The 144,179-nt window shown below is 36.4% G+C and overlaps 3 protein-coding genes, 1 long non-coding RNA gene and 1 pseudogene across 5 annotated transcripts; 3 read left to right on the plus strand and 2 right to left on the minus strand.

Moving 5' to 3' along the window:
- Positions 1-23,603: 23,603 nt before the first annotated feature.
- LOC126713760 (proteinaceous RNase P 1, chloroplastic/mitochondrial-like) lies at positions 23,604-29,738 on the minus strand. Of its 2 annotated transcripts, none has more exons than XM_050413620.1 (8): positions 29,636-29,738; positions 27,894-29,524; positions 27,722-27,811; positions 27,422-27,573; positions 27,149-27,269; positions 26,839-26,907; positions 26,545-26,674; positions 23,604-24,212 (listed from the first exon to the last, which is right to left on the minus strand). In XM_050413620.1, exons 1-8 carry the CDS (start codon positions 29,691-29,693, stop codon positions 23,980-23,982), a joined length of 2,484 nt encoding a protein of 827 aa, XP_050269577.1. In that variant the 5' UTR covers positions 29,694-29,738; the 3' UTR covers positions 23,604-23,979. The 2 variants fall into 2 exon arrangements, with proteins under 2 accessions (XP_050269577.1, XP_050269575.1); XM_050413618.1 differs by having other exon boundaries at positions 27,422-27,603.
- A 9,342-nt stretch (positions 29,739-39,080) lies between these two features.
- LOC126706516 (uncharacterized) lies at positions 39,081-41,309 on the plus strand. Its single transcript, XR_007648632.1, has 3 exons — positions 39,081-39,283; positions 40,154-40,216; positions 41,152-41,309. It is a non-coding gene; the product is annotated as an uncharacterized LOC126706516 (long non-coding RNA).
- A 5,382-nt stretch (positions 41,310-46,691) lies between these two features.
- On the plus strand, positions 46,692-57,505 carry LOC126713761 (peroxisomal fatty acid beta-oxidation multifunctional protein AIM1). Its single transcript, XM_050413621.1, has 18 exons — positions 46,692-47,054; positions 47,133-47,204; positions 47,359-47,421; positions 47,560-47,616; positions 47,744-47,811; positions 47,919-48,000; positions 48,113-48,168; positions 48,838-49,140; positions 49,423-49,509; positions 50,696-50,870; positions 51,517-51,638; positions 51,882-52,045; positions 54,823-55,077; positions 55,401-55,522; positions 55,616-55,737; positions 55,933-56,081; positions 56,762-56,900; positions 57,257-57,505. Exons 1-18 carry the CDS (start codon positions 46,961-46,963, stop codon positions 57,299-57,301), a joined length of 2,175 nt encoding a protein of 724 aa, XP_050269578.1. The 5' UTR covers positions 46,692-46,960; the 3' UTR covers positions 57,302-57,505.
- Positions 57,506-76,596: 19,091 nt separating this feature from the next.
- Positions 76,597-78,189, plus strand: LOC126706522 (putative pentatricopeptide repeat-containing protein At1g02420; annotated as a pseudogene).
- A 2,916-nt stretch (positions 78,190-81,105) lies between these two features.
- Positions 81,106-87,730, minus strand: LOC126713762 (protein tesmin/TSO1-like CXC 5). Its single transcript, XM_050413622.1, has 8 exons — positions 87,034-87,730; positions 86,026-86,133; positions 84,554-84,731; positions 83,640-83,999; positions 83,174-83,274; positions 83,004-83,098; positions 82,396-82,812; positions 81,106-81,766 (listed from the first exon to the last, which is right to left on the minus strand). Exons 1-8 carry the CDS (start codon positions 87,351-87,353, stop codon positions 81,492-81,494), a joined length of 1,854 nt encoding a protein of 617 aa, XP_050269579.1. The 5' UTR covers positions 87,354-87,730; the 3' UTR covers positions 81,106-81,491.
- Between the last annotated feature and the right edge of the window lie 56,449 nt (positions 87,731-144,179).

Here is a 144,179-nt window from a genome sequence, read left to right on the forward strand (position 1 = left end):
TTTGGATCAAAAGTTTCATCTCTAAGTACTTTTAGGACCAAGTCCCCTTTAAGGTTTCTAGGTTTCATTTTTTTGTTAAATGCTTTAGCAATCCTCTTCTGGTACCCTTGTGCATGGTATTGCACTCTAGCTCTTTACTCATCTATCAAAGCTAATCATACATATCTTTCTTTCATCCAATCTTCCCCTAGGACCTTGGTTTCCACTAGCACTCTCAAAGATTGTATCTCTACCTCAATGGGAAGGATTGCCTTGCATCCAAAGACCAAAGTGCAAGGGGTTACCCAAGTTGATGCATGGATAGAAGTTTTGTAACCCCATAAAGCAAATGGATGTTTTTTTGGCCCAATCCTTGTGTGTCACCACCATCTTGGCTAGGATGTTCTTGATGTTTTTATTGGCTGCTTCTACGGTCCAATTAGTATGTGGTCGGTATGGTGAAGACTTGTGATGCTCAATGTTGTACAACTCTATGATCCTTCGAACCTTACCTTCAAAGTGGGAGCCATTATCTGAGATGATCTACTATGGTACCTCGTATTGGTAAATGATGTTATTCTCTATGAACCAAGCCACATGCTTAGCTTTTAATACGGAGTAGGAGGCCGCTTCCACCCACTTGGTGAAGTAGTCAATTGCCACTAGGATGTACTCGTGCCCATTTGAAGCTTTAGGGGCTATCCTTCCAACCACATCTATGCCCCAAATTGAGAAAGGATAAGGAGAGTTCATGTTGTATAGCTCGCTAGGTGGCACATGATTCAAGTTTGCATGTGTTTGGTTGTCATGGTAACTCTTCACAAAGTCTACATAATTAGTTTCATTGTATTCCAGTAGTATCACATCCTTAGGATCTTTTTGGCAAATGTTCTTCCATTCATGTAAGAACCATAAATCCCTTAATGAACTTCATCCATAACCCTTTCAGCTTCCTCTTTCTTCAAACAATGGAGATGTATGCCATCATAAGACCTCCTATAGAGCTGTCCTCCATATAGGATGTATTGCACAGCCATCATCCTTATCGAACGTCGTTCTCTATAATCGGTGTCATCAGGATACACTCCCATTTCCAAGAATTTCATGATGTCATAATACCAAGGAACCCCTTCTTCTTTTATAGCCAAGACTGAAGACTCAGTTTTCCCCTTATGTACTAGTTCATAACTCTACCCAATCTCTAGGGGCCGTGTCCACATTCCTTCGGGTATTTCCACCATAGAGGCTAAAGTAGTCAAGGCATTTGCAAACTGATTTTGAGCCCTAGGAGTAATAGTGTACTCAATCCTATAAAAGGTTTTGGTCAAATCCTCTAAGCATTATTGATAAGGCTTCAAATGTTCTTCCTTTACCTTCCATAATTTTTGTGCTTGAGCTACCAAGGTTAAATCTCCAAATACCTCTGCCTCTTTTACTACCAATTCTTGAAGAGCTTCCATTTTGGCGATACAAGCTTCATGTTTTGCCATGTTATTAGTCACCTCAAAGTTCAATTTGATAGCCAAAGGCACATGGGATCCATCGGGGTGATCAAAAGTACTTTTATCCCATTCCCATATTGGTTCACGGCTCCATTAAAGTACATCTTTCATGCCCCTAGTTCAATATTCAAAATGTCCTCATCTAGGAAATCTTTTTTTCCATCATCTCCTTCTATAGGGTTCTCGGCACAGAAATCTAATACAGCGCCCCCTTTGATTGTTTTTCTTGCCATATACTTCAAATCGAATTCTGCTAATAGGATCAACCATCTTGACAATCTCCTACTCAAAGTGGGTTTCTCAAATAAGTACTTCAATGGGTCTATTCTGGCTGCCATCCATACCTAAAATGGTAGGATGATGTGTCTCAGCTTCTGTGCGGCCCACACGAGTGCAAAGCATAAATTCTCTATAGGGTTGTATCTAGTCTCATAATCATGGAATCTTTTGCTCAAATAGTACACTATCCTCTTATTCTTATCATTGTCTTCTTGTGCAAGCATGCTTCCAACCGTATCTCCTATGATATAGTGGTATAGTAATAATGGCTTCCCATTCTGTGGAGGCCCTAGGATAGGTGGATGAAGGAGGTATTCTTTGATAAGTTCAAAGGCTTTCTAACATTCATCATTCCATACATGGGGTTCATTCTTCCTTAGGAGCTTGAAGATGGGCTCACAAGCGAAGGTGAGTTTGGTAATGAATCGGCTAATGTATTGTAGTCGACCTATGAACTCCCTTATTTCTTTCTCACTCTTGGGTGAAGGCATCTCCAATATGGCTTTGATCTTGGATGGGTCAACTTCTATCCCTCTATCACTTACTAAAAAGCCTAGCAATTTCCCAACTTTTACTCTAAAGGTACACTTTTGGGGATTCAACCTCATTCTATACTCCTTAATTCTCTAGAAATATTTTCTCGAGTTAATGATGTGACTTCCCTTATCCTTGGATTTCACGACCATGTCATCAACATACACCTCAACCTCGTTGTGCATCATGTCATGTGACAAAGTTGTGGCCATCCTTTAGTAAGCTACCCCTGCATTCTTAAGCCCAAATGGCATTATCATGTAGTAGTAGATTCCTCATTCTATGTTGAAGGTGGTCTTAGTCATATCCTTAGGAGCCATCTTGATTTGGTTATATCTTGGGAAACCATCCATGAAAGACATCAAGGCACTACCGATCGTGTTATCCACTAGGACATCTATGTGGGGGAAAGGGAAATCATCCTTAGGGAAAGCTTTGTTTAGATCCCTGAAATCCACACATATCCTTACTTTTCCATCCTTCTTTGGTATGGCACAACATTGGCTATCCATTCAGCTTGGTGCACAGGTTTGATGAACCCTACTTTCAACTACTTAGTGACCTCTTCTTTAATCTTTAGAAGCCATTCAGTTCTCATATGCCTCAACTTTTGCTTAACAGGTACCATGTGAGCATGAGTATCAATGTGGTGTTGATTTATCTCAAAATTGATGTTGGGCATATATTCTTAGGACCATGCAAACACTTCTTGAAATTCTATGAGCTCTTTAGGGTTGGGCCAATTTTAATTAATCATGGATTCTCATCATTGCCCAAGTTAATATTTTCAAAAGTCGGATCCATAGGTTCAATTTTCTTTTCCAATTGGTTATTAACTTCATTTTCAAATTCATTAGAATCATTTAAGTGCAAAATTTCAATATTATAGGACACATCAAAATAAGCCAAATTAGAATTCATCAAATTGAAAATGTTGAAAAGTACATTAGAATTTGCATTACAAAATTTATTTCCCTCATTCTTAGAAAACCCAACCCAAGTCCAATTATTGAGGTACCCCACGATGAATTTTGTCCTTCTTCTTCTTTAGAGCGCATCACTTTCCTTCTCGTCCTCCTCTTCTAACAAGGTCTTCAACTCAACGAACCAGTCTTTATCTTTTATAGGCCCCACATACATATAGCTTCAGTTATGTCATATAGAAGTTCACCTTCGTTGGAAAATCTCTTCCTGCCTCATCGAGAAACCAGTCGCCATCGTATTCACTCCAACAGCTAATCTCTTCCTGCCTCCCCCCTTACACTATAGGGTTTTGTAACCAAGGAGTTTTGTGATCTTCATTGTATGATGAACTAAAGAACTTTACAGCCAACATCTTTCTCAAGTTGGTGAGTAAGTCGCATATTGGGATCTACGCTTAGAATTGGTTAGTCACTATAGAACAAGTCCAATTAGGTATTGGGGTAAGGATTCAACTATAGGTTGGTATAAGGTACTGGGATTCCATTACTTGTAACCACTTGTTTTGATAATAGTGAATTCTCGGGAGTGGTGACCTTAAAATCACCCGGTGGGGTTTTTGCCGTGTAGGTTTTTCCCATTCGTAAACAAATCACCGTGTCAATTTAATTTCCGCTGCATTTAGTTAATTGGTGATTTGTTTGTGCTACCACACGCATTGCATGCTAATTGAATTAATTAATTAACTTGGCTAACTAATTTGTTAATTCATCACAAGGGGTCAATACATTCTTGGCCTGCCAAGTGGTATCAGAGTAGGCACACTCTGATTAGGGTTAATCTTTGTTGTGTGATCCATTGACCCTTGTTTGTCATGTATAAAGGACAGTCTCTTATTATACCTACTTTATTTAATGGCATTAACTATGCTTACTGGAAAGTACGCATGAGAGCTTTCTTACAGTCTTTAGATAAGAAAGAGTGGCAAGCTGTGGAGATAGGCTAGACCAAGCCTAAGGAAGCGTCAGCTGATTGGGATGATGCTAAGATCAAGGCGGCTAACTTCAACAACAGGGCATTAATGCTTTACTTAGTGCAGTCACGAATGAGGAGTTCAAGAAGATATCATCTACTGAAACTGCAAAGGAAGCTTGGACTATCCTCCAAACAACCTATGAAGGAACCAAGGCTGTCAAGGATTCAAATCTTCAGAGGCTTACCATGAGCTTTGAAGAGATTAAGATGGAGGAGGATAATTCATTTAATGAGTTCTATGCCAAGCTCAAGGACATAGTGAACTCAGCCTTCAATCTTGGGGAAACCATTCATGAACGCAAGATTGTTAGAAATGTGCTTAGATCTCTACCTGAGAGATTTCATGCCAAGATCACCACAATTGAGGAATCAAAGGATATTGACAAAATTCCTTTGACAGAGTTGGTTCGCAATCTACAGACCTATGAGTTGGGTTTGTCTAGGATCGGGAAATCGAGCAAGAGTGAGAGCATGGCATTGAAGGCTAAGAACAGTGACACAGATGAATCTTCAGACGATGAAGATTCTAAGATAAAATCCTATATCACTCAAAAATTCAAAAAGTTCATGAAGAATGCCAATGCTAAAGGATTTGAAAAAGACCGCATGCAGTTTAGCTCGTCTCAGTTCAAGAACCATGACAAAGGAAAAAATGATGCTAGAGATGGCGGTCAGTACACTGTTCCATCAGGACCAAAATTCTTTGGATGTCAAGGCTTCAGACACATGAAACAAAAGTGCCTTACATATCTCAAGACCATCAGGAAAAGCAAGGCACTTGCTGCTACCTTGAGTGACACTGAGCCTAAAAATGATTCCGACAATGAGGATGATGGAATCCTAAATGCCTTCATTACCACTATAAATCCTACTGAAGGGATTGTTGAAGATGTGGATGAAGAAGAGGAATTAGTGGAGTCTAAGTTTGAAAAGATGGATGAGCAAGATGACATCCACACAACCTATGCAAAGTTATACAAGGTCTCGAAAAAGCATGAGAAATTGTATAGGTTGGCCACCAAGAAGCTCAGTGATATGGAGCTTGAATGGGAAGAAATCTCCACGAAGTTTGATGAAGCCAATCAGACTATTGGAGCACTGAGATTTGAGAATAATTTCTTGGCTAAGAAGACCAAGAAGCTTAAGGCAGAACTATTCCAAGTCAGAGCCCAACTGGAAAGGACTTCAAGTGCAAAGCTTGATGAGATGCTCAGTCTTTCAGAAATCTGCTTTCGATCGAACCGGTTTAGGGTATGATTTCTCTTCTCCTAGTATTGCTTCTACTAGTACTACTATTTTCGTTCCTCCTAGTAATAATGCTGAGTCTAAAAATAATGATGTGCAAAATGTGTTAGCTAGTGAGAACATAGACAAGGGTAAATATATCTTAGGAGCACCCCCTAAGTAGGATAAGAAAGAGATCAAAAACCCTAGGGCTAATAAGGGAAACGCTTAAAAGCCTAAACGGAAGAAGTAGCATCTTTGTTGTAAAGTTTTAATTTACAACTATGTGTTTTGTTGGCTTTTATTCCGTGCCAAATTTGATTGTAATTTTATTCAATCTTGTGTACCCTGTATTTATTGTGGGATTTAATTGTAAGGGTTGTGTAATATAGAGAGAGAGTGTGAAGACTTAAGCAATTGAAGATAAAAGAGTTTTCGTGGGTATCTCGCGACTAAGCATCCCGCGAAATGATGCATGTGCCCTGCACATGACTGGAATGCAAAGAGTCAGGATAGATGGAGACAGTTGTGTTTCGCGAGTAGCTCGTGGGTAAGGCCTTCCCGCAAGACACTCATGAAACATTCTGTTTTGCCAAACTATGCTATCTGATACACACTTTCTATACCCACACTAGAAGTCTTAACTTCCATGATCAAGACAAACCATCTTAGTTGATGTGTTATAGTGTTCGCGGATGAAGCGCCCAATTTCATCACCGACTACAAACTACATTTTGAGTTTACAAGGAACTTATGATTTATATCTTCTGTGACTAAATCACATAAATCACATACAATGCATCTCAAGGACAATGATAATGTCTCATTAGTTCATTTACAAATAGTCTCATATAATTAAACAATTTAATTATTTATGACATGCCAATAAATTGGATTTTAGGGCATAAACCCCAACAATATCTTGATCAAGGGGAGGATGGTAAGGCTCACTATCATTTTCTTGATGACATTTCTTAGCATGACGACATAAATTACTTGTCCCATTCTCCTTATCTGCCATTAAAATATTAGTACATATTCTGCACTTGACTTTTCAATGGCCATCTTCATATAAAGGTAATATTTCAAAATCATTCCACACTTCAGAAGTCCTACCCCTACTTCTTTTGCTACCACTTGAAACTATTTGTTCAAATTCATCCATTCCCTTGGTTACAAACATGGTTCACCTTAAAAGATAAGACAATCAAAATGACAATTTCTACAAATATATATTTCAAATCAACCAAAATCACTAAAGGCAGAAACATAGGTGACAATTTGAAAAGAACCCAAAAGGTAAAAGTGGATAGATGCAAATCATCAAACACCCAGAAAAGAAAAAGACATTAACTTAGAACTCAAAACCAAATTGAGAGAGGGATCTTAATCTTACCTTGAAAATGGGTCCAAAGCCACCTTCACCGAGCTTGTGAGCTATGTGAAAATCTTTAGCAACAATTAAGGTCTCAAAGGGAAATAGCTTCTATTCATGTGGAGCTATCTTCTCCAAGTCTTTTTCATTGCTTCCCTCTAATCAAACCCAAATAAATAAATAAAAATAATCATGGTTAGCAACAATCACAAAACAATAAACAAAAAATACGAAAACCCCAAACCCAAAATTTTTTTGTCTCCGAAAATCCCAAACCTAAAATTCTTGAAAACTTTAACTTAGAAATCAACCCAAAGAATTAAGTGACTTACCTAAGAAATACGATGCCTTCAACAACCTTCAATGATGCCTTCAATGACCTTCTATGCCATTGTTGAAGCCCGACCTTAAATTTGCTATTCAGGTACCTTCCATCTCTTTCTAGAATTTCCTTACTTTTGTTTGGTTACTAAGAAAATCTGAGGGAAAGTGTTTAAGGAGAGTGAGACTGAGGGCCGAATTTTTTGGCTTAGAAAATCTAGAGGTTATATTGTTTATTTAAATTTTAGATTTTAGATGGGTTTAGTAGGTATTTGTGGGTTTATATAAATTTAAATTTTAGATGGATTTAGTAGGTATTAGTGGATTTATCCATTTAGACCCATCTATTTAAATAACCAAATGGATCTTTACCCATTTAACCCAAATATTCAAATAGGTTGGGTTAAGACTTATTCAAATAGGGTCAGTAATGGGTGGGTTCATGGATATGGATAAAAATTGCCACCTCTACTTGGAGCCCATGCCAGTGGACCCCTATTGGTCTAAAAAATTATAAGAGTTGGCTATTATTGGCTCACCATGGAAAGCGACTGCATTAAACATATGAGGATGTGCCACTGTTGTGAAGTCTACCAGAATAGAAAGAATGTTCCTCCCCAACCCCTACACTCTTTAGCAGCCATGGCCTTTTTTAGCCTTGGGAATGGATGTCGTCGGACCCATGATTCTAAAAGCCTCAAATGGGCATGAGTATATCTTGATGGCCATCGATTTCTTCACCAAGTGGGTGGAAGCCACTTCCAACAAAAGCGTCACCCAAGCTGTAGTGGCCCGATTCTTGAAACAAAACATCATTTGCTGCTGTGGCATACCAGGAGAGCTTATTACAGATAACGAAAAGAATCTGAATGGGAAAATGATCGAGCAACTTTGCCAACAGTTCAAGATCGAACATCAAAATTTGGTTCCTTACCGCCCTCAGATGAATGGTATGGTGGAAATAGCTAAAAAAAACTTAAAGAAGATCTTGGTGAAGATGATAGACACCTATAAGGATTGGCACGAGTTCTTGCCATTTGCCTTATGCACCTATCGCACTTCTATTTGTACTTCCACGGGTGCAACCCTGTACAGATGGGGTAATCAATAGTCAACCTGTGCTCCTTCTAGAAATCAAAAGCGTGATCTATGATGACTAAGTCAATATCCTGGAGTCCATACTTGCAAGTGATGACAGAAAGATCGCTAAGTCGAGGAACATATCCGGATAGTATCCTGTACAACCCTAGACGCCCACCAAAGGGATGCCAAGTAAACCAACACAATGAGTCCATCCCTGCCACCTAGTGACTCCCCACTTGACTCTCCATATCTAGCCAGTGGGACCTAAGCCAAACAAATACCTTAACCAAGCAATGGTATCCCTAGTAAAAGGAAGATCAAGGGTTACAATAATCTTAACTCTATTCTTCCTCAAGAACCCCATGGGTTGTGCCCTAGATATCATACTCAAATGACTATAGAACCAAAGCTGCAAAATATGCACACAATAACCAAGCTTACCACTACCCATCTCATGGCATAGAGAAAAAGATCAAATAGTCTCAAAGAGGAGAGAAGTAATAAAGGAAGTGCTATAAGACAGAGTACTCACCAGTGGTAGAATTGCAAAGCTAATAGAACATGACTGAGAAAGGAACAGCATTGAGCTAAAGAAGGTCACCATGAAGGCCTAGCGCCTGTAGAAGGTCCAATGCTCCTCCAAATCCACAAAATCCTCTCAATAAGCAGCAGGGCACTTAGCTTCGCCAAACCAACAAATTAGAAAATCTTAGGGGATGCCACCTCCCAAACCGCTCTCATATCGGGTCAAAACAACCACTACAAGCATCTACAGGCCTAATAGCTCTGCCAATCGCTTGCAAAAATGAGGTCGAGTCTGTGGTCGATAAACCTGACTCACAAGGGTAGGAAGAGAAAGAAAGCAATCATACTCCTCCAAAGTAGGGACCAAGTCCACATCCGCGATGGTGATGCACCTTAAAGTGGGATCCTTGCAAGTAACTATGGCCTACAATAGGTGCCAATCTAAAGGAGTGCGAAAGAGTGAAATGGCATCTTTGAGGAACTGCTTGATGTAAGCCTAATTCTTGGAAGAGAATGAAGTCTACCATCTCTTGAGCCCCCTTCCAAGAAAAGTTTGCCTCTCAAGCTCCACAATTGTGTCATAAGACTTGAACCCAAGAGCATTCATGCTCATATATGAAAGAATGCAGTGTTTTGATGCCGATTTATGCAATAAAGTGCAAGAAAATGGTGTTTCTAGGTGTTTTTAGTGAAGAAAATGGGTAGGAAAAGACCTAGAAAATTGTAAACCAGAATATGGGAGGCTTGGGAGCAACCCAAACCTTTATGCATACTTTTTAAGGCTAGTGCACCTTTAGTGGCTGCTAGCCCCAAGTGGCATACACTAAGTGGCCGTCAAGTCACGGGACACATGCTAGGGCTTTTTAAGCCCCTCGGCTCAACCGCACAAGTTTCTGACCATTGGATTTGAGATTTGAGAATTTTTGACCAACATCAAAGCAAAGATTACCTCTTTTTTGTACTAATAGTGGTACGTAGGCAGTTCAATAGCAATCCGATCCATTCAAGAATTTTTTGCACAAACAGAGACCGTACAAAACCTACACTGGGGCAATTTATTTTTGTGTGTCTTGTTCGTCATTTTAGAATATCTTGAAGCTCATTATCAGAGACCGGTTCACCCAGTTCAAGGGTTGATTCAGCCTTCGTCGTCAAGATATGTAATGGGACAGTGCCAAGGCCATTCCCAATCACTAATAACAATCCATCTAGCATGGTTTGAAGATCGAAATGATCAATTCTTGTACGGAACATTTTTTAGAGCACCGATCGGTTTAATTGATAGCTAGGTTAGTCAGTGCATTCCACCACATGGCAAGTCCAAGAAAACCTTGCTTGGGGAAGTCCATGTTCATAATCAGGGTTGACAAGATACCCATATCGTCTAGTGAGATTTTAATCCCACTTCAAGTCGGTTGCTCAGTTTAGAACCACGCAAAATCCATACTGGGGCAGTTTATTTTGCACGGTTTAGTCCATTTCTATGAATCAACATGCTCAAATTCAAAACTTTGAGTACAATAATGGGTCCATCTTGCCAGGAACCTTTCTTCTCATGTTAAGAATCGCATAAAGCCTACAGGAGGTAGTTTTATTTTATACGGTCTCTCCCTTTCCATATCCCTCAACGGATCAATCAATATCAAATTTTATCGGTAAACTCATGAAAATACAGTGCAATGTGAATGAAACAATGCATGTGTAACAACAATGGTGCAACTGGCTTATAAATGCTATAATGCTACTAGAAAACATACATAAGGCCTACCAAGAGGCAATAATATCAAGATCATACATTTGTGCCTACCAAGAGAAGATATCAAGGAACATACATCAAAGCCTACCAAGAGGCAATATCCATACATATATCTGTGCCAAACAAGAGGTGATATTAAGAAACATACATCAGAGACTATCAAGAGGCAATATCAAAATACAATCCAGGCCTACAATGGGGTAATAATACATACATGTCCAAAGCCTACCAAGAGGCGACATCAAAATATAGTCTAGGCCCACTATAGGGCAATATAATACATACATATTTGGCTCACTATGGGGTAATGTCTGAAATAGTACAAAGAAATATACATACCCACGCAAGGGGCTACATTATCATAAATATACAACAACAGTGGCTAATCTAAGGGGAATCATCATCTTTAACAAAGTCATCAGCAAAGCGTCCAACGTTGCCATCATCGGCACCATCACCAGCAAAAGGACCGGCTCGCCCAGCCGAGGAACTTGGGACCCATCCTAGAATCTAAAATGAAGCCTGCCCTTGTGCAGGGCCCCTTGCCCAGTCTGACACGGAAGCAAATCCCCACCAACCGGTAGGACCTAGAGGAACTAGCATGTAATCGATCTCATGTCTCCTAATGGGAGGATCCTTGAAAGGTGCTGAAGGCACAAAAATCTCCTGTCCCCTCATCTCGTCGATCAAGACACCAATATACCGATAGTGCAAGCCTACCTCATCAATATGCTAGCTCCTCTCTCTCTCCAAGGCAACGACCTGACTTTCTTGCTCTCTCTCTCTCGAGCCAATGCTCTAGCAATCTCCTCTTGCATGAACCCTTCCCTAGCGATAGCAGCACTCTTAAGATCTTGCACCCAAGCCTACAGGGCCTCTACGTGCAATCATAAACAGGCATCCCAAGCCCTCTAGGCACGTGCAATGCCCCTGAGTACTCTACTCCCGTTTACAGGGCATTCATCAATGATAGGTCCAGCTGATGATGCCAAAAACCAAGTAGCATAATCAGTATCCTCTATCACAAATCCCTCAAAGGAACATGTTGCATAGGTAGGGTCATCCACAATCACCTTGAGATAAGATATCTCAAGAGGTGGATCTCTGGGCACTCTAAAGGTTAGCATGACCTGGTGGAAAGTCCGCTCAGCAAAAAAGAACTCCTAGCTCGTCAAAGCCCAAAACCAACGCCTAGCATGCAACTGTCCCATAGCAAGAGTGACATCAAGCCTAGCCAACAACCATCCATCATATGGAGTGTTGCGTATCTCACCTCAGGTGACTTAATTGATCACAATGCTGATAGTAGTCTACTGTGTTAGAATGACTCTAGAAATATCGCAAAGGGACAAATCATATGCCTTGGGATATATTGTCATGGAAAGGTCATACACCCACCATGTCAAAATCTACCAACAACCCTCAAGGCTCCTAAAGCCTTGGTGCGCTACCTTCCTCAAATAGGCAATAAAAAATCCATAAGAAAGGGACCCCTAATCATAAGCCCCTATGACAGACACCACTCTCATGGCTCCCAGTAGCCTACAAGTCAACACTAACTAGTTGTTGCCCAGCAGGTAACTATTGATGAAGTAGAAAAAGAACTGCCTGAGGTCGATGTCATACGGCTCCATCCTTCAAGGTATGTTCATCTGCAGCCACTGCATACAAATCTAGGGCTCATCAATAGGCCCGAAGTACCCTCTAGTCATCCTAGTACAGAATGCCTAGAAGCTCACTTACCGCTGTAAAGCTCACAAACTCGATTGGGACTAGCTCCCCTCCAAATCTAAGGCCTAAGATGGACGTCCAGTCAAGGGGAAGGACTGCATACTCTCCACAGCTCAAGTGAAAAGTGCCCATTTCAGCATGAAACTACTGCGCCAAAGCCTTAACCAATCCATGCCTCAAGGAACAAGGCGGAATGTGAAGAAAAGCCTCGAATCCCTGCTCAATCAGCAAGGTGCAATAGTGCGCATGAGTAGATGAGTGAAACAAGTGAAGGGAAAATGAAGACCAAGCCCCTCGGGCGTGAACCCTGTTAGCACCCTATGCACAAAGTCAATGAAGAGTTGTCCATCAGTACACATGATATACATATATCAAACCGACAAACGGAACAGAAAAGAATAGCATACCTGACCCTTCCATGCCTAAGCAGAAGGATGCCTCTTCAAATTATGCTGCAGATGTGTGTCCTTGATGTTGTCATCAATCTCTCCAGTATAGGCCTTAGATTTGGCCTAGCAAGGTGGAAGCATCAGTCTACAGCTCTTGCACGTAGGAGCATTAGGGCTCTGCCCAGCTGTATCATTAGCTGCCAAGTCAGCATCTACATCAAATATGAGCTTGTCACCCCCTAGGCCTCCTCCTTTCTCAGTCTAAAGGAACTGTGAAGAACTGCCTCCTAATCCAGTGCGGGACTAAGATGAGGCACTGATTGTCTCCACTTAACATCGACTTCCAGTGTGATGTGCTATATGTATACCCCCAAGGGGCGCAATATTATCAACTCCTTGATCAAAGCGCCTCTGAAGGGTTCACTTAACCTGCTTGCATTGAAAGAGTTTCATCATCACTACTAGACGAGTCTACTCAGGATGGAATAATGGCGAGAGCCTCCACGCAATCTTTGCTAGATCTCACCCGTCGAGACATAACCTGTAAAACCAAATCCAAATTGATTAGTAAGCCTAAAACATATGGCAATGCAACTAAAGAGGTAAGTACGTCTGTCATAGACGAAAAAAAAAATTAAGTAAATCTTTTGTGGGGTCAATTTTATAATTTATAATTATAAGGGAGTTCTTAGAAAATAAGGTTGCAACCCTAGCTATATATAAGCTTATTAAAAGTCAAAGTATATGGAGAGATATTTTGAGAGAGGAGACCACCCAAAGGACTTAAGTAAAGAAGGATTGACTACATCCTTGAGGTAAGAGCTTAAGAAATCTTGTTCTTTTGTCAAATTTAGATTTTATGTGGTATTAGAATATTTTCTTATGTGGGCATTGTGGCCAGTAGTGAAACTATTTAATTACTTGAGAGTTTTAATGATGCAAACAAAGAAAAGTTTGGATTTATTTTTCAATAAACTAAACGCTGTTACTATAGAATTTTCTATGTTTAGTAACTTAATCTTTTCCTATACCTTCGTGTGTTAAGCATAGAGAGAAGCCACATATTTTTCTTAAAGGGTTAGGTGTTTTGAATAGACTTTCTTTCAGTAACAGTGCTGAAGTAGGGGATTTGATGAAAAAAAAAATCTTTTGTGCGTAGGCTTTGAGTTCTTACATGCCATCATGAAAAAAAATAAAAAATAATGGTTGTTTTTCCCATAAGGCCATGTGCCAAACTTTACTTGGAGTTATCATCTCAAAAGATGATAATGGTGGCAAGTGGTAGGAAAAAAAAAGAAAAAAAAATTATCCGTAAAGCCCAGGTGATTTGATTTAGATGATATTGTCATGTATCTAGTCTTGTTCTTATCTCAAAGTGAACTAAGGGTGGCAGAAAGTAAAGAATATATATATATATATATATATATATATATTGAATATGTGGATTTTTGTGTGAGTTAATAATGAAGAAATTATTAGTTTTTTTTTTTTGTTGAAGTCTTGCTTTTGGCCGGCTACGATTATAAGTTTTACTTCAATTATTTTGATTATTGAGTATAGTGCTTGAAAATTGTTTAGGTGATATCTAAGGATCTTAGAGAAAGTGTTAGGAAAAAGTTCTTTATGGTGAGTTAGCTGAGGTAAGTAACCTTATTCTAATTGGGTTTTATTTTGCTTATATTAATGTATAACTACAGAATTGTTCATAATTGTTAGAATTTTTATTTTTTAGTACTACTGATTTCAAGTGAAGGATTATTACAAATATATTTTAATATTGAGTATATGATTTTTATATACATGCTTGAATAAGATATATTTTGTTAGAAACTATGATTTCATATATGATTATGGACAATCTGACTATGAATTGATTCTGATACCCAGCCAATGAGGTTTATTCATTGGTACTCTAATACCCAGCGAATGGGTTATTCATTGGTATTCTGATACCAACACCAATGGGGGTTATTCATTAGTACTCTAATGCCTAGTCACAGGGATATAGCATGACCATAGTCATAAGATTGTTAAGAATATGAATTATGTTTGAATATTTAAACTATTTTGAGTCCTTAAAATTACATATGTGATTTTGGCAACCTTCTTGGGGATTTTAAGGATTACTTAACTGAAAATGGGATTATATCCCAGTTGACTACACCTAAAACACCACAACAAAATGGTGTAGCAGAAAGAAGGAATAGATTCTTTTAGATACGGTTAGATCCATGTTGAGTTATTCGACTTTACCAATTTCTTTTTGGGGATATGCCTTAGTGCCTTTGAAGTCTGTTCCTGAAACACCTGTAGAGTTGTGGATTGGGCGTAAGCCTAGTATGAGACATCTCCATATTTGGGATTGTCCAGCACATGTGTTGAAAGGAAAGTATGACAAGTTACAATCTAAAACAAAAGTGGTTTTCTTTGTAGGGTATCCAAAAGGAACTGTTAGAGGTTTATTCTATAGTTATAAAGATAATAAAGTGTTTGTTAGTACAAATGCCAAATTTTTGGAAAATGACTATATGAATGATTATACTCCTAAAAGTAGAGTTGTTTTAGCTTAAATGAATGAACCTGTAATTGAACAATCAATGGATGAAACTAGGAATGATGTGGTTGTATCAGATACACCACAAGATATTTTACTCATGAGATGACTAGTACATAAGAGCCTCGTCATAGTAAGAGGATTATTAGGCCACTTGGAAGATTTATAGGTCTGGGAGAAACTTATGAAGCTATCTCAGAAGAGGCTGAATCTAATCCTTACAGTTAAGAAGAGGCAATGAAAGATATAGATGCACATCATTGGGCCAAAGCTATGAAATTTAAATTGGATTCTATGTATTCCAATCAAGTTTGGGCTCTTGTAAAGGTTCCTAATGGCATTAAACCTATTGGTTGCAAATGGATTTACAAGAGGAAGAGAGAGATAGATGGAAAGGTTGAAACTTTTAAGGCAAGACTGGTGGTGAAAGGGTATATACAAAAACAAGGTATTGATTATGAAGAAACTTTTTCGCTAGTAGCCATGCTTAAATCTAACAGAATTCTCTTATCCATTGCTACTCATTATGATTATGAGATTTGGAAAATGGATGCCAAGACTGCTTTTCTAAATGGTAATCTTGATGAGGAAATTTATTTGATGCAACCAGAAGGTTTCATAGCAAAGAACCAAGAGCATATGGTATGCAAGTTGAAAACATCCATTTATGGACTTAAGCAAGCATCTAGATCATGGAACATCAGATTTGATCAAGCAATCAAGTCATTTGGTTTTGAACAAAATCTTGATGAACCTTGTATGTACAAGAGACATCAAGATAAAGTAGTAATGTTCCTAGTGCTTTATGTTGATGATATTCTACTCATTGGAAACAATGTAGGGTAATGTCATCAGTAAAGATTTGGTTGTCAAGCCAATTTGATATGAAGGACTTAGGCGAAGCTAACTATATTCTAAGGATCAAGCTTTGACGAGATTGAAAGAATAGAATGTTAGGCTTGTCACAAGCTAGATATATAGATAAGTTTCTAGCAAGGTTTAGCATGCAAAACTCCAAGAAAGGATTGCTTCCCTTCAGACATGGAGTTCCTCTGTCTGATGACCAAAGGCCTAAGACTTTTGAAGAGGAAAAGACAATGAGACAAGTTCCATATGCTTTAGCAGTGAGAAGTCTCATGTATGCCATGCTACTTACTAGGCTAGATATCTGCTATTCAATTGGCATAGTCAGTTGATATCAATCAAATCTAGGACCAAAACATTGGGAGGCTATAAAGCATATTCTCAAGTATCTAAGGAGAACAAGAGACTATGTGCTTGTTTATCGATGTGAGGATTTGATGCCTATTAGTTATGTAGATTCTGATTTTTAGTTAGATCTTGATTTCAAAAAGTCCACTTTGGGTTGTGTGTTCACCTTGGGAAGTGGAGCCATAAGTTGGAGGAGTGTTAAGCAATCTTGTATTACCGACTCCACCATGGAAGCTGAATATGTTGCTACTTGTGAAGCAACAAAAGAAGTTGTTTGGCTCAAGAAATTCCTTTATGATCTTGGTGTCATGAGAATGGAGCAAGTTCCAATCACTTTGTTCTGTGACAATAGTAGAGCAGTTGCACAATCCAAAGATCCAAGGAATCATAAGAAAGGAAAGCACATAGAAAAAAAGTATCATATTATTTGAGACATTGTGGCTCAGGGAGATGTGGTAGTAGCAAACATTGATAGTACAAATAATCTAGCAGATCCCTTTACCAAAGCTTTGCCCTAGAAGACTTTTGAGTCACACCTGGAAGGAATGGGAGTTACATTAATGTGCAATAGTCTTTAAGGGCAAGTGGGAGATTGTTAAAATTAGTGCCCTAAAATCCTATTGTATGCCATGTATGACATTATGTTCTATGTAATAAACTTGTTTTATTATTATCTAAGATAATGGTAGCATGAATGTTTGGACATTACCATATAGTTCTTGAAATGCATAGTATGTGATTTATGTGATTTAGTCACAGAAGATATAAATCACAAGTTCTTTATAAACTCAAAATCTGAGTTCGTAATCAGTGATGAAATTGGGCATTTTATTTGCAAAGACTATAACATGTCAATTAAGATGATTTGTCTTGATCATGGAAATGGAGACTTCTAGTTAATATATTAATATGTTTTAAGTGTATAAAACATATTGAATTGGACCGCTATGAGATTTATTATTCTATTAACAACTGTTAGACGAGTAATATATCTCACGACTTCTCATTTACATATACTCTCAATCTTGAGAGATTAGTGAACCCAATCATGAAATGTAGGTTGCTTTAATATATCAGGGGTGAGATCTAGGCAAACGGTCAAAACCTCAGTATGTTAGGCAACCACACGTAATGTTGAAGGAACACATATTCTTAAGATGGAATTCATAGTCTCTTTATAGAGATATAAAATATTCCCTTGAGATAAGTTTAATGGGTTTGGTTATTCAGAGTGTTAGGCCTAACCACTTTAGTAAAGAGTCACTAAAGTTTATATTTTATGAAATTAGATTTCATAAAATATATATGAATAACTTAAAGAATTAAACTGGGTACTCAAGGATCAAGATGTAGTAATCTTAAAAGTGACAGTTACACATTATGACTTTGTATTACTACGAATATTTTCATGAAGGGGTTAAATGTTTAATAAAGTCTTGAGATATAATTTATTAATAAGGCATAGAGTGCAAATTATATTTATATAGTAGTATTAAATATAATTAATGGTAACTTTGGGCTTGTCAAGAGTTGACAAATAAGTCCAAAGCCCGTTGGAGCTAGAGTTTTATTTGTCCCTTTTGGTCCTAGTCCAAGCCACACACTAAAGCCCAATTGGGCTAGCCCAATAAGCTAACCCAATTACATAATCAATTATTTATTTAATAAGAGTTATTAAATAAAGTAACTGCTAAGTGTAGAAATATATGTATGATTAAAAAGGAAAAAGATTCAGAGTTTTTCTCAAGTGAGACACTTGGTTATTCTCTTGAACAATTACATATAGAACTAATTGAGAGACCACACATCTTGGACACATTGTGGAATTGGAGTGAAGATTGAAAGTCTTCTCAAGTTCGATCTTCATTTGTTTTGAATTTCACTGAATCAAGGTACACGTTTTGTTCTTTGTTTCGAAAACTTGGACATTGCATGCTATCTCACATGAATGAAGTAGATCCATTTGTATTCCACTGCATGTTTTTGTATGAGATACAAAACTGTATTTTCCATATGTTTTTCCAACATTAATGTGATGATAACATGGTATGATGATGTCATGAGTTCTCTTTTGGCTTAGGATAGTAGCCATTCTTTTTGTGTGTCTTTGATTCTTACTTCAAGATAGCCACCCGGAGAAGTTTGAGGCAAGATCCCCATAAGGACACCATAGATATGTATCCTTTTAAGCTCGTAAGAGCACCTTGTTTGTCTAGTTGATGGCTGCGGCCATTGGCCATGTTTGTTTATCTTTTTTAGTGACTCTAAGATAATGAGTCACTCGCCTTTTGCTTGCAATTGGCAAAGCAAGTTCTAGGATAGTGAACATGTCGTTGCTCGTTTCCCGTTCAATAGAGGTGGGAATTCGGACATTTGAATCCCACAAAACTCTACAAAGTTGCACCCTGCCCCATGTATGTATGTTGTGTGTTGTGTGCGTGGGTTAGGCCTGATCCATATGTCAAAACAAAATGTTTTGTCTCTTATTATTTTGATTCTATTGGTAGAGCTCACAATCCAAAAGAGGGGCATCTATAGACATCACATTTTACACCCCTTACGACTTGGGCCCTCGTTCCCCAATGATGGTAAAATTCTAAGGCCCAAGGTTGGTTTAGGGCCCAATCAAATTCTAAATTGACTTCAAAAATGTTAAAATGGAAAAAATAACTTTTTATGAGCAAATATATCTATTTTGGAAAATAAAGGCCAAGGGAACACTCGGCCTGTAATGAATCCCACATCGTTTGGAAGCCATTTCAAACTCCTATTTTTCAACTATATAAAGCCTTACATGGTATATCTCGAGGACAGAGAAAATCCTAAGGGAAAACATAAGATTCACCAGAAATAGTGAATCAAATGGGGAGTTAGTCACATAAAACATCCTCAAGTCAATATTTTTTTTTATTGGAGCCTTTTATGGCATTGATCTTTGAGTTTTAAGATTACTAGTCACTTCCTTGTTTGATTGTGAATAAATTTGACTGAGCGGAACAGTCAAAATCAAGCCTAGGAGCTTTTGTTTCGAGGTATTGAGTTCTAAGCTTCTTTTTTTTTTTTTCTCTCTTCATTTTAATTATGTTTTAATATGTTTTCTTGCTTTGTTTATATCTTAATATGTTTGTTTAGCCTAGGATTTAGTAGCTTCTATGTTTTAAAGCATGTTAGGTTGTTAGTTTCTTTAGTTTTTGCTTCTACTCTGTTTTCTGTCTTAAATTTCTAGGTTAGGGTTCTTAGGGCATGTTTGCACACACATAATTCCGTATGCGCATGCAGGCTCAAAGTATGTGTATACAACTAGCTCGCGTATGCAGGCTTATGTATGCACATGTATACTTCAGCCCAGAACCCTAATTCGAGTTTTTCTGCTTCTGTTTCTTTGTTTCTTTTACATCATATGCCTTCGTTTTGTCTTGTTTTTATGTTCTTAAGTTGTTGTTTCTATTTTTCTTTTCTTTTTTTTCTTTTTTTTTTTTTTTTTTTTTTGTCCTTAACATGATTAGATTAGGGTTTTCTCTTGTGTTTGTTTTATTTTTATTTTTTATTTTACCATGAACATACATATGATATGTCCATTCATTGATGTATAGGTGCTATGATGCAGTAAGGTAAGTGAGGTAAGTCATGCATTCACATGAACATGCATTTGTTTGTTATAGGAGCTCTATATTCTTTTGATGGATATGTATATGCAAGGTTACATGCCATAGTAATATGTTTGGTTGCTGCCATGTTCGGTTTTCACCATGATTTGTTTGCTACCTTGGATGTAATGAGATAGGAACATGCTAGGGTTTATGATGATATGATGCCATGATAGATGCATGTTAGGGTTTTAGGATGATTGGTCTCATGTTGTATGCTTAGATGTAGGCTAGTGTGTGTGAGAGTTAGAATGACAATGTGGAATATGTCTTTAATAGGATTAAGGCGTAAGACACAATGACTGGAAGCCGACCCACGGGTTAGGAAATTTTGGGTGCCTAACACCTTCCCAAAACCATACCTAAACTCCGAACCCATACTCTGGTAGTAAGACTTATTCCTTCCACGCAAAGGCACTATTAAATGGTTCCTAGACCTAATCTATGTGGCAACTCCAATCTTTTTTCTATCCCAATCCACTCGGCTGAGGCATACTCCCCCTTTCCTAAGAAGGAAGCCGCTACGCTCACAGTGAGTTCCTCGTTCTTTTTCTTCTTATTCAATGTTAAGCAGCCAGGATGGCTACCATGATGCCGAGGTTTTTCGGCGTAAATGGAGGAAGAGAGTTGCTGTGAACTCTACCCTCAATCCTCCGTGCAATCTCTGTAGGGGATAGCACAAATCCTTTAACCTGGACGTCAATGTAGGGGAGCTGAGGATCTTTGGCCTTAATTACTTTACCAGCATTCTAAAAACTCCAATATACGAGGGTGTAATCGAGAAAAAAATGGGCTGCCTGTAATTGATCGTCTGAGTAGGCGTAGATTGGGGATCTCAGGAACCTGTTCAAATCGGTGGAATTGATTAGCTGCCTCCTCTTTTGGAAAGAGTAATCCTCTAAAAGCAACAAATAGGAAAAAACGAGTTTGGGGAAGAAAGGAATCAAAGACAATAGAAAAACTTATTGAAGGAGACTAGTGCTTCTACCCACCTGCTTTACTCGCAGAAATTAGGCACAGGAGTCTGTTGGGATACCAGTTCCTCGTGATCAAAAGATACTCCCTCCATTTCTTTATCTGAGTCTGGGAGACAAAAAATGAGTCTGACTTTCTCAAGGTTTTACTATCTTGAAAACCATACACATAGTTGATGTCATGCTCAGTAAGACTAAGACCGAGCCTCCTATGGAGCTCAGCTATGCTACTAACTACTCTAAATGTTTTAGGGGTGCATTGATCTGGGTAGACTTTAAAGTGTCTCAAAAAAATTGTTAAAAGGTTGCTCATGGGAATTCTAACTCCCCCATCTACAAACGAACCAAAGGGATAACCACCCTCCCTTCCCCTTTTACAAAGTCTACCTTCGACTCAGGGCAATAACTGACCCCAATGTCATCGGGAATCCCATAAGCCCTCTTAAACTCTACTAATCTCTCGGGCAAATCTACCATGGGCTTAAATTTACCCATATCCCTAGCCAAATAGACTGGAAGGTCAAGAAAATGAAGTGGAAACCAAAAATGCAGAACAGGTAGAGGACTTAATAATTGGAAAAACTAGAACGAGGCACCACGAGAAGTTCAAAATGACCAGAAGTGCCCTCTCTTTCTCACTCTTTCTCAAGGATGTAACAAAGTAGAATGAGAGAAATGGGAACCTAGAAACTGGTTTGGGTTCCCCCTTTATATAGGGGAAAAAGGAGCAAGAAATAATGAAAGTGGCTCTTGGTTTCCCGCGCCTCCTTAATTCTTTAAATCCTAATCGCACCATTCAGAAACACACGTGTCACACATAGAAGAACGAAGAAACTAGTCACATCTGGAGTATTTTTAGCCAAACTACGCCACCTCCATCAATAACAGTCAATGGTTACCCCCTTATCTTGAGCCAAATCTCCACTTCATCATTAATGAAGAAGAGATTGTGGAGGGCTATTATAGAGGGGTGAACTTAGGTCGATCTGTAGACCAAAGCCCAAGAGTTAACCAAAGGAATGGGCCCAACCCAAGGTATGGTTATAGATAAAACAACCCAAGTGGAAGGAAACCATCCAAACCTGCAACCATGGAGCTCCAAGTAGGCTACCTCTCCTAGGACTCATAATCGAGGTGACAGCTAAAGCCTTCTCCCTAAGTTCTCCCTAAGGTAGCCAGGGAATCTCAAGTAGTGCTTCTCTCAGTCAGCCAGGATCTCCAACTTTCCAAATATACCCTGAGGAACAAAATAGAGAAAATGCAAAGCCCAGTGAAACAGTTACCTCCGCATTAATGAAACTCCTCACCTAATGTCAGCCACATTCAATGTTGAATGACTAGCCTAAATAGTGGAAGCACCCCCAAAAGTCCTACATGATCACTAAGTGGCAGTGCAAGAGGATGATGGGACAAGTATCCCCCAAATCCAACTAGGAACTGGACAGCTGGAGGATAAGGAGAAGAGGAGAAGTGGTTATAAAAAGAGAAGGGAGGCAACAGAGGAAGGGGTTCAGAAAATTAGAGAGAGAAAGTATGTGCAAGAACAAGAGAGATTGTTTTCCTGAGTTTTTATCCTTTGAATCCTTCTCATGTACCTCGGGAACATTGTTCCTTCATATATGAAAGCTTGATTTAGTTCATATTTGCTTTAACTTACTGCTTAACCCTCCTATTGTGGATTTTTTTCCTATCTTTTAGAAATTAGTTACGTAAATCAATTACTTTCATCACTATTCACTTGTTGGCTATTTTTGACTCCCACAATACTCATTGGCATATCAATTTTTAAGCTTTTTTTTTTTTTTTTGTTGTGGGGGGGGGGGGGGGGGGTAATTAGTATAACTTATAGTGGCTTTATCATTATTTATCATATTTGATGTCATAAATCACGTTGATTGCAATGTCAATGTGTAAACTTTTTTATAGTGAAATTAGTAATAGATTTTGCATTTTCTTTATTGAAAAGTCTTGGTAGCTACTACTTACCTATCTCTTTGTTTTTTTTTTTTTTTTCTATCCTTCTCCCTTTCCTTTTTCTTCTTCTGCTCTTTTACCAGCACCAAAATATTAAGAATTGAGATCATTTGCAGCGAAGTAATGAACAAAGCAAAAAGGAACAATTTACTGGCTTAAGAGACATGCATCATGATTTCTGAATCAAAGCACATGGCTGCTGTTGCCACGGGAATCCACCTGATTGGTTATGATTGATAGTTTAGTACTAAAATGCAATATCAGGTGAAAAAATATTTAGAACCTTAGAGCAAGCAATCCTAGTACCTAAACATCTTGGTCATGTGGCTCAGAAAAATGACTGCTTACTGGCAAAGCATTTTAACATAAATGGTTGATAGAATTATAGATAAGTGTTTAAATTTATCATTTCCTAATAGTTTAAGTTTTTGAGACAATCGATAATTTATTATGATATTAGAGCATGAGATCTACCTCCCATTTAAAATATTAAAATTCTCATATGTTCTCACGTGAGGAGGAGTGTTAGAATTATGATTACGGGATTAAATTTATCATTTCCTAACTGTTTAAACTTTTGGGATAATCTTTAATTTATTAATGCTTAGCAAAATCTATTTTATATGAGCAAATGTATCAAATGAATATACAGAAAGAAGGTACAAGATTACATCCTGCACGAATTGCCACCTCCCCAAGTCCCCAACCAACCTGAAAGAAGCCCGAGAAAGAGGAAATGACAACTCAAAAAAGTATTACTCCAAAACTTTTGATGGCCAAAAAAACATGATGAAGCACATTTAACATCAGCTGCAGCCAAAAAAAAAAATCTGTACTGCAGACCTTTATGTGCTTTAAACAATACAGCCAGCTGCATGAGCCACATAACAGTTCAAGGAAATCTCCGTTTGGGGTTTGTTTCTCCACAGCATCATTTCAGGTCCCCAACAAGACAGCCATATGTTTATATTTGAAAATCAATTATACAGTTACCAAACATCTCTGCAGCCTCAAGCTGTGGTAGTATTGTTTGACGATTTGAGCACAAAGAAACTGACAGAATATCTCTGAGATTTTTGTAGATTTCCTGAGATTGACTTTTAGCATTTTCATGGTTTGCATGATTCGGTTGTGACTTTACTTCGGTTTCAGCAGATGACCTTGAGTGCCCCTTCTTACACTGAAGAGATTGTGATTCTATATAGTACAGGTGAACACAGTCCGTCAGTGTTGAAGTTGATTTGGCCTCATAAAACAGAAATTGGCCTCATAAAACAGAAAAGGCAATCAACTGATAGGCAATCAACTGATAGATAACAATGAACATGTCCGAATATGTGCATGAACAGTAAAACGATGATTGTAAGTAAAAATTCAAAGCATACCCATATTTGGCCAAAAAAGAATTAAACAAAAGGATAGTATATAAAAGGAAGTTGTGTGTTATAATTAACCTAATAAGAGCATTCGCACCAAGAGTTTTAAAAATTTTAGCATTTAGCATCTAAAAATCTAACTTTATAGCATTTAACACATCACTTTACAATATCCCTAACATCAAAACTTCTATTTTTTTACCATTTCATTTAAATATTCTTTCTTTATTATTTTTTATTCTTCCTCTCTCTCACTCACTCCCTCTCTCTCTCTCTCCCACCAAAAAAAAAAAAAAAAAACCTCCATCCACATCTCCCACCACCACCATCCACATCCACAGCCAGATCCATCACCCACATGACCCACAACCCCATCAAACCCATGACCCCATCGAAACCACAACCCCATCAAACCCACAACCCCATTGGACCCACGACCCCATCAAACCCATGATGCACAACCCCATCATCAACTTGTGACCCCATCAAACCCATGATGCACAACCCCATCATCAACTATCAAACCCATGATGCACAACCCCATCATCAACTTGTGACCCCATCGGACCCACGACCCACTACCCAACCACCGGACCCACGACCCCATCAAACCCATGATGCACAACCCCATCATCGACTTGTGACCCCATCGGACCCACGACCCACTACCCAACCACCGGACCCACGACCCCATCAAACCCATGATGCACAACCCCATCATCGACTTGTGACCCCATTGGACCCACGACCCACTACCCAACCACCCAAATCGGACCAACAAACCACCGCACTGTGACCCAAGAACCAATCAATCCACAAGAGAGAGGGAGTGAGAAAGAGGATAGAGAACGAGAGGGAGAGTCTGAGAAAGTGAACAAGAGAATGAGAGTGAGTTTGAGTTTGAGGAGAAAGAGAATAAAAAACATTAAAAAATTATAACATCTTACTACAATGCACTCTCAAAAATGAGAGCTCACTGTAGCAAGATGTCAAATTTTTTAGTATATGGCATCTTTGATGGAGTAGGTTTTTATGGTTATAAATGCTAAAAATAGCATTTTAGCATTTATAACACTCTTGATGAGAATGCTCTAAATAGGCATGCAACCTTTTGTATGTTTTAGTTTCCAACAATGGAACTAGCAAAACACCAAAAAAAGAAATGCAGAAAACCCCTGAATTAAAAAGGAATTAATCGTTCTCAACTTCATTCATAATGAGGATGTGATACAGCACGAATTCTCAATGGCGATTGAGAATCAACAAGAATACAAAAATAAAAATAAAACTACAAGTCAATACCTGGCTAGGCTTGCTTGGAATTAGCACCAAACAAGAAAGAGAAAACAAATCCTAGGAATAATCTCTGAGCCATTGGAAAATTTCCAATAGGAAATTTTATTACTCAAGCAAATTGTCTCCACTGAAGTTTAGTGTATCTATTTTCTATAAGTAGAGTTTAGTGTACATATATAAACTACTAGGACTAAACCCCTATCCTAATTAACTTAAGTCAAAATCCAATTATTAAATAGTAAAAATAACCTTGACTCTAGAAATTAAATAAAATACTAATTAGAAAAAGGTTGTACCCATTGCACAAAATAAAATAAAATCCAACAAAGCAAAGTAAAAGCACAATTTCTTCTAAAACTAAAATAAAATAAAGTTGTATTCACGCTCCATATATCAGGGAACACTATCTTTTGGCCCTTAAAAAAGGCCAACAAACATTGAATTATATTTTCCATTAAAGAAAAATGAATCACATCTTGTAACGCATATTAACATCCTGCAGTTCACTGGTGTTTAGGTCTAAGTATTATACATAGTGCTCAATTACTTGCACATATTACTAAACAGAGAAGTATGCTATAATATAACTTTGTGAATTATCTATTGATATATACTTAAAAAGTAATTTACTAACAGAAATATACTTGAAATCCTATTGGGTAAAAGTGATTCCTCAAAGTAAATTACACTCATTCCAGATCTTGTGGATGTCCCACATGAACTCGTTTCAAATGGCAACATAAAGTACACTTAAGAATGCCTTTATTTTAATTGTAAGGAAACATGCACTTTAGATGGTTATTAATAGGCTGAAAGGCATGGTGATTTCGTGTTACCAACCAAGAAGGTTAAAATACCTTCAGGACTTTTGACGGAATCTTTCCTTGCTGCACTTAATTTAGCACGTGTAATACATAGCCATGTTCTCTCGACTTCATAATCACATTCTGATACAACTGGAACATGCCAGCATCCTTGATCAGATTCCTGTTAACATGTTGAACCAAGAATGTTTTATCTAGCTGATTTATCAGCTTTCAGTACTTTATTACTCACATCAACTCAAATATGCACATCATACTAAAATTCATCCATTTTTTAGTTTATTTTTAAATTAAAATAAAGGAAATTGGGAATCCATTGGTTCTGACCTGAATTAAAACAGAGCAAGAAGGAGGCATGTGAAAGACTGGACCAGAATCAGAAAAACTGAAATGCACCTTATATTAAGAAAAAAAAAATTGTTAGAACAAATGCATTAAAAAATCATTCAAGAAGTTCAAGCATTATCAGTTGCACAACTAGTTATCTAGAAAAGGAAAAAAAATTGAAATTAGTATTATTTATCTGCAACCTATATACAGCTAAAAAAAAGGATTCTTTAAAGCATTAAGTCCTCAAGAGCTTCTCCTCAAAAAAAAAAAAAAAAAAAAAAAAAAGGTCCTCAAGAGCTTCACTCACTTGGTGCCTCTCCTTCCATTTTGGGAAGAAATCATTTCCTAGAAGTTGAAATGTATGGTCTCTCATCTCGTCATTGGTCACAATTAAGCACTTAAACTTTATAGCTGCATACAACCAGTACCTGAAACACAGGTTATTAACCATAATGCTTTAAATGCATAGCATCATAAAAATATTTTGACATTATAATAAGTAAAAAATTTCAAGTTTAACATATATGTATAAATATGAATGTGCAAAGGAAAATGAATTACAACAGTATATATTTTGTACCAATCATCATTTGAACCAGTGGGCGTCGCATAGAGTGCATCAGCATTTTTCCACTTCTCGATCAAGGCCTTATTTACTGGTGCATCCATCTTACATCCGGTTATACGCTTGTTATGCAAAACTATGAGAGGCCATTTCTTTGAAGGAAATTTCTGACGTATTCCATTAACAACAGCACTGACCTTAAGAATTCCGAACCCCAACCCCAACCCACCCCACCCCCAAACAAAAAAACACTAATAGTAAAAAAATGTGAATCTTTGAAAGTGTCACATTCACTTAAGCTATCAAATAACATACCTTGGATGGTACAAATCTCTTCTGGTTATAAATACCTACATTAGCTGCATCTACCACTGCTTCAAAAGGTCCATAATAGTCAAGCCATTTCTGCCAATAACAAATTTATTCATTTTCCATATTAAAGCCACATATAAGAATAGAAATAAGAATTACCAAAGGATTTTCATACTTGAAATTTCTGAAAGCTTGAATTTTTCTCTTTTTTTATAGCTATAGATGCAACTGACTCAGCAAAATTCTCTGTTTCTTTAGGATCGAGGTCAATCAGCGCCAATCTCTCCCCACAGCAATTACACAAACCATCAGTTCCAACAGTAGTATATGAAACATTCCATCTTCCTTTCCCCAACCAACCCTGTCCATGCCAGCCTCCACCTCCATTTTCAATTGCTTCCTTTATCAAACTTGTATCCCATTTTGTTTTCCCCACTCTTGAAGCTGCCTTGCTATTAAACCATTTAACAATCAAATCTGCAGTAGTGGATGAGACCTTCTGTAAGCTTGTTCTTAGTTTATGCAACAAATAGTACACCTTGTCACCTTTACCAGCTCCTACACTTACTCTTAGGAGTGCCAACAATTCAGGCTCTTCTGGATGGACACCATGCTCCAACATGTGTTTCTCAACAGCAAATGCTTTTTCAATATCACCAATATCGCAAAAATAAGATAGAGCAGGACCATAAGAACGCAATCTTGGATTTATCCCCAACGGCTTCATTTGCTTTACCATATCAAATGCCAGGTCACCATTACCCATTGACACTGCCATTCTAGCTACAGATGTCAATGCTGCTTCATTCATTGGGACATTATCAGAACACATCTTCTCATATACCTCAAATCCCCTTTGAAGTGCATACTTCTTGAAATCTTCACCTACCTGAATTTTATGTTCTTCTTGGTCATCTTTTGTGTTTGAAAAGTCATCCACATCCTTTATTGGAGAATTTGGTTTATCCAAAAGCTGAGAAGTTGACTTTTTAAAGCCATTAGAAAAGCTGCTTAAGTTCTTTTCATTCGAAGTACTACTAAAATCTTGAAAGTTACTACTAGAATTCAACTCCAATTTACCTGGAGTTCCGTCAATTCTACCAAAATCAACTAGCTGCTCGTTTGAAACCAGAATATTATTCAAATTAGAAACTCCATTAGACGAGTCCAATGGATTTGAAATCCTACTACCACTCCCACTTTTAGCAGGATGAATAACACCCCTAGCCGCAGAAGAACAAAGATACAATAGGACAGTATAATGGTACTGTCTTAGCCTAATTCCTTCTTTAAGTGCCTTATCATACAATTGAATTGCACCCAAGACATCCCCTCTTTTCGAACACATATCCAATGCAGGCCTCAACGGAACTTCAGAAGATTCATCCTTATTTTTTTTAGAGCCCTTCGCCTTATCTTCCTTCCCTACCTGATTACCATCAACTTTTCTGGGTTTCTTCTCCATCTTTTCATTAAACACTGAACTACACACACTCTCCAAAGAATATACCATCATATTCTCATCTCTAGTCCTTAGAGAAAACTTCCCAGAACCCATTTCCTTGCTTCTTCTAAAACCCAAGTTTTTCCTTCTGTTTTTATCTTTCGTTAATTTCCTTTCTGTCTTTTCCACCACTGAACCACCACCAAGATTTTTCAAAGATTTTCTTTGTGTTCTTTCATCCATATCCCTCATAGAAGAAAACCCAGCAACATTTTCTTTAGTAGTTCTTAAATTCATGGTTTTTGTTGAAGTGTGGTCCGTGATAGACACCTTTGTTTCAGTGTGACTAACATGTGCTCTAACTACAAGAAAGGGAAAAAAACTTGGTTTAAGTGTGTGTTTTTGAGGTGAGAAAGTGGCACATGAAGAAAAAGAAGAGAATTTGAAAGGCGTGAGTGTCAGAGGGGACTTACAGAGAGTGACCGAGAAGAAGTGCTTTTGCTGTAGTGTGTTGAAGGTAAAGGAGACCATTTGTGGCCGTTGGAGGAGCTCGCTGACATGTTGATATATATGAGCTTTAATATATGGTATTTAAACTGGTTGTGGGGTGGGGGGGCTTGGGATTGTATTGACAAATCAATCATTTGTTTTTACTAATTTAATAAATTGTTATTCTCAAAAAAAATTAATAATACATTCAATGAGAGTAGCAGATAATCCTAACGGTTTGAATTGACAAATTTAAAAAAAAAAAATGTAAAAATTGGTTATAAACTTAATACATCAATTGTATGGTTATATTTGTTATATAACTCACCTATATAACCTTTTAAAAAACAATAATTAAATTTTGGTAATAAAGTGAAACAAAAATGGCTCACTAGATCTCTCTCTCTCCCTCGGATGGTTTTCTTTTTTAGCTGGTTTTTTTTTTTTTTTTTTTAATCCAAGCTAGGTATTTTATTTATGTGGAAAAGAGATTATTTTCATTTTGGTATTGAGTTTTTCTTGTCAAAGATTTGTATTTTTATCTTGCTATTGCCTGTTTGTGATTTGGCTTCAAATTAATACTTTTGTTGTTCTTTCAAATTGGGTGACTGAGATCTTTTGACTTGATTGATTTGTTGGAGTCTTACTTATCAAAAGAAAGGAAAAAACAATGTTGGAGCCAAAATTGTTAAATATCCCTTTTGTGATTTATGTTCTGTTTGGCTTATGGGAGAGTGAAATAGAATTATCACTTTGGCTCGTATTAGGTAGGGCTCTCCCATTGAAAGAATTTCTCTAATTTTTGTCAAACCTAATGAAAAAAAAAATGGCAAAAATGTCTTTTTGATTCCTACATTTTGGGCTATTTTTTCCATTTTGCTCTCTACTTTTTTGGAATCTTATGTTGGTCCCTAAAAATTAAAAATTGCTATCATTTTAGTCCTTACTGTCATCTTAATAATGGAAAAATCCTATGTGACAAATAAAATGTTCAACTGGCACATTAGATGCTAATGTGACCAATAAAGTAATAATAAAAAATTTATTTTTCATTAAAAAAAAAAAGCTACGTTAGCATTTAAACTAAATACAAAGCTATGTCAGAAAATTTAGACAAAAAATAAAATAAATATTAGAAAAAAAATATATAACCTATTTAAATTAACTTCTCTTTTTTTAATCTCTTGCTAGTTAAGCCAATTAATGGAAGGCGAATATATAGCACTACCCATGCCCAGACAAAGAAAAGGCACTCTTCCATACTAAGCACCTTTCGAGGGGGTTGCCCCTTTGGTGTTGAGTTGCTGGGACGAACCGATTGGTTCAATTCAAGGGTTGGTTGCCAGGAGACTATAACTTATGGCCTGTTTGGAAGTTTAGAGAGGGAGGAGAGTAGAGGGGATTAGAGAGGAGAAGAGTAGTGGGGAGGAGAGCAGAGGGGAATGGTTATCATCTACCTTGTTTGGATGTTTTTAAAATTAGTAAGGGGGAAGGGAGTAATTAGCCCTTCCTCTTGTTTGAAATTAAGAATTAAGAATTATTATTAATTTAAAAGGAGGCAACGCCATGAATGATGTACTAAAGGGCAAGCTCAAAGTCAAGAAGTTAGAGAAGGAGAAAATGTTGAGCATGAGAACCAGTCAATGGGGTACCACTTCACATAGGGTGCTACATTTGGAGAGGGAAATGGATCAAATGAAGAGAGCCATGGAAGAGATGAGGGAAAATATGAGAAGGACGAATCATGTAGATAATTTAATTCATCAAACTGATTCTCCTTTCGTAGCTTCCATCAATAGTTATTCTCTGCCTTCCAAGTTCAAGATGCCTTCCTTGGATTCGTATGATCGAACGCACAACCCGTGTGGCCACATTGCAACCTTCATAACCATAATGCACCTTTAAGGAGTACCATATGAGATAATGTGTAGAGCCTTCCCCACTATCCTTAAGGGGCCAGCATGAGTGTGGTATAGCAAAATACCTCCGAACACCGTTGGTTCTTTTGAAGAGTTAAGTAAGTTATTCGTCAACAACTTTATTGAAGGACAAAGGCACAAATGCTCCTCGTTCAGTTTGTTGACTATAGAACAAGGAGAAAATGAGAGCTTGCATTCTATAATCACTCGCTTCAACAAGGAAGCCCTGACAGTAGACAAGATGGATGACAAGTTATTATTGGCAGCCTTCCATAATAGAGTCAGTTCGGATTTATTTATTCATAAGCTTTATAATCAAGAGCCGCAAACCATGGTTGAACTCGTCCATTCAACCCAAAGTTTCATGAATACAGAGGATGCAATCATTGCCAAGAAGAGGAAGAGAGCAATGCAAATGGAAGCAGACCTCGCACGCCATCCTGAACAAAGCCCTCGTCCAAAGAAAGCTCGGACGGGAAAGAAGAAGGACAAAGATAACAGGAAGGCAAATTCATCTTCAAGGAGGAATCAACACTATATGCCCTAGAACGCACCACTTAATCAGGTGTTTATGCAAATCAAGGATGACCCATCCTTGAAATGACCAGAAAAGATGAACGGAGATCCCAGTAAACTCAATAAGAACAAGTATTACTGCTTCCATAAAGATCATGGGCATGACAAGAACGAGTGCTATGACTTAAAGTAGTAAGTAGAGAATCTTATCATACAGGGAAAGTTGAGACATTTTGTTGAACGAGATCACAAAGACGAGAAGTTGAAAGGAAGGATAGAAGAGCCATTAAGACCCCCACTTGGAGAAATAAGAGTTATTATAGGAGGAACCTCGACAGGGCAGTCTTCCAAGTCAAGGAAAACATACCTGAAAGTGGTGCAGAATGTCCAACTCTCTAGACAACCACCAAGGATAAGGGGGGTAAACGAGCAAGCCATTACATTCACAGACGAGGACGCTGGAAGGGTCCATCACCAACATGACGATGCGATCATCATCACTTTGCTCATTGCAGACTATATGACTAGAAGGGTGTTAGTGGATAATGAAAGTGCAACCTGTAGGCACTATTACATTAACTGTAGTGGTGGGAGCATATCCACAACAAATAACCAAGGAAGTGAATTTCCTCGTGGTGGACTGTTCGTCTTCCTATAATGCCATCATTGGAAGACCAACTTAAACAGTTGGAATGCAATAACATCTACCCACCACCTATCAATCAAATTCCCAACAGAGTATGGGATAAGGCAAGTGCAAGGAGATCAGTTAGCCGCTAGAGAGTATTACCTAGCCATGTTGGCTATGGACAAGCACATGTAGACAATGAGCATAGAGGAGAGAAGGGTTGTTGCAGAACCCATCGAAGTACTGGAAGACATCCCTCTAGAAAAGGGTAATCCTAAGAAGTTTACTAGAATTGGAACAAGTATGGAGATGGAGACGAAGCAAGACCTCATCCAGTTCTTAAGGAAGAGTATTGACATTTTTGCATAGAGTCATGAAGATATGCTAGGAATTTATCAAAGTGTTATTACTCATCGATTGAATGTGTATCCAACTTCCAAGCCTGTTCATCAGAAGAAGAGGGAATTTGCTCCTAAGCGAGATAATGCTATCAAGGAAGAGATCCAGAAGTTAACCATAGCAGAATTCATTCGAGAAGTTTATTACCCGGATTGGTTGGCTAATGTAGTGATGGTCAAGATGGCTAATGGCAAATGGAGGATGTTCGTAGATTTCACTAATTTGAACAAGGCTTGCCCTAAGGATAGTTATCCGTTGTCACACATTGACCAATTGGTGGACTCAACAGCAGATCATCAATTGCTAAGCTTCATAGACGTCTTCTCAGGTTATAACCAGATAAAGATGAACAAGGCAGATCAAGAGAAGACATCCTTCATTACCAATCAAGGTTTATTTTGTTACAAGATGCCCTTTGGTTTGAAGAATGTAAGGAAACTTATCAGTGGTTAGTCAATCATATGTTCCATCCACCAATAGGACAGAATGTAGAAGTTTATGTAGACAATATGCTAGTGAAGAGCTTAGACAAGAAGAAACATCTGGACGACTTGCAGGAGACCTTTGACACATTTAGACAATACAATATGAAGCTGAATCCAAGTAAGTGTGCCTCGGGGTTTCGTCAGGGAAATTTCTAGGGATTAATGGTTTCACAGAGAGGAATTAAAGCGAACCCTGACAAGATCCAAGCCATTCTAAAAATGGAACCACCAAAGAATGTCAAGGAAGTCCAGTCCCTCACTGGACGAGTTGCAGCTCTAAACAGGTTTGTTTCAAAAGCTATAGATAGATGTTTGCCTTTTTTCAAAGTTCTCAGGAAGGCATTCGAATGAACGGACGAGTACCAAAAGGCCTTCTAGGATCTCAAAGTCTATCTTACCATGGCTCCCCCTGCTAAGTCCATCCATACATGGTGAAGAGTTATATTTATACTTAGTAGTGTCCCCACATGCTGTAAGTTCAGCATTGATCAAGGACGAAGGGAAGGTGCAGAAGCCGATGTATTATACAAGTCGAGCACTAAAGGGAGCAGAAGGAAGATATCTGATGATAGAAAAGTTGGCTTTTGCATTAATAACAGCTTCTAGGAAGGTGAGGCATTACTTCTAGGAAGCTAAGGCATTACTTCTAGGCTCACATCATCAATTTCATGACAGATCATCCACTCAAGAAGGTGATGAACAAGCTGGAAGCCATAGGACAACTGATCCAATGGGCCATTGAGCTTAGTGAGTTTGACTTCAGGTACCAACCAAGAAATACAATAGAAGCTCAAGCTCTAGCAGATTTCATTGCAGAATTCACTCCAAGTCAGGGTAGTTTAGACGGGGTGGAAGATATTAAAACATGGATTGTCCATGTGGACGGTCGTCTACAGTATATGCAGGAGGAATAGGAGTTGTGTTGCAGTCTCTAGAAGGGGATAAGTTGAAGTATAAGGTTCATCTACAATATTAAAAAACCAACAATGAAGTTGAGTATGAAACCCTTCTTAAAGGGCTAGAATTGGCTAAGTCTTTAGAGGCTGAATCAATAGTAGTCCAGGGAGACTCTCAGTTGGTTATAGGTCAAGTGAATGGAACGTGTGAAGCTAAAGAAGAACGGATGAAGAAATATCTTAATAGGGTGAGACACCTTGTTAAGAAATTTAAAGAAGCTAATTTCATTCAAGTCCCAAGGGAAGGAAACATGGCAGCAGACACCTTAGCGAAGGAAGCACCAGCAGATGGATCAGTGGACGAGTTTGATGAAGTCCAATACATGCCTAGTATATATCTTCCAGAGGTACAACAAATAGAAGGTGAAGAAAGTTGGATGACCCCAATAGTCACCTACCTGAAAGATGGAAGGCTTCTAGAAGAAAGGGACGAGGCCAGGACGCTAAGGATCAAATCAGCTAAATACATCCTTATAGACGAGGTGCTATACAAAAGCAGCTTCTCTCAGCTTTACCTAAGGTGTTTAGCTCCAAACGAAGCAAACTATGTATGGAGAGAAGTTTATGAGGGAGCATGTGGCAACTATTCGTCCACAAGGTCATCCGTGCAAGTTACTACTGGCCAACCATTCAAGCAGATGCTAAGGCTTATGTCAAGGTGTGTGACCAATGTCAGCGATTTAGTAATGTCCCTAAACAACCCTTGGAGTACCTTACCTTAATGATAGCCCTATGGCCCTTTGCATAATGGGGATTAGATATTTGAGCCCTTTTCCAATTGGAACCAGACAGATGAAGTTTTTGGTGGTAGGTATTGATTGTTTTACGAAATGGGTGGAAGCTAAACCTTTAGCAAAGATTACACAACAGAATGTCAAAAAATTCATCTGGAAGAGCATTGTATGCAGGTTTGGGGTACCTAAGGTACTAGTGTCTGACAATGAATGACAATTTGATAACACACCTTTCAGAGATTTTTGCAAGTAACTTGGAATCAAGAATCATTATTCCTCACCCTCCCACTCACAAGCAAATGGACAAGCAGAGGTTACAAACCAATCATTGCTGAAAATCATCAAGACTCGGCTTGAGGGGGCAAAGGGAGTATGGCCAAACAAGCTACCAGGTGTTCTATAGGCTTACAGGACAATTGTGAGGACCTCCATAGGGGAAACTCCATTCAAACTAGCCTATGGAAGTGAAGCAATCATATCTGCAGAAGTGCACATGGCTAACCACAGGGTGATGAAGTATCAAGACGAGGAGAATGAAGAACAACTTCATCTTAACCTCGATCTTATTGACGAGGTAAGGATGGATGCAAAGCAGAGGACAGCAAGATACAAAAGTCTTATGGCTAGGCAGTATGATGCAATGGTGAAACCTAAGCACTTCAACATTGGAGTATAGCAAAGGGAGTATGGCCAAACAAGCTACCAGGTGTTCTATAGGCTTACAGGACAATTGTGAGGACCTCCATAGGGGAAACTCCATTCAAACTAGCCTATGGAAGTGAAGCAATCATATCTGCAGAAGTGCACATGGCTAACCACAGGGTGATGAAGTATCAAGACGAGAAGAATGAAGAACAACTTCATCTTAACCTCAATCTTATTGACGAGGTAAGGATGGATGCAAAGCAGAGGACAACAAGATACAAAAGTCTTATGGCTAGACAGTATGATGCAATGGTGAAACCTAAGCACTTCAACATTGGAGACCTCATCCTTAAAAGGGTACCCTTGGCAATTAGAAACCCAGCTTATGGAAAGCTAGGGTCTAATTGGGAAGGACCTTATAAGGTTATCAACTGCAAAAGGCAGGAATCATACTACTTGGAAGCCCTAGAAGGACAAAAGCTAGAGCACCCTTGGAACGTTGAGCATCTAAGAAGATATTATCAATGAAGGGCTAGCCTGGACAAGCATCACCATGGACGGGCATCATGGACGAAGTTGAAGTCATGTGTTGTTTTCCTCATATTTGCTTATGTTTATTACTACTACTGCATGTTTTTAAATATTTTAATTCCCTAAAAGTGCATTAGTTTTTAACTTCTACGCTATCTATGGACGAATTTGTGATGGAAAAAGTCATGAACTTAGTCTATCTGTTTGTACATAAGTATTTATAATTCCTTAAGGCATTAGCTTCTAAGCATGTGTCATGCTTATGAACGATGTTTATGTTATGTGCATACAGTTTGGATTTCCAATGTATATAATGTTGTATGAATTTCCAATTTTTGTGATTTCATTCAAACTAATCCATAAGAAGGCTAAAGGCCCTAGACAAGTAAAATCTCTGGACGCAGGGATGTAATGTCTATAAGCTTTCCTTAAAATAAGGATAAAGTAATGAAAAATAAACCAAGGTAGATTCATCTAAGCATTGGACGAAGTAAAACCTGAGGTATATTCATCTAATTAATGGACGAGAAAAAACGTGCACGTAAAAATATTTCAAAGTCCATGGATGAATTTAACTAGCCAAACAATCCAATCTTTGGACGAGTAAATGCTGGAAACATCTTGATATAAGCTACAAGTCAAAATTTATGGACGAATAAAGCTAGCAAAAGAAATACTACTCATAGACAAGTTATACTTGTGAAATGGTAAAAGTGTTGAGCATGAAAAATTTATTTTAACAAGGACGATGTAGATAAAAATTCATTCAATTAGGACGAGATAAAATGTCCTCATAAGTGGACAGACCACACAAAACCATAGAAATAATATGGACGATGTGAACAAAATTCATTAAAGCATATAACATATTCAACACCAAGTAAGAAATGAAAATAAAAGTAGACATTCATTCATAAAAGCTAAATAAGGGTAGACAACCACCGTCCAAAATCCCTTGAGTTATTCAAAGCCAATAAAGGCGATTGTATATGTTGTTCGTCCATACACTTGGACGAAGGAATTGTACTTGAATGATTTTTTTTTTTTTTTTTAAGTGAAGCCCAAAACAATGGGCATCTCCAATAAACTAAAATAATTAATTTTTCTAAAGGAAAATAAAATTATTGGGATAAACCACTAGGGGCATCACCCCCAGACTTTGAATCGTCCTTGCCGGCAGCAGTAACGCCCTGGGCTATTTCAGTTGTAGCATCGTCCACCATGTTGACGTCCTTGGAACTCGTTGGAAGCAGGGAACTCTCTGTGGCAAGAGGAATTTTGAAGGAGTCAAAGTCCATGTCAAGGTAAGTCTCCTTGGCATCAACATAGAAGTCCTCATAGCTAGCAGTATAATGACTGTTTAGACGGTTCTTGAACTCATCTGACCTCTTGAAGGCTGCAATGGCTTCTTCCCAAGCCTTCTCCAAGGATGAGGTGAGCTTTAGAACTTTCCCTTCTAGGTGAGTGATAAAGGTCTCCTTTTCAATGGAATCCGCCTTGAGCTCCTTTACATCATCTTTCAGCCTCATCTCAATTCCCTGTAGATGATTGAGATCCTTAGTCAATCTGATCACCTCCCCCTTCTTTAGAAGAACCTCATTGCTCAACTCCTTGTTCTTTTCCTTGGCATCCTTAGCCTCAATGCAAAGCTTCTTAGATTGGGTGGACAGTGTAAAACTTGGACATGGCCTGCGAATGGACGAAGGAGAGTTAGAAATTTTTCTTGGATCTTTTAGAAAATAAAAGGAAAATAATGAAAACCACATACCTTAAAGAGGCCATGGATGGAAAAACGTTCAAAGTCCTTCACTGACTTGTTATAATAGGAGTTTACTTCATTGTCAATGATTATTTCTTTGAACATCCTCCAAGCATAACTCTCATCCAATACCAAGTTGGGAGGACGCTTGGTTTTCTTTGAAGGGTGGGCCTTGTGAGGAGCTTTAGCTGCAAAAGGTAGGTCCTTAGTCTGGATGGATGGAGTAGTCTGGACAGATGGAGTGGTCTAAGGTACCAAGTTCATTGCCGAGGCATCCAGGTGTACCACCGCAGAAGGGAACTTTGGAACCTTGGGAGTAGGAAGGTCACCAAGGTCCACAGAGCTAGATATACCCTTCTTCTTTCCAGCCTGGATGCCAAGCTTTTGGACGACTAGGGGAGTGACATCGTCCAAGACCTATATGTCCTCTTCTCCCTCAATTCCACTTGCAATGAGTAGTCTCCTCGTTGTGCAAGGTTCTTCGTAGTAGGCTAAGGACCAAGCCCCCAAGCAACCATACGATTGAAAGTCATTAAGTTGTGGAAGGACCTCTTAAGGAAGTCACGTGCTTAGTTAATACAATCCAAATAAAATTTGTCCAAGTGTGGATGAGTAACAGCTGCACCAATATAAAAGAAGGTTAGACGTGTAAAAAAGTTAGATAAAATAAATAAAAGAAAGGAAGAAAGACATGCCTTTAGGACAAAGATGACCTAGGGGGCTAGTAAAAGAAGGGCAGGGGGCACTATCTACATCAATTGGGTCCCCAGCTCAATTTCCAGAAATAAAAAAAAGAATTCTTTCTTCCAAAACTTGTCAAAAGAACTACGACTGTAATACCCGAAAAAAATAAAATAAAATAAAATAAAAGGAGGGGTATTTAAGTAAATTTGTTATGGGGTCAACTTTTATAATTAATATTACTAAGGGGTTTTTAGAAAATAAGGTTGAAACCCTAGTTTATATAGTCTAATTTTAAGTCAGCGTATACTGACAGATGTTTTGAGAGAGGAGACTACCCAAAATACTGAAGTAGAGAAGATTTGACTGCACAATAGAGGTAAGAGCTTAAGAATTTCTTTCTTGTCAAATCTAAGTTTTATTTAGAATTAGAGTATTTTTTTTATGTGGGTATTTTGGCTAATAGTGAGACTATATAAAAAAAAAATCCAATGAAATATGATGATGTAGACGAAGAAGGAATTAGATCTATTTTTCCCTCCCGGTGTTGCGGTAACTGTAAGTGTTGCACAGGTTTACCGAATTGAATTTTGGTGAATAGCAAAAAGTTTTTGTGTTGGTCGGTAGTGTGATAAATTATGGAGGTAAAATATGTGTCTAATAGTATTTTTTTTTTCTGTAAAAGCGTGTCAGGAGCTTGACTGGTTTGATATAGTACTTTTCTTAGTTTTGTCCTCATGCCAAAAGAGAACTGTGGTCGGCGGCACTAGCAGGAAAGAAAAAAAAAATATATATATATATATATATATATACATTTATATATGCATATATGGTAAATGGAATTACCATCTTGAGAAAGCAGAGCCAGCTCCTTTTCTTTATTGTTATTATTATTATTATTATTATATTGTTTATTTGGTTGGTTGAGGCGTAAAGGGGAAGCAGCATGTTTGACTAAGTGATTACATATATATATATATATATATATATATATCAACTCATGAATATAATAATGGGTGATCTACTTTTAGGCCTATAGGTATGGTGTAACTATAGACTTGATTCCTAGGAACTATTAGTGGCAGAAAATAGAGAGAGCAAAAATATTGTAAAGTTACGTGGGATATTGGTGTGAGTGGATAGTGGGAAATTATTGGTTATTTTGAATAGTCTTTAATCTGACTGGATACCGTTATAAGTTTTCTTGAATTATTTGATTATTGAGTATAGTGTTTGAAAATTATTCTAGGTGATATCTAAAGATTTTAGGGGAATTGTTAAGGAAAAGTTTCTTTTGGAATAGCATTTGGAGGTAAGTAACCTTATCCTAATGGGTTTTATTTTGCGTATTTTAACTACTGAAAATTGTTTACAGTTGTTACTATTTATTTCTATTGTATTATTGATTTCAAGTAAAGAATAGAGAAATTTCACAAATAAATATGAGCATTGAATATATGATTTATTTATTTAATTGTTCCTTTAACTATATTGATTTAAAGTACAAAATATGGAAATATCACAAATATATTTGAATACTGAAAATATGATTATATATGATTATGGACAAATTGACTATGAATTGATTTTGATACCCAAACCAATGGGGGTTGTTCATTGGTATTCTGATACCCAACCAATGGAGGTCATTCATTAGTATTCTGATACCCAAACCAGTGGGGTTATTCATTGGTACTCTGATACCCAGCCAATGAGGGTTATTCATTGGTATTCTGATACCCAAACCAATGGGGGTTATTCATTGGTACTCTGATACCCAGTCAATAGGGGTTATTCATTGGTATTTTGATACCCAAACCAATGGGGGTTATTCATTGGTACTCTGATGCCCAGTCACGGGGATATAGCATGACCATAGTCATAAGATTGTTAAGAATATGAATTACGTTTGAGTATTTGAACTAATTTGAGTCTTTAAAACTGCTTATGTATTTTTAGAACCTATTGTGAGTTATAGCTTTTGATATATGAAAAAACTGACTACTTCCTAAACCATCTATGATATATTTGTAAGATTAAAGTATGTGATCTATTTGCAACTCATTATTTTAAGACTATGAAATTTCTTTAGTTATTTTTGAAAACCCATGGCATAGTATAATTTTTGAAGATTCATATTACATCTTATTACTTCACAGATCTATTGTTGGATAGAACTTAATTGGATTTTTGGTTACTTATTGAGTTGTCAACTCACCCCCCCCCCCCCCTCTTTTCTCCTTTCAGATTTTGATCAGGAAGAGTAGCATATGTTTGGGCTTCCGCTGGGATGTGCGCATGAGTGAAGTTTAGGAAATTAATGGAATAAGTTTTGAACTTTTATGTTTTAAGATTACCATTTGTGTAATCCTTCAGACTTAAAGGATTTAGTTTATTTTTATTTGATGTCAAAAGATTATTATTTTGGAGATCTTTTGAGAATTTCTTTATTGAGGATATTTTAAAAATTTATTGATGAAATTTTCCTTAAGGATAATAATTTAATTGTTTAAGAGGGCCTTACACACTTGTAGAGTGTAAACTTTATAAGTGTATGGCTGTTGTCACGTGCCTAGCTCTTTTTGGGTTCGGGGTGTGACAATGACCCTTTATCAAACTAAACTAAGGGCCTTTAGACGAGAACTGGTTAAAAATTAGTAGAGTGCTTTATCTTTGAGGGCTTATAGCAGTAAAGGAATTCATCCACTGTGATTGGACGGTTCCCTTCCAATGCCTCACACCATAACCCTTGCATAGCAACTATCATCCTCCATCCATTAGGGTTGAACTAGTTTGGTCCAATACCCAACTTATGGAAGAGGTCTCTATAAAAGGAGTTTAAGGGAAACCTAAGACCTGCTAGAAGGTAAGAAATATATACACCAAAACTAGAAGAAGGAGAACAACACCATTCTCCTTCTTCAAGTAGACAAGGCCTAAACTCACTAGGAATTTGAAATCTACCTAAAAGGGTTTTTAACTTAGGTGCGTCCAGAGTAAATGCTACCTTAGGAGCATAACTATAAACTATATTTTCTTCTTCCTCCTCCTCTTCGTCCCGAGGAGGACTAGGTGATCTTCTGGATGAGCTAGCCTCTGCCTTAGAAGCCATCCTACATTGCATTTCCTGGAATTCCTTTAAAGGAAAACTAGGGACCCTACACGAATAATGCTCGTCTAAGGAACTACTAACACTACTATAACTTGTACTATCCTCACTGCTCTCATAACTACCACCACCACTCCCAGAGGACACATCTTGATGCTCAGCTATCTCTCTCTCTAGGCTACTACTAGATGTAGACATAGTTAGAAAAATGAACAAAGAAGAAACTTAAGGATGAAGGAAAGGAAGTACCAGACGAGACTAGAAGACAAGGACTAGATGAGGCTCTTAGATGAAATGGCAAAAAGAAAATTATCAAAACAGTAAAAGGACAAGAGAGAGAATGTACATATTTATAGGGCCCAGAGGTGGGTCAGCGAAGTGACACAGACCAACTAGAAGTTGACACATGGCATTCTCCTTGAAAAATAAATCAACTCAATCAGCCAACCAATAAGGTTATAACACGTGGCACAATCTAGAACCAAAAAAAAAAATCAACTAAAGTAAGGATGACATATGGTACAACAATTGACCATAAAAATGTTGACACGTGTCAAAAACCAATAGCTATATTACAGTGTTTTAGACAACCCTTGGACAAGGGGGCAATTGATGGTGAACCAAAAATTGGACCATCTACAATTTGTCCATAGAATCGTCCAGGACCAAGAAGGTTAACTCAACATAGAAAGGCCAATCCACCTTAGGGAGGTTGTCCATGGGTATGAAGGTCGTCCATCAGGGAAGCAACTGGATGACCTCGCAACACTTAGAGCATTTTCAAAAAAGATTTACACACAAAAGTTTACAATTAGGACCACATTCTGTCATTTAGAAGTATGGGCAAAATCCTTGTTCAATGCTATAACTTCCCACTAAGTACTTAACTTCCAATGGCAGTTGTAGAAGATAAGATTAAATATTCTGACTTCTATAGTAGTTGTGGAAGTTAAGTTTGAACCTTTTAACTTCCACACATGTTGAGGAAGTTACTAAACAAGTAACCACTCCAAAGCTTACTATATAAAGGACTCATCCACATAAAATGAAGGTAAGTTTCCACTACCCCTAAAGTTGGAATTCTTGAGTTCTAGAGAGAAAAACTAACTTAAGCATCGGAGGGTTCTTGGTCGGTTCACCCCGGTCACCTTTGATATTGTGTTTCTTTCTTTTCAGACCTTCTAAGCAACCACTAGCCCATTGAAGCCCGGAGCATTCAGCCTACTGATTTTCTTTGCATCATCAATTAGCTTTTCAAGTTGTTGTAATATTTCTTTCTAATCTAAGCTACTTGAGTGATATACATGTGATTAAGTATATGGGTTTTTGATTTGGTGGACTTATTTGTTAAGTGGTTAAGGGTTTTCATAGATGGTGATCTTTTGGGGCCTTTCCATGGTTATAAATTTGGGTAATTTGGATTCCTTGAGCAATCTTACGGGTGGACTTTTGTGGAAGTTTGGGTTGATTTTTGGAAGTGTGCTTCCTTGTATTTTGTGGCTTTGGCATGTGTGGATGTGAGTGTAGTGTTAACAATGAACTTTGTTTAAGGGATGTAAACATGTGGTTATTGTATGCCAAATGTTTGATAATTTGTTTCTATGAGTTATGAGTTTTGGTTTCTTGATTTTTAGTTGCGATGATTGTTTATATGAGATTAAAGGTTTCATTCCTTGTTTTTAATATGCTTTAAGATGCGTGGTTTTAATGTGAATAAAGTCTCAAAGCATTTGGGCTAGTATTAAAACTATAGCAATTTTCTTTTAGGAACCTAAATCTATCATGGACAGATTTGAGTCAGCTACAATACATGATTTTTAATAAATTATAGAAAAATTATTTTAAACTGAATTTTTTATGATACATACTAAACATATAAGAGCTTATCCCTATTTAATTTCAAGCTGATCAGATAACTTTTCATGGACCAAGCGACTTTTACAAAGGGCTAACCTGCTCTGTAGTGAATCTGAGAGTATGACGAGTATGTTGGGATTTTGTGGAATTTACTTGAAACCTTCATTGAGTGGGTTGGCTTGTAAATTCCTGTGTTTTCTTCAACATGTGTTCTACTTAGTTAATTTTAATAATGGTTTGGTTTGAATTAGTTGTATGCTTGTTTGATACCCCTTGGGAATAGGTGCCTTGGGATAGTCAAGTTAGGTTTTCTCAACATGTGTTCTACTTAGATAATTTTAATAATGGTTTGGTTTAATCACTTGCAGTAGTGTATTAAAATACATTGGTTGTGTTATGGCCCTTTGGATTACTTGTATGCTTGTTTGATGTCCCTTGGGATAGTCAAGTTAGGTTTTCTTCAACATGTGTTCTACTTAGATAGTTTTAATAATGGTTTAGTTTAATCACTTGCAATAGTGTATTAAAATGCTTTGGTTGTGTTATGGTACTTTGGATTACTTGTATGCTTGTTTGATTTCCCTTGAGAATAGGTGCCTTGGGATAGTCAAGTTAGGCTTTAGGCCCTCTATTTGATTTTAGGGTAGCATTTTTTATTTATGGAGACAAGTTTGAAGGTACTTTGTGATAAGCCTTGTTATTGATAGGCTTGATCATTGTGCTTCTAGGTTTCGAGATTCTTGGTGATGGACTTAGTAATTGGATTGCTTGCTTAGGTGGTGTTGTCCGGTTGAGGTAAAGTTGGTTAGCCTTTCGAGGTAAGTAGCATTTTAATGGGAATTTTTGGAAAATAACCATGTTGCATAAACATTGTTTTGGGGTGAACACATTTTGGAAAGTTATATGTGGAACTATATCTTTCTAAAAATTGTTGTGTTGTAACCTTAATGTATATGACTATGTATGAAAAGTGCATCATGTTTAATATTGCATATGGGGAAATGCGTGAATATTTGGCATGGGAAAGAAAAGCATCTTTGATTAAATTCTTGAGAATGGATTTTATGAATCTATTGCATTATTTGCTAAATTTAAAGGTGCTTTGATAATTGGGAGAGTTGCTTCAAAATCTTCTTGATAAGAAATGAGTTTGAAGGCTTTGAGAAGCTTGTGAATATCTTTGGATATTAAAAGGTTTTGTGAAACTACTTGGAAATGAACTGTTTTTTGAATTTATGTAATTTGTGAGCTTTATGAATTACTCGTGTCATAACGTGTGATTACCTAGCTAGATACTATAGTCTATGTGACATTGGTATCTTAGCACCCGTTATTGTGACGGTATATGAGTTTCGTCTTTGTGACGGCGATGAGTTCCGTCTTTGTGACGACAAATTAGTTTCGGCTGTGTATTAGGGATGAGTTCCATCTTTGTGACGGCAGATGAGTTCCATCTTTGCGACGGCGTTGCCACGTGGCCTTGGGTTGGATTTTCAGGTTTTGTAATGGTGTTTTGATAGCTCACAGTATATAGTATGTAGTTTCATGTTGAGATATTTTGAGAAAGCTTTGTGTTACATGGTTTTAATCATTCTTGTCATTTTACCAATGAAAATGAATTTGCTGGATTTTCATTGAAATTCCCAAAGTATAACATGTTTAGTAAAATGCCCATTATCTTGAGACTTACATTTCCCCCACTCCCATTAATTATGCTACTTATTGGGTTTTATCTCATTCCAATCTCCAACAGTTTTACAGATAAATTAGCTACATGTCAAGCATAGAGCTTAATTTGTTGGGAAAATTATTAGGTACTCCCGAAGTACCATAAATACATACTCCCCCCCTCTCACATGAATAATGGGTCTCACCATAAATTTAATTAATGGAACCTACTATACATGTGAGAGGAAGGAGTATGCATTTATGGTACTTCAGGAGTACACAATAATTTCCCAATTTATTGATGGTGATTGGAGTGCTATATTAAATTGGGAGACTTGGGCCATAAATGGTTGGTGACTCAATCTTGCAAAGTTTAACGAGGTCATAATTAATTCTATTGGAGGTTGGGTACTTGAGGTTTGTTAGCCTTAGGCGTAGTAGGCCTAGCATCAATGTTGAAGTGGTGTATTCTAGATGGGATTGTGGTTTTGTGTTATCCATTTGGAGCTTTGAAATATATTCATGTATCATTTGGAGGCACATGATTTGAGTTATTATTTATAAATGTGATATAGAGTTCTGACTAGTAATATGAAGATTTTAGTATGGTTATTTATTCTTATCATATGTCATGGAGAAGAAAAAAAAAACTCCTATGTTCTCGCCTTTAATGGTTCTTCTTTCACGTTTTGGACCCTTCTGGGTTTAGGGCATGACTGTGCATCGCACGACATAATAATAATAGTATATATATATATATATATAATTGTTAGATAAGAATTTTTTTACAAGAAATGATATGAATACTTTAATCCTGTATTGAGCAAATCCTTTCTTTTTTTGAAATTTTAAAACGTTTGGTGAAGATGAATAGCGCTAGATGAGAAACGTGGACCAACCACAGCGGTTATTATTTGGTAAGAAATCCAATCCAATGTTCACATTATATTCTTTTTTTGATAACAATGTATGTTCACATTATATTAATCGACATCGACGCCGTTTCCTCGTAATTTTATCTTTATTTGTATAACTTTATTTTATAAAGAGTCAAAAAGAGGTCATCGATAATTCAGTGAGTGCTATGCTAAATTGATAACAGCAACATGTGGAAGGAAATCTGATTGGCTAACTAAGACATGATGATAATAAAAATCCAATCCCATCGGTACAAACACAACAACACCGTGGAAAACGCCACCCAATGCCAATAATAGCGCGCCACTGAGTCAAAGTCAATTATTCAAAAACATTTCATTTCATATAACACACTCTGTCAGCACTAATAAAAGCTGTTCCAATCCATACATAAACAACAACAACGATCATCTTCCTAACAAACTCACAATCAATCAATCTGAGCTTCTTCTTTTTCTTCAACAAAAAAGCAAAACCCTAGGTCTCTGTCTTTCTTTCGGAGCTATGATGGAAAGAGGGGTCACCTTGGAGGTCGGAAACGATGGCGTTGCGATCATTACCTTTTATAATCCACCAGTGAACGCCTTAGCCATTCCAAGTTAGCTCCACCCCGTGTTTCTTTTCTTTTTTCCCTTCAAAATGTGAAATAGTTTTGAGATTGTGTTGGTTTGTGCAGTTCTTGACGGTTTGCAGGAGATATTCGCCGAGGCCGTGAGGAGAGATGATGTGAAAGCTATCGTTTTGACTGGTAATGCTTTTTTTTTTTTTAATTATAATGGAAATCAATTCGGTTTTTATTGATTGTTTTGACTTTAATACGTTTTATTATATTGAGACTCGAAGAAGTTGAGAGTGATAGATAAGATAGGTGTGAAATTCTGATTTTTGTTTGGTCATTGAAGGCAAAGGAGGGAGGTTTTCTGCTGGGTTTGACATTAATGTTTTCGAGAAGGTTCACCAGACTGGTACGCTTTTTATTTTTTGACATACCCTGTTGTACAGTTGTTGAGTTATATAGAAAATGTGGATTTTTTTTTTTTTTATCTTTTTTTACATTTTTGGGTTTTGTACTTGAGAATTCATTGCTGTATTTATTTGTGCAGGCGATGCTTCAGTTATGCCTGATGTATCGATTTCTCTTGTGGTCAACACAATCGAAGGTATTATTTTCTCAACTTTAACCAGTAGGGTCTCTCATGAGCTTATTATTAAGATTCCTCCAAAGCCTATTATTTGAGTTTCTTTCTCAAATAATTTTTCATTAATCTTGTTTCTTCATAACCCCAGATTGCAAAAAGCCTATAGTTGCTGCTGTAGAAGGACTTGCTCTTGGAGGTGGCTTAGAAGTGGCAATGGTTTGTGTTTTGTTGTTAGGCAAAAAAAAAAACAAAAGCAGTTTCCTTTATAAACTTGATTGTCAGAATCTTTGCACAATCGCCTCATTTTAGATGGCCCCTTTCAGGGATGCCATGCACGAATTGCAGCACCAGGAGCTCAACTTGGCTTGCCTGAGCTGACTCTTGGAGTAATTCCAGGGCTTGGAGGTACACCTGCATTTGTACATGCACACACACAGACACCCTGTATTATAATTGTTGAATTTTTCACTTATCATAACTACTGACTCATTTATTAAAACGTTGGTTATTTTATAAGGCACACAACGTCTTCCAAGGCTTGTAGGACTGCCAAAGGCTATTGAGATAATGCTGGTAACTGGCTTACTACACTTTGCGATTTACCAACTTACTAATAAAGATGCTAGGTTGCAAGGCACACAACATACATATGGCCAGACCCCAATTTTGGCTGTTAAGGATACATAGCCAACCCCAAAATTTTGGGACTATAAGGCTTTGTTGTTGTTGTTTATGTAAAGGAGATAGAGAGAGAGAGAGAGAGAGAGAGGCACTTACTTTTTAGGAATGGAGGAAGAAGATGTATTGATCGAATCACTTTAGTTAGTAAGAGAGGGCAGAAAACTGAGGAATTTGCTTCATAACAGTATGGTTTCATAAGAAAAAGTTACCTTTAAATGTAAAATCATAGCCTTATTACATTATTGTATTAGATTTAAGGAGAGGTGAGCTGAGAGAATTAACGCTTTTTCTTATTCAACATTTGTTTTATCTTGCTTTGGTTAGATGGTAGTGTGTTGGTGGATTTAACAACAACAAAATGAATGTTCAAATAGAAAAATAAGTGCATAGCAACCTATTGCTCACAGCAAATGTGCTGTGGGAAGAGTGAAACTGCAACACATGCTCTCTATCCAAATAATTTTGATTGGGGTCATAGTGCCATACTCTACACCTGAACTTGTCTCTCTTTTGTGAGTGGTTGAATTCCTTTATCATAAATCCAATTGAATATAAGTGCAGTTATCCAAACCAATCATGTCAGAAGAAGGGAAGAAGCTAGGCCTTATTGATGCTCTTGTGGCCTCTGAAGAGTTGCTAAAAGTATCTCGGCAATGGGCTTTAGACATAGCAAATATGCGCAAACCATGGGTCCGTTCCCTTCACAGGACAGACAAGATTGGTTCCCTTTCTGAAGCACGCAATCTAATAAATATTGCAAGGCAGCAAGCCAGAAAAACTGCCCCAAATATGCCTCAGCATCAGGTCTGCCTTGATACGATCGAGGTGGGCATTGTTCAAGGAGGATATAGTGGAGTTCTACAGGTATTTTTGGTTTTGGGAGATATTGTTATACGTGTGTAAATTAAATCTTCCTTCAAAGTAAAAAGTGTCCTTTTTTTTAATACTAAAAATTTATGGTCGGCTCTTGTTATATATATATATATATATATATATATATAGTTGGTTCTCTCTTTTGGAATCAGATGGTTATTATTGTTTGCTTGAGTAGGCATGCTTGATCACCCAGGCTTCATATGTTAATTTTTATGAAACAGCTGGCTTGTTTCCTTTTTTATGTACTAACAGACAAAAATCTCATCACAGGAGAAAAAAGTTTTTAACGATGTAGTCTCATCAGATACTTCAAAAGGACTTGTTCATGCCTTTTTTTCCCAACGTGCAACATCCAAGGTACTAGAAGTGATACCCCCTCCCAGCTCTTTTCTTGTTTCTTCAATATAAGAGTGAATTATATATGCATGATCCTTGCTTGAATGGTGATGGTTTTCTATTCTCTTATATTGTAAATGCTGTACTTTCATTCTATCACATTTTTTTATTAGTACATCATTATATCACATTGAAAATTGACTTTATGCAATTTAATTAAAATTTGACTGAAAATGAGAGTTTCCCGAGCTTTTGGCTCTTGAATTTGCGAAAAGCTAGGGGCTGTAGTATCTGGTGGTTTGTGGTTTTGTCTTAGAGTGGCGATTCTTTTACTTGACCAACTTTGTCAAACTTAATTTTACCTGGGTTTGCTAACAAATTCTTATTTAAAAATCAGTTTTCATGATTCTTGTAAAGGATATTGTTCTAAAACCATATAACTTAACATGAGATGCGACTTTATGTAGTTCTTATGAATGTATAAAACTTATAATTGTATATAATGTGTGTCTGTGATATATACTGACATCAATCATAGTTTGTCTGTATCTGTCTATTTCAAGCCTCATTCTGTCCTAGTAATGTGTTGTAATACTTGCTCATTACAAAATTGTACCCATACTCTGCAAAGCACCTGTGTTCCATTCTAGTGTTAATTCAAAAGAAAATATTAGAAGGCTACTTAAGGTGTATAAAGTTCCTTTAGATGTGGTGAATTGTTATTTTGCTTATGTGATTCCAATTAATGCTCTTTTGTTGAAAAGGAAAAAGAACTCAAAATCTACTTCTCCCCCCCCCCCCCCCCCCCCCCCTCCCCCACACCTTCACCTGGTTTAACATGTACGTTTGTTGTCTTTGCAACCTTCTATTATATATACAATTTCCTTTTAAATTAATAATAATTCTTAATTCCTTATGTTGGACTTGTTAATAATCAGCAATATGAAGCCCTTCCCAATTTCAGGGAGGATTTTTTATTTAGAAATTTTAGTGATGTAAGGTCCTCATAGATATCTTGGTCATTGGGGTCATTGAGGACCTTGTAAATTTATTTGGCTTCTGGAGGTATACAATTAGTTTAAGCTTGATGTACTAAAGTCTAAGTGTCTTTTGAATGAGTTTTAGTAAGTTGTCTTGATTTGTATGAATAGATTGAATTCATTTGATTCATTTTTCTCCTTTTAAACATATCTTTTAACTATTACAGGTGCCTAATGTCACTGATGTCGGGCTTAAACCAGGGCATGTAAAGAAAGTTGCTGTTATTGGGGGAGGTCTAATGGGTTCTGGCATAGCTACAGCTCTTACTTTGAGCAATATTTTTGTAGTTCTCAAGGAAGTCAACTCCGAATATCTTCTGAAGGGATTAAAATCAGTAGAAGGTTTTTTTTTTCTCTCCCACAGAAGTTGAGATTCACAATGTTATATTCTTGTATAGTATGCTTTTAAATAGGAAGGACATAGTTCAGACAATCTTAATTAAATTGTTACTGTTTCTCAAAAAAAAAAAATTAAATTGTTACCTGGTATGATTGATGAGAAGTAATTAGGTGTTGTCTAAACATTGTGACGCTAAAAATTATTACTGCCTATAGTTTGGAATTTTATTATCCAGAGACTAGTACATGATTATTTTCATTTTGTGCAACTTAAACATTACAGGGAATTTTACTCTTAGATAAATGAAGTAATATTGTAACATTGGCCATTCATAGATGATTGTGGAGTTAATTGCAATATTTCTAACTTAATATACTGAGATATTTAGATTATAGGGGCAATACATGCAATCTATATGCCAACATTGTTTATAGCAGTTAATTTTTTGAATGATCTAACAAGGAAAAGAAATGACCCCCACTAAGATTTATGGTGTCTCTTAGAATTAAGGGTGAAGTATCCATTAACAAGGTAGATAGGATGAGTCTTTCAAATTCTTTATTTTCCGGGATTTTTTTGCAGTCTTTTCATGAATAATACCATTGAAATGTTTTATGTGATAGAAACTTTGTGAATTTTCTGTTACAGCAAATGTTCGAGGGTTAGTAACAAAAGGAAAGTTGACACAAGATAAAGTGCAAAAAACCTTATCAATGCTTAAAGGTGTATTGGACTACTCAGAATTTAAAGATGTGGATATGGTCATAGAGGTGGGTTGTCTCATATCTCTTATGATGGTCAAATATGGAACTTTACATCTACAAACTGCTGGCATCAGTAGAATGCGTGTTATTCTGATAATTTTTACTCAATTTTTTTATATTTTAAATTAGTGATGTTTACTCGATGCTTTCTATTTATCCACTCTCTATCCTGTGTTTTTATGATGGTGAAATATCTTATGAATAGATGATCTAGATAATATGTATTGCTCACTTTTTCCTCTTTTGCAGGCTGTCATTGAGAGTGTTCCTTTAAAACAAAAAATATTTAGTGAGATTGAGAAAGCTTGCCCTGCCCATTGCATTTTAGCAACAAACACATCTACTATTGACCTCAACATAGTTGGGGAAAAGACAAGCTCTCAAGATCGCATTGTGGGGGCACATTTTTTCAGGTTACCTATTCTTTTCTCCTTGCTAGTAAATGCTTTCTATCATATGTTCTATAAATGTAAAAAATTGATAATATGCTTCTTTTTTTTTCTTTTTTTCTTTTTTTTTTTTTTTGGTTGCAAGTTAAAGGTTGACACATATGCTTTTTTTTTTGGTAAGTAAAAGGTTGATACATATGCTTCATAATGGTATTGAATAAGACCTGTGAGTACTACACTGGACCAGGCAGATCCTCATTGAGTTTTTTGACGGAAGATATCAATATGTGGCCTTCATCACAGATCTTGCATTTAGCATTGAAAAATAATGGTCCCCTTCAAAAAGAAAAAAGGCTTCATAGTCTTTTTCGTTACATATCATTAAAAAAAAAAGGCTTATTAGTTGCACTCAGCCAAGGAAGGGAACTATCAAAGTATTGAACTCTGAGAGTCTTGTATCACATAGATATAATCTGAAGTATAAACTCACTTCTCTGCTTGACAGAAATGTCCTCCTCATGAAGAGATACTTTAGTATTAAAACCACTAGCCAATATCCACTGCAATGCCCAGTGCATTTTGAAATATTTTGTAAGAAATTATCTTATGTTACATGTATGTTTAGGAAATCAACTTCAATTATATTACATTACATATCATATCATTAGAAAGAGGAAACACAAATTATTAACTCTGAAATAATTAAAATTTTGAACCTGTTGCTTGAGCGATTAGACCAATAATTAATTATTCTCCTCTAATTTAAGCATAGAGTTATTTTCATTTTTTATATGCTTGATTTCATGTTATTAAATTTTCTTTCTTTTTTTATTTTCATAAAAAAATTGCTTTTATCTTTTTTTGGAATTTCTTTCAATTATTTCCAATGCAACTAAATTTGAGTAAGAATATCATATTCCAAATAAGTTGTTTCTTATATAAATCTTAGGAAAATAAAAAGTAGAAATTCATTTTATGTAAGTAATTAGTGCACTATGTATAAATAAGTAATATATGAAAATAAACGTATTTACCCTATTAATAATCTTTGTAATTATATAGCATATATTGAGGCTGCTACAGTGTTTGTTTTATATATGCATATAACAATTTTTAAAATCAATGCAATCGAAAATGTGAACATATGACTATTAAGAATTCATAAATATTTAATTATTTATTCAGTAAAAAGATATTTAATTATTCAAGTGAACAATTATTTTTTATATTATTGTTTGCATGTTATTAAATTTGCTTCTGTCTCATGATGGGTTTTGATTCAATTGTTGGCAAAGCCTATATATGAGAAAGAATGTCATATCCCAAATCAATTAAATTTTTTATTATAAATATTCCAAATTAATTATTTTTATATAAATTTTTAACAAAAATAACCATATAAATTCCTTATATATAAATCATGTGCACTATGTGTGTGTTAAGAGACTTTTTTTATTTTAATTAAAATATAATATTTTTAAGTCATGAATGTAAGTATTAATTTAAGTATAAAATGTGTCCAAAATTTTATGAAACTTGAATCTTAAATTTATAAATTAAACTTTATATACTTAACTTGCCCTATTTCCTAATTTTATGTAATTGAATTTTAATTTTTAATTTTTTTTATTTACCTTTTACATCCTTAATTTGTCTTATTATTAAATTTTTAGTTATCTAAATATCTAATAGAGTTAATTTTAGAAGTATGGAAAAGTGGACAAGGAAAATTACTTCAATTATATATATATATATATATATATAAAGGTTGGGTTCAAGTTACACTGGGTGTAACTCTAAGCAATGTTCATGTTCCATGTTCTATATGTTCTCAATATGCATGTCAATTTTCATGTCAATTGGATGTTATTTACCATTCGATCTATAAACTTATTTTTATGCATTATTTTAAATTACAAAAACTTGAGTTTAAACAATTGATAGATGACATAACTATTGATTTTTTATCATCTTGAAAATTTGCAATCATGGAGAATATATGAAAAAATTGTAATCCAACGGTGGATTTGTCAAAATTTGTATCAAATTAAAAAATATTAAGTGGTGGAACATTGCTTAAAGTTATATAGTGTAAATGCAAAATCTGATATAAATGCAAAATTTGGTGAGGTAAATGCAAAGTTTGGTGGGGTACATATATATATATATATATATATATATATATATATATTTCCCTCAAGTTTTGTTTGGTTGCCAATAATACATTGGGCGACAAGAATTTCCAACCCCTCGTAGGAGGGGAAATATTTATTTCCATTTAGAAAGCTCTGATTTTTTTTGTCGTACTATTAGTTGCTTAACTGTAGGATGCCAACCTACCATTACCAGAGGTTCTGTGATTTTTTTCAATCAGGAAATGTTGGAAAATTTTAAAGAAAACTAAAATATCATTGTGCTAAGAGCCTAAGATATTAAGCCGGGGTATAATATGCATATCAATTGACAGAACTTAACTTGAGTCTTAGCTCAATATTTTTTTCATGAAATTAATGGTCATTCTCTTCTAGTATGACAAATTAAACTAATGCTGGGGTGACAGAGGCATGCCTTTATTTATGGACTGATCATGCTATTTTATCTAAATGTTATATCTTTTGGATGATTTAAAATGTTCTCTTTCATGCTGTTAAGTTTATTAACAGCATGCTGTTGGTGGCAATGCATCAAGGCATCCAAATGATATTACTGTGTTAATTTACTCCAGTAGCAGTCTTCTTTGAGTCAAAACAGTTTGTGATGCCTTTTGTATACACTCTGTAACATGGCTTTTTTGTGAACAGTCCTGCTCATGTGATGCCTCTTCTGGAGATTGTAAGGACAGAGAAGACATCTGCTCAAGTAATCCTTGATCTCATGACAGTTGGGAAAATCATTAAGAAAGTTCCTGTTGTAGTGGGTAACTGCGCTGGCTTTGCAGTCAATCGGACATTTTTCCCATATTCGCAAGGTGCACATCTTCTGGTAAACTTAGGTGTGGACGTGTTCAGAATTGACAGGGCAATCAGCAGTTTTGGCCTCCCCATGGGTCCTTTCCAGTATTCTTCTTTCCTTAACATTGTACTTTGTGTTATATTGTTTCACATATATAATGTGCATGTGGTGATCATGTTGGCAGTGCTGTATTCTTCTTTTTCTTTAGGGCTGGGGCTGGGGTGGGGGTGGGGTGGTTTAGTGGGGGAAATACCTTGAGCAAATGTTCAACTTTTAATTTGGTTTTGGGAGCTCTTATAGAGGCTGAAGCTTCAAGTGACTGCTTCCTGGTTGGGCCTTAAAGCTCTTCCTCCTCACTACATGGAAAGTCTAAAAAAATAATCATTTTGAAATATGATGTTAATGTCCTTGTGTCATTGATTTGCAGGCTTCAAGACGTAGCTGGATATGGAGTAGCCATGGCAGCTGGGAAAGTACTTGCTGATGCATTCTCTGATCACTCATTTACGTCACCATTGGTTGAACTTTTGCTGAAAAATGGAAGAAATGGTAAGGACTTCTGTAACCACACACATAAATCTTACTTATTGTTTCAAAGGTCCTAATGCTTTTCATGTTTTTTTATTTTATTTTTATTTGAAGGTAAAAACAATGGGAAAGGATACTACATTTTTGAAAGGGGGAGCAAGCCGAAACCTGACCCATCCGTGCTACCAATTATTGAGGAGTCTAGACGGCTAACCAATATTATGCCCGGTGGAAAGGTACTATTAGTATACATCAGTATACAAACATTCCATTTGCATGAAATAGCATCATACTGCCTCAAGTTGTCATTGGCCCACTTGTGCTACTGTTAATCTTTGCATTCCTTGTAAGACATAATTACGATAATCTCTTCCTGAGGTCTGGTTGGAACTGCAACTAATGTGTTTGTGGGATTATTTTAATGCTGGCAGCCTATATCTGTTACTGACCAAGAAATAGTGGAGATGATACTCTTTCCAGTGGTTAATGAGGCATGTCGTGTTTTAGATGAAGGGGTAGTTGTTCGAGCATCAGACCTTGACACTGCATCTGTTCTTGGAATGAGTTTTCCATCTTTCCGGTGAGTGACTTTATGGCCATTACCTTCTTCTTTCTAGTTGGACTTTTGAATAATTTCTCTTCCTATTGCAAATTTTTCTAGATGCTCATTCCTAAAATATTTTCATTATATATACATCTTAGTCAGTTGATGTTTACATATTTTGCAATACAATTTATCTCTGTATGCTCTGCCAAAGATGTATGTGTCACCAGTCTGCTCATTTTGAGTTCATCCATAGAATATCATAGTTATGTCCACTTAATATATATTTCCTGGAGGCATCCCTGAATCATAATTGATACTCTTTTTTTTTGTGATTAATTACAAATTGCTGATTTGTCCTGTGGCAATAACTTGTATATATCTTGTGTGTGTGATAAATTTATTGGTAAACCCAGCCATCTACTAAATCTGCAGACTTAAAAAAATATGTTTACTACATAAAGAGGGGCCATGATATATATATTCTATGGATGGTTATTCTGGAAAAATGAGAATTGCATTGTCAGGAATAAGGATTTACAGATTACTACAAAATTCTTATCTAAAAAATGGGATATTGAGATATTATTGGTTGCATATAGTATTGTTAGATGTATTATATTGAATCATAAATATGGCATCTTACAACTCTTACATTGCCATCGCTTAAAAATTAATTATCTAATAATCTTATGGCAATCATCTCTTTGTTCCAGTGGTGGTATTGTTTTTTGGGCAGATACAGTTGGGCCTAACCAAATTTATGCAAGTCTGAAGAAATGGTCAAAACTGTATGGAAATTTTTTTGAACCATCAAGGTTTTTGGAAGAGAGAGCAACAAGAGGCATCCCATTGGTAAGAACCCTATTATCCTTTTCTTTTAACGTTTGCTTCTTCACATCGACCAATTCAACTTTAAGAAACAGACTATTCTCTGCCTGATGAGAAGAGTTTAATTCACCCTGGCATTAATTTTGATGCCTCATGGGTCAGGTTGTTTGTTTCATTGTGATTTAAGGTTACCTAGAATGGTTAATTGTCGTTGAACAGGGGAAAAAATTTGTATGCTAATGATATTATCTTCCTGCAATGACAATACGTCGTTCTTAAAGAGAATACAGACTTACAGAGCTTCTGGTTATAGTGGAAGAAAACTGATAAATTATTCCTCTCTCTCTCTCTCTCAATGACATTGTTGCCTTTTCTTGCAGAGTGCGCCTTCTTCACCATCTCCAACATCAAAGTCACGCTTGTGAGCTGTGGTTTTACATCCACTCTGACCTGAAGCAAGCACAGAGTATGAAGAAGAGAAATAAAGGTGTCTTTTATTTTTCGGGCTTGTAATTTTTTTACAGAAGTTCAGAAGTAATAAGACGTTGGTTTCCCAATGTGTTTTTTGTTTTCCACAACAGCAAACACATTGTCTTTCTTTAATAAAATTATTATTATTGTTCCTGGAATCAGGGTGAGATTTTCCTCATCTTTATCGTCATTCTCAACTGAACCATAACAAATCTCTTCCGTCCAATTAATCCTATTAGTTTAAAGAGAAACATTAGGTGAGGAGGAAAGCTCTGGTATTGTTTATCATTAGTTTCAAGTGAAATGCAAAGATACAGGTGAAAGGAGGTTTCTCGTTAGCTTGAAGTGGAATGTAGAGATACAGGTGAAGAGGATGACGCATGATTGTGATGGAATTGTAATACTATTTGTAGCCATAATATGCTCAAAGTTTCTTTATCAAGAGCACTTGGTTAAAATGTTGAACAATCCTTTTTGTTTGGTTGTTGGGAATTCAGGTGGTCTAAAACAAAGCCACCTCGAAATGTAATTTACTTCAATTTTACCCACAACTTCAGCAACCTACCTTGCAAACCCACAGCCCGTACACCACAGTCCTTGGCAGCGGAGCCATCTGAAATTCTACTTAGAAACATGACAGTTGTATCCTTCATAGATAGTCCAGATGGATTAATCTATAGATTCTATACTGCATGATTATAGGCAGATTCTTCGACACCAACTAATTAACGTTCCAGTGAGTAATGAAACGAGGCCAAGTTAAAACTTCTATGAGATAAGGCTTTGAATTAACACAGTCAAAGGGGCAATATGTTTTATTAACCCACAAAAGTTATGTCTAAATCTGAGAGACCCAAAATCTAGGAAGTGAATTTTGGTGAAATTCATTAGGAAGAGGAATGGAGCAAAACCCAGATGGTGAAAGTGGGTTTTCAAGTATTGAATGAGAAATTGGCTAGACCCATGTATAGAGGTTCTGTGGATTTGTGCAAAAAAATAGAGATGACCCAGAAGAGAATTGGGAGTTTCCACATGATATTTTGAGATTTTTTTTTTCCTTCTTACAGAAGAGCTGTGACACCAAGAGCTTTTCGGAATGACACCGTAACTCCAATAACTTCTAGGTTTCCGGCACTATTTCCGATGGCTACTTGCCATCTGCTACCAAAGGCAGTGACAGTGGCAGTGGTGTATGGGCTGAGGGTTTGCAAGGGAGGTTGTTGTAATGTGCATGAACAAAGCAATAATAACTATTCGAGGTTGCTTTGTCTTTCACCGTTAGATTTTTCATTTGCAACATGTCTTCTATCCGGATTGAAATGGGAGGGAATAAGAGAATTTTTAACTTGAGGGGAGTCGGATCCTTACCTTCTTTATGAGTTGGGTTAATCCAATATGACCATTTTTTCTCTGTACCCAAAAGAAAAAAACTAAAATATACTTTTTTTTTAACACTTGTTAAGTTATTGTATTTCTTTCTATACAAATAAATGAACAAAGAAAACACTTAAAAATATAAGTTGAATAATATATAAATCTTTACGTTCACAGTTCAGTAATCAATTCTAAAAATCTTCTAGTTATACATGAAACATAAAATAATGTTAAATCACTTATAAAAAAATAAAAAAGAATAAATATAAAATGCTAGCTAAAAAAAAAAGTAAGTAATTATAAGGAAAAAAAAATTTATAATGAATTTTTTTTTTTTTTGAGAGAGTTTTAACCTATGGCGTCCGCTTCCGATGATAACTCTTTATCATCAGACTAAGACACCAATCAGTTTTTGGTGTAGGTGAAGATTGAACCCCAGATCTATTATATAATCATCAAAAACTTTACTAGTAGAGCTAACTGGAACTCACAATTCTATAATGAACTTAAGAAGTAAATCTGATACTAAAAACATTTATATTTGAGATTAATGTTTGGTCTCAAGCTATTAACTTCCTATTAACAAATCTCACTCTAGAGAAGCTTTCTTGCTTGGGAGTAGTAATGCATGCAAGTAAGGTTTTTAAACCTTTCTCTTTAATGATGCCCTAGTTCTTTTTAATTAAACATGCTTTTATTTTCTAGTTCTTCACAAGTTCTTGAATGTTAGCATGCTAAATCTAGGTTGTCCTTAGTTTTCCATCTTAAACATGTTTCAAGTGTTTTTCAATTCAAATACCATGCTCACATGCTCTTAGAAATGAATGTGTAAGGTGATTCCACACCAGGCTCAATAAATAATTGAATGTAGAAAGGGGATCCTAAACTAAAAAGGAGTCCATGACCCCTTTTTAGAGCGTATAAGGAGAGGTCGAATTCCAAACTTTTCTCTTGAGTATACCCATTACCAAAAAAGGGATGTCACTTTGGGACACATGCAGATAGCCAGCCACCACGCGTGGCTAAAAGTAAGCCAAAAGAGCTTAAACTCTTTCTTTTTAGTTCCATTGAGAAACTCGAGTCTTATATAAGACGCCACTCTACAAGGGAAGTCCTCGTAGAGTGGCATCTTTGCGAGTTCATCCCAAACAAAGCGAACCCCTTCCGGGTCTTGGTTGGGTTTATCAAGTGGCACACACATATTCACCTTGCTTTGTTTTGCATGCCTAGAATAGGGTTTTCACCATGTCTATGAATGTTTGTTTCAATGTCTTTAATCACATGTTCTTGGATGCCATAAATGTTGTTGAATGATGTGATATGCAATTGGCCATAAAAGTCTAGAAGACTGGTTTCACCAAGTTAGATGGATGCCTAACACCTTCTCATCTTGTAACTTAGCCTCCAAACTTAGATCAAGGGTTGGTAGATTATGTTTTTCCTTGTAATTTTCAATTTTTAGAATGTAACTAGGAAACAAAGTGATGTACTTTTTCTTAGATTGTATCTAGGACTAAAGTCATGTAATTTTTTTATTTATTTTCAAGAGATGTATATTCAATGTCACTCATCAATAAAAATGTACTTTTCAATTTTAGTTTCTTATTTTTTATTTCTATTAAAATAAGTGGCAACTCCATTGTAAAAACCATTGACTTAGGAGGAATGATAACATTAGTAAAAACTCCATTGCACTCACGAGAGACACCAACACGACTCTACCCATTCTCATGGGTTTGGCCCAACACAACTAAGAGAACAAGATTGGGGGTTGAGGGCATAGTCTCTAGTTCATAATCACATGTGATTTGAACTCAATTCATGGTAGTTCACATTAACTAGGGGAAATTACACTTTACCATCCTAAACTATGCGCTAAATTATACTTTGCACCCTAAACTATCTAACTACACACTTTGCACCCTAAACTATCACACTTATCACACTTTACACCCCGATGTTATTTTTGATATTATATTTAACAAAAGCTTGTTACATGTGACAAACACATGCTTTATTACTTAGGTGGAACAAAGTTAAAAGACTTAAAACACCCTTCTTTAAAATCAATTAAAACAAAACTCATCCTCTTCCCCAGATTCAGTTTCAAAATATTTAAATTTACCTCTTTGATTCCATGGCAGAAATTATTCACAGTACCCCCATCCACCTTCCCCGAATCATTGTTTGTTTTGTTTTCATCATTAGAACCTTTGCCTCTCTCTCACACACCCACCATCTAAAAAAAGATTTCCCTCTAATATGTTGCTTGCGTTTGAAAAGGACCTTGACGCAAAGGAATCCTTAACGTTGGAATCTTTGAATGATAGTCCAGGCCATATCAGTGGAAAAGCTCTTTTCTTATTTTTGAAGCCACACAAACCATAATATTTCTCTTTCTTTTTATATTAATATAGCTCATTCTTCCATTTGAGGTGGGCTAAGGTCAATCTTTGAAGATTTTTTCCGTATAGTTTTTCAATATATCAATAATACATTATGTGGCTTAGTTTTCCAATTTGGGCTTAGTTTTGAGGGTCAAAAGGAAGCATTTGGAACCGTCTGTCAAATGATGAAAACAAAACAAACAATGATTAGGGGAAGGTGATGGGGTACGGTGGAAATCTGCTATGGAATCAGAGAGGTAAATTTAAATATTTTAAAACTGAATCTGGGGAAGAGAATGGGTTTTGTTTTAATTGATTTTGAAGAAGGGTGTTTTAGTCTTTTAACTTTGTTCCACCTAAGTAAAAAACATGTGCTTGTCACATGCAGCAAGATTCTGTTAAATATAACAATAAAAATAACACCGGGGTGCAAAGTGTGATAGTTTAGGGTGCAAAGTGTGCAGTTAGATAATTTAGGATGCAAAATGTAATCTAGTGCATAGTTTAGGGTGGTAAAGTGTAATTTCCCCCATTAACTATATATTAACTATAGATATATATTAACTATATATATATATATATATATTAACTATATATATATTACCTATATATATTAACTATATATATATCTATGTATTAACTATATATATATTAACTTGTTTATTAACTATATATATATATATATATATATATATATATATATATTTCAATCTAATTGTTTGATTAAGACTCATGAATTGTCGTCTTGATCGTTGTGGTGGGCATTTTTTGGTTAAATCGAGTTGAGCTGCCTCCTGCGGTACTGGGCCCCAATATTCTAAGTAAGGGAGTTGAGACCAGTTCAACTGCAACTCAATTTGGTCCGGCTTATGCGCAAACTATGCCTCGTCTGCTAGGGGCACGCTTATGGCGGGCAGAACTGTTTCAGATAAGTTGTGGCAGGCAAATATGATAATAATAAGATAAAAGAAAGTACTTTGACTTCTTTATTAAAGTAAATAGATAATCCCTACTTAAGAAAAGATAATCACAGTTTAACAACAATTATTTTATAAGAAAAGTAAAGGAAACAAGTGGGTAGTATATGGGTTGATTGAAAGAGGAAAGAAATCAGATTAAATTTGATCCGCAGGACCAAAACCAAAGAGGGAAGAACACCTTTTCTCAAAGTGAATAATCTCCTAGGGAGATCCTGCCATGGAAATTAATCACTTTGAGGGAAGTAGACCTGAATAGTTGGTGCATAAGAGAACCCTTTGTTTCCAGCAAAGAGTAGGACTTTGAGAGGGAGAGAGGGAATCAACCTATTGGTGCATGCCTGCTGCTCTAACTCTCTATCTTTTTCTTTCCTTCTCTTCCAATGTTCCCCTTTCTTATCTTTTTTCTTTCTACTTCTTTTTCTTAATACTTGTTTTCTATTTCCTGGTTTTCAAATTTCTAATACTGTGGTGCTTGTTGTTGTCTCCCTTCCTATATACGGCAAGGGCCTCTTTATAGTGCCTGCCATGACCGGATTTTACTATTTTAGCCCTTAACCACTTTTGTTTGGTCTGGGTGTTTCTGCCGACCACCACTAGTCCATCTGTGTGCCACTCCCCATCGCTAGACAAAATAAAACTATTTTGTTTGTTTGTCTGCCGTGGAACCCTTTCCTGCTATGGTGTGGGTGCCTTCTCTCTCCCTATTCCTCATGGCATGCACCTAATGGTTCCAACTCAGCTTTGCTCCTTTGGGTGGTATGTCATCCCAGTAGGACACTTCCCCCAAAAAAGCCCTAGTAGGAACCTCAAAATAGATTTTTCCCCTTTCCCCACTGCCAAACCATGCCCTCTTACCTCTGACCCATGACTTCACCGTGTCCTATATTGGCTGGGTATAGGCTGGTGAGGTCTGGGCCTTGCGCATGCTTCTCTTCCATGTATGTCCAAAATCTGCTTGTTGCTTATGCGTTTGTCGTGGTTGACCTGCACAGTCTGCCGTCTGTTTTTGACTATTTTCTGGTTCCCCTTTCCTTTATGGCTTGCCCTACTTAAGGGCTGGGCCTTGCTTGACGGTGGGCTTTGCTTTTCTTCAGCCCATCCCTTTTCCTGCTACCATCTCCTGCCATACCACTCTATCATTCCTGCTGCGAAGTTGCTTGCTTCAATCCTGCTGGGCCTCTTTAGGCCTGTCGTTTATTCTTCTCCCGATGGCCCAGTACGGCCATTAGTTCTTTTATTACAACACTGGCAAGCTCCTATGTCCCATTTGTTTTACCTTAGGAGTTCCGGGCTCGTTTGCTTTCCTTGGGCTTCCTCGGCCCTTTTCTTAACTTTGCATTCCCATGGACTTTTATTGAATTCTTTGGGCTTCCCTAACCCAATTAAATTATCCCTCATCCTTGGGGTTCATGGGTTTGCCATCAACCCCTTACTTTCTTTACTTTCATTACTTTGGGCTTGCCGTGGCCCATTCTCACTTTTCCACATCATATACTGTCCATGGTTTGCTTTTTCTCTCTTTCCGGGCTCCTTTAAGCCCATTTACCTCTTCAAGGCCCATTTGTTTATCTCATGGGCCTGTGATCCATTATTCCTGCTGCTTGGGTTTAATAGGCTTTCTATCCATTTGCCAACTCTTTTCTGTCCGTGTTGCTAGGCCTCTCCCTTCCACCCGAGCTTCCAAAATGGCCATCAACAATTGTTATGACTTCAAGATTTATTTCATGCAACACAGTTGAAATCAAACAGACAAAATTGTAGTTTTACCCCTATGATGTGATATGGTGATGGTATGCAATGGGATGCAATTGAGATGCATGCGAAGTGCAATGAGATGTGAGGTTAAATGAGAGTTGCAAAATGAGGCATTTACACCCACTAACTATTTACAATGCACTGCATGGATTATCTTTAGCATCCTCTATCATTTACAGTATCATCAAATAGTATTTCATCTCAGCTGCAAAATTTTCATAGGGTTGAGATTTTTCATATTAGGAAAGAATGCAACAAACCAGCTCATAAGCCCTAGGTTGCCAAAACTATTTAGGATTCAATAATTTGGATAGAAAAATCTCCTCCTTTTATTTGTTATGAATTATCTTTTGATATTGTCTTTAATTAAATATTCAGTTCCTATTAAAAAAAAAATTCAATTTACATCTATTTCTTTAAAATTAACAAAAGATGGTCATACATGATTGTCAATTTATATGGTCATTCTCCTCCCCTCTCCTCACACTACTTAATTTCTTAAAACACACAAATGAAGGGAATGAATTTCTATTCTCTTTCCCTCTACTTAGTTTCTGAAGCATCCAAATAAGGGAATGAGTAATCATTCCCCTCCACCCTCTGCCCTCCTATCCTTTGTCCCCTACCCTTTTGTCTTTCCAAACTTCTAAGCACTTTTTTTTTGGGTAATGATACTCTCCTACCTTGAAGTTTGAAGGAATGATACTCCACCTCAAATGTAAAGGGAAAAAACATTTCCTGTCCTTAAAGTTTGAAGAAAATAATACCCCCCATCCTGTTAATATTAGTAACTAAATATTCCAAATTTTTAAAAGATTGTCTTTACCAAAATTCAACTATGGTTGGTAAAAAGAGCATATAATAAACTCAATTCTATGTGGTGTGTAAACAAGTTGACTTATATATATATATATATATATATATATATAGATTATGTTCAAGTTACACTTACTGTAACTTTAAACAATGTTATACCACTCAAAACATATATCTTAACAACTATTTCTCCCTCAAAACACACTCAAATTACAATTAAAAAAAAGGAAAAAAAAGAAGAATAATAAAAAAGAAGGTGATAAGTCTTGATTTTTTAGTCACACCTTACCAAAGGGTATATTAGTTTAGAAATTTTAACTCTGAAAGGGAGAGTAATTTTGAAAATCTACCCTTAATCAAATGGCAAGTTAATACAAAACAATATTAACATAAATTCAACAGAGTTTAGGGATGTTGAGAGTTGAAAGTATTTTTTTTTTCTTTACATTTGGGATGCAGTGTCGTTCTCTCCAATCTCAAGGTATGACTCATATGAGATTTAATTACCCCCCTTTTTTCTTTTTTCTTTTTCGTAAACTCCATCTAAATACATTTTATTTTATATTTTTATTGTTTACCATTTTATGTACACTTTTATTTCTTTCGGCTTTTCACCAAAAAAAAAAAAAAAAATTCTTTAGGCTTTGACTCGGGTTAGGGTTTTGTTTTGTTTTCTCTCTCTCTCACTCACTCACTCAAACAAACTCACACACACACCCTTCCTCGTTTTGAGTCCAAAATTCATTTCCCTCATTTAGGGGTAGGGGTGTGCAGAAAACCCACCGACCCACCAAACCCAACCCAACCCAACCTGATCCGCCGGGTTGGGTCGGTTTTTAAGGTTTGGTGGGTTGGGTTGGGTTGGGTTACAAAAATTTTTTTTATGGCAGGTCGGGTTGGGTTTGGGTTATAAAATTACAAAACCGCAAAACCCAACCCGACCCACCCATATTTAATATATATTTAAAATATATTTTATATTTAATAAATTTTTTAAATCAATTGTAGGGCATATATATATATATGTATGTATATTATATATTTAATAATTAAAAAAAAAAAAAGCTATAGAGCAGCATTTTCTCAATTCCTCCTACTAATACTAATTTAATATATATATATATATATATATATAATATTATATAATTAATAAAATTTTTGAAATAGCCTGTTCTTCCTATCCTATATAAAAGCCAATTACTTCACACAAATCCTACTAAATTACTATTGTTTTTTTAATATATTAATATATATATATATATATATATATATATTTTTTTTTTCTACTCAATTTAATAATAATAATAATAATAATTTGTCAAACCCATGGATTCAACCCGACCCAACCCGACCCATGCACATCCCTATTTAGGGGTGTAAAAAAAAACCAGTAAACCAAAAAAAAAGGGCCAAAACTGCCCGAACCAAGTCCAATTTTCAGTTCGGTTTTGATTTGAAACCGAAATATTTTGGTTTTGGTGTCCTACACAAAAACACCAACCCGACCAAAAGAACCAAAATATATTAAATATTAATATATACAAGTCTCCTACGTTTTATCTCTTGTCTCCCTCTTTCTTCCATATGGCCACAACTTTCTTCTTCTCTCTCTGAGTCTCAGAAACACACAAGCGTTACCACAACCTTCTTCTCCATTTCTTTTAGTCTCTCAGAAACAAAGTTCTCAGTCCAACCCAAAAACGTCGAATGCAATCCCTTCCGATCTGAACTGATTACATTACTTATTCAGTAAACATTCTGTCACTCACGCTGTGTCTCATATCTGTGCCACGCGCCTCTTTTCTTCTTCTTCTTCTTCAGATCCAATCCTATTATTGTCTACTAGTTCGCTGATTCCTCTTCCTTTCTTCAAATTTCACTGTTTTTGTTTTGGTTTATATGGGTTTGTTAACCATATCAAAGCTTTTATCTATCTTAATTTCAAATAGTATTCAACATGATGGCTCCTTGGAAATCAGTAGGTTGAAAGTCTCAGGCGCTGATGATCTTAGGGCTTGATCCTGAAAACAAATACTAAGTCAGAGGGGACTGGCCAAAAGTCCTCCGATGACAAAATCAGTGGATTTGTGATTCCAAGTAAAAAGGAAATAATTTCTCAGAAGAATATGTTTGAATGTCACCTTTTTGTGGATAAATACTTATATAGTGCACATGGAGTAGTTATTTTAGTAACTTCTCCTATTGTTGAGGAGTCCGGAAAGCTTTGAAAATAACTAACATAACTGCCATGGTTGTTTGATCCTATTTTCCTTAACCGTCGTTTGGCAACGGTTCGTAGTAATGAACTTCGATCTTCCGTTTACAGTTTTGGAATTGACAGCATTGGGTGTACATATTGCTCGTCCTATGTATTGAAGGACGGGCGAGCTTGACTAGGACGAGCTTCTCATGTCGCTTGTTAATCTCAATCAGGACGACCCTTATGGACGAGTCTGGAGTACGTTTTCTGGTACCATCAGTTGCCCCCTTGTCCATGGGTCGTCCAGGGAAATGTATAGCTTGACCTTTCTCTGGACATGTATATTGTTACTGAATTGGTGTGACACGTTATGATCTCATTGGTGGAAAATTATGTCGATTTAGTTGACTGAGGAGCGTGCCACGCGTCTTCCGTTGATTTGTTGTGTCATTTCAGGTGTCAGGGGTCACTGTCTATAAATAGTTGAATTCCCCCGTTACCCTTTTCATTTCTAAAATTTCCTTCCTCGTCCTAGATCTTCGTCTAGAAGTTTTTCGCGTCTATAGCCTTCCCTCGTTCTAGATCCATGTATTTTCTTTATCCTCATCTTTAGTTTTTAAGTTTTCTTAAAAATGTCTGAGATTGTGTTGTCCTCGTCTAGTAATAGTATGGATAGGGCTATAGATGAGTACAATGATCCTAGCAGTTTTAGTGGTTCTAGTGATAGTGATAATGATAGCAGTAGCGAAGGGAACACTACGGACGAGTATGAGTCAGATGTCCCTAGGCTCCCTTTGGAAGTCATTTAAGAGGGGCTCAAGACAAGATCTGAGTCTAGCTCTAAGGCTGGTACAAGTGCTCCCTCGTCCACTGGCCAAGACGAGGTTGAGGTGGTTTATAGCTGTGCCATAGGAGTAGCCTCAAAGACGGACGATAGGAGGTTAGGCTTACTCAGGAAATGGTATCAAATCCCTGATGAGCTTAACCCTAGGTTAGCCGTCCATGGAGAATGGTGTTGCCAGTCTCGTTTTGGGATAGGTATTTATGAGGCCTATCTTCTAGGAGGGCTTAGGTTGCCTTTAAACTCTTTTGCTAGAGAATTACTGACTAGGCTAGGTTTAGGAATTTGTCAGTTTAATCCCAACGCATGGAGATTAGTTGTCTCCATGCAAGTTTTTTGAAGGGAGGTATTCGAGGGGGACTGTCCTCTTACCATGGACGAGTTCCTTTATTGTTATAAGCCTTTCGAAATTAACCAATCCCTTGGCTTTTATCAGTTCACAGCCAGAGGGAGAGATTATAGATTAATCAAGTCCTTAGTCACCTCAGATAGGAACTGGAAGATAGAGTTCTTCTTCGTCTCAGGTTTTTGGGTTGGACGCCCTATTGAGGTTGATAGGGACCTATTTCCTCCTTACACAGGGGAGTTAGGGAACATTCGTCCTGAAAGTATGCTTGTCTTGACTTTGCCATTTATTGTATTTATTCTCATTTGTAGTTGTTTAAAAATTCTAACTCTTTCTCCTTCGTTTTTTATTTTTTATTTTTTATAGGTGCTAGATGACCTCATTTGAGTAGATTTCATATTGAACGCGTTCAAAAAGCTCGTCTATACATCGACAGGACGTTTCATTCTTTAGTAAATCTTCGTCGTCTTGCCACTTGGGGTTTAGGCCCTGAGCCTTCTGTTGAAGCTCTTGCGCACGAGATCACCGTCCGTAGACGTAAGTTTTCTCTTTCCTTCCTTTTATCTATTTATTTATTATTACAACTGACGTCTTTCCTTTTAGGAGTGGCGACGATGAAGGAAAACAAGGACAAAGAGGTGATGGACGAGGTAGTTAAGCAGGGGGTGCAATCCCAGCCTCGTCCACCAGTAGGCGAAAAACGAAAGAATATATCATCAAGGGTTGACTTGGGTGATCTCTCAAGTAGGTGTGGTAGGGAGAAAAACATAGGTCGTCCAAGCCTCAAGACGTCTAATCCATTCCTCTCGTCCTTGATCAAGAGCCCCCAATGCAGATATTTGATTCAGAGCCCAAGGACCCTTCGTCTAAGAAAATCCCATCCACAGTCCATGCACCCACCTTGTCTCAACCTTCTATGGAAGTTCCTCAACACCTTCTTGGGAATGAGGACCTGGCTTGGGAAAGGTTCACAATGGCGGTGACAGATGCGGATGTGACGGCTTGCTACAACATGTCCTTGAAGGATTTTGAGCACTCTGGTATCCATGATCTCTTCAAGGTAAATTTTTTATTTTATTTTATTTTTTTTATACATGTCTCATCTTTGTCAACGATGTAGAAATATGTGTTTGTTTGGTTTTAACCAAATCTTGATCCTTGTAGGCAATGTCCAATTTCATTGCTGCGTCTAGGCAGGCAACTGATTTAGACAAGACGAGGCTCCTGCTGGAGAAGAGGATCAAGGAGGTGAAGGACAAGAGCAAGAAGTGGGCTGAAGTGGCTGCTAAGGCTAAGGACGAGGTGAAGGAGCTACAGAACCTTAATGAAGAGCTAAGGACCGACGCCCTCGAGAAGGACACTTGTCTTGACCATCTCCAGAAGAGGAACAACGAGATGAGCGTCCTTCTTGAAAAGGCCAAGGGAGACGCAGTAGCAGAGTTTCAAGCATCCAAACAATTCACTGATCTACTGGACAAGAACTATGCAGCTGGGTTTGAGGACTTCAAACTAGATGCTATTGAGAACTTCCCTAACCTTGACTTCAGCTCTATAAAGCTCAACCTTGGTGCTGCTACAAGTTCCCTCATCTAGACGAGCTTAGAGGACGTTAATATTGACGACGATGCTAGCACCCTTCCTCCTCAGGACGAACCTATGGATAATGCTCCTCCTGCCTAGAGACGAAATTTAAGCGTTGAAGTTTCTTGTACTTTACAACTTTCCTTTTCTCTTTTTTTTTTTTTTTTTTTTTATAAATGTAATTCAAGTACATTAAGCTCGTCCATGGTTTTAGGACGAGCTACTGAACAATTATTTTTGTCAGGGTGTTTGGAAGTTGGTTGTCCTTCCTTAAACAATTGCTTTTATTTTCTTTTTTACTATTGCATGGACGAGAGCCCTTTTTGATTTTAGCTTCAAATTTTTACTCATCCATAGAAGTAATTCCTTCTTGTTGTACATACATTTTCTTGTCATACTTTGAATTTCACAAGTATAACTCGTCTTTGTGAAATGGTGATTATCAACATTACTCGTCCTTAAACTTAGCTGATTTTCATCTTTAATGAAGATAACAGGCAACTTCTTACTCGTCCATAGATTGGATTGTTCTAGTAGGCGTCTTAATCACACCTGCTTATGCATTTCCTCATCCATGGGTTGGACATGCGTTATGCTTTACCTCGTCTGTTATACAGACGAAAATCCTGAGCTTGCTATTTTGCTCAGGGAAGCTAAGGCTTTACCTCGTCCTTTACTTGGACGAAATTGCTTTTGCTTTACCCTTAGGAAAGCTTATTGAGATTACATCTCCGCGTCCAGAGAATTTTCTCGTCTTGGGCTTTTTAGCCTTCTTATGGATTAAATCAAACAAAAGTAGTATGGACATTAGGAATTCACACAACACTATGTACATAGAATAAATATTGTTCATAGACGAGGCATGCGCTACATAAGCTAATGCCTTTTAGGGAAATAAATACAAGCAAAACCATAACTTCGTCCATAAGTTCAACATAATAATAACAAAGCAATACTAAATATGTATATAAACAAGCTCCTTATGTAGATAGACAAGTAGATAAATGGTCTCCAAGCTTTTTCAGAATTATGTTCGTCCAGGCTGGTATTTTACTGGTAGTACCTCCTCAGGTGCTCAACATTCCAAGGATGCTCCAATTTCCTCCCGTCTAGGGCCTCCAAGTAGTAGGATTCTTGTCTTTTACAGTTGATAACTCTATAGGGGCCTTCCCTATTTGGTCCTAGTTTCCCATGAGCTGGGTTCTTGGTTGCTAAGGAAACCCTCTTTAAGACAAGATCTCCTATGTTGAACCGCCTTGCTTTTACCATTGCATTATATTGCCTAGCCATGAGATTTTTGTACTTTGCTGTCCTGTGCTCTGCATTTATCCTTACCTTGTCTATTAGATCAAGGTTCAAATGAAGTTGCTCCTCATTATCCTTATCTTGATACATCATCACCCTGTGATTGCCTATATGCACTTCTGCAAGTATGACTGCTTCGCTTCCATAGGTTAGCTTGAAAGGAATTTCTCTCGTAAGGGTTTTCACTGTCGTCCTATACGCCTATAAAACACTTGGTAACTCATCTGGCCATACTCCCTTTGCCCCCTCAAGCCGAGTCTTGATGATTTTCAACAAGGATCGGTTTATAACTTCAGTCTAACCGTTGGCTTGGGGATGGGCGGGTGAGGAATAATGATTTTGAATTCCGAAGTGTGCATAAAAGTCCCTAAAAAGTGCATTGTCAAATTGTCGTCCGTTGTCAGACATCAATACTCTTGGCACTCCAAACCTGCACACAATATTCTTCCACACAAAATTTTTAACATTCTATTGTGTGATATTTGCTAACGGTTCGGATTCCACCCACTTTGTGAAATAATCAATACCCACCACTAGAAACTTCATCCGCCTGGTGCCCAATGGGAAGGGACCCAAAATGTCTAGTCCCCATTATGCAAAGGGCTATGGTGCCATCATCGGGGTGAGGTACTCTGATGGTTACCTGGGGACGTTGCTAAGCCGTTGGCATTGGTCACAGACCTTGACATATGCTTTAGCATCAGCTTGCATATTTGGCCAATAATATCCCGCACGGATGACCTTGTGGACGAGTGACCTGGCTCCTGAGTGATTACCACACGCTTCTAAAACTTCTCTCAACACGTAGTTCGCCTCGTCCGGAGCCAAGCATCTAAGATAAGGCTGAGAAAAACCTCTTCTATATAAAACTTCGTCCATAAGAAAGTACCTGGCTGATCTTACTTTCAGCTTTCTGACCTCGTCTTTCTCTTCTGGAAGTCGTCCGTCTTTCAGGTATTATACAATCGGGGTCATCCAATTTCCACTGCTCTCTACCTGTTGTACTTCTGGGATATCTATACTTGGCATGTACTGAACCTCATCAACTTCGTCCATGGACTCATTCGCTGAGGATTTTTTCGCTATGATATTAGGTTCCACGTTCTCCTCCCTTGGGATTTGAACGAAGTTAGCTTCCTCAAACCTTTTCATAAGGCGCATCACCCTATTAAGGTACTTCCTCATGCGTTCCTCCTTAGCCTCATATATCCTATTCACTTGGCCTATAATTAACTGAGAATCCCCCAAGACGAGTATGGACTTGGCTTCCATAGACTTAGCCAATTCTAGCCCCTTGAGGAGGGCTTCATACTCCACTTCATTATTAGTTGCTTGATACTGCAAACGAATTTTGTGTTTCAATTTATCTCCTTCTAGGGATTGTAAAACCACACCAATTCCTCCTGTGTGCCGTGTAGATGAACCATCCACATGGACGACCCATCTCTTACTGCTTTTCGTCTAATCTAAATCATCATAATTTGGGGTAAACTCCGCAATGAAATCTGCTAGGGCTTGAGCTTTTATGGCATGCCTTGGTTAATATCTAATGTCAAACTCACTGAGCTCGACAGCCCATTGGATCAATCGTCTTGCAACTTCCAGTCTGTTCATTGCCTTCTTGAGCGGATGATCTGTCATAACATTAATGACATGTGCTTGGAAATAATGCCTTAGCTTCCTGGAAGCTGTTATCAATGCGAAGGCTAACTTTTCCATTTGTGGATATTGTCCTTCCGCTCCCCTCAATGCCTTACTTGTATAATACACGAGCCTTTGCACTTTGTCTTCTTCTCTTATCAGTGCTGAACTTACGGCATGTGGGGTGACTGCCAAGTATAAATACAACTCTTCCCCCAACACGGACGGACTTAGCAAAGGAGCCATGGTGAGATACGCCTTCAGATCTTCGAAAGCTTTCTGACACTAATCAGTCCATTCAAATGCTTTTTTAAGAACCTTAAAAAATGGCAAACATTTGTCAGTGGCTTTAGAGACAAACTTGTTAAGTGCAGCGACTCGTCTGGTGAGGGATTGGATTTCTTTAGTATTTTGCGAAGGCTTCATGTCCAGTATTGCTTGAATTTTTTCAGGATTCACTTCAATTCCCCTATGGGAGACCATAAATCCAAGGAATTTCCCTGATGATACTCCAAAAGCACATTTGCTAGGGTTCAACTTCATGTGATACTGCCTAAGTGTGTCAAATGTCTCCTGCAGGTCGTCCAGATGCCTTCCCACATCTTGACTCTTCACCAGCATGTCATCTACATAGACTTCCACATTCCGCTCGATCTGTAAGCGAAACATGTGGTTAACTAACCTCTGATATGTTGCCCCCGCGTTCTTCAAACCGAAGGGCATCACCTTATAACAGAATAAGCCTTGACTGGTGACAAATGATATTTTCTCTTGGTCTATCTCGTCCATCCTTATCTGATTGTATCCAGAGAAATCATCCATGAAGCTAAGCAACTTGTGGCCCGTAGTGGAATATACCAACTGGTTAATGCATGGCAGCAGGTAGCTATCCTTGGGACAATCCTTGTTTAGGTTAGTGAAATCTACACACATTCTCTACTTGCCGTTTGTCTTCTTGACCATTACTACATTGGCCAACCAATCCGAATAGTGCACTTCTCGAATAAAATTTGCCACAATCAACTTTTGAACCACGTCTTTGATAGCATTATCTCTCTCAGGGGCAAACACCCTCTTCTTTTGTCGCATTGGCTTGGAGGAGGGGCATACATTCAGACAATGGGTAATGACATTAGGATCTATACCCGGCATGTCCTCATGACTCCAGGCAAATACATCAATATTTTTCTTCAAAAACTGGACGAGGTCCTTCTTAATCTTCTCTTCTAAATCTGCTCCAACTCTGGTACACCTCTCAGGGTTATTTTCATCTAAGGAAATATCTTCCAATGCTTCAGTGGACTCTGCTACAACTCTCTTTTCTTCAATATTCATGGCCTAAACTTGTTCAACCATGGCCAGCATGGCCAGATAACATTCTCTTGCTGCTAGTTGGTCTTCTTGTACTTGTCCTACTCCGTACTCTGTTGGAAACTTGACTGACAGGTGGTAGGTAGATGTAACAGCCTTTAAACTATTTAAAGTTGGCCTTCCAATTATGGCGTTGTAGGAGGATGAACAATCTACCACAAGGAAGTTCATATCCTTGGTGATTTGTTGCGGGTATGCCCCCACTGCCACTGATAATGAAATAATACCCACAGGCTGTACCTTCATTCCGTCAAAACCTACCAGGGGGGAGTTCACTGGACGGAGCTGGTCTCGTCCTAACCTCATCTGCTGAAAAGTGGATAATATAAAATGTCCGCCGAGCTTCCGTTGTCCACTAGTACTCTTCTGGTTGTGTAGTCAGCAATAAGCAAGGTGATGACGATAGCATCATCGTGAGGGTGGTGAATTCTCTCGGCGTCCTCGTCCATGAAGGTGATCGCTTGCTCATCCATGGAGCTTGCCCTTGGTGATCGTCCAGAAAGTTGGACGCTCTGCACTACCTTCAGGTATGCTTTCTTTGATTTGGACGATTGACCTGTCGAATTTCCTCCTATGATGACTCTTATCTCTCTGAGCAGTGGTCGCGATGATTTTTCTGTCTTCCCTTTCAATTTTTCATCCTTGTGGTCTCGTTCAAGGAAATTCCTCAACTTCTCTTGCCTTATGAGATTCTCAATCTGCTGCTTTAAATCAAAACACTCGTCTGTATCATGCCCATGATCCCTATGGAAGCGACAATACTTATTCCTATTGCGCTTATTGGGATCTCCCTTCATTTTCTCCAGCCACTTCAAGGAAGGATCATCCTTGATTTGCATAAGGACTTGCTCAAGTGGCGTGTTCAAGGGGGTATACTATTGATTCTGTGCTGAAGAGCCAGGCTTCTTATTATCTCGGTCTTTCCTTTCTTCTGTCTGTCCCTTCTTTGGACGAGAGCCTTGCTCGGGATGACGATTGGGGTTTGCTTCTATTCTCTCAGATCTCTTCCTCTTCTTAGCAATGATGGCGTTTTCTGCATTCATAAAATTTTGGGCCGAATGAACGAGTTCGGCCATGGATTGAGGCTCTTTTTCATAGAGTTTATGTATGAATAAGTCCGAATTCACCCCATTATGGAAGGCCGCCAATAAAAGCTTGTCATCTACCTCGTCCACGTTTAGGACTTCTCTGTTGAAACGAGTGATGAATGACCGCAGGCTCTCATTCTCTCCTTGTTCTATCGTTAATAAGCTGGATGAGGAACGCTTGTGTCTTTGTCCCCCAATGAAATTATTAACAAACAACTTGCTCAACTCTTCGAAAGAACTTACCGAATTTGGGGGTATTTTGCTGAACCAGACTCGTGCCGGACTTTTGAGGGTGGTAGGGAAGACTCTACACATTATTTCATTGGGGACCCCTTGAAGGTGCATTGTTGTCTTGAAAGTAGCAATGTGATCAAACGGGTCACGCGTTCCATCATAAGAATCCAAAGAAGGCAACTTGAACTTTGATGGTAGAGGGTGACTGTTGATGGAAGCCATAAAGGGGGAATCAGTTCTGTAGACCAAAACTTCTATAGGATTCGCCCTTTTCATGTTCTCTTTCATTTCTTTCATGACTTTCTTCATTTGGTCCATCTCCTCTTTCAAGTGTGGTACTGTTCGTGAAGTGGTGCCTCTTAACTTACTTCCAATTTCAGTATTTTTTCTATCATTATGACTCTGTGTTTGTCCTCCTCCTTCACGCTCTTCACGTGTCTGCCTTCTCAGATTAATCTCCATTCTTAATTCTTGGTTTTGGCGAGTTAACTTCGCCATTGCAGCCGCCATAGATTGCACATGTTGGACGGATGATGTCTGCATGTCTGGTGCAGATTGGTGATCTCGATGAGGGTTGCTTGAAGCGTCTCTACTTTCCTGATGGCTTGGGCTAGTAGCCCTCGATCTAGCCCAAACCATCAACCTTTTGTCACGGAAAAGGAAAACTGCAAAACAATTTCTTCCCCATAGACGGCGTCAACTGATGGTTCCTTGGAAATCAGTAGGTTGAAAGTCTCGGGCACTAATGATCTTAGGGCTTGATCCTAAAAACAAATACTAAGTCAGAGAGGACCGGTGGGGACCGGCCAAAAGTCCTTCGATGACAAAGTCAGTGGATTTGTGATTCCAAGTAAAAATGAAATAATTTCTCATAAGAAAATGTTTGAATGTCACCTTTTTGTGGATAAATACTTATATAGTGCACATGAAGCAGTTATTTTAGTAACTTCTCCTATTGTTGAGGAGTCTGGAAAGCTTTGAAAATAACTGACATAACTGTCATGGTTGTTTGGCCCTATTTTCTTTAACCGTCGTTTGGCAAATGGATCGTAGTAATGAACTTCGATCTTCCGTTTACAGTTTTGGAATTGACAGCATTGGGTGTACATATTGCTCGTCCTATGTATTGAAGGATGGACGAGCTTGACCAAGACGAGCTTCTCATGTCGCTTGCTAATCTCAATCAGGACGACCCCTATGGACGAGTCTGGAGTACGTTTTCTGGTACCATCACAACATATACAGATACAGAAATCATTTGCTTATTATTTTACCATTTCAAAGTTTTTGGCTTGTCTCCAATGGTAGCTCCTACTCCTAGTGCGGACAAGCAACCTGACAATGTTTATTACTAAGCATCTCTTATTTCATTCACAATTCAAGTACATTCCCAGAGTCCCAATTTCCTCTAGACTATTTTGCTTTGAAAACCCATCTATAAACCACGATGTTGAGACGGGTTTTCGTATAATTAATAGCTCTCCTTCTTCAAAAAACTTGAAGGAATCGTTGAAATCTAGTGGGGTTTCCTCTCAAATGATTTGATTGATAAGGTTCTGAAAAGGGTCAGGTTCAGCCATGGAAATCCATTAGAGTTTTTTTACTACAGTGGGAATAGAAGAGGGTTTTACCACACTGCTTTTTCATTGGTAGAAGCCGAATGTTTGATAAAATTTGGGAGGTTTTGATTGAAACGCGGCGAAAAGATTGGTCATTGATTTCACCGCGTATTGTTTTGGTTGTTTTAGCTAGAGTTGCCAAGGTTTGTTCAGTTAGACAGACTGTGGAGTCTTTTAGAAGGTTCAAAAAGCTAGTACCGGGGTTTGATACGGGTTGTTTTAATGCTTTGTTGAGGACTTTGTGTCAAGAGAAGAGTATGGGAGATGCAAGGAATGTTTATCATAGTTTGAAGCATGAGTTTAGGCCAAATTTGCAGACTTATAATATATATTGTTTCGTACAATTTTTTGGTACGTTGATGTGTATTGTAATTGTAAGGGAAGAGAATTGGACGAGGCGCAGAAGGCGGTTGAGAAGAAGCGGAACAAGGATATAATGCCGGATGTGATTACATATAATAGTCTTATTGGAGGGTTGGGGTTGGTTGGTCAGCCGGATAAAGCTAGAGATGTTTTGAAGGAAATGAAGGAGTATGGGTGTTACCCAGATGTTGCTTCATATAATGCTGTTATAAGGAATTATTGTATCGCGAAGAGGCTTGTTGAAGCTTATAGTTTGATGGATGAGATGGTCCATAAGGGTTTAAATCCAAATGCAAATACTTATAATTTGTTCTTTAGGGTTTTCTTCTGGTGGAATGATTTGCCAAGTTCATGGAATTTGTACCGGAGGATATGATGGAGACTGGATGCTTGCCAAATACACAGTCTTGTATGTTCCTAATTAGGTTGTTTAAGAAGCAGGAAAAGGCGGAGATGGCTGTATAGTTTTGGGATGACATGGTGGAGAAGGGTTTTTGGGTCTTATACCTTGGTATCTGATGTGTTGTTCGATTTGCTGTGTGATATGGGAAAGTTGGTGGAAACAGTAAAGTGTTTCTTATAGATGGTAGAGAAGGGGCATAAGCCAAGCCAAGTTTCTTTTAGAAGGATCAAGGTGCTCATGGAACTTACAAGCAAGCATGAGGCGCTACAGAACTTGTTAGAGAAAATGGCCATTTTTGGGATGCATATTCCTAAATGTGTAGATAGCCCAACGGAGACATTAGATTTGGACTCACTTCCAGTAAATCATACTTTTATGACCAATCTTAGCCCTAGAAGGTGCTAAGAACTGATGAAGCAGAAGTTGTTGGATTGAGTCCTTTAAACCTTTCAAAACGCAAAACTCAATGTGTAGAGATTCAGCAATTTGGTTGATACTGGCCACTTGGTTCTCTTTGTATTATACACAAAACTCATGCAGAGGCAATTGTTTTCTTGATCATTTAACTTGCTTTTTTGCTGAATTGGTCATTTAACAATGTAACTTAACTGATTTGTTTATCTTTCATTTACTCAGTTCTTGTTTCCATTGACAGTAGAAAGAATGCTTTGAAATTGAACAAGAAAGAGTGATAAGGAGATTGGACAGCAACTGATTATGCCTAACACCATTGCTGCTAAATCAATCAGTTGGCTTTGCAAGGATACTTAGTTTTGAGTTTACAAAAATAGGATAGGGCAGCTTCCAAATAAAGCATAAAGCCTTATTTTGGAATGAGCTTCTCATCTAACTTGGCATTGCTTGTTAATCTTCCCCTTACATCAAACATGACAGTTTTCAAGATCTGCTAATCAGTTCTCGCTCTTCCATTCTGAATTCTTATTTCAAAGCCACCAAATATGGTAAATCATAGATCCATAGGGTTGGGTTTTACAGGGAAAAGAAAAGGCATCAGTTGTCAAGAGCTCACACTGAAACCTTGACTACCTTTTTTCATCCCATCTCCATTTCTATGGTGGTGTGGCTATCACTGCTTGAGCAAGAAAGGTACAAACCAGGCTCATTGGTTGGTCTACTAGACTTGCAACTGGCTCCCCCAATGCCATCTTCCTGAATGGCTGGTGTCATAGTCTGAGCTTCCATAAGAACCGTATAGAGTTGTGCCCAGAAAAAGGTTCAATTCCTTCATTAAAAGACCAGATAGAGAGACTTCTTCCATAGCACAAACAATCTTCGTAGTTATCTAAAAGAAGCTGAAATTCAACCACCATGTTTAACTTAGAAGTCCCATCAGAGATGGTTCTAAACTTCCAAACCCATTCATTAGAATAATTAATGTCTCCAACTACTTTAAATTGTCGTGTCCTAATTTAAAGGTTTCCATAAGTTGCACATTAAATGGAGTCATTCAAAATTTCTTTTGTTTTTCATGTGTTTTTTTTAAGGGTGTTACTTGTTACTGTCACTTAACAGGGATTATCTGCTTTAGATACAACAGGAGTGTATATATATATATATATATATATATACCATTTATCTTCTTTCCTGTTAATATACTGGGTCTGTTTAGGATCCGCTTATTTTACTGAAACTAAAATTTTTTTGCTAAAAATACTATAAATAAAAGTAAAAATTAGCTAAAATAGTACAATAAAACCCATAAATAGTATTAAAAAGTAAAGTGAGACTCCATGAATAATAACAAAAATAAATTAACTTTTTAATCTAGAGCCAAACACACACGTTGTCTTCTTTTTCTTTATTCAACAGCTGTGAAGATTGCATGGTACCCAAAATAAAAGTGTGTCGCTACAAATTTAATCAAATTCCAAGTTGTGGGAAGATTGATAAAAATTTATGAAGAGGCATCTTAACAGATGGTCATCTTCCAAAAGTCATCTTTTTTTTTTTTTAAATAAAAAATGAAAAAACTATTTGAGTATATATTGTGTGAACGGAAATATCATGATGAAAAAAAATAAAGAATTTGAGTAATTAATAGTATAACATAATTAATCCCAAATCTATATGCTTAAGTTTTTGGATAAAATAGTGTCCCAATATATCATATTAAAACTCCAATTGGATTCTTTCCCGGTTGTTAACTAACCAAGTGACATCAAAATCTATGACAATGTGTGACAAAACAACAAGATATCAATATTCCTTTTGCAGTTGGAACGAGGATGAGTCTCATTTGCAATTAAAGCAAAGATGGACATAGATGCATATGATTCTCAGAATGAACGTGCAAGGTTGACAATAGTTTATATTATGGTCGTACAAGAAGCTAATAGATGATACATGGTGATGAAAAGGCTCGTGGCCCAAAGAAAGATCGTTAGATGTAGTCTCAAGTAGAAATCCCACATGATGAAAAAGTAAGAAGTTGAAGAATTAAAATATAGACGTGAGCCCAAAACCATAGACCTAAACTTTTGGTGCAATGATGTCCATATATATGAGTTTCAATTAGTTTAACTAGTAAAGCCTTTGATAGTTATATAAGAAATCTAGAGTTCAATCTCCACCTACATAAAAAACTGATTGATATTTTAATCTGATAATAAAGAACTATCATCAAGAGTAAACGTCATAAACTGAAACTCTCTAAAAAAAATATCTATATATTAATCAAGACTTCAATTGAAGTCTCCCCAAAATACAAATGAAGCACTGGGACCACCACTGATGGCCATACTCTAATATCAAAGTGTGGTGCGCGCACGCGCGCGCGGGGTGGGGGGGGGGGGGTGTTGTCAGCTCTTCTATTTTGCCAAGCTCAGCTAAGGAAGAATTACGGGACGTAAAACAAAACAAAAAATGCTGATTCAGGTATACATACTATATTTAATTAATACACCATTAAATTAACGATAAATAAAAAGAAAAACTAAAGCCATTACATTTCAACAGAAGACCCACACCCAAGTTCCATAGCTTTGAGTCCACTATCCTAATCATATGATTTTCCTACCCTAGTGTAATGAGCACATCAGATAAAACTACTGGGAGTGACATACGGAATAAAAAAGTGTATTTTAGTTTTATCAATACAAATGAATTTTTATTGTTTCAAAGGGGGAAAAAAGTAACAATAATTGGTATGGCTGTCTAATAAAAGAACAAATCCAGTAGTATGGTGCGGATCAATAATTGCATAGCCATTATATATACAAAGCGCACGAACATTTTCCATTCATGAATTGAATAATTATCATTAACAATATACTGAAATTTGACACTCATTTGGGGGGGCAGGCCAGGGAGAATAACATCTCGTTTACAAAAAAAAAAAAAAAAACTATCATGTGTACTTACATTGGACCACAGTAAACCAAATCAGCACTGAGCAAATTACTCTTGGAGAAATCTAATACCGTACTCCATGATAAATTATAAAACTGCTCTTTGTTTCTCTAGAAATGTAAATAGTAAAAAACAAAATCTTAGCACCTAACGATACAGGCTATATGGTCATTGGCATTAATAATCTAAATGATATCTTGTGCAATTACAAGGTTCAGCATTTTACACCAGTGCCAAACTATTGTTGAAGCTGGAAAACTAATTTAGAATATACTAATGGCGTAAAAAGAGAAGATGAAAAAAGAAAATGAAAAAGAAGGATCAAATTAGATCCTGGTCAGTTCTAACAATGAGGCCCAATACCATCTCAACGCTGCATTGAATAAAATCAAGTAAGGAACAATGGTGTAGTACTAATATTAGAGAGATGCAGGGGAATACCTTGGGCCAAATTTCTGTGCTATAATCTTTTTACATCTCTTTTTCATTCTTCGGTTTTGTATCACCATTTTTGGGGAGAAATGGAACTTTTGGAAGGAGGTCATTGCTAGGGGCCACAACCACTGGAGTAGCCATCTGAGAAGTCTTGTTGGCTGTAGGTGGGACATCTGTTTTTGCAATACCATTGCTAACCGGTCCCTGTTGATTCCCCGCTTCAATTCTGGCATTGGCATTGGCCCCAACATTGCTCAGGAAGTCTTTTTGAACCCCCAATTCACTCCTGGCTAATGATGAACAGTTTGTCTCTGTAAAATTTCAAGGATGACATTAATTCCCAATATTGAAGCAGGCAATTTGTTCCCGTTGTTGCTATTATTATCATCATCAACAATTTTGACGATCATATCTATCAAATATGATCTCTACATCTAAAATAGGCAAAACTTGGACAAGACTTTGGTTGGGTAATGGAAAGCTGAAAAAAGGATCTCTCTAGTATCCATCTATAACAATGCACTATCAGAACTTTTTTTTGTCAGTGTAGTGAATTTTTTTAAAGGGGGTGGGGGATTCAAAAATTTCAGAATCATTATAATTGACTACATAGCAAGACAGATCAAAGAACCAAGTGGTACGTATAATTTACAGCTTCCCAAGTGCATTCATGCACACACAAACACTAAATGATCCTAACTTTCAAAATTGCAACCTACTTATTTGTTCAGTCAACCATAAATCCATAATTTAGCTGTTGAATGTTAATTTTCATGAATTAAGAATAAAGACAAAATAACAGCCATATTTTGGGGTATTTCTTGACTCTCTGGTTGAAGTTTTTTGTTCTCATAAACAGGGTTTATTCTTTTGGAATTCCTGGTGTAGCTATTTTTTCACAGTTCAACTGTTTATCAAGTTTAGATGGAGATTAACTTGCCTTTTATTTCTCCAAACGTGATGAGCCTATTAAGACAATCTCGAAGCTTTGTCAAAACAATCTTTTCCTGCTCTGCATAGACCTCTGTCATGCCTTGTCCATAAGGCAACTGTGAAGACGTGTTATGATTGCCCATCATCCCATTGGGTGAAGTGGATGCCATGAAGACTGCATCTTGTTCATCACACATCAATGCTAAAGTCCCAGGTGACATAGGCCTTCCTTTAGGTACATCAGCACCATCTGAACTGGAATCTTCAGCGCCAATTTTATCGTTCTGGTTTGCACTTGAACAATCATCAGCCACAGCATTCTCAACATTGGGTTCCTTCTGGCTTGGAAACCTTTCTTGAGTTGATGAAGCAAGGGAGGTTTCTGTATGATCTTCTGCCCGCTTTTCTGTTGCACTTCTTTGCTCTAGACATATTAACCAAGTTCATATGTTCTAGAATCAGTAAAGAATAATTATTTTTATTTTTTTGATAAGTAGAATCAGTAAATAAATCATATAAACCTCTATATGCACCTACAACTCTCCAGTATTGGTAATTTAGATACCGTCGTATCCCACCAGTAATACTAACTTTTTATCACAAATCAACAGATACCTGCAATTGTCTGGGCAGCTTCACCAGAGAGTACTACCAAAACTGAGCAAAGCTCCTTTAAGTCCTGTGGTTGAATAATGTCTGCTAAGAGAGACCTTCAACAATGATATACAAGTTAGTAATCGAACCAAGCAGATGAATGACATCTCCCAGAAGACAACTATTCTTACCTGTATGTAAATTTGGAAGGGCCTAATGCTGCAGTGCCACCAACACGAGCACCTGGGACGGAAGACAATGAAGAGGGTGCAGAAGATTTGAGATGGTTTGCCTGATAAAGATAGAAAACATAAAATTAGATATAGTAATATACTATCATGAATTCTGGAAAGTACTACCCTAAAGTGAAAATGAGAGAATGTTCAGTGCTAATGGATGGTTAAAAATTACAAAATATTTATCCACACGCTAAACAATCAGCAGCCATGCCCTACCAGTGCAGAACCAATCATAAATGACTTCACTGAACTCTTCTTAAGAAGAACATAACTCTCAAAATCCATATAAAACACAGATATGGTCAGGTGATTTTTTTTTTTTTTTTTTTTTTGGGAGAAGTTTGGTCAGGTGATTTTATTTGAAACTGATAACCACTCAAAATATATTTCTCTTCAAACCTGCAATCATCATATATACCTGTTGAAATTGCCCAAGCCGGTGTGCAGATGGATCCTTGGCTGTGGTAGTAAAGAAGAGCTCCTGACTTTTTCTTTTCTTTGATATTGGAGGGGATGCATACCCAGAGGATCCAATAGCTCCAGTTATGGCAGCATTCGCAGCCTGCTGAATATATGCCATGTTGTTGCCTTGATCTCCGTGGAATAAGGCTTGTCTCTCTTCACTACCCTCAAAATTCTTGCAGTCTATGCATTTACAATTTTCAGAGCAGAGAATGTTGGCTTGGAAGCATTCACAGTACTTTTTGAGACACCCAGATTTTTTGCAATGGCATCCTTTGTTGTGCTTTCCCAATATTAAAACTTCCCCAGCCTCCTCCTGCATATATTTCAAAACAACTATCATTCACTTTTCATTGACATCCCAGAAAGGGGAATAATGTTTATTGTATACTAGTAGGAAAAGGTTCAAATCTGCATATTAACAAGGTTATTTATAAATTTCAACTTATGAGTTGAGAACAAGTGATTCTCTTTTTTCTAGGTAACTATTTTTTTCATCATGGCATTATACGAAATATTCTAATAATATGTAATTCGAAAAAATGAACAAAGAAAAACATACATAGCCCAAGAAAAAAAGTAAGCCCATCTTGCACAGACCTAAACCGTCTCTTACAAATCAACTGTTCACTTGCAGATTTATGCACAAACTTCTGGAATGGTATCTTAGGAATAGATCCATCATTGTGCCATGATGGCCAGACACGTGTTAAACAGAATCTCTTAGAAACATAAATAGCTTCTTTAATAATAAGATAGCTGAAATAATTAACTTCTAGCTTGTTGTATCTATACTAACACAAAAACTGCAAGGTCACCTCAGTATCTGGTAAATGAAATTCAAAATGCTGCATTATTAGATTAACATACCCGATTATCCCGCACTCCATGTGGGCTGCTTGCAATTTTAGGCCTGAATGCATTTGGATTACGCTCTAAAGTAGCTTCTACAGCTTCTCGTCTAGCAGCTTCATTCTCAACATTGTTATAACAATTTACACAGTTGCAACCATCACAGTATATTCCAGATGCAAAACACTCACAATACCTGATCATGATGACAACAAGAAAATTAGCTTCACATCAGAAAAAATATCTCAAAAGAAATTTTTAGTTGCATAAAATCTGTATCAGGAGTTTATAGCAAGACAATTAAGGGTGTGAAGTGTCAACAGGAACAAAAACTATTTACAAGAACAATGTAATTTTGTTTTGACTCAATAGAATGCAAGCCTCATATTTTTGGATGCTTCAGCAAGCATAAGTTATGGCCTTACTAGTTTCCTGATACAATGCGTTAACTGTTAAGTTACTCACACTTGCACAGAGTGGGTGTAATCCAATTTGCGTTTCCAAAATATCTGAACCGAGTGCATTTTAATTGTTAAGCCGTTTTTTAAAAATGAAATACTTAAGAGCGTTTCAGGATGAATAAGTTTACCAAACAAAATATTGGGTTGAGGTCTTGTAGACCTAGCTTCAACTGAGCCAATATCTGTAATCATGGTATTCTACCATAATTTTTGTGTAAGTGATAAAGGGTAAAACACAGTGTTACTTAAACATTGTGTTAATCTGCTCTTATGCAATCATATTGTGTTGTAAGTATGAGCAGAATATTTGATTTGATTATTGCTAATTAGCTATATAATCTTGTTACCACTTATAACATAATTCAGAAGCCAATAGGAAAATTAGTTTAAGCTAATTTCATTGGCCTTTGGTCGTTATACAACCTATTCTCAAAAGTATTCTTTCTCCTTTGATGATGTCATAAATAATTTTCATATCACTTACAACCTTTTTTCCCCAAAGAAAACAATTATTTCTAACTAATAACATTGCTTTTAAAGAAGACAGTATGCACCAATCTGTTGAGGAATGTCATTCATCCATCCAGTTTCCAAAACAAACTACTCAAGCTATCCCAGAGTTTGTTATTCACCTTGAACCCATGGTAGGCTTGGGATGGACTTCTAGCAAAACTACAAGCTACAATTTGGATTTACCACCTTGATGAGACCTCAAAGATTGCATGTAAATGTGCAACTCCTTAGCTAAAGAGTAAATTAAAAAGTGAATTATTTCTGTTCCTTTTTGGTCCATGAAGAATATTAAGGCAAAAATGTTTCCAGCTCAAGTTATTGAACCCATAATTAAATGGTTATAGAAGTGAGTGGGACCACAGCACCATCCATGATAAATGTTAGACTATAAAGTTTTATAAATAAATGAATAACCATATATATTATACAGCAAAGTAATTGAAGAGTAGAACAAAAAATCAACTTATTGATGAAACACTTTCATACCAGGAGAGTATGAAGAGGTCATATACTTACAACTTTAAGCATCGTGAATGTTTACAATTGCACTGTTTTTGCTTCTTCGGAGTGCCATCTTTTACTTCAGAATTGGGTTTTGGTCTTGATTTTGGAGAATCTGGTTTTCTGCAAAAAGAAAGGGCAGGGTTATACCAAAAATAATAGATAAATCTTGAACTTCTAGATGAAGATATTTGCTTGTGCCACATTGGTAAAACATTCTCGTTCTGATTTCACCACCACCAAGATTACTCTTCAATGATCCAAAAGGCAAACCAATTCCAACCCCAATTTTAGACAAATACATTTGTGGATGGGAAGCAGAATTACAGCAAAAGTATTTTATTAGCTTTCAAACAAAAATTATTACCAGACCAATACATCTTCAAACATAATGAATAAATCCAAAAGAACCCATTACACCTTTGTAAAATTTATAATACGAAAAAAGGTTAAAAACAAAATGCAGTGTTTCTGGCAATCTCACCATTCTAAGTTTAAAAGAATCAAACATGCAAGGAAATTTTTAGTGCAAAAGAACTAAACTTTTAGTGTGTACATGAAAGTTTTTCTGAGTGTAAAAGGACTAAAAATTTGCATTATTTGGAAAGCAATTTTATGCTATAAACATACCAATTAAATAACTACAAAGATTCACAAAAGCAACAATGTAAATGAACCAAATTTGAATAAGTACTAAACAATATGTAGGATACAGAAACTTTCACAGTTTCACACTTCAAAACCAAATCTTTAAGAACAAATTACCAAACTTTCACTCCATAATCACACAATTTCACATAAACCTCACCCTCCAATAACCAAAGCTTCGAATTAAAAATAAATAAATAAATAAATAATTTAAATCATTCTCGATGAAATCAGAAAGGAAAAAAAAAAAAAAACTGCACAAACTCCACTCATTGTTTTCCAAAAGACCAAATCTTTTTCAAATTAATAAAGCATTATTAAAATAATAATAATTCAAATTTGGTTCTTCAAAAACCACAATAGAATTGCACAAACCTCACAGGCGCTTGAGCCAGCGGCTGCGTCGTCGTTGTCGAAGGAAGAGGAGGAGGAGGAGGCGGCGGAGCCACCACTGGCCTCACCAAAACCTGCGGAGGCTGGCTCTGAGCCGCAACCGCCACTGTAACCGTCACAGTCTGAGTCTGCGGGTGTTCCGGCAAAACCACAGTAGCGGAGGCGCTGGAGTCAAAAGCCGTGAAATCAAGCTGCCTCGCGAGCTTCTTAGCCGCCGGAGCCTCCGTCGTAGACGAGCAGGCCGCCGGTCCGTCCGATTGAGCTTTCTTCGGAGGGAAATCGCTTCCCTCACCTTCCCCCATGAAATTCAACAAAACTCAATTCCAAAAAATATTATTATTATTATTATTATTATTTTTTTATATAAAATAAATAATCACCGAAATTCCTCAAATTGACACAGTTTCAGATCCGAAACCGAATCGGAAAGCCACTGAAACATAGAGAAAACATAAATTACGCGATTTCGTAGCTCCAAGATTTGAACAATTGAGAGAGGGCTTTGATAAACGAAATTCAAAAAGAAATTTTGAGTGAGAGTTTGGTACTGAGAGAGGTAGAGAGAAAGAGAAAGTAATGGAGGAAGGGAGATGACTGAGAAATAAATATCAAATAAGAAGAAGAGCAAAGGAACTTTTGTTCTTGTTTCGTCTCTGCTCCCTCTCTCCCAAGCTTTTGAAATTCAATTTTGTTAATATTTGACGGTGTGATTCGCTTCAGTAATTTGATCACACGGTTACTAATCTCAAATATCATCACACGGTGGAAATTCATAGGAGTTAGAATACTCAGTGGTTGACCGTCGGATAATAATTTTCCACTAAAGTGGTCTCTAATTCTCTTCTCTGTAGTCCAGAATTATATAGTGCGCTTGGTATCACGGAGGAATCTGAGGGTTTCAGTGACATTTTGCCACGTTGATGAGTTTTATTTGACAGAGTGGAAAACGAGGGAGTTTTTTCTTTTTTTAATTTAAAGATTCTCCGCTCCGTTAAAACTTAAAAGTGAAAATAAAAATAAAAATTGGCGCTAAAGGGTCTCTCGGAGGGTTTGTTGACTTGGTGGTAAAACCAAAAAGGCATTCCGCGGTGGCATTGCATATTTTCTAGTTGCTACGAGGCCACGAAATGGACGGACCAGATTATAAGTATTGATACTATTTTTTTTTTTTTTTTTTAGAAGCATATTATTGATACTATTATGGCCACAAATATATATACACACACGTGCAGTAATTATTCAATAGTATTTGTATTTGAAACTGTTTTTTGTCGACATCAAAAATTAATTTCACAATTTATTGTAACAACTAAAATATTATAAAAATTAAAAAATATATATCCATATTGAAAGACCCTTCTTTCCCTAACAAAATCCACATAAATTAAAAGCGAAACTACAACGTTGGTCCCTTAAGTTTACCCTGTGTACGTAATTAGTCTCTCAAGTTTCAAGCGAGTACAATTAGTATCTTAAGTTTTAAAATTGAATTGTATTGGTCCTTTTACTAATTGTTGTTAGTGATGTTACTTACGTGGCTAACAGAACAATGACTTGACATTACTTTTAATGATGTGGCTTTTTTTATTAATAAAAATTACAAAATAAATTTAACATAAGAAATTTGCACATCGGTAAAGGGGAACTGATAGCCATCGGCGACAGCCCAAGACTAAAATCAAAATTAAAAAACTCTATAATTTCTTTTTCCCTTAAAAAGGTCATCCCCTCAAAATTCACAAACCCAAAAAACAGTAACAACAAGAAGCCCCAATTCTTTATAGATGATAGGATGAGAGAATGATTTCATGACACAGAAACAATAAGAAAGAAACAGGATCAAAGACCAAGATGGCGTGTTTAGCGGTAGGGACAGGGGTCAATGGTTGTTCTCACACAGTACGAGGAGGAAGCTCGTTGTCTTTGAGATCGGAGGCTTTGTTTTTTCCGAAGGTATCAGTGGTACGGATGGGTGAGGCTAAGGGTTTGTCAGTGAAAGCGATGGCGGTGGTGCCGAAATTCAAAGGGACGCAAAGGAGAGAGAAGCATCTGACGAAGATGACAGAGAAGAAGCCGGATGAATCGTTGGCAAAAAAGTTGCCGGAATCTGAAGAAGCTTTGATAGAGATACGTAAAGAACGAGAGGGACGAAGAGAATGAGAAATTGAGGATTTGTGAGAGGCAGTGAATGCAGAGAAAGAAGAGGAGCGAGAAATCGATGGGATCGAAGCCAAGGGTGAGATGCACAGAGCAGAGGTTTCCGCCATTAGAGAGAAAAGGACAGAGATTCCTTGTAGAGAGAGAGAAATTAAAATCAATTACTACTAAATCAGAGATGAAAGAAAGTGAAAGAAGGGGAAGATTGGGAAAGATGAAAAACTACAAATAAATTAAAATATTGGAGAAAGGAAAAAAAATTTAATGGCAAAATCAGTTACTACTGAACGCAATTGCGTGAATCAATAATTTTTTTTTCAATGTTGTCGCTTTCTCAGATTGCTAAACAAGCATTTTATTTTTCAATTTTTATTAATAAAAAAAGCCATGTCATTAAAAGTAATGCAAGTCATGGGTTCCGTTAGCCACGTAAGTAACACCACTAATGACAGTTAGTAAAATGACTAATACAACTTAGTTTTAAAACTTAAGGGACTAATTGTGCTCGCTTGAAACTTGAGGGACCAATTGCGCACACAGGGTAAACTTAAGAGACCAACGTTGTAGTTTCGCCTAAATTAAAACCATTTAACATTAGATTTTAGCTTAAATTAATTACCTAAATTTAAACTTCTCTCTCTCTCTCTCTCTCTCTCTCTCTATATATATATATATATATATATATATACATATATATATTCAAGTTTTCTTTTGAATTGTTTATAGTATATATGAAATTAGTTTATCTAATTAGTAAAATGCTAAAATCCTTTATCACCTCTCTCTCCTCTTTTTTTTTTTTTTTTTTCTTCTTCAATCAAATTTCACCAATAATAGAATAAAGAGTTTAAGAGATGGGTTTTTAGAGAACCTTTCATGGAACACTCCCAAAAAGATATACATATATAAACCTTTCACACTTCCTACCTCATAATCAGTAATTCATTTTGAGCATTTAGATTATAAGTTCATGGAAAAGACTACTTGAATTATAAATGTTTTTTTTTTGTTTTTAAATGAATCAACATCTTATTAAGAGAAATTAGCAACATGATTTCCTTTGCCAATTGAATATACTTCTCAATCTCAATCAATCCTTCAATTCTCCTTTAAAACAGTCTTACACAAAATTTGTTTTAATAGACAAATATTTTTCCCAAGTTCAGTGTTTGGTTTGACTAATGTTGGTCAACTTAAAATTTTTTTTCAACCATAAAATAACCCTTTTTAGGGCAGAAATTGGTTACACACTTACGACTCCTCATCCACCCTCCCACCACTACTCTGAACGGCCCATCGTGGCCCATCTATGATCCACCACAACCCAATTGTGACCCACCATCAACACACGTGACATAGGCATGATGCAGTCGTAACCTATCATAAGCTACAAGGCTCTCTCTCTCTCTCTCTCTCATTGACATACCACTACCGTGTGCAACCTACCCTTATCATAATTCCACCACCCTGTTGCGCAACCCAAAGTTATCTCTCTTAATCCTATGTATGTATTATGTATTGATGGATTTTGTGTTAAAGTTGTGGTGTTTTGGAGTTGTGTTTTTTTTTTTTTTTTTTTTTTTTTTTTTTTTTTTTTCACCACTAAACAAACACATTAAAAATATTTTCCAAACACTCAGTTGAAATTTTTTTTCATCAAAACGAATATAACCTTAGTTTGCCTTTTTTCTGCTAGTATTTTTTGTGACTATGTTTTGTTTTCCAGAAACATGAATGTTAAAGAACAAATATGAATCATCATATGATGTGAAGCATTTTAGTTTGAATAGTATCATCTATACCACTATTTAAGGGTCTTCTATTGTTTGAATTCCTACTTTTTGATACCCAAAATACCCTCAAATTCTCTTGTTTAGAAAATTTAAATAATAGGATTAGACATGTAAAATGACTAAATTTATTTAAAAAAAAAAAAAGCAATTTACCAATAAATTGTTTTTCCTTTGAAAAATAAAAGTTACATACAAGTTTTTTTCCCCTTTGTTCTCTTGAACATATCTATTCACATGCCTAATAACTTTATACTCCCAATAACAAGCAATTACTTCATTCTACATGTCTCTCCATCTTTATCATCGTTTCTCTTTCTTCTCCAAATTCTAAAAAACAAATCCAATCCTAGACATCTATTACCAAGTTCCCACTAAGTTCAAAGGAGTGCAATCACTTAAAACTCAATTAAGAATGTATGAACAACCTACCATCAACCCATCATCCGATTTGCTCCACCCACTTTGAATCAGATAACCAAAAAAAAAAAAAAAGACCGCTATGATGTTCCCTCACTAGAAAGCCTAGCCACCACCAAATTTTGCACTACCAATCCCTTCGCCTAAAATCACCCTCAAGCTTTTAGAGTCACAACATATGGCCTTCAAAAGCATCAACTCAAAGACCTGTTGTATATATAGGTATATACAATGATAGGTTGTAATAATAATATATAAGTTTGGAGAGTATATCATTTGTATAAAATGATAAAGTGAAAATTAAAGTTCAAGATTTTCGGTCGATTGAAATTATGCTCAATCGATCAAAGTGATGAAAGAATCAGTTTTAAACTTTCTGCCACTCTCGATTCCTTCCCAGTTCTTGTTCGATTGATCAAAAGAACTCTCAATTCATGTTCGATTCCTCTCGATCGACCAAAATACATGAATAGCAATTTTTTTGCAAAATTTTCTGGTAACTATTCTAAACTTTTGAAAATTTTTTATATCTTGTGGACATTTTTATGAAACGTTACCCCTTTGTTAGTGCCTATTGAAGAGTAGTAACCATTTGGGGTATAAATAGTGGTTCATGTTCACTTGATAACTAATTTTCTTTTCTCTCTTAAATAGTTCTAAGAAACACAAAAAATCTTATGGATATTCTCCAAAGCTGTTATTTGTAGAACCCAACAAATTTTATCAAGATTTTCGATCGATTGAAATTCTGCTCAATCGATCGAAGTGATGAAGGAATTGGTTCTAAAATTTCTGCCACTCTCGATTCCTTTCCAGTTTTTGCTCGATCGATCGAAAGAACTCTCGATTCCTGTTTGATTCGACTAGATCGATAAAAAAACGTGAATAATATTTTTCTATAAAGTTTTCTGGTAATTGTTCCGAACTTTTGAAAATTTTTTATATCTTGTGGACTATGAAACGTTGTAACTCTCCATTGGTGTTTATTGAAGGGTAATAACCATTTGGGTATAAATAGTGGTTCATGTTCACTTGATAATTAATTTTATTTTCTCTCTTAAATAGTTTCTAAGAAACAAAAAAAAAATCCTGTGAGTACTCTTCAAAGTTTCTATTTTTAGAACCCAATAAACTTGGTCATATCTTGGGGACAAATTTGTTGACACCATTTAGTAACACTCATGTGGGGGAAAATATTGTCTAAGGATAACAATTTTGTACCTCCAAGTTATCTAATTTTTTTTTTTTTTTTCTTGTTGTGTTCATTTTGCTCTTTCTTGATTATTCCTTGTATTATTCCCAAAAATCTTAGACAATGTTTTGCTACAATGGAAGGAGCAAGTGATGTTACAACATTGAAGATGTTAAATCATGAATTGGTGAAATTGGATTGCTTTGATGGAACCAATTTCACTCGATGGAAAGATAAAATGAAATTCCTACTCATTGCACTGAAAATTTTCTATGTCAGGACCTGAATTTGATGTCTTTTTCTACTACAAGTGATGAAGATAGTAATGAGATCAAGGCATAAAAAAAGAAATGGGAGGAAGACGAACTAATTTGTAGAGGACACATTCTTAACACTCTTTCAGATCGACTCTATGATCTCTTCACACCAATGAAGTCACTGAAGGAGATTTTGAATGCTTTGGAGACAAAGTACAAAATTGAGAAGATAGGTATGAATAAATTTATTATTCAAAAGTACTTTGATTATAATATGATTGATAATATCTTAGTTTTGGATCAAGTGCATGAGTTACAGATTATGGTCAATAAATTTCGTAATTTGTCAATCAATATTCTTGAATCATTCCTGTGGACACCCCCCTGTAATGTCTCAGTCCATTATAAATAAATAAATAAATGAAAGGGAGGGAATTAGATTTTATGGAGTCACACGTGCCCCACCTACCCATTTGATCCAACCACACATCTTGCAAAATATCTCACTCTCTCCCCCTTGGCCATGTCACTCTTCTTCCCTTTTTTACTTTTTCATTTCACACAAACACCCACTTCTCTCTTTCTCCCTCACACTCTACCATTGGTACCCCACTCCTCACCACCACCTACACCATCTTTTTCCGGCAAGGTTTACTAGAAAACTCCATAGGAAAAAGCTAAGGCTCGCTCATCTCTATTTTTTGAGATAAAAATTCATAATATTTTTGGTGGGTTTTATACTTTTGCTTGAGGTTCTTTTAATCTAAGCTTTGATAATGATATTTATGTGATTTATGAGCTTTGGAAGTGATATCCATGTGTTTGTATGTATGAGTTTGGTCTTGGTGGAATTATTTGATAAGTGGGTTTATAGTTTTTACAATGGTGGCAATAGTGGTGAAGATTTGGGGGTATTGGATTTTTAATGTGAAATAGATGGTGAATATAATTTTTATTGAGTATATTTGGAGCTAGTAAAAGATTTAAATGGTTTGTGTTAGAGGATATTGTGATTTTGGTTTCATGGGTCTCTTGATGATGTTGTGTAAATCTTATGGAAGCTACTCATAAATTGTTGAGATTTTAGTATTACAGAGATGATACTGAATGGGTTAATTTTAATAAATTGGAGCCTATGCCTTGTGAATTATTTTGTTGAGAAACTTTGGAAGGGGAATACATTATTTGTGAGGTATACAAGACTTGCCTAATTAATTGCTTAGTTAGCAATCTCTAATTCATAGCTAGATGCAATGTCAAACTTTATGCTTATTGTGATAGGTTTGCTTGGTATTGTTTAGGTTCTAACTAATTTCAATTGGAGTTTGGAAAATTAGGCTTTTGCAGTTTGTGAGGTAAGTAGCTTTTTAATGGGATTTTTGAAAAATAACTATATTGCATAAATATTGTTTTTGGGTTAAACACATTTTAGAAAATTATTTGTAGAACTATGTTTTCTTAAAAAGTATTATATTGTGACCCTATTATATATGACTATTTATGAATAGTGCATCATATTTTGTAATGTATATGGGGAAATGCATGATTTGTTAGCATGGAAAAGACTAGCATCTTTGATTAAATTCTTGAGAATGGATTTTATGGATTTATTGCATTACTTGCAAAAGATAAAGATGCTTTATCTTGGCCTATGTTATTTGGGAAATTAATATAAAATAATTTTGACAAGAAATGAGTTGAAGACTTTAAGAACCATGTGAATATCTTGGGTATCCAAATATTTTATGAAACTACTTGGAAGTGAATTACGTATTTTGAATTAAAGGTAATTTGTGAGCTATTTATGTTCTACCCATGTGCTGTGACATGTGATTATCCGTGATTACCTAGCTAGATACTATAGTCTGTGTGACATTTATGAGAGAACTTCCTAGGGGTGCTCTCAAAAAGAGATTTGGGTGCTTAGGGCACCTCTCTTTTTGGGTAATTGTGTGGAGTCGCCACTTTTTTTGTTACAAAAAATTTGAAAAACATAAATATAAATTTTACATCAAATACATCAAACTTCATTAATTATGTAAATACAATCTTGATCAAATAATCATTACAAGGCTTTAGTCCTAAATACAATCTATAATCTTGGTAGAGTAATATTACAGGGCTTTGATCCTAGTTACAATCTACCATAACAAAAGATAACACATTAGTCTACTATCCAAAAACCTAAGTTCAGGGGCTAGGTTACGGAATGGGAAAGTGTTGGGCACTCATTCCGCCCAGACAGAGTGTGATGCTCCAATTTGATTGATTATGTGATGTGTGTGGGTGTGTGATGAGTCCCACATCGGGTATTTACTGGGTAGATCTGAGCTTTATTAACAACTACAAGGAGTCTCAATTATGACTAGTCCTTTAAAGGTATAGCGCAGATGTGGCTAGCACTTTTTCTTGGGTCGTTACATATGGTATCAGAGCCGGCCCGGTAATCCCGTGTGGGTTCAGAGACACTACCCCACAAAGTGGGCTCTAACTAGGACGTTAGGGATTTAAGTAGGGGAGATTGTGATACCCCAATTTGATTGATTGTGTGATGTGTGTAGGTGTGTGGTGAGTCCTACATCGGGTATTTACTCGGTAGATCTGGGTTTTATTAATAATTACAAGCAGCCTCAATTGTGACTAATCCTTTTGAGGTATAGCGCAGATGTGGCTAGCACAGATGTGGCTAGCGCTTTTCCTTGAGTCGTTACATATGGTATCAGAGCCGGCCCGGTAACCCCGTGTGGGCTCAAAGACACTACCCTACAAAGTGGGCCCTAACGAGGACGTTAGGGAATTAAGTGGGAGAGATTGTGATGCCCCAATTTGATTGATTATGTAATGTGTGTGGGCGTGTGATGAGTTCCACATCGAGTATTTACTGGGTAGATCTGAGCTTTATTAACAACTACAAGGAATCTCAATTGTAACTAGTCATTTTGAGGTATAGCGCAGATGTGACTAGCGCTTTTCCTTGGGACGTTAGGGAATTAAGTGGGAGAGATTGTGATGCCCCAATTTGATTGATTATGTAATGTGTGTGGGCGTGTGATGAGTTCCACATCGAGTATTTACTGGGTAGATCTGAGCTTTATTAACAACTACAAGGAATCTCAATTGTAACTAGTCATTTTGAGGTATAGCGCAGATGTGACTAGCGCTTTTCCTTGGGTCGTTACACGGAGTCTAGTCTTCCAGACTCTAAATGATCATTATATACCCTTTCAAAAGATGCATGTCACTACAATGACATATTAAAATCTCTAAATTCAAAATTAATTCACTCTTTGAAAATTCAAAATCTGTAATTTTTATTTAAGAAGAAAACCCTTTTTTTAATTATAAAAAAGTTCAGATCTGTATTTAATGAAAATACATATCAATTTTGTATCCTTGAAAAATTCAGATTTGTATTTAATAAAAATACATATTAGTTTTTGGTTTGCAAAAATTTTCAGATTTGTATTTAATGAAAATACAGATCTGTTTTTTACTTAGAAAAATTTTCAGATCTTTATTTAATGAAAATATAGATCTGTTTTTTATTTGGAAAATATTTTAGATTTGTATTTAATGAAAATACAAATCTGTTTTTGTTTTGGAAAAATTTTCAAATCTATATAATGAAAATACAGATCTATTTTGTTTTATTTAGAAAAATTTTCAGAAAAGTTTTCAGATTTGTATTTAGTCCCTAAATATAGATCTGTGTTTGTTTTAAAGAATATTTTAGAAAAATAATTTCATATATGTATTTAATGAAAATACAGATTTGTGTTTGTTTTAGAAAAAAGGTGATAGTGATTAATTGTAGATTTTGAAATTAAAGAAGAATTAAATCATAAGCATGTTAATCATCTAGAGAAAATTCCAACTAAACATATAAACATGGCATATATAAATTGTGAACAAGATCATACTGATAATAACATCAGACACATATTCATAAAAAAACACGCAATGAACAACACAAATATATCAATTAAGAGAAAAGAAAAATAAACACAAGAACAAAATTAAATACCTACTTGCATGAATGTACCCTTCAACGGAAGAATACTTTAGAAATCAAAGAAATTTTCACTTCTTTGAGATCTAAAATATTTTACTCAAAAGAAAAGAAATTCTTAAAGCCAAGGCTTCCAGAACATCTTTAACGTAAGGGGAGCAAAGAAGTCGGAAAAAGAAAGGCCTGATTTTTGATGTTTTTCCTCTATTTATAGAGGTTGTATGCTTGAAAAATAAGCTGAATAAGATCAGATACGAATTAGAATGCGTCGTTATCCCCAAAAATTTGAAAAGGATAAGTTTTATCCTAATTAGAAGGTTCTTGGGCTAGGCCTCAAATTTGTGCCAATCGGCACTTGCCATGTGCCAATCGGCACTCCAAGAGTGTCGATTGGCCCTCTTGGATGCCGAGCCCCTATTCCAATTTTGGTTCAATTTGGACTCTTTTTTAAGGATTTTTTGAGTTGGGAATTGCACCTAGACGCGTTTTTAACTCATATTCTAAAATTAATCCCTTTTATCTTGATAATCAAGTCTTTAAAGTAATAATTATTTGATAGATAAATATTCTAAAAAGACTTAATTATCAACAATTTTCTCATTATTTGATTTTCCATTTTATTCCTATCCAAGCAGGCTTATTTTTGACAAAAACCAACAACCAATCACCAAATTTTTTAATTAATTTTAATTGTTTAACCAATCAAAATTAATTTAAATTAAGCACACGTGATCAGTTCCACCCAAACAAAATGCATGCAAACCATGAAAACTTGATCGTGTGATATCTTTCAATCCGACGGTCCGATTTGGGAATTGGGCATACTGTTGAGATCGTTAGAATCTTAAGATCATTTTTATGATATGCAATGAATGATTTAATGCATGTAATACAACTATTATTTTTTGGGTATATGAATAGTCATTTTAGTCATCTTCCCAGATTAAATTATGGGTGCAGTTCATACACTTGCGAGTACTTTAAAATTTCACAAGTTTTTGGCGTCGTTGCCGAGGACTTGGTTAGGAAAATAAATTAGGTCTTAGTTAAATTTTTCCTTCTACTAGTTGTAGTTAAAATTTATTTTTTTAAATAGAAAAAAAAAATTTATTTCTTTCTACTTGGTGTATGAGAACTTGGATACGTGATAAAAAAAATCGTCTTGTTAGTTTTGATTATTCATCCACAACGGGAGAAATAGGAGATGATTCAAAAACTCTTAGGGAGTTGTTCTCACCCATAACCACCAACCCTCCATCTTGCATAGTATTGCCTACAACCACTGCTGCACATTTTGAGTTGAAGCCGCAAATAATCCACCTTTTTCCTACTTTTCATGGATTGGATAGAGAAGACTCTTATATGCATGTAAAGGATTTTCTTGAGATTTGTGCTACTTGTAAGTTCTAGAATTTCACTGATGACTCTGTTTGCTTGCGTTTATTCCTTTTTTCCTTGAAGGATAAGGCAAAAGCATGGCTTAAATCTCTGTCACTTGGATCTACTAATGCTTTGAGCGGAGAAATTGCAAATTTTTATCAAGATGAACAAGAGAAATTTTATGAGAGTTGGGAGAGATTTAAGGACTTGATCTTAAAGTGTCCTTACCATGGTTTTGAAACATGGAGACTAGTACAATATTTTTATAATGGTTTAACTCAAACAAATCATAACATGATTGAGTCCATGAATGGTGGTGGATTTTTGAGTCTTATGGATGATGAGGCATGCAAATTTCTTGAGAATTTATCAGAAAGCTCACAACAATGGGATTTTTCCAATCGTAGAGAGAGATCTGCCCCTGCAATTAACAAAGGAGGATTGTATGAGGTCTATGAAGATTTAGACATAAAAGCTAGGTTGGACAATCTCACTCGTAAGGTTGAAGTTTTAACTTTAGGTAGAGGGATGAATTCTGTCAATCAAGTTCAAAGTGAAACATGCTCTATTTGTGCGAGTCCTATGCATACAACACAAATGTGTCCTTCCATAGTTGGTTACCCTAAATATTATATTGAGTAAGAAAATGCACTGAATAATTATGGAAAACCATTTGCTAGTCCATTTTTAGAGACATACAATCCAAATTGGAGGAACCATCCTAATTTCTCATGGAGGCAAAATCAGCCTCCCACAAATGTAGGTGGACAACAAGTGCATCAACAAAGTCAATTTCGTCCACCTACTCAAGCATTTCCTCCCATTCCTCAATCAACTCCTCAGTTTATGGCATCACCAAGACAACAATCATCTTTGGAGGAGTCTCTCAAAACTTTCATGCAATCAACTAGCCAAGCTATTCAAGAGATGAAAAGTTCCACCCATTTGAATACCCAAGCTATTTCAAAGTTGGAAAATCAAGTTGGCCAGTTATCAACCCAAGTTGGAGAGAGGGAAAAAGGAAAGTTTCCTAGTCAACCTATACCTAACCCAAAGGGACAGTATGCCATTAATGGTTCTTCTAGTTCTACTTATGGACAAGAACATGTTTAGTCTATTACTACCCTTAGGTCTGGTAAGCAAGTTGATAATCAAGTGAAAATGCCAAAAGTGGAGGATGATGAAAATATAGTGTTAAAGGAAAAAGGAACTCATAGTTCACATGATGATCATGGAGAAAAGAAGGACAACTCAACCTTAATTCTAATTCAGGATCTTAGTTCTTCCCCTCTTGATAAGAAGTTTGTTCCCAAAGTTCCATTTCCTTAAAAGGTTAATCAGTCTTCAGAAAAGTACACAATTTGGAGATATTTTAGAGGTTTTTAAGCTAGTGCCAATAAACATTCAATTTCTTGATGCAATTAAGCTAGTTCCTACTTATGCCAAGTTTCTAAAAGATCTTATGTCCCTAAGATCTTATAGGAACTTGAGCTGTTGCCTCTTTCACAATCTTCCCTAAGTTCATCCTAGGAAGATAATTCATTTTTCTCATCATCGCCACCACATTATTATTGCTATAGGGAGCAAAGTCCATTGGAATCCTTTTGAATTCTTCTTCTCTTCTTCAAAAACCAAGCTTCTCAATTTCAAAGCCATCCAAGGTTAATGGCTCCTTCTCAGAATCGATACCAAAAATGGGTTTTGGTACGGTCAAAGTATCGCCATATATGATAACTGTGGCTTATTCATGCGGAAACTGAACCTTTTGGTATAGGGATGAAGGTATGACATCTGTATCATGGATCCGTGGTCGCCCAAGGAGCATATTGAAGCACGAAGCTATATTTGGCACTTGAAATTCCACTTTCTTGATCCTTGGCCCTATGGTGAGCTCTAGTGTCACGATTCCCAAGACCTCTCTTCTACTATTGTCATATGCTCTCACATGCTGATCAGTTGGCACAAAATCCTCAATGCTTAGGCCCAGGAAACTTGCGGTCTTTAAAGGGCACACATTTAAGGCACTTTTGTCATCAATTAGGACCATTGGGATCCTCTTGCCTTTGGCAATTATAGTAATGTGCAATGGGTCATTGTGGTGCTTCCCTTTCTTCGTTAAATCTTTGTCAGAGTAGGAAATAGTGAATTCCCTACTTATAAACCCAATCATAGCATTCAAATCTTGAGAAGTAGTTGTTGTAGGACCATTGGGATCCTCTTGCCTTTGGCAATTATAGTAATGTGCAATGGGTCATTGTGGTGCTTCCCTTTCTTCATTAAATCTTTGTCAGAGTAGGAAATAGTGAATTCCCTACTTATAAACCCAATCATAGCATTCAAATCTTGAGAAGTAGTTGTTGTAGGGACTTGGATTTGATTGAGAAGGTCTACTAGATTCTGGCAGTGCTTGTATGAGGCCATAAGTAAACCCCATAAAGATATATTGGCTTGCGTCTTCTGCAACTGCCTGAGGACCTCATCCTCTTCATTGTGTGTTTGTTGGGTAGACTTGTTCAAGTCCTCTATAGGGTTGTTTGTCTCCAAATGTGGGGGTTTGAAGTGTCTCCCCCTTGTGATGTGGGCAATTTTTAATGGGTCATTTGCTTCAATGTCTTGGGGTTTGAAGTGTCTCTCCCTGTATATGGGTGTTGGGTCATCTGATTGGGGTTTGAAGTGTCTCCCCCATATGTGGATGTTGGGTAATTTGATTGGGGTTTGAAGTGTCCCCCCCATATGTGGATATTGGGTCATTTGATTGGGGTTGAAAGTGTCTCCCCTATATGTGGATGTTGGGTAATTTAGAGTTTCTGTAGCATCTTCACTCCATATATCATTCCTTGCAGCGGATGTCATACCCATTAGCTCTTCCCAAGTCATCATAAAGAACTTGGGTAGGTAAATCAACTCAGACGGGTCCTCTTCTCCTTCTTCTTCAGTCATCAAACAATTAATCCTCGCCCCTTTCCCAAAATTATGGTTGGGCAAGGGATTATTGGTGATGCTAGGCCTTGTTGGCGGTGCAATCACCTTAGTATCTATTAAATCTTGGATGGCATGATGAAGGTTATAACACTTGTCAGTGTCGTGGCTTAGGCCTTGAAGGTAGGCACACCTTTTACTCACATCAAACCTTGCAAGTAATGGGTTTGGGACTGGTCTTGGGTCTAAGGGTTTTAGTAACCCCTTTACTTTAAGTTTTTCAAATACTTGACTTATTGGCATATACAGCTCATGAAAGTCCCTCCTAGGCCTTAGAGGCGGCCCTTGTGATATTTGCACTAGGGCAATAAGTTGGTAGGGATTATTTTTATATATATTAGAGACCTTTGCAGTCTTAGAACTAGACCCAAAATTCTTTTTAAACTTAGGTGCATCCTTATTTTTTATGGTGCCATTATTTACATCGTCAATTTGGGTACCAGCAGCAATGAAAGCCTTAAAATTTGGAAAGTACTGAGCAAACAAATATTTATGGTATATAGGTAACAAGTTTTTAACAGCCATGGTTAATTGCTCTTTTTTAGTTGGCCTATTCATCATCTGTGCAGTTTTGGACCTCCACTTGGTAATGAAGGCAGAGAAGGACTCTTTCGGCTCTTGTTTAGTTCTCTCCAAATCTATCATTGTCACGTCCACTTCTATATTGTACTTGTATTGGTTGTGAAGCTCCCTACAAATGTCTTCCCAGTTTCTTGCTCTATTGTCTTCAACATTGAGGAACCATTTGAGAGCGGCTCCAGGTAATATGTTTTGGAACATTTGTGCCAACATTTCTTTAGTAGCCCCCAGAGGCTGCATAGCCCTCATGTACATCTTTAGATGGGATTTGGGGTAGCCTGTACCGCCGAACTTGTCCAAGACTGGCATCTTGAACATAAATGGCAATATTACATCTGGGAAAAGCGAGAGTGACTAGTAATCCATGAGGTCCTCCATCTTGCAGGCCCTTTTGATCATCTCCTCCATCTTATTTATCCTCTCATTAATCTTCTCCTCACCCTCCAGGATAGGGGGATTTTGATCGTTCTTGTTTTCCTCTTGGCTACCTTTCAAGCTCTAAAACTACTGTACGATAAGGTTCATGTCCTCCCTCAATTGAATTTGGCTTGCTACCATGGTGTTTAGTAGCTCTTAAGTGTTCCTTGGCTCTTTAGTGTTTGGGTGCTCTTCCCTTTTTGCCATGGTGACAGAGTCTTTGGACTTCTTATGGCTTGGGCTATCTTGCAAGTTGAACACAAGATTGAGATGTTGTAATTGCAAAATGCCTTCTATGTTGACAGGCCTCAATATTGTGATAGGCCTGGAATTGGAACTACTAGCTTGGTTGTTGTTCTTGGATTCTCATTGGAGTCTTCCTTTTGATCTTGACCAAATTCTCCCTTAAGAAAAGGCTTGGTTGGGCCAAACAAAACTAGGTCCCCATCTACATCAATCTATCAACCAAACAAACACATACAAAATGCAATGTAATATTAACATGGATTGGCCTAAGGATAGGTTCTCAGTCATTACATTGTAGGGTGAGTTTGTTGTTTCATTGTTTCCCATAGCTAGGACGTTACACCTCCCAACTTGTAATGTAATGAACATTAAGTTGGTCTAAACGGCATGGTTTATCCCTTGTAGTTAACAAGAAATGATCCAATGACTTTGGGCTATGAGTTGGTGAGTTCACCACTAGGTACCCGAATCTAATGAAGACCGGTGATCCATGGTTACTACCACCATATGTTGAGATGGGTGCATACATATTTGTTATTTTGATGGCACACATTATGACATTTAGGGAAAGCCTTTAACAATCAATAGGGCAAATTCAAACAAAATATCATACAAACATATCAAGACATAAGCAACCAAATAAACAAAAAATATCATACAAAACACAAGGGTATATAATTGGTCACTTAAAGTCTAATATGAAACTTAGCCCTTGACATCCCCAGTGGAGTCGCCACTGTGAGAGACTGGAAAAAACTTCCTAAGGGTGCTCTCAAAAAGAGATTTGGGTGCTTAGCACACTTCTCTTTTGGGTAATTGTGTGGAGTCACCACTTATTTTTTGTTACAAAAAAATAAGAAAAACACAAATATAAAATTTACATCAAATACATCAAACTTCATTAATTATGTAAATACAATCTTGATCATTACAGGGCTTTGGTCCTAAATACAATCTATAATCTTGGTAGAGTAATATTACAGGGCTTTGATCCTAGTTACAATCTACCAAAATAAAAGATAAAACACTAGTCTACTATCCAAAAACTAAGTTCAGGGGCTAGGTTATGGAATGGAAAGGTTTAGGCACCCATTTCGCCTAGACAGAGTCTGGTCTTCTAGACTCTATATGACCATTATATACCCTTTCAAAAGATGCATGACACTACAATGACATATTAAAATCCCTAAATTCAAAATTAATTCACTTTTTGAAAATTCAAAATCTGCAATTTTTATTTAAGAAGAAAACCATTTTTTTTATTATAAAACGGTTCATATCTGAATTTAATGAAAATACATATCAATTTTGTATGCTTGAAATATTTAGATCTGTATTTAATGAAAATACAAACCAGTTTTTGGTTTGGAAAAATTTTCAAATATGAATTTAATGAAAATACAGCTCTGTTTTTGACTTAGAAAAATTTTTAGATCTGTATTTAATGAAAATACAAAAATACAGATCTATTTTTGATTTGGAAAAATTTTCAGATCTATATTTAATGAAAATACAGATCTATTTTTGTTTTGGAAAATTTTTCAAATTTGTATTTAATGAAAATACAAACCTGTTTTTGTTTTATTCAGAAAAATTTTTAGAAAAGTTTTCAAATCTGTATTTAGTGAAAATACAGACATGTGTTTGTTTTAAAGAAAATTTCAGATCTGTATTTAATGAAAATACAGATTTGTGTTTGTTTTAAAAAAAAAGGTTATAGTGATTAATTGCAGATTTTAAAATTAAAGAAGAATTAAATCATAAGCATGTTAATCATCTAGAGAAAATTCCAACTAAACGTATAAACATGGCATATATAAATTGTGAACAAGATCATATTGACAATAACATCAAAAACATATTCATTAAAAAACATGCAATGAACAACACAAATATATCAATTAAAAGAAAAGAAAAATAAACACAAGAACAAAATTAAATACCTACTTGCATGAATGTACCCTTCAATGGAAGAACACTTTAGAAATCAAAGAAATTTTCACTTCTTTGAGATCTAAAATATTTTACTCATAAAAAAGAAATTCTTAAAGCCAAGGCTTCCAAAACGTCTTTAATGTAAGGGGAGCAAAGAAGTCAGAAAAAGAAGGGCCTGATTTCTGATGTTTTTCCTCTATTTATAAAGGCTAGATGCTTGAAAAATAAGCAGAATAAGATCAAATACGAATTGGAATGCATCGTTATCCCCAAAAATTTGAAAAGGATAGGTTTTATACTAATCAGAAGGTTCCCGGGCTGGGCCTCAAATTTGTGCTAATTGGCACTTGGCAAGTGCCAACTCCAAGAGTGCCGTTTGGCCCTCTTGGATGCCGAGCCCCTTTTCCAATTTCGGTTCGATTTGGACTCTTTTTTGAGGATTTCTTGAGTCAGGATCAGGATTTCCCATGTGCCGATTGGCACTCCAAGAGTGTCGTTTGGCCCTTTTGGATGCCGAGCCCCTTTTCCTATTTCGGTTCGATTTGGACTCTTTTTTGAGGATTTCTTGAGTCGAGAATTGCACCTAGATGTGTTTTTAACTCATATTCTAAAATTAATCCCTTTTATCTTGATAGTTAGGTCTTTAAAGTAATAATTATTTGATAGATAAATATTCTAAAAAGACTTAATTATCAACAATTTTCTCATTATCTGATTATCCATTTTATTCCCATGCAAGTAGGCTTATTTTTGACAAAAACCAACAACCACTCACAAAATTATTTAATTAATTTTAATTGTTTAACAAATCAGAATTAATTTAAATTAATCACATGTGATTGGTTCCACCCAAACAAAATGCATGCAGACCGTGAAAACTTGAATATGTGATATCTTTCAATCCAACGGTTCGATTTGGGAATCGGCATACCATCGCGACCGTTAGAATCTCAAGATCATTTTTATGATAAATGATGAATGATTTAATGCGTGTAATACAACTATGATTTTTTGGGTATATGAATGGTCATTTTAGTCATCTTCCTAGATTAAATAATGGGTGCAAAATAGAGTGTCTACAACATTGATATCTTAGCACTTGTCTTTGTGATGATTATTGAGTTCCATCTTTGTGAAGGCGTTGAATTCTATCTTTGTGGTGGAATATTAGTTCCATCTTTGTGACGGTGATGAGTTCCGTCTTTGTGACGACATATTTAGTTCCAGCTATGAGTCGGCGATGAGTTCCGTCTTTGCAACGGCAGATTAGTTCCGTCTTTGTGATGGCGTTGCCATGTGGCCTTGGGTTTGGAATTGCATTGTTATTGCTCACAAAATATAGTATGTAGTTTCATACGGGCATTTTAAGAAGCTTTGTGCCGTATCATTATAATCATTCTTGTCATATTATTTTTGGAAATGGTTTTGTAGAAATTACTTGGAAATTCCCAAATTATAACATGCTTTGTAAACTATTCATCATCATCAAACTTGCATCTCCCCTACCCCCATTAATAATGCTACTTACTGGACTCTGTCTCATCCCATTCTTTCACAAACTTTTTTAGAGTAGGCAACGATCATTTTGAGACAGGTTTTTGTGGCTAGTAGTAGTTAGATTAACTATTGCTGGAGGCTGGACTTTTGTGATAGTGATATTTAGATGGTGTACATCTTAGAGGAAGCTTGACTCATTCTTTTGTATCTAATAATAGTAGTGATGACTTTATTCCCATTGATGGGACAAGTTGATGATGTAAAATTATATTTATTAAGATTTCCATTCTTTTGTAACTAATGATCCTTGTAATTATTGTATAGAGCTCTAACTTACTTTGGGAGTATATTTTATGAAATTATTATGAATATTCTTGATGTTGGTACTTGGTATGGATTATTTGGATTGATTTGTCAAAAAGGAAAAATATTCAGGTAACTTTGAGTTGTATTTCTCATGCTTTGGATGCTTTTGGGTTCAGGGCGTGACAATTATGGTATTAGAGCTTGGGTTATGATTTTTTAGACTTTGAAATAGGAATTGATTTTGATATAAGTCAAAGCATTAGGGGTTTAATGAATCATTTGTTTAGTGCATTTGTTGAAGCCTCCACATGCTATTCCTTTATCCTTATCTAGCTTGTCTATGCTAACCTCCTATGTTGCCTTGTGATTTACTTGCTTTGTTTCTTGGTATAGGTATAAGTACCTTTATACACTATGCCTCCTAAAAAGAAAGCCTGTAAAGTAAGGCATGTAGATGAGGTTGCAGCTTTAGAACATGGCCCTAGGCAAAGCCAAGAGCATGAGAGATCTGTCACTCCTAATGGTGGTGAGATTGATGAGGTGGCAAACAAGATCTATGCTAGGATTGCTAGAACGGTCCAAGGTGGCGAGCATAGGAGTGAGGGTTGTTCCTTTGGGGAGTTCCATAAGCAAAACCCTCCAACTTTTAATGGTGAACCTGATCCAATGGTAGTAGAGAATTGGTTGCTTAAGATGGAAAAATTATTGAAAGCCCTCGAATGCACTAATGCTCAGAAGGTGGTGTATGCCACTTTTCCTCTTCTAGGTTCTGTTGAGAGATGGTGGACAGGCATTGAGCGCTTGTTAAGGATGGAGTTGGGAGAGAATACTCCTATTACTTGGGAGAAGTTTAAGGAATTTTTTAATGAGACATATTTCCTCGATGTAGTGAGGGACCGAAAGGCAATAGAATTTTCTGATTTGGTTCAGGGGACTATGAATGTGGAAGAATATGGTGCAAAGTTTGTTGAGCTCTCTTGTTTTGCTTCTTACTTGATCCAGAACGAGCCCAAGAAAGTAAGTAAATTTTAGAAAGGTCTTAATGATAGGATCCGCCCCTACATTATAGCTTCTAGAGTAGGCACTTTTATTGAGACTGTGAAGCAGGCAATGAGTCTTAAAGAGGACTTTAAGTGCAACCCCAGTTCCAAGAAGGATGAAAAGAAGAAGAACCCTCTAGTTTTCAGTATGTAGAAGGTCAGGGGACAAATTCCAAGAAGGTGTTCTTTAAGAAGTCTAGTAATGGGGGTCATTATAATGGGCAAAGAAAGGGTGGCTCTATTCAGTTTAGTAAGAAGTGGCCTTGCACTCGTTGTGGTAAGACCCATAAGGGTCAAACTTGTATGGATGGAGTTAGGTTGTGCTACACTTGTAAGCAACCTGGACACTTTGCTTGGCAATGTGCAACTACCAAGGGCTCCAGTTCCTCTTCCACACCCTAGTTTGTTAAGGGTAATGATGATGGGAAAAGGTATAGGGTAGAGTGTACGCCTTGACTACTCAGGATGCTTAGGTCACAGATTCAGTGGTGATAGGTATACTTCCTTTGTTCTCCACAAATACTAGAGTTCTTTTGATCTTGGTTCCACGCATTATTTTGTTTCTAGTGCCTTACTAAAAGTTGTGATAAGAACCTAGAACTACTTGATTTTAAGTTATTAGGGGTAGAGAGTTATATGGAATAATCTCGTGCATAAGTCTTGTATCTTTTTTATTAGGGGTAGAGAGTTATTGGCTAAAATGGTGTTGCTAGATAAGCATGATTTTTATGTTATCCTAGGCATGGATTGATTGGCATCTTGTCATGTTTGTATGCATATTTAGTGAGAATGGTGGGTCTATGAGGTTATGTACTAACTACCATGATCTAAATTGAGTTACCATTAAGAGTAGATATTCTTTGCCTTGCGTTGATGACTTGTTTGACTAGTTACAAAGAGCACAAGTATTTTCTAAGATTGATCTTGTTCTAGTTATCGCTAGTTGAAAATTTAGGACATACCAAAGGCAACCTTTGAATTTGGTATGGTCATTACGAGTTCTTAATGATGCAGTTTGGATTAACTGATGCACCTACTACTTTTATGGATTTGATGAATGTGGCATTTCATGATTACTTGGATCACTTTTGTTCATTAATGATATTTTGATTTATTCTAAGTGAAAATAAGTTGTTTACTAAACTGAGAAAGTTTGAATTTTGGTTGAATCAAGTAGGGTTGTTAGGTTATATGATCTCTAAGGATTGAATTACATTGGGTCTAAGTAGGATTTAAGAATCATGAGAATGATTTCCCCACATGACTTGGAGTAGACTACAGTTTGATAGCGCCTTAAAATGTATAGTTGTTATATATTTATGCGGGAGTTATCCCCTTATTACTATACTTAATTTTTATAATTAAGCCATGATTTGCATTAGTCACTATTATTTATCTTTACATAATTTTTTGAATAAGATGTCATTCATTGCTTGTAATTAGAAACTTTCAGGAAATCATGTGGAAAAGATGAGTTTACAAGAGTTTGTGAGAGAATAGAGGCCAAACTAGAATTAAAGAGGAGCTAAAGGACCATGCTTAAATGTCTAAGGAGGTGTAACTAGAGTGCTTGGGTCGTTTACCATGTTTAGAAGCTTCAAATAAGGAAAGAAATAAAATAGGTAGAATCTGAAAAGGAAAAATCAGATTTGAGCACTGATCAATATTTTAGGCGTATCTCTCTCCTCAAAAATTCAATTGACTCAAGGCCAGATGGGTTGGAATTCTGACTTAAATATCTACAACTTTCCAGTTTTGTATATTTCGAAGTTCACAATTTTTGAAGGCCGAAATTAACTCACAATTTGCTGCTATAAATCTGGACGAAAAGTAAATAGTAAAAGTTTTATTTTCTTTTGACACTTTTACATTAGGGTTTTGAAGGAAGGCTGTGGAGAATGAATTTGGCAGAGAAAACCTTGTATTTTTCTTATTTTCCTTTCTCTAAAGGCAGCCTAAACTCTTTGCTAGGGCTAGGGGTTATGTTTCTTCTATACGGTATGAATATGTGATTCTTTCTAAGATTTTAGACAACAACATATTTGATTGTTCAATTAGATTTCTTTTGATGTATTAGTTCTTCTATGCTTTCAATAAGTTTAATCATTTTTTTCTTATTGTTTAGATGAATTTCTAATAGTTTCAAGTAGAAATCAGGTTTTAAAGTGAATGGGTTTTTTCTAAAAACTATTCTAACCGCATTATTAATCTAGGTTATTATGCGTTCTTGAATTGTCTCAATTCAACCGAATCATAAGTATTTAATTGTATAAGAACAATCAATTATGAAATATATATTTTCTTAGATCACAAAGAATTTCATATCGATATAGGGAAACACCTTGATGCTCTAGTATTTACATTATTGACTTAAATAAGTTTTTATTATTATTCTTGTTAACAATCACCAAGCAAAAGTACTTTTCTTCTTCATCCAAATTGTTGTTTGATTACATTGTCTTTGAATTTACCCTGCTCCTTGTGGTTCGACCTCAGTACTTCGAGAATTATATTGTTATGATCTCCTACACTTGGGAGTGAGAAAGCAATTTTGGTGTCGTTGCCAGGGAGCTGCTGCATATTCAAAGGCAATCTTTTTGGAGCAGAGCATAACTAGTGGAAATTCTTCTATTGGTAACTTCGTTCCATTTTTTCCCACATATATATATATATATATATATATATATTTTTTTTTTTTAAAAAAAAAAAAATTTATTTTATTTGATTGTTCATTCATTGTTGCATGAGCATTTGGGTTAGAAACAAGAGAGGTAGATTAGAAAATTTTGAAACTTACTTTGGTAATCTTTTTGACACACCTTCACCTTCACCTTCTTCATCAATCATAGGTGATGAAACACGTAATAATCATGATGAGAATAGAAGAACTATATATGAATTGTTGCATCCCACACAAAATTTTGTTCCTTCATGCATCATGCTTCCACCTAATGCATCATATGTAGAAGTGAAACAAGGTTTATTAGCAATACTTCCTGACTTTAGGGGACAAGAAAATGAAAATCCTTATGTCCATGTTAGAGCTTTTGAAGAGGTAATTAGTAGTTTCTATGCACAAAATGTTATTGAGGTTGCTAAGTTATGTTTCTTTCCTTTTTCTCTTAAGGATAAGGCAAGAAGTTGGCTTTACACCTTGAAACCTAGGTCTATAGGTAGTTGGGGGGAGATGGCCCAAGAGTTTTTTAAGAAACATTTTCCTCCCCACAAAGTCTAGCAAGTAAAAAGAAGGATAGCTAGTTTTATTCAAGGAGAAAATGAGACCTTGTACCAAGCTTGGGAAAGGTACAAAGATCTTTTCAATCTCTGCCCAACTTATGGGTACAAAGATTGGAGGTTGGTTATCTATTTTTATGAAGGAATTAAACCTCGGGACCGACAGTTTGTTCAACTCTCATGTGGAGGGGACTTTTTACAAAAAGAACTCAAAGATGCAATAGATTATCTTAATGAGATAGTTGAAAACTACACATGGACTGGACCTAACCCTATGGACTCCACTGATAGGACTAGAACTAACACTACCACTTCTAGTGGAAGTGTTTTTAAGTTAAGATAAGACGATAACATGAGTGCCAAAATCATCATGTTAACTAAAGAAATAGAGGCACTCAAAATGAAAGGAAGTAGTGTTAGTGCTACCTTTAGAAAGGACCCAATGGAGGTGTGTAAAATTTGTCACAAGATAAACCATGCTACAAATGAATGTGCATCACTTCCATCATTCTTAAATGTGTCAGTAGAACAAGTACATGCATTTAATTCATATTGGCCAAATAGATCTTTATATTCTAACAATTATAGGAGTGACAATGTGTTAAATCCTCTTGCTCCAAGGAATTTTAATTCACCACATGCATCATCATCATCTAGACCTTCCTTGGAGGATGCACTTAGTGCTTTCATTCAAAGGCAAAGTGAGCACAATTAGAAGTTTGAATCCATCCTCACTAGGCTAGATGAAGAGGTAAGAGAGACCAAGAGTCATATAACTAGGCTTGCAAATTCATTCAGTGGGATAGAGAGAGGGAAGCTTCCTTCCCAAATTTAACCTAATCCAATCAATCAAAATCTAAAAATTGGCTCTAAGGATAAATATGAGGAAGTAAAAGCTGTGACCATTTTGAGGAGTAGTAAAGAGATTGATAAAAGTTCTCCTTTAGTAACTAAGAAATCTAAGGAGACCCCAGTTGAAAAAGAGAAGGATAAAACTAAGTCACTTAGGCTTGATGGCATTTAACAATGCCCAATCCCTCCACCATTTCCACAAGCCTTAAAATTACCTAGGAAATTGGATACCACATCTGAGATATTAGAGCATTTGCATTAAGTAAAGATAAATTTGCCATTACTACATGTTATCAAGCAAGTGCTTGCATATGCCAAGGTAATTAAGGACCTATGCACCATCAAGAGAAAGCATCATGTGAAGAAGACTGCATTCCTAATAGAACAAGTAGGTGCAATTATTCAACATAAGACCCCACCAAAGTATAAGGATCCAGGTTGTCCTATGATCTCTTGTACTATTGGAGATTACATCATGGAGCATGCATTGCTAGATCTTGGAACAAGTTAATTTGATCACTTTTAGTGTATATAAAAAACTTGGACTTGGTGAGTTAAAATCTACTTTAGTAACTTTACAGTTGGCTGACCACTCTTTAAGAGAGCCGAGGGGGATTGTTGAGGATGTGTTGGTGAAAATTGAACAATTTTATTATCTAGTTGATTTTATTGTTCTAGATTACCAACCTGTTTTACATTCTAGTGTTCATACCCCTATTATTTTGGGTAGACCTTTCTTGCCACAACTAATGTTTTAATTAATTGCAGGAATGGAAGGTTGCAACTCACTTTTGATTCCATTACTTTGGAGATAAACATATTTCATGTGGCTAAACAACCACATGAGGATGATGACTGTGCTTATGTGAACCTCATTGGGGTGGTGGTTCAAGAAGAGTTTAATAAGGTTTGTTTTTCTAATCCTCTTGTAACTCTTCTTAATAATTCTGCTGGTTCTTATGATTTAGAATATGATATTCATGTATTTGAAAATTTTTCTTTCTTGGATTCCTTACAGGTTTTGGAAAAACAAAAGATGATGGCAGTTAATAAATGATGGAAGCCTTTCTTTGAGGAGCTACTAGAGAATGAAAGAAAGCTCGTGCATTCAAGTAAAGAGGCACTATAGCTGGAGCTTAAGTCGCCGTCTGGTGGTCTTAAGTATGCATATTTGGGTGCAGATAAGCTAAAACCTAGGTGGGATGGCCTTTTGATCGTAAGGGAAGTGTTTAACCATGGAGCTGTAGTAGTTGAGGACACTAGGGATGGTAGGATTTTGAAAGTAAATGGACAAAGGTTGAAACCATACTTAGGGGGAGTCGTATTAGAGGAGGAGACTATGTCACTTGAGACACTTGCCTATCAGGGTGCTAAGTAAATTCTCATGGAGCCTTATGAAGTTGTACCATATTTGTTTTAATTTTCTTTTCTTTCTTTTCCTTCTGGTGTTTTTTTTTTTTTTTTTTTTTTTTTTTTTTTTTTTTTTTTTGTTAGCTAACATTTGTAGGTGTGAAAGAAATTTCAAAAAAAAAAAAAAAAAAAAAAAAATTAAATGCTTAAGGTATCTTCTTCCCATTATACTTGAATTTATTTTGGCTTTGATACATTGAGGACAATGCAATATTTTAGTTGGAAATGAGAGGTTTATACATTTTGTTGCACCTTGCATGATTTTTTTTTTCTTTCTTTTTGGTTGCAAATTTTCAATTCAAAAAAAAAAAAAAACCTTGAATTTGAATGTAGAAGAGTTATAAGCTTTATTTTTATATCATGTAATGGAATGAATAATGCTGAGTTGGTTATATTATTTGCTATATTAAGACTCTTTCATGAAGAGCACAATTGGAAACTTTTGAGAACAACAGTTGGGTTAGCAGGCGATAGGATGTTGGATATGCATGGATCATGAGCAAACTAGATATAAGTTGAAACTCAACCTATATAGAGAGTTCTAGAGCCTTGCTTTTCTTTGTGACAATATATCTTTGTTTGAACTCTAAAATTTCTCTCATATGCTTCAGTCTTTGCAAAAGATTTCTATAGTTTTTTATTGACTACTGGAAACATTATGGGGAGATATACCATGATCCTACTTATTTTTGTCCTTAGATATGTTGGTTTATGTGGAATTTTAGAAGATGAGAGCCTAAGGCCATTAATCTTTTGTCTCTAGCTATACAAATATTCAACCTACCTTTACATTAATCATTGTCACCATCATTTGAGCAATGAGAAATACTTCCACAATACCACAAAACATTTTTTATTTTTTTATGGGTGCTCTCTTGGGGGTTTTGAGCTATTGATGCACTTAGATACTACCACTGTCTCTCTTTTATTCCCAAAAAAAAAAAAAAAAAAATCAAAAAGAAGAAGAAAAAAAAGAATAAAGAAAAGAAAAAGAAAGAGAAGGCATACATAATCAATCAATAAATCATTGGCGTCTTACACATCTTTCATGTATTTCAGAAGGGTTATATGGTTGAGTAAGTTGGTTGTTACTGCTATGAGTTAGGTTTGGCTTGAATTTTCTACATTTGATTCATATACCTCATATTTCAAAGAGAGCAGCTTTGCCTTTACCTAGCCATAATATTATACTACCACTAAGCTTAAAGTCCTACTTGATCCTAAAGGTGCATGAATGGAATGTGTTTGGGATAAAAACTAGGGATGGGAATGGTATTAACCTTATGTTTCCAGAAATTCAACATACTTTTTAGGAGATTTTTCCCCCCGTTGTTTTAGCGGCTATTTTTGTATATACATGTGGTATTTTTAAAACTTCTTTTTTCCTTTTTGTTCACATGTGATTTGAAGAGAGAGAAAATAAGCCATTACTTCTATGTGTGTTCTTTGAGAGTGTTGATGACTTAAGAGAGGTTTTGGAGTAGAGGCTCTATTCTAGATTATTCTTGGTCTATGCATGTTTGGAAAAGTCGGTTTGATTGGATGGGCTATGCACACACACACTCTACAAGTGAAGCTAGTGAAAACTCTTTAATATGATGAATAGTATCCAACTCAAAAATTGAAAGTTCATTTATATGATATAATAATAAAGCAGACTAACATTTGCTGCAAGAATTTTTAGGAAACCTTTGACTTTTGTGGGTAGAGTCACTGTAAACACTCACAAGAGTAAACTCGTCTACTAGGGTGACCAAGGGGTTTAAAGACTTGCTGCACATGGGAAGTGCTGTTGTGTAGCCTATGAAAGTGGCTTCTATTTTAGTTTTAATTTTGCACTTTCAGCAGACATGGGTGCTTTGTGGATTGTTAGGAACTAGCAAGATTTAAGTTGGGGGGTGTGATAACGCCTTAAAATGTATATTTGTTATATATTTATGTGGGTGTTATCCCCTTATTACTATGCTTAATTTGTATAATTAAGCCATGATTTGCATTAGTCCCTATTATTTACCTTTACATAATTTCTTGAATAAGATGTCATTTATTGCATGTAATTTTCTACTTTCACGAATTCATGTGAAAAAGATGAGTTTGCAAGAGTTTATGAGAGAATGGAGGCCAAACTAGAATTAAAGAGGAGTTAAAGGACCATGCTTAAATGTCTAAGGAGGTGTAGCTAGAGTTCTTAGGTCATTTACCATGTTTGGAAGCTTCAAAAAAGGAAAGAAATAAAAGAGGCAAAATCTGAAAAGGTAAACTCAAATTTGACCATTGATCAGTTTTTTGGGTGTATCTCTCTCCTCAAAAATCCAATTGACTCAAGGCCAGATGGGTTGGAACTGTGACTTAAATATCTACAACCTTTCAGTTTTGTATTTTTCGAAATTCACATTTTTTGAGGCCCGATATTAATTCACAAGTTGCTGCTGTAAATCTGGATGAAAATTAAATAGTAAAGGTTTTATTTTCTTTGGACACTTTTACGTTAGGGTTTTGAAGGGAGGCTGTGTAGAATGAATTTGGCAAAGAACACCTTGCATTTTTCTTTCTCTAATGGCAGCCTAAACTCTTTGTTAGGGCTAGGGGTTATGTCTCTTCTATAAGATATGAATATATAATGTGATTCTTTCTAAGATTTAAGACAACAACATATTTGATTGTTCAATTAGATTTCTTTTGATGTATTAGTTCTTCCATGTTTCAATAAGTTCAATCATGTTTTTCTTATTATTTAGATGAATTTCTAATAGTTTCAAATAGAAATCAGGTTTTAAAGTGAATGAGGTTTTTTTTTTTTTTTTTTTTTCCTGAAAACTATTCTACCGCATTATTAATCTAGGTTATCATACATTCTTGAACTGTCTTAGTTCAACTGAATCATAAGTATTTAATTGTACAAGAACAATCAATTATGAAATATATATCTTCTTAGATCACAAAGAATTTCATATTAATATAGGGAAACACCCCAATGCCCTAGTATTTACATTATTGACTTAAATCAATTTTTATTATTATTCTTGATAACAATCACCAAGCAAAAGTACTTTTCTTCTTCACCCAAGTTTTTGTTTGATTATGTTGTCTTTGAATTTACCTTGCTCCTTGTGATTCAACCTTGGTACTCTGAGAATTATATTGCTAAGATCTCTTGCACTTGGGAGTGAGCAAGCATAGTTGTGTTTGCTTGAAAATTTGGAGAGATGATTTGTATGAGAGACATGATATTTGTATGGATCATAAAAGTTTAGAGTATTTATTTAACCAGAATGAGCTAAATATGGGACAACGGAGATGGCTTGAATTGATTAAGGGCTATTATTGCTCTATTAACTATCATCTCCGTAAGGCTATGTCATGGTTGGCGCACTTAGTAGAAAGTCTCTGGGTTTCTTAGCTGCTTTGCATACCACTTAGAGGAAAATCATTATTGATTTAGAAAGGTTGGGAGTTGAGGTTGTATAGGCCAGGCCTACTTGGCTAGTTGAGAGTTCAACCAAATCTAGTAAAGAAAATTAAATGGTTGCAAAGTAGGGACTCACAGTTGATGAAAATCATGGATGAAGTGCAAAACAAATTGAGACCTAAGTTTAATGTGTACAACTGTATTAGGTGTGATTGGTCACCTATATGTCTAATTCATTTTAAGTTACCTAATTAACTAAACAAATTTTAAGGGTTTATTAATTAAGGTAAATAAAAGTCTCTAATAAAGATCTTGGATTTGAAAGTTCGGTTACTTGTGGGGAAGGTGTTAGGCACCCCACACCAATGGCGGCTCTAGAATTTTTTTTTTTTTTTTTTTTTTAAGGTGGTCACTAAGAAATTTAAATTATACAAAATATAATAAAGAAATAACCTAAATATTTGCTATAATTGCGAGTAAAGTCACTAAGGAGAGCAAAATTGTTGCGATTGCAAAGCCAAAAAAAGTATAATTGTCATTAACATTGTAGATACTGTATTTTATTTTCCCTTGATTTGAGTGATGTACCTCGAAAATCTCAAAAATATTAACTTTTCTCAAAGGGGCAGCGGAAACATCTAGATTGACGGGGCATAGCCCGTTTGGGCATCGGAGCACTTAAAGTGCCTTTTTAGGTGAAATTGACCAAAATGCCCTTGGTCAACCCAGGGTTGACCAAAAGTCAAAAATTGGTAAGAACCACTCCAATACAAAATTTCTCAAGCTTTTACATCAAACTTGAGCTATTTAGAGATTTTCGTCAACTTTGACCTAGAGTTGACTCCTGAGGGCCTTGAAAACCCTAATTTTGATCCGATCATTGTAATAGGTTAAGATCAATGTCATTACAAAGATTATTGAATTCTCTTTCCAATGATTATTCATGGGTCAAAATCGGAGTCAAAACGATCGAGATATCTTGAAAACCGTGCAATGCGCATTAGCTCACTTCCTGAGGCCATAACTTTCGATCCGATCGTTGGATTTCAAAGTTCTTTAGCTTTTCAGGAACTACACATCTAGACCTTTCCAGGAATGCCAAGATAAACCCAATCCAAACCTAGAAAGGCCTTCATACAAGTTGACGGCCATTTAGTGGCCGTCGAAGTTAAAGAACACTTTTTCGTTATTAATACCTCCAAACCCCCCTCAGATTTAAAAAAAAAAAAAAACAAAAAAAAAAAAAACAAAATTGGGCATTTTGGAGCTTGGTGTTGGGTAGATTCTCTCTCTTTTCCTCTCTAAATTCTTTCTCAAACACTAAAAAGAAATCTTTGATTTGTCTCTTCTCTCAACAATCAAGAGGTAATGTTCTTGCACTCTTTTTCTTCTCCTTGGTCTTAGGACGTTGGATTTGAGGTTTAAAGGGTGTAGATGTAGCTCTTTAGCTATAATCCACACCCTTTGCTTTATCTTTGTTCATAATATGTTTTATATCTTTTCCTAGTATGTTCTTTGTTATATCTTGCTTCTTGGCATGTTCTATAGCTTTCCTAGCATGTCTCCTTGCTTTTTGCCATGTTTTAATGCTTTGATGATGTTGGCCTAGCCTTCTTGGGCTAGGAGTAAATTTTGTATTTGTGCTTAGATCCATGTGCCTAGGTGCCTTTTAGCATGCTCATGCTTAGATCTGCTTGTTTATGTGTTCCTTGCCTTGTTCATGTTTAGATCTACTTGTTTATGTGCTCCTTGCCTTGTTCATGCTTAGATCTACATGTTTATGTGCTCCTTGCCTTGTTCGTGCTTAGATCTACTTGTTTGTGTGCTCTTTGCAATGCTTATGGTTAGATCTATATCTTGGTGTGCTCTGTGCCATGTTCATGTGTCTAGATCTACATGTTGGTTGTTATGCCATGTGCTCTTAAAGCCCTTTTTATATCTTGTTATCTATTTCTTGTGTTTTGGCCCCTTAGGTAGGGTGTAGATCTAGATCTTGTGGTCTAGGCCTACATCCATGCACCTAGGCCTATATCAAAGGGTTTGGATCATTTCCTTTATGCATGACTATGTTTGCTTGCTTGCTTCTATACTTTGTATCCATGTTTGCCTATCTAGATCTAGGCCTTGCCATGTTTTGTGCCTCCCGTGGGTTTGTGCTTGTCGGCCCTTAGGGCCACCTACTGGTGTGGTTGCATCCTTCCCTCTTGTGGATTATTTGGGTGTCACCACTTGTGAGATACACCTCCGTGGTGTTGGTGTACTTGATACACACCTTTCATCACTCCATGCGATGTTGTTATGCTTGCCTTGCTTGCTTTGTGCCACCCGTTTGGTTTTCTTTGCTCCATTCCATCTTTGCACGTTTTCCTACATGTTCATGCATGAGTCTGTGTGGCATCTATACTTCAATCCAATGGTACTATGGACACTTGATCCAAACCTACATTTGTCCTCCTAGGACACCCTCTTTTGTTTGATAACATGTTGTTTGCCCTCGTTTGGCACCTTTTGATAGCTTGTCTTTTAGCATGCTTTCCTTTTATTTGTTTCTTTGCTTGTCTGTTGGCTTGTTTCTTTTGTCATTACATGTACACACATGGAGCATGGACACTTGGAGCAAGGGTGCAACCTCCTAGACGCAAGCAAAAAGGGCAAGGAGGCAAGCAAGAAGATGCAAGCCCATAAAGGGCAATGTTCAGTAGATTAGGGGGCCTAGCCCTTCCTGAGTGATTTTCTCTTTCCCTCTCTCTCGTAGCATCTTCTCTAGAGCATGTATTAGGGTTCCCCCACTCATTGTACCTTTCATCTTTCCTGCTCTTTGCTTGGGCCACATTCCCTATGTATGACAATGTCTGTTTTATATTTCTTGTACCTTGCTAGGCTATATATCCTTGGAATGTTGGCAATTTCTGTTTTACTTTTTAGCTCTATGTGATAGTATTGTGCATGATCTATGTATATATATATATATATGCCTACGTGTGCGTGGGTGATTGTGCACTTTGTATGATGGACTCTCATGGCTATGTGAGTGACCCTCTTTAGCCATGAGTGCTCTGGACCTTGTGACATGAGTATGTGCTCAAGGTGACTGTTGTAGGTGCATATCCGTGTCATACTATGTGCATAGTCACTGCGGTGTGACTGTCCCGATCCATGTTACCAAGTGACATCGGTTTCCCTATGTATGTGACACGTATCAACGTGCTTAATACTTTGAGGGGCTTCGGCTCGTCCTAGCTCGAGCATGTATGTACACAGGCATGAAACCCTTCTAGTGCGGCATAGCGTACCAAACGCGAATCTCTATCGGATTTTCACCGTGAAAATGGGCCTTATTGCTGTATTCTCATGTTGAAAGCTTGGTGAGAATAGAGTTTTGTGTGCTATAACACATTTGGGGTGAAGCGCTACTAGATTTTCGCCACGAAAATAAGGTAAAATATTGTCGGATTTTTGCCATGGAATTTGGCAACAATTCCAAACACATTTGGGAAGCATGGATTGAGACCACACCCTTTCTGAACCCAAACCTCAAAGCCCAATTTGCTTAAAGCCCCAACAACTAATGCCAATAGTTGTTTTTAATTGCCAATGTCCTTAAATTATGATTTTACCAAACAAAGGACTGTCAACGGACAGGTGTTGTGGGGTGCCTAACACCTTCCCCAAACGTAACTAGACCTTCGAACTCAAAAATCAAGATTTTTTACCCATCTGCATTAGATTAGGAAAAATGACATTTTTCTTAGCCTAGGATTAGTAATAAAATCAAATAGAGTCAGGTGTCCAATCACACTTTAGAAAAACCCAATGATTGGTGGCGACTTCACTTACCCATGGTAATTTCCTTAAAATCGACTTGTATTCCAGTTACACACCTGAGGTACAACAATCCTCAACCGAAGTGCACGAGCATCATTGTGATGGGTGGTCGAGTAGCCGTGAGGCGTCGACAACCATCAAAGAGAACCCACAACCACAATATTTTTCTTAGTACCATTTTTTAAGGAAAAATGATATTAGAGATTATTTTATTGAATAGGTTAAACAATCTAAAAATTTAAATGATTAGCGATTTTTATCTTTTTGTTTTATAATAGGCTTTTTGTTGAACAATTTGTGTTGTTGTTTGGTCTTGTCTTATTTTTGTTTGGTTTATGTTTGTTGTTATTTGGGTTAATATTTATTGTTGTTATTTAAGATTTTTTTTTTTTATAAAAAAATTTATAAAAGAGATTAAGGATTATGTTTATGGGGGCAGAATTAATTTTGGAGTAATACTATGTCTACAACATTTTTACAATAAATCTTATGCAAAAAACTATTATTGGTGGGTAAAAAAATAATATTTTTATTTGGGTCAAATTAGAATTAGTAACAGCTTATTACATTGAATTTGTTGTGAAATTATTGTAAAAATGTTACGAATGTAACGTTATCTTTTTACTTGAATTCTAACATTATCTTTTTAGTGAAGAAATAAGATACTTGTCATTTTGATTTTTGAAAGATATTTTGTGCAAACAATATATATATATATATATATATATATATATATATATATCACAAATCAAGAGATAAGAGAGAAGGGGTTGGAAGATTAGCACATTGTTGTCATCCACCTTATTTTCTCATTTTATCATGCAAAAAAAGAACGCAATAGAAGGACATTAGTACCAAGAAGAAGAGGGACTATGTAAGTTTGATTGGTGCCTATGGGTTCAATGAGATTGAACCATAGGCACAAATCTCTAAAGATACAAATCTTAAGAAAAAGTTTTAAACAACAATGCCAAAGAAGATGCTTGAATTATTTTGAAAAAGTTTGCTCATCTTGTAAAAGGGGTTTTTCTTTACTTTTGAAAACATTAACTTTTTGAGAAAGGAAAATTTTGGAAAAAGACATTTTTGAAAAAAAATTTTGACAAAAGAGAGAAGGTTTTTTTTTTTTTTTTGAAAAGAACTATTTTCATCATTTATGAAAGAGAAGAAATTCCTTTGAATGAACAAAGTTTAAAGAGTTTTTATTGTTTATTTGAAAAAGATTTATGAGAGAAGTTTGTTTAGAGAAAAGAAATGCCAATGTTGTTTTTTTAAAGAAAAAGTGGGAGATCGAAATTTCTATGGCTTTTTAGAATTTTATTTTGAAAACCATTTTATAAAACAATACTTATGCTCCATTTGTTTTGATGGAAAACCTTGTGTAAAGATAGTATTCCGTATTTTTCAATGTTTGGTAGCATAAAAAAAGATGAGTCAAAGGAAAACAATCTTTGGTCAACATAAAAAGTATGGCTTATTTTTAGGCATTGTTTTCCATTAAATTTTTTTGGAAAACAACTTTATCTCACAACAAGCTAAATAAGGGAAGTTAGGAAATTGTTTTTTAACTCATTTAAAATTGCTACCAAACATTGGAAAATGAGATAGTTTTATAGAAAATCATTTTTGAAAAATGACTTATTTTCTAGAAAACATCATTGCTGAAACAAATAGAGCGTTACTTTGAGGAAAAGGAATTTTAAAAAGGTGTTGACAGAAAAGAAATTTCATGGGTTTTTTTAAAGAGTGTTTAGTTTTTAAAAGAATCCCCTGATTTTTTTGATAATATTTTTAAAGAAAGGAGTTTTATTTTGAAATATATATATATATATATATATATATATATATATATATATATATATTTGTAAAAAAAAGGCAATTTCAAAAAACAAGGGTTGAGAAAAGGATATTTGTTTATGAAAAATTTCAAGGATTTTTATCTTTGAAGAGTGGAAAAGATTGAAAAGGGCAAACGAAAAATACCATGATTTTTTTTTTTTTTTTTTTTTTTTATAGTAATGGGGAAATTACCTAGAAAACATTTTAGGAAGGAAAACCTTTTTTGAACAAAAGGTTTTATTTTTGGAAGAAAGGTTTGGGTTCCAAAAATCCGACAATTTTTTTAGAAAAGAAATGCTCCTTTTAGAAACTTTGCTCATTCAAAAGATTTCTTTTTATTATTATTTTTTGAAAATAATTTCCAACGTGGTAGAAGAAAAACATTTTTTGTTTGAAAGAAGAAAGATATATATATATATATATATATATATATATATATATATATATTAAAAAGCTTCTTTATTTTTGGATTTAGGGAGGAAAAAGATTTTCTTTGAAAAGAGTTTTTGACATAGTAAGAGAAGACACATTTCTAAAACAAATATTCTTTATTTTTGAATTTTTGGAAAGAAAAGAAATTTTGGATTTTCTTTTTCTTTTTTTTGAGAAAGGAAAGGGAAAAGGGTTTTTGAAAAGCATTTTGAAAAGGAGGAAGAAACTAAAAAAATGGTTTCTAGAGAAAGGCTTCATTTTTTAAAACAATTTGAAAGGGAGTAAAGTTTATGAAAAATCATTGTCTTTTGGAAAAGCATGCTTTAGAGATTTGTTTACCCAAACTATTAATTTGTGGCAACAATGCTTATGAGTAGGGGTGTACATGGGTCGGGTTAAGAGATTTTTAGACCCAACCCACCATGGTGGGTTAAAAAAATTCAACCCTACCCAACCCAACACATAAGTCTAACCCAACCCAACCCACACGGGTCGGATTGAACCCATGGGTTGGACAATTTTTTTTTATTATTATTAATTGAGCATAAAAAATATAAATAAAAATATATTAAAAAAAACCCAAAGATTAGTATTAATGTAACTCCTTAAAGGCAAACAACACTAATGACTAAACAACAATAGTAAAAACAATAGGGAGAGGGCTAGACAGAGAAAAACTTGCAAAGCAAGATAGAGAGAAAGGGACACAACAAGTTGGCAAGAGAAAATATTGTAGAGTAAGAAATAGACCTGTAAGTTTAGACAAAGCAAAAACATTTAAAAATCAGCCAAAAGAAAACTAAGAAATCAACAAAGCAAAAGCTAAACATTGATCCGCCACGGCAAGAGAGATAAGCAGATAGAGCGAGAGAGAGGAGATAGAGAAGCTAGAAAAGAACTAGAGCAAGAGAAAGAAACCCAAGTACCTGCACCTTATACTGGAAGAGGGAGCCACCAGAGTAAGAAAGAGACCTGTGGTTGAGACAACGCAAAATCATTCAAAAATTAGTAAAAAGAAAACTAAGAAATCAACAAAGCAAAAAATAAATATTGAACCACCATGGTATGTTAGGACATATGTAAATCATGTTAGGAACATATGTCATTATGGAATTGGCTAATCCTTTGACAAAACGCACTTTACTTGTATTTGGGTAGATCTAGGATGGATAATTCAAGGAATAAGAGTTCAAGTCTAGTATTGAAGCCATGCAAATCTGTCTAAAAAACAAGTGAAGAAGTGCTGATTCATTAGCTCATGATAGCTCTTGATAGCTCGCAAGTGAAGAAGTGCTGATTCATTAAATCTTGATAGCTAGCTTGATAGCTTGCAACAGATACAAAATTTAGATTTTTAGATCTGATTTTCGACCCATGCTTATGTATTTGTGTAAGGTTTCTTTTCTCACAACCTTAGACATATATAAGGCTTATTTTAAAGGCCGTCACACATAAGAATACAAGGAGAACACATACAAAAAGTGACTGAGTGTCTTATTGTCTCTGAAAGAAGCTACTGTGTCTTTTGTACATTGTAGGGTTTTGTGACCAAGTGCTTCTTGATCTTCATTGTTGATAAGGTGAAGAATTTTGCAGCCAACATCTTCTTCAAGTTGGTGTGTTAGTCACATACTGGGAGCCGTGCATCATTGGTTAGTCACGTACTGGGATCCATGCAAAAAGGGTGGCATTCATATATTGAAGAGTTCAAAGGTTTTGAAGTGGTAGAAGGTTTCCACTGTAAGTTCATCTACGGAGATTGTAAAGTCGAGGGACAAAGGTTTTGTACTAGATCTAAAACTTCTCTTTACTATAGTGAATTGCTTTTCGGGAAGGTTTCCCCCCAGGTTTTTTACTGTGAAATTAGTTTGTTTAATTGGTTTTCCTGGGTCATCATATCTTGTCTTATTTACTTTTCCACTGCATGAATTTGACATGATATTGATGTTAGTTTATTTTAACAAAGTTTATTCATAATAAATCTAATTAACAACTTGGGTTTAAAACTTGTTAATTCTATTAACTGGGGTCTAAATTTCCTAACATGGTAAGAGAGATAAATAGAGAGAGAAAGAGAGAGAGAGAGAGAGAGAGAGAGAGAGAAGTAAGAGAAAGAGAAATAAAGCAAGAGAGAGAAAATATTGAGAAACTTTACCTAACACTAGAAGAGAGAGCTACCACTAGAAAGATAGAACCACCACTGAGGCGGTGATGATAGCTGATGGACGACAGTGGCTCAGCAGAGGGAGAGAGGGTTAGGGTTCAAAAGGGAGTGAAGTGGGAGAGGGGAGTAGGAGGCAGCACATTAAGATAAAAGGTTCTAGAGTTTGTGTGAACTAATTGACTTTAATATATGATAGGAAGAGCTAATTATTTTAAAAATTTTATTAATTATATAATACATTTTAAATATATATTAAATATATGGGTGGGTCGGGTTAGGTTTGGCGGATTTGGAATTTTATGACCTGAACCCAACCTGACCCGCCATCAAAAAATTTTTTGTAACCCAACCCAACCCAACCCACCAAGCCCTATAAATTGACCCAACCCAGCGGGTTGGGTTGGGCTGGGTCGGTTTTGATGGGTTGGTGGGTTGATTGCTCACCCCTATTTATGAGAGAAAAAAGTAAAGAGCAACAATAGTAAACAAGTGCCATAAATTAAAAAGGCAAGAAATAAAGTGCAATAAAGTAAAGGAAAGTAAATAAAGTTGCTTGGAATTTAAATGACAAGGAAAATAAAGTGCTAGGAATTTAAATAACAAGAAAAGTAAATGACTAGAAATTTAAATGACAAGAAAAGTAAAGGTTCATTGGCAAAATTAGGGCTTTTAGTGATTTCTCCTAAATAAGCCCTAATCTTGTTCAAGTCTTATGGGTCCTTTGTCGAAAATGAAATGGGAGTTCAAAACCATCAACCATTCTTTGAGACAACATACTCATATTGCGTTTAATCAAGATTTAAGACCCATTTAGGAAAAATGAATTGAAAATCTTTTTAGGTGATGAAAGAGTAAATAACTAGATATACAACAATAGATGCATATATATATGGCGAAAATACACCTTTTGTCCTCACATTTTGGGCCGATTCTCATTTTGGTCCCTAAATTGATTTTGCGCCTATCTTAGTCCCTAAAATCAGAAAATTGTTTTCGTTTTGGTCCTTGCCATCAACCCATTAATAGAAACATCCTATGTGGTAGACGGTGTATCCTGCTTGTTGACATTACGCTGACATGGACATTAAAATATTATAAAAAAATTATTTGGCATTTTTTAAATGCCACGTTATAGGCTTAACCCAAGGGGGGGAGGGAGTACGCCTTGGTCGAGTGAATTGAGGCAGAGAAAACCAATGGAGTTGCCACCTAGATTAGGTTTAGGAACCATATATATAGCGGCCTTCGTGGAAGAATTGATCTTACTACCAAAGTATGAGTTCGGAGTTTAGGTACGGCTTGGGAAGGTGTTAGGCACCCAAGACCGCCCGACCCATGGGTCGGTTCCACTCATTGTGTCTTACGTCTTAATCTTGTTAAAGGCTTATTCAACATTGTCATTCTAGACTCACACACATGCTAACATACATCTAGCAATCAACATGACATTTCATCCCAAACCCTAACATATATATCTATCACACAGAGCATCCATTAAATCCAAGGCAGAAACATGTATATATCAAACTAAGGTAGAAACATAGACATGGTAAGATCAAAACAACATGTTCACATACAGCAAATCTATATTACACATCTAATATACATCATATCCAAAACCAAATGCATGTTTATGTGAATGCATGACTTATCTCACTCTACCACAACACCTATGCATCAATGCATGGTGTGTGGACATCGGGTCGGTGCTCGGTAGTGGCCCATTGTTATCAGGCTGGGCCCTGCCCAGTAGCACTGAATGGGTCAGGGTTAATTGAAAGGGCAATAGCCAATACTTGAACCGACCCCTAAATGTTACTAGTGCCATGAAGGAATCTGCAGAATGGACCAATTTACTAGGGATTCTGGACAAAGGTGGGGACCACGTAGAAAACGATGGAAAGGTAATCATTTGAGTCCTTACTAAGGAAAGACTATAAAAGTGAATGTAGGATAGAAGAGAAAGGGTTGGTTAGCAAAAATTAGGGTGTGAGAAACAAAAGTAAAGGTGAGAGGGGGAAAATACCAGGGAAGAGAGAGTGACACAAACGAAAGGTTATGGTGTTATATTGTTGGGTTGTCAAGGCAGCATTTAAGGTTTTCCATAGTAGGACGTCAGTCATACCTATAAACAAATAAATTGGGAGCCCAATCCCTACCTAGTAAGAACCATCGAGTTTGGGTACCATAATTGTCGCCGTCTATGGGGATCCTACTTAGCATAAGACTTTGAGCTAGCTTAATATCGTCCATAATGGAAGGTCCACACGCAGGAAAAGGATCGGTTGGCCCTGGAGGCAATCATTTAAGGGCCTTGTCTCGGGGCTAGAAGAGGTTGGAAAAGGAATGGAAAAGAGAACAGGATCGCATTTAAGATGGGCATGAGACAAGACTTGATTCGGATGAAGGATCTTCACAAGGGGAAAGATTAGTATCTTACGTTCTTGAGTGGTCGTATTGTAATGAATGGGACCAGGAGCTCTAAAACCTATGGAAGTAGATTAAGGAATTGAAAATAGAGATCAGAGGCCTATGTCATAGGAGGGATTGTGAGGGGTCGTTTGATGATCCTAACTATACTGGAAGCAGCATTGCTGGATTGTCTTACTGGAGCGGTTCACGATAGTTGAGAGATAGGTCCAATGAAACTGTGGGATGTCGTCCTGACACACAGAACAGGGATAGGTGTGGCACCCCAATGCAACATTGGACGCCATGAGCCGAGCACTTCGGAGAGCTACCTGATCATCGTTTTCTTACGAGATAGAGTGTATGGAGATGTCGAGGTGTTTCAATCGCCCGCCATTCATTTGTTATGATGGCAAAACCGACCCAGTAGAACACATCAGCCATTATATTCAGGTGATGTCTTTGTATTCTCGGAATGACGGGTTGATGTGCAAGGTGTTCTCGTCCAGTCTTGGGCCCATGACAATTATATGCTTCAACGGTTTAAGGAAAGGGTCCTTACACAATTTTGAGGAGTTGATTCAAGCATTCAGGGCCCAATTTATCATTTGTAGTTGGGTCCCTTAATCGATCGACGCATTGTTATCCATGAAGATGGGAAGTGGAAAGACTCCTTGGTCGTATGCGAATAGGTATTGGGAGTTATACAATGAAATACGAGGAGGAAATGAGCAAGTGGCAGTGAGTACGTTTAGGCCTGGACTACCTTAGGAGTCGAAAATGAGGGATTCTCTGACCATGCGTTCCCCTGAGAACATGCACTAGTTAATGAGGAGGATTGAGAAACATAAAAGGCTAGAAGACAATAGATAGCAGAGTAAGGGCAAAGCTCCAGCCTTTTCCCAATACAATAGAGATCTTTGGCCTGAGGGATTCCAGTAGAGGACCAGAAGGGAATCAAGGGTGTCAAATATAGTACCACGACCCGAAGAGGTTAATGTAGCCTTTAAAGAACCCATCCACAAGATCCTTGAATGCATTAAGAACAAGCCATATTTTTGGTGGTTGGAGAAGATGGGCGAGGACCTAGCTAAAAGAAATTAGAGTTTGTACTGCACATATCATGAGGAGAAGGTCCATACTACCGAGTAATGCCAGGTGTTGAAAGATCATCTAGAGCAACTTGTAAAGGTGGGGTATCAAGGTTAACCCTGACCAGATCAAGGCAATTCAGTAGCTTAATCCTCCGAGTAACCCCAAGGAAGTGCAGAGGCTCACGGGGATGGTTGCAGCCCTGAATTGGTTCATTTCAAGATCGACAGATAGGTACAGGCTTTTCTTTCAGCTATTGAAAAAATGGAAGGGCTTTTAGTGGATTGAGGAATGTGATGAGGCATTCCAAGTTTTGAAGTGCTAGTTGGCCAGCCCTCCCATTTTATCCAGGCCTGAGCCCGGGGAAGATTTGTATATGTACTTGGTGGTCTCCGATCATGCTGTAATTGCTGTGTTATTATGACATAAATACAGAATTTAGAGGTCGGTATACTACATTAGCAAGACGTTAGTGGATTTAGAGACTCGGTATCTACCATTGGAGAAGATGGCATTGGCGTTGTTTCACATGACTAGAAAATTGCCCCACTATTTTGCAAGCCCACACGGTTTGGGTGTTGATTGAATACTCCCTACAATCCCGGGAGGATAGCTATGTGGGGAACAAGACTCGAGATATTTGATATACAGTATAAACTGAAGAACTCCATTAATGGTCAGGTGTTAGCAAATTTTGTGGTAGAATTCACACCAACACTGGGGTCATAGTAAGGGTATGCCAAGCCTCTATTCAACCATGTCGAGTGTTTGTGGATGGGGTGTCAAACGTTAGAGGAGCGAGAGTTGGGATTGTTATGATACCCCCTGAGGGGTTAAGTCTAGAGGAATCACTAAGGTTGGGCTTCCATGCTTCAAACAATGAAGCCGAATATGAAGCGCTTATTGCTGAACTTAGAGCAGCCTAAAAGTTGGGTGCCAAGGAGGTAGAGATATTCTCAGATTCAAGGCTAGTAGTAAGCCAAGTAGAAGGAAGTTTTGAAGCGAGGGACCCCGTATGTCACAGTATTTGAAGTTGGTTGGGACTTTGCAAGCATGTTTCTGAAAAGTGAGTGTGGCTAGAGTCCTAAAGGGTCAGAATAGTCATGCCAATTCTTTGGCCTCATCGTTAGATGAATGTCTTCCACAAATGATTTCTATGGAGTTATTGGAGCATCCAAGCATAGAGCATCGCCCAATTGTAGTAGTAGTTTTGGCGTTCAATCTGAGTTGGATGGACATCGTTATCTCCTTTTTGGCTAATCGATCTTTACCGACCAAAGTTAAAGAGGCCGAGAAGGTGCAGAGCTTGTCCTTTCGGTTTTGGACCGACGATCGATTGGGGGTCCATATTTGTGATGTCTTCACCCTAATGATGTCACTGATCTTGTTGCTAAGTTGCATGAAGGGGTTTATGGTGGTCACTCTGGGGGAAGATCGTTATCCCATCGAGCAATGACTTAGGGATTTTGGTGGCCTAACATGCAAAGCAATGCAGCCGAGTATGTCAAGAAGTACGATCAGTGTCAAAAACACGCCTCAAATATACACCAGCCAGGTGGGAACTTGAACCCAATCACTAGCCCTTGGCCCTTTGTACCATGGGTTAGACATTGTAGGGCCATTCCCACGGGCCACAGGTAACAAAAGGTTTGTTTTAGTTGCTACCTGTAGACACTCGATTTTAGAGTGACCATTCATATACTTAACATTTAGAGTTTCATTACATGCATTAATTCATTCATTGCATATCATAAAAATGATCTTGAGTTTCTAATGGTTGCAACGGTGTGTCCGATTTCCAAATCAAATCGTCGGATTGAAAGATATCACATGATCAAGTTTGCATGGTCTGCATGCATTTTAATTAAATAACTTTGTGATTGGTTGTTGGTTGTAAAAATTAGACTTGCATGCATGGGAAAAAAGTGGATAATCAGATAACAAAGAAGTTGTGGATAATCAAGACTTTTTGGAATATTTATCTACAAGATAATTATCACTTTAAAGACCTAAATATCTAGAAAAAGGGATTAATTATTAGAATACGGATTAAAAATGCATCTAAGTACAATTCTTGGCTAAAAAATCCTAAAAAAAAGGAGTCCAAATTGGACCAAAACTCAAACGCGGACTTGGCACCCAAGAGGGCCATTCGGCACTCTTAGAGTGCCAATCGGCACATGAAAAGTGTTGATTGGCCCAAATTGTTGGCATGGCCCATGGACTCCCTAATTGAGATAAGGCCTATCTTTTACGATTTTTTAGAGATAAGGATGCAATCCAATTCGTATCTAATCTCATTTTTTAAGCATCATAACCTGTATAAATAGAGGAAACAAATCAAAATTAGAGGCTCTTCTCTTCTGACTTTTCAACTCCCCTTTCGTTAAAGACATTCTGGAGACTTTTGCTTTAGGAACTTCTTTTTTGTAAGTAAGGTATTTTAGACCTCAAAAAGGTGAACAAGCTTCTTTGATTTCTAAAATATTCATTCATTTGAAGAGCACGCTCATGCAAGAGGTATTTTGTTTTCTTTCTTTTCTTTTTTCCATTAATTAGTATGATGCATGAATATGTTTAGCATATTTTTATTATGTTCTATTCTTGATATGGTTACCATGCTTAAATACATTGCTAGATTTTTCTTTAACATGGGATTAGGTGTTTGTTTATTGTAACTCTTTTTCTTAAGTTTCAAAATCTACAATGGCTAACAAAATTCTTTTATGAAAACTAAAAAACCTGATCTGTATTTTTAGATCTGATTTTCTCTAAACACAAAAACTGATCTGTATTTTTCAGATATGATTTTCTCTAAACACAAAAACTGAGTTGTATTTTTCAGATCTAATTTTCTCTAAACACAAAAACTGATTTGTATTTTTCATATCTGATTTTCTCTAAACACAAAAACTGATTTGTACTTTTCAGATTTGGTTTTTTTTAAAAGACTCAAAAACTAATTTGTATCTCTTAGATTTGATTTTTTTTAGTGCAGAACTGATCTGTATTTTTCAAATCTAATTTTTTTAACACAAAAACTGATTTGTAATTTGATTAAATATGGATCTGACTTTTTAACACAAAAACTGATTTGTGTTTTCATTAAATACAGATCTGATTTTTTTAGAAAGAGTTTTCTTTGTTACAAAATTGCAGAGTTTGAAGTTCAAAAGAAGGAATTGAAAGTTAGGTTGAATTAAGAGTCTTTTTATTTATTTATTTTTAATATATGATGCATGTATAATAAATTTATATCATGAACGTGGATCCTCTTTTTTTTTTTTTTTTACATAAAACAAATCCGATTTTCTTTACAAATCCAATTCTTTTCTTTACAAAACAGATCTGATACTTTTTAATAAAAATCTTATTATTTCTTTTACATAAAAAACAAATTTTATTTTTTTTACAAATCCAATTTTTTTATTCACAAAACAGATTTGAATTTTTTTTTAAAAGAGGACACATCCATAAGGCAAATTTATTTAAATTAATTTTGTTAAGTGTGTGTCATGTGTGTTCAACATATCATTCAACATCATGTAAAAAGATTATATTGGTCATTAGAGTCTAGAAGACCAGACTTTGTCTGGGCAGAATGGGTGCCTAACACCTTCCCATTCCATAACCTAGCCCCCGAGCTTAGGATTTTTGGATAGGTAGATTAGTGTTTTGTCTTTTAATTTTGGTAGATTGTAATTAGGACCAAAGTTTTGTATTCTTTTGCATAGATTGTAACTAGAACCCAAAGGCTTGTAAGGTTAATTTACCAAAATTGTACTTTTCTTTATTTAATCAATGACAATGAAGTATTTTGATCATGTAATTTGTAATTATTTTTTCTTATTTTTTTGTATAAAAAATAAGTTGACTCCACACCACTTACCCAAAAAGAAAGGTGCTTAAAAGCACCCAAATCTCTTTTTTGAGAGCAACCAATTTCTCGGTCTCACATAGTGGCAACTCCACTGGGGATGTCGAGGGCTAAGCTTCATGTTAGACTTTAAGTGACCAACTATATACCCTTGTCTTTTGCATGATTTTGCATGATATTGTTGTTTGTTTGTTTATTTATGCCTTGAGATGTTTCTATGATTTTTTTTTTGTTGTGTTGCCATGTTGATTGTTAAAAGCTTTCCTAGACTGTCATAGTGTGTGTCATCAAAACAACAAATATGTATGCACCCATCTCAACAATATGGTGGTAGTAACCATGGATCACCGGTCTTCATTAGATTCAGGTACCTAGTGGCGAACTCACCAACTCATAGTCCAAAGTCACTGGATCACTTCTTGTTGACTATAAAGGATAGGTTCAGACCAATGTAATGTTCATTACATTACAAGTTGGAAGGTGTAACGTCCAAGCTATGGGAAACAATGAAACAACAAACCCACCCTACAATGTAATGACTTAGAACCTACCCTTAGGCCAGTCCATGTTAAAATTGCATTGCATGTTGCATGTGTTTGTTTGGTTGGTTGATTGATGAAGATGGGGACCTAACTTTGATTGACCCAACCAAGCCTTTTCTTAGGGGAGAATTTGGTCAAGATAAGAGGGAAGACTTTAGAGAGAACCCAAGACCGACACTTAAGCTAGTAGTTCCAAGCCCATCACTCCCATCACGGTACTAAAGACCATGAGCATAGAAGACATTCCACTGCTGCAACATCACAATCCCGTATTCAACCTACAAGACAGTCCAAGCCACAAGAAGTCTGAAGACTCTATTTTTATGGAGGAAGGGAGAGAACAACCAAATACTGAAGAATCCATGAACATTCAAAAGCTTCTAAACACCATGGTAGCTAGTCAAATCTAATTGAGGGAGGACATGAACCTTATGGTGCAACAATTTCAGAACTTGAAGAGTGGTTAAAAGGAGAACAAGACTGACCATAATCCTCCAACCATGGGGAGCGAGAAGAAGATTAACGAGAGGATAAACAAGATGGAAGAGATGATCAAGAGAGCTCGTAACATGGAAGACCTCATGGACTACCAATCACTCTCACTCTTCCCTGATGTGAGATTGCCTACCAAGTTCAAGATGCCAACCTTGGACAAGTTTGATGGGACTGGCTGCCTAAAGTCCCATCTGAAGATGTATATGAGGGCCATGCAACCCCTAGGAGCATTTGAAGAATCACTTGCTCAAATGTTTCAAAACACCCTAACTGGAGCCGCTTTTAGGTGGTTCCTCAACCTAGATGATGCTAGAGCAAGGAGTTGGGAGGACATTTGTCGCCAGTTTCACAATCAATACAAGTACAACATAGAGGTGGATGTGACAAGGAGAGATTTGGAGACCACAAAGCAAGAGCCAAAAGAATCCTTCTCTACCTTTATTACCAAGTGGAGATCCAAGGCAGCATAGATAATGAATAGGCCAAGTGAAGAAGAGCAGTTAACCATGGTTGTAAAAAACTTATTGCCTGTATACCATAAATATTTGTTTGCTTAGTATTTTCCTAATTTTAAAGCATTAATTGCTGTTGGAACCCAAATTGAGGATGCAATAAATAATGGCACTATAAATAATAAGAACCCACCAAGGTTTAAAAAGAATTTAGGATCTAGTTCTAAAACTATAGAAGTTTCTAATACATATAAAAATGATCCTTACCAACTTATTGCTCCTATTGCCCTCGTGTAAATATCACAAGGGCCACCCCTAAGGCCTAGGAGGGAGTTTCATGAGTTGTATATGCCTGTGAGCCAAGTGTTTGAAAAACTAAAAGCAAAAGGGCTAATAAAGCCCTTAGATCCAAGACCAATCCCAAACCTATTGCCTGCAAGATTTGATGTGACTAAGAGATATGCCTACCACCAAAGCCCTGGCCATGATACTAACAAGTGTTTTGGCCTTCGTCATGGAATTCAAGATCTGATAGACACTAAGGTGATTGCATTGCTTACAAGGCCAAGCGTCACTAATAATCCCTTTCCCAATCACAATTTTGGGAGAGGACCAAGAATTAATTGCTTGATAACTGAAGAGGAAGGTGAAGAGGACCTGTCTAAGTTGATTTGTGACTTATCCGAGTGCTTTATGATGACATGGGAAGAGTTGATGGGAATGATGTCCACTATAGGGAATGATATATGGAGTGAAGATGTAACAGAAACCACAAATTTCCCAACATCCATAAATGGGGGGAGACACTTCAAATCCCAATCAAGTAACCAAGCAACTACATACGGGGGGAGACACTTCGAACCCCAATCAAATGACCCAACATCCACATATGGGGGGAGACACTTCAAACCCCAAGACACCGATCTAAATGACCCAACAAAAATTGCCCACATCACAAGGGGGGAGACACTTTAAACCCCCACATTTGGAGACAGAAAACCTAATAGAAGCCTTGAACAATGCCACCTAACAAACACCCACCAAAAAGGATGAGGTCCTCAAGCAACTATAGAAGACACAAACCAATATATCTTTATGGGGTTTACTTATGGCCTCATACAAGCACTGCTAGAATTTGGTAGACCTTCTCAATCAAATCCAAGTCCCTACAACCACTACCTCTCAAGATCTGAATGCTCTGATTGGGTCTATAAATAGGTAACTCACTATTTCCTACTCTGACAAAGATTTGACGAAGAAAGGGAAACACCACAATGACCCATTGCACATACTGTAGATGCCAAAGGTAAAAGGATTCCAATGGTTCTAATTGATGATGGAAGTGCCTTAAATATTGAAGATTTTGTGCTAACTAATCAACATGTGAGGGCCTACGATAATAGTAGAAGGGAGGTCTTGGGAACCGTGACACTAGAGCTCATTATTGGGCCAATGATCAAGAAGGTGTAATTTCAAGTCCTGAACATAGCATCATGCTTTAACATGCTCCTTGGGCAACCATGGATTCATGACACAGAGGCCATACCTTCATTCCTATACCAAAAGGTTCGGTTTGCACATGAAGGAGCTATAGTTACCATATACAATGATACTTTGACCATACCGAAGCCTATTTTTGGTATTGATTATGAGAAGGAGCCATTGACCTTGGATGGCTTTGAAATTGAGAATCCTAGTTTTGAAAGAAGAGAAGAAGAATTGGAGAAGATCCCTAAGGATTTTGCTCCATACAACAGCAATAACATGGTGGCAATGATGAGGAGAATGAATTACCTTCCAGGGATGAACTTGGGGAAGACTATGAAGAAGGCAACTCCTTACGTCCCAATAATTCCCACTGCCACACCACCTTTTGTGCAAGGTTATAAGCCTACTCATGATGACTTGCTAGAGATGGAGGTGAGAAGAATGGCTCGTGCCAAGGCCAAAGCAAAGGGACTTCTTTGTCCCCCGGAACCCCTAAAGCCCTATACTCCCACATTGAATGGAAAGTTTGTCAAAGATGGAGATAGTCAACGCTATTAAGGATTCCCTGAATCGAGATTCGATCTTGAGTAAAGAACAATGGTGCCTTGATTTGAGCTATTATTTGATTGCAACAACAGGCTTCCAGAGTTGAAGAAGGAAGACCCAAATTGGGTCCCTATTGATTGGGCTGATTACATGGACCCTAATGCAATAACTTCACTTTTGGGAGATGCCATATGCAATATAGAAGAAGAAGAGTACTGGGAAGCTTGCCAACATGCATTGAAGAGCCCGTATGAAGCAACGACAAGTGACAAAGAAGGGGGAGAAGCCTTTAGTGATGATGATGAAGGTAGCAATAGAAAGAGTGATAGTAGTAGTGACAGTAGCAATAGTAGTAGTGGAAATGATGAGGATGATAGAAATAGTGATAGCGAAAGCAACTGTAGTGAAAGCTATGATTGCCAATATAGTGGCAATGATTTGGATGAACCCCCTACTGATAGAGAAGATGAAGATGAAGGGTCTTTTTATGAAGATCACTCTAATAACAACGTAGACTACTATGATGGGGATGTAGAGGATGATGCTGAAGCTAAACCTTTAGACATGGAGAATGGCACTGAAAGTGAAGATGAGCTAGAATTGAGTTGGAAGCTATAGGAGAAGAGGTTGAAGAAGTCGATAATATAGACTATGATGATTACCCCTACAGACGACCATTAGATTGGAGTTGCATTACTAATGGTAGCTCAAGGTCAGGTCATCGTTATGACAACCATGGTAGAGAAATTCCTAAGTTGGGGTCGTTCCATAATTCAAAACTTTATCTCACTAACTCCATACACTGAGGAAGAAGACAACATAGATGCTAGATTGGCCACTCTAGATAGAAAATTGATGATCCATAGTTTCAGAAACATAACACTAAAGAGTCTTGAAGATGAGGATGTGAGAATGGGAGGGAATGAGTCAGACTACCTGTGAGAGACGTGTCCCTTAAAAAAAGAGATTCGAGTACCTTTTGGGGCACCTCTCTTTTTGGGTAAGTGGTATGGAGTCGTCACTTATTATTATTTTTTTTATACAAAAAAATAAGAAAAAATACTAATTATAAAATACATGACTGAATAGTTCCATTCATTGATTGAATAAAATTACATATCTGAAAGAAAATTAAAAAGTTACATAGCTTTGGGTCCTAGTTACAATCTACCAAATATTTACATGGCTTTTTGTCCTAGTTACATTCAACACAAAACAAATGAAGATAAGGCTAGATCTACTAAACCAAAAACCTAAATCCGGAGGCTAGGTTACAGAATGGGAAGGTGTTAGGCACCCATTCCGCCCAAACAAAGTCTGGTCTTCTAGACTTTTGTGACCACTGTACTATGCTATGCATGTCATGCATGATATGTTAAACATGTGAATGAAAAATTAATTCACACAAATTTATGTATGGATGAATCTCTTCTTTTTGTTAAAAAAAAAAAAAATCAGATTGCTTTTATTGTTAAAAAAAATGATTTTGATTTGTCAAAATATCAAATCTGCTTTGTGAGATAAAAGGAAAAAAAAATGTGGTTTTTGGAGATAAAAATTTAGATATGTTTTTATTAATAAATCACAAAGTCTTTGGGTTTGTTAAAAAATTCAGATATGTTTTTTAAGAGATAAAAAAAATGGTTTTGAGTTTTGTAAAAGATCAGATCTATTTTGATGATGATAAAAAAAGAAGATTTTTTATGTAATAGAAAAATCAGATCTGTTTCTATATTTGAAAAAGACATTTTTTATGAAGAGGATCTCATTCACAACATAATTTCATGTTACATGACTCAAACAAAACAAGCAACAAAATAACAATTCATGATCTTTTCTTTATTTCAAAAATCTGCATATGTTTTAAGAAAAATCAGATTTGTATCTTAAGAAAGATACAAATCAGTTTTGATGTGAGGAAAATTTAGATTTGAGAAAAATTTTAGATCGGCATCTCATAAAGATGCAGATCTCTTTTTGTTTCAGTAAACTCAGAAGTCTGTGAAGGGGAAAGCAATTGCTAATCACTTCACCCACTATTCATCTGAAGAAGCTGAAGAAAACCAAGGAGACTTTCCGGATGAGTACATCATGGGGATTGAGGTAGAATCATGGAAGATGTATTTTAATGGAGCAACTAATCAAAATGGAAGTGGCATTGGAGTTCTCTTAATTTCTCTGAAAGGGACACACATTAATAATAGCTTAATTTTGTATATTTATATCGTTATTAGAAAAGCATTATCATACTTATTTTTAGTTAATTCATGCATTTTATAGTTGATTTTGGAATAATGCTAAATAATCAATTTTGTGCTTAATTGAATTTTAATGCATGAATTTGTCTTTTGTAGGATAATGAAATTAAATAAGTGGATTTGTGCAAAGAAGAAACCTAATGGACTTTAATTTTACAAGGGCCATGATGAAGTCAAAGAAGGCCAACCCAATTAAATTCTAGTCCAATTGGAGCAAGGAATCAAAGGAAATTTGCACCTAATCCAAGTCCAATTCGGATTAGGATTCTAGGTTGCACACCAGTTAGTATTTGGAGCATAACTTTCGGCTTAGATATCCAGTTGAGATGATTCAAGTTGGGATGGAAAGATAACTTAAAGGGATACAACTTTATAGTTTACAAAAAGTCTGAATTCGGAAGTTAAATGGGCCAAAAACATCGGTTAAGCGAAGCCTAAAAGCCTGGGATTTTCTCTAAATGGGAATTCAACTTGTAATAGGATTCCTTGACCTATTTAAATGCTCTTTAGGGAAAAATTCAGAAGGGGGCTGCTGTAGAACATAATTTAGGTTTTCTTAAAGTTTCTTTACAGTTTTTAGAGTTCTATTTGTGTTATGGCTTGCTAGAAACATTGCTAAGGCAAGGGGTGAAACCCAACTGTTTATTGGCATGTACTTAACAATTATTTATTGGTTTTAACGCTTATGTTTTTATGTTTTTGATTGTTTTACTCATCTAGAAAAGTGTTTAGTTTTGTACAGTCCTTTGATCTATCGTAGACTCTGGGCACGTTAAATGCTTAGTATTCCCTGTGAACTAATTCACTAGTTTTGTTTTGCCTAAAATCATTCAATTGCATGAAACTACCTTAGACAATTAATTCTTGAGTTTTTATTATTAAATCATCCGACTAAGATCATCCTTCCTATGAATTTTAGTTGAGTTGTAAAATAAATATTGTTAAGACTACCAATAGATGTGTTGTGTGTGGATCCCTAAACCTTAGCGCCTTAATATATTGTTATTTTCTCTCAATTTAAATTACCTTTACTAAACTATCAAAAATCTCTTCAGTTAAACTTTATTATTTTAGTTTTATTCTCTTGTGGTTTGCTAATCAATTCCCTTTTTCCTGTGGATTCGACCTCAAACTTTTCGAGTTATTACTTTGCGACAATCCTGCACTTACGAGCATTATTTAAATCGCAGAACACATCCCATTCTCTGGTAGGCTTAACTTCCTTGCCACTAATAAAGCCACTGAATATGAAGCTTGCATTATGGGGTTGCAAGTAGCCCTAGGTCTTGGAGTAAAAGAGTTGGAAGTTTATGGTGATTCAGCCTTGATAATTTCTCAGATTCAGAATAGATGGAAGATCAAGGAAGAAAGGCTAATGCCTTATCATGAATGTCTCCAAAAGTGGGCCTTGAAATTCAGTAAGATCCAGTACCAATATGTGCCAAGAATGCAGAATCAAATTGCAGATGCTTTAGCAACAATGGCATCCATGATGGATGGACCTAAGGAAGATGAAGCTTGTTTGTTCGTTTAGACCCCTTAAACCAGATTGTTTAACCTAATATATCAACCAAGTGATTACTTAGATTAATTATTCAGATTTAGGTTAAACACAAATAAATCATATCATGTAAAGATGCAGAAAAATAAATAACACATGATATGATGACCCAGGAAAACCAATGAAACAAACTGTTTCAAGGTAAAAACCTGGAAATGATTTAATCTAGCTATCCTCAAGGTAAAACAAATCCACTATAAGAGAATTGAATTTTTTACAATCAGATTTAACCCTAAATCTATTGCTACCTCTAGTAGTAACTTACTAACATGACCACATGCAAGCTCCGAATCCACGTACTCTTTCTCTTCTTGGATTTACAACAACACAAGACACCTTGCTTATGACTTTGAGATCCCACTCAAAGGTTTTAGATCACCATTAGTAATGATCTTGATGCAGCAACTATGTTCTACCAAATGCTTGATTGTAGTTTTTGCTCCAGTAGATTCTTGTGTAGTTAGAAGGTACAAAACCTCTCAGATCTCACAAATAGTAACACACGTCTTCTTCAGTAGCTTCAATATGTGGCTATGGTTTCCCTTTCATATGTGGAGAAGTTTAGATGAAAACTTAAACATTTTCATGGGTTTGGGCCAGTTTAAAAATCTACAAAAAAAAAACTATGCCTATGATTCTTGATCGATTGAGCCTAATTCTCAATTGGTCGAGCAAGGCAAAATTACACTCTTCTTTTTCTGAACTTAGCTGGACTTGAAACTTAAAACACCCACTTTGAAGCATTGCCTAAAACTTAGACTAGACATGTTTTGCTCTAGGTTTGCCAACACAATACAAATGTGATTCTAAATATTCAAATCTAAATCTTTCGAACCTAACAAAGCTAGACCAATAGTGGTGGAACAAAAAGAGGAGCCATCTTATTGCATGTCAATAGAAGAAGATGAGGGAATGAATAGAGAAGGTGAATGGTATTTAGACATTTTACAGTACCTTAAGGATGGGACATACCCAAAGCCTGTAGACAAGAATAACCAATTGACCATTAGAAGGTTGTCCACTAATTATATTATTTGTGGGGAGAGGCTTTACAGAAGATCATATGACGGAATTCATCTCCTTTGTGTGACCGCCAAGGAAGCAAAGCAAATAATTGAAGAGGTTCATGAGTCAAGTTATGGGCCACAGATGAATGCACACATGCTGTCATAGAAGATAATGAGACAAGGTTATTATTGGACTACTATGGAAGCTGATTGTGTGGCTCATGTTCGGAAGTGCCATCAATGCCAAGTCCATGGAGATTTGAAGCACATGCCACCTATGCCGTTCCATACCATGACTTCACCTTGGCCATTCTCTACATAGAGAATAGATATTAATGGGAAGATTCACCCAACAACATCCAATGGCTATGAATTCATACTTGTTGCTATTGATTATTTCACTAAATGGGTGGAAGCTGCCTCACATAAGGTTTTGAACTTGAACAAAGTTGCTCAGTTTATTTAGACTAATATCATTTGTAAATATGGGGTATCGCATGAAATTATCTCAGACGATAGGCAACATTTCAAGGGGGAAACAAAGAAGCTACTTTGACAGTTCAATATTCAGCACTATAGATCCTCACCCTACCATCCTCAAACTAATGGAGCAGTTGAGGCTAGTAACAAAAACATAGAGCGAATTCTATAGAAGAGTACGAAGAACTACAAGGATTGGCATCTATAATTACCCTACGAACTTTGGGGGTATAAGACATCAATTCAATCTTTCATAGGAGCCACACCTTATTCCTTGGTGTATGGGATGGAAGCAGTCCTTCCCATTGAAATGGGTGTCCATTTATTGAGAACAGTACTAGAGAGTGAAATCCTTGAAGTAGATTGGCTACAAAATAGTTTTAACCAATTATGCATGATGGATGAGAAGAGACTTAAGGCCTTGTACCACATTCAAGGTTACCAAAGGAGGTTTAGGAAAGCTTTTGACAAGAAGGCAAGAACTAGAGATCTGAAGTTAGGAGATCTAGTGCTGTAAGAAATTCAAGCCCCGATTCAAGAAACAAACGGGAAGTTCTAGCAAAATTGGGCAAGTCCTTATATTATCAAGCATATATACTTTGGGGGAGCAGTAAGGTTGATGGACTTAGATGCAAACCCTTTTACTGAGCCAACCAACATGGATCAATTGAAGAAATACCACGTCTAAGGTGGTAGCCTAAAAACATCATATCTAAAGTGGTTGTAAATTATGTTATTTCCCTACCTAGATTCGAAAAAAAAAAAGAAAAAAAGAAGAAGAAAAGGGTAGATTGAAAACCCGAAAGGTCGATCTATGCAAAAGGAGAGTGAAAAAGGAGAGAGGAGAGAGCCTGCTAAGTTGAAAACCCGAAAGAGCGGCCTAGACAAAAATTAAGGCAAACAAAAATGAACTACGTGATGACTTGATCTTTCTGACAAGGAGGTATGTAGGTAACCATATATTGGTCTGGTCACAACTTCCCTAAACCCACCATTTACCATTAAGCAAAAATAAAAAATAAAAAAAATAAAAAAATTGTTTTCAAAATTCAACCATTCCATTAAGTCATGCCATTACACAAAAATCAAAACCCAAACCCTAAACCAAGCCTTAAAAAAAACCAAACCCTAAAAACCTAAACCCTAAATAGAACCCTTAACCTTAAAGTCCTAAATTATTCCTAAACCTAAGAGTTTCACATCAACTTTTAAAATAAACATGTTCAAAGCCAAAAATAAGAAGATCATTTTGTCCTTAGTCTTTTCTCCTTTGGTTGTTCGTTGATCCCATCTGTGTTAGGTACTTTGTCATCATTGTCCCTCCTTTTAAACTCATAGTTGTTAGCTTCATGTCTTTCTCGATTGTCTCTTAAAAATTGTTTTCTCATAGCAACCATGTCAGCCTCCTTATCCATAATCTTGTTCACCAGCCAGTTAGAATAGTTTGTGGTCATCCTTTGAAAGTGAACCTTTACAAAAGATTGATCCACTCAGTCAGCCATCTCTAAGCCGAACAGTATGTTCCATATAGAAGTTGGATTTGTGTCCACAGGAGTGAAAGGTTTTCTTCCTTTTCCACCAGGCATTCCTTGCTCATATTGGAACTGCCTCAAGAGTTTATCCACCTTATAGAAAGTTGCCCTCCTTAATTCAACTATGAAGATGTGATTTGATCCCAGGGATCACAACAAAGGAGATGGGCACTTCCACCAATAACAATTCCATTGAATTGAGACACTAGATTTCTTGTTCAAAAATTTCACCCAATTGCTTTCAGTTTGACACTCAATTTTAAGGACAGTCTTACTGAGGAAATTACCAAGACGATAATCAGCAACAGTAGGTGCGGCAATCATGTCCAGTCTTTCCATCAACCATATTTGCAAAGTCAAGGGACTCCCAAGAAATTTTTGTGACTCTCCACCATGAAATACAGGGTTCAGCCCTAAAAGAGTTTCTGCCAAGATCAGAGAAGCAAGGTTATGACCATCTTTAATTTGACTCACAATGCCTATAGCTTGAGCATCTGCAAAACTGGGCCTTCTAGAGTAAAGCAAAAGTTTTCCTACGAAGCAAAGAGTTAAGCCAAAATTCTCTTGCATGTTGTCAATCACTCCATGAGTGCGTTTGTTAATCAATTTTGAAAGAATTGCACGAAGATTCACCATATGTCCTTCAATCATGCTATTGGTAATTGAAGTAGGAAGTCTTAGGGCATCAAATAAATCTCCCTATGTCTGGGATCACAAGAAACTGCTATGGATTTCTTGCTAGGATCATAACCCAAAATAGCTAAAAATTCTTCAATTGTGGGACAAAGTTTAGCAGTTTTAAATTGGAATACATGATCTTTAGTATCCCATAACTTCACAGTAGCACGTAGGAAATCCCACTTGATCTTGACATTCCTCAAGGTCTTGATTCCCTCTAGCTTATAAGCTGTGAAATTGGTCTTGGTGCTAAAATCAAAGCTATGAACCTATCTATTGATATCATGAATGGTTGAATGAGAAAAATTTTGATTGTTAGCCATGGATAACTCTTGCTTGTGATTATTGTTTCTTGATAACTTTGATGCAAAGATTTGTTTGCAGGATATATGCTAAAATAAGCTACCTCAGTCCTTAATCAAGTTTAAATAAGTTTCAAGAGTTTGTAGCTGACTAGGATAGTGATTTATGGTCACAAATGGAGAAAATATTTTTCAAAAAACCCAAAATCACAAGAAATGTGTTGGAAAAGCACAAGGAATCGACCCAAAATTGGGTGTGCCAGTTGGCACTCTAAGAGTGCCGATTGGCACCCAGCCCGGATAAGGCATGTTTACCCTATTTTGTGTTTTTGAGCACTTTTCAGATCTGTTATGACTCCGTTTTTCACTTAAAAAAATTGATTGTGCAATAAAGTTCTCAAAAATTTGCATGAATTGTCAAACTAGGGCATTTAAACATGCCTTGTCCATTTATTTTCAAAAAAAATCAATCACCTGCATCACTGTTTTCAAAAAGGAGAAGGCAAGAAAATTGATCAAACCAAGAATTTTCAAAGTCATGCATTCATCTCTTAAACTAGGGGCATTCGGCTATGCCTTATCCCCTATTTCTGGAACAAGTAAAAATCACTCATTCCTTTTCAAAAAAAAAAAAAAAAAGAGAAAAATTATTTTAAAAAATGAAGGGTTATCAAGCATAAAGTTTTCAAACTAGGGGCATTCAGCCATGCTTCATTCAAGTAAGTGCAAATCCCATCAGAATTAGGAAGATGAGTTTAAATTGTTACTACAATACTTCATTAGGTGAATTCTAAACTTGTCATCTAAAGTTTTAACAAGATTAGAAACAATTCAAAGGGCAAAGAGCTAAAAGCTGAGATTAATATAAATTTGTCTAAGAAACACTTTCTCTTGTTCTTGTAGGAAAATTAAAATACAAGTCAGGCATCATTGGGACTCTGGGTTTGCCTATGCGAAGATCTCCTCGACCCACCTCTAGAGGAGCCACCCTCAGTGTCTCCTTCTTGACTTGCATAAAAACGAGATTCTTGCTACTAGTT

This window comes from Quercus robur, chromosome 2, assembly GCF_932294415.1.
Source record: "Quercus robur chromosome 2, dhQueRobu3.1, whole genome shotgun sequence".
In the NCBI taxonomy this organism is placed as follows: Eukaryota; Viridiplantae; Streptophyta; class Magnoliopsida; order Fagales; family Fagaceae; genus Quercus; species Quercus robur.

Bases quoted from the DNA above. Each gene is read 5' to 3' on its own strand.
- LOC126713762 (XM_050413622.1), bottom strand. From the start codon at position 87,353: ATGGGGGAAGGTGAGGGAAGCGATTTCCCTCCGAAGAAAGCTCAATCG. The intron at 84,000-84,553 runs GTATGTTAATCT...AAATATATGCAG, and splicing joins ATGGAGTGCGGGATAATCGG to GAGGAGGCTGGGGAAGTTTT. The intron at 83,099-83,173 runs GTAAGAATAGTT...TCATTGTTGAAG, and splicing joins CCTTCCAAATTTACATACAG to GTCTCTCTTAGCAGACATTA.
- LOC126713760 (XM_050413618.1), bottom strand. From the start codon at position 29,693: ATGGTCTCCTTTACCTTCAACACACTACAGCAAAAGCACTTCTTCTCG. The intron at 29,525-29,635 runs GTAAGTCCCCTC...CCTTTCTTGTAG, and splicing joins CTTCTTCTCGGTCACTCTCT to TTAGAGCACATGTTAGTCAC. The intron at 27,270-27,421 runs GTACAAAATATA...CCTGTGTTTCAG, and splicing joins ACTGGTTCAAATGATGATTG to GTACTGGTTGTATGCAGCTA.
- LOC126713761 (XM_050413621.1), top strand. From the start codon at position 46,961: ATGATGGAAAGAGGGGTCACCTTGGAGGTCGGAAACGATGGCGTTGCG. The intron at 48,169-48,837 runs GTAACTGGCTTA...ATATAAGTGCAG, and splicing joins AGGCTATTGAGATAATGCTG to TTATCCAAACCAATCATGTC. The intron at 50,871-51,516 runs GTTTTTTTTTTC...TTTCTGTTACAG, and splicing joins GGGATTAAAATCAGTAGAAG to CAAATGTTCGAGGGTTAGTA.